This window comes from Pantherophis guttatus, chromosome 1, assembly GCF_059756535.1.
Source record: "Pantherophis guttatus breed Tessera chromosome 1, ASM5975653v1, whole genome shotgun sequence".
In the NCBI taxonomy this organism is placed as follows: Eukaryota; Metazoa; Chordata; class Lepidosauria; order Squamata; family Colubridae; genus Pantherophis; species Pantherophis guttatus.
The window spans coordinates 15644766-15757908 of record NC_142063.1 but is presented as its reverse complement, the minus strand read 5'-3'; the positions used below and the strand labels follow the sequence as shown (position 1 = coordinate 15757908).

The 113143-nt window shown below is 42.3% G+C and overlaps 3 protein-coding genes across 13 annotated transcripts; 2 read left to right on the top strand and 1 right to left on the bottom strand.

Moving 5' to 3' along the window:
- The first annotated feature begins 1203 nt into the window (after positions 1-1203).
- On the top strand, positions 1204-52245 carry CERS1 (ceramide synthase 1). Its single transcript, XM_034422607.3, has 7 exons — positions 1204-1693; positions 29975-30134; positions 33967-34147; positions 35827-35988; positions 39174-39321; positions 44267-44400; positions 51435-52245. Exons 1-7 carry the CDS (start codon positions 1472-1474, stop codon positions 51475-51477), a joined length of 1050 nt encoding a protein of 349 aa, XP_034278498.2. The 5' UTR covers positions 1204-1471; the 3' UTR covers positions 51478-52245.
- A 12689-nt stretch (positions 52246-64934) lies between these two features.
- On the top strand, positions 64935-69238 carry GDF1 (growth differentiation factor 1). Its single transcript, XM_034422580.2, has 2 exons — positions 64935-65335; positions 68068-69238. The coding sequence occupies exons 1-2, from the start codon at positions 65062-65064 to the stop codon at positions 68874-68876; spliced, it is 1083 nt and encodes a 360-aa protein (XP_034278471.2). The 5' UTR covers positions 64935-65061; the 3' UTR covers positions 68877-69238.
- Positions 69239-69866: 628 nt separating this feature from the next.
- Positions 69867-104779, bottom strand: UPF1 (UPF1 RNA helicase and ATPase). Of its 11 annotated transcripts, none has more exons than XM_087876414.1 (24): positions 104013-104779; positions 97548-97690; positions 96110-96199; positions 93531-93698; positions 93205-93385; positions 92488-92649; positions 90494-90578; positions 90266-90364; positions 89763-89871; positions 89507-89666; positions 89285-89403; positions 88440-88604; positions 87962-88076; positions 87525-87668; positions 86091-86304; positions 85564-85681; positions 84590-84746; positions 83927-84069; positions 82498-82672; positions 77260-77341; positions 76309-76485; positions 74672-74889; positions 73586-73722; positions 69867-72311 (listed from the first exon to the last, which is right to left on the bottom strand). In XM_087876414.1, the coding sequence occupies exons 1-23, from the start codon at positions 104280-104282 to the stop codon at positions 73606-73608; spliced, it is 3411 nt and encodes a 1136-aa protein (XP_087732540.1). In that variant the 5' UTR covers positions 104283-104779; the 3' UTR covers positions 69867-72311; positions 73586-73605. The 11 variants fall into 11 exon arrangements, with proteins under 11 accessions (XP_087732540.1, XP_034278502.1, XP_087732797.1 ...); XM_034422611.3 differs by having other exon boundaries at positions 73603-73722; XM_087876671.1 differs by having other exon boundaries at positions 76324-76485.
- Positions 104780-113143: the final 8364 nt, after the last annotated feature.

Sequence of the window (113143 nt, the reverse complement as noted above, 5' to 3'; positions counted from 1 at the left end):
CCTTTGGCATTGAGTCATGCCGGCCACATGACCACGGAGACGTCTTCGGACAGCGCTGACTCTTCGGCTTTGAAACGGAGATGAGCATCACCCCCTAGAGTCGGGAACGACTAGCACATATGTGCAAGGGGAACCTTTACCTTTATTTTATATATAGCTGCCTGCAATTACTGCGAGTTCAATTCTCCCCAGGCTCAAGGTCAACTCAGCCTTCCATCCTTTCTAAGGTGGGTAAAATGAGGACCCAATTTGTGGGGGCAATAAGCTGACTTTGTATAAAATATACAAAGGTATGAAGGCTATTGCTTAACACCTTGTAAGCCGCCCTGAGTCTCCGGAGAAGGGCGGCATATAAAAATAAGTAAAAATAAAATAAAATATATCTCCCACATAAATTAACAGATCTTGCATTTCTACTGCACATCTCCTTCCCTTCCCCAACAAGTATACAAAATAGAGAATTCCAAGCCCCATTTTTACAACACATTTTTATTTTTTACAACCGTTCGACCTATGCCCGTGTTTATATCGAGAAGTAAAAATTTCTGAATTCGGAAACGGGAGAGAGGGACATAAAAGCAAATGGACATTTGCAGCCATCCCCAAATGGGGTCGGACGTTTCCAGGTTCACCGACCACTGAATTCCCGTTCAAGCTTTGCAGGGCGAAGGGATGCATTTTGCCCGAAGCTAAACTCAAGAGGGCAGTTAGCAAACCCCGAAGCCTTCTCCCCCCCATCCCAGTTACCACGTAGCTCTACAATCCAAGTCTCAGGTCTGCAGGTTGGCTCGTCGTACCTGAACCCCTCCGCAGGTTTCGCATCTCTCGGGAGGATTTCGGGACCGGATAGCATCTTCCAACGCCGCTTACCCTACAGCGGAGTGGATCCCCAGTGTAGCCGCTGGGAAATCTTGGGAGATCCAGGCAGAGCAGATCATCTAAATCCGATTTAATCGCGGATTTTCCTCTTGCGTTGGAGTTGAACTGGCAGCTTCCCTTAAACAAGCAGTCCGACGCATGCATTGCATCCGCGTGCGTGCACGATGGCGAACAAGCCGCCTTAAATCCTGGAGGATCTTTCGAAGGAAGCGAGATCCGCTGCAAGAGGGGGCTGCGATCCACCGCGCCTTTACTCGCGAGTCAGCCCCGCCGGGCTCTTTGGACAAGCGTGGTCTTCTTTCCAACGCAGGGGGGGGGGGGGTTGCCGAGCGCCCTCTGGCGGCCGCCGAAGGTCGGCACCCGCGGGCGGCCAAGCGGGGCTTCTCGCTTTTTCGCTCTTTCAGAGGCAGGTCTTGCGCGCGTGCCGGCGCGCGTGCGCAGAGCGGGCCCCCCCCCGCCGCTCTTTCCAGCTGCAAACAGCTGGTGCGGGACCGGCGCGCGCGCTGATGGGCGGCTGCGGCAGGAGGCGGCTTTTGCACTTGCCACTCGTGCTTGCGCGACCGAGCCGCGAGAGCGGCCGGAGGAGCGAAGGATGCAGGCGCCCGAGCCTATGCCGAGCTACGAGCAGTTGGTGCGGCGTAGTTACCGGAGCCTAGTCGGGGCGCTGCGGAGCTGCACAGATTGCGGCTGGGAACTGTCCCGCCGGACGTGGGCCGAGAATGCCCGGCTGACTTGGACGGAGGCGCTGCTTTTTCTCCTTTGCGCCGTCGGTTGGACTCTAGCGCGCAGCGCAGCCTCCCGCTACCTCTTTCGGGTCAGTGGAATCCAGATCGAGGAAGGCAGGCAGGAAGGGGGGGGCGATTTTCTTATTGGGGGGTGGGGGGGGCTATCCGAAAAGCCCGCCGCATTGCATTGCATTGCATTGCCTCGTTATGGGGGGTGGGGAGGGGAAGGACACTGCAAGGGAGGGAACCAATATGACCCACGCTTGCAATTGCCCGGGGAATTATTTATTGACTTTGCTTTGAGGAGAAGAAATTACTTTGAGGGGAAGAAAAGGCTGTTTTCCCATTTTTGGGGGGCTGGGTGGGTGGGAGGGATGAAGTCCGTCACTGCACCGTGTTAAGGGAGCTCTTCTTTTGGCTTATCCACTAGGAGCCAAGAAAAAAAATGGGGGGGGAGGTTGCGTATGTGGTGTTTGTGTGTGTGTGTGTTGTACGCACAACAGAGACCGGGTAGTAGGAAGGATATATTGCTGGTCCCTTGCGTTTGTTTTTGCTCGGAGGAGAGGGAATCGGCCTTTGCCGGGCGTGCAATACATGCCTGTGAAGACGGGGCAAAATGAGGTGGGGGGGATCAAAATTGGCCGTGTCATTGCATTTCAAGATGGGGCGGTGGGGGGGGGGGAGGGAGGGAGGGAGAGAAGCCGAAAACTGCGGAGTACGTGCGAGGCCGCGCAACGGGAGCCACCCGACGACTAAGGCTTTGGCGAGGAAGAAATGGGCCATTGGATTGTATTGGATTTTTTTGTTATTTTTTACCCGAAATGCGGGAAAGGGGAGGCGGTGGGCCGAAAACAAACAAACAAACCCTATTTTGCACAGCCTGGGAAGGAATAAATGAACGTTAAGCGACCTGACACATAAATGCGTGTAAGCCTTTTGCGCATATGGAATAGGCCCAGCTAGTAACCGCGTTGTGTTGGGGAAATGAGAGAGGGCAGAGAAAGAATGGGAGGCCTTTTTATTTTATTTATTTATTTATTTGTTTTGCCCTGGTCTTCTAGAAGAGGCTTGGATGCTGGTAGTGCTGTAAACACTTCACTAAAAAAAAAACAACACTTGGTTTAGGTCCAGATTTTAACAGATTAACAGAGTTGTTAGGGACCTTGTAGGTCATCTAGTCCAACCCCCAAGCAAGAGACTCTGACAGATGGCAGTCCAATCTCCCCTTGAAAGCCTCCAGTGATGAAGCTCCCACAACTTCCGAAGGCAACTTCTGTTCCATGGGTTGATTGTTCTCCCTGTCAGAAAATGTCTCCTTATTTCTAGGTTGAATCTCTCCTTGATCAGTTTCCATCCATTATTCCTTGTCTGGCCTTGGAAAAATAGCTTGACCCATTTGGTCCGTTTAGCAATCAGGATTCAAATAAGTCATTTTTCTCCCAGCCTCAATAAATTCAAACGAGTTGGGGTTTAATTTGTCGGGAGGGATAATTTAGAGCAGTGTTTTCAACCTTGGCAACTTTTAAGATGTGCTGACTTCAACTCCCAGAATCCCCCATCTAGCATGAGGAAACCACTAGTATAGTCAAAATATTTTCCTTGATGAATTTTAATCCAAATTTCCCTCAATATACTTTTTTAAAAAGCCAGTCAGTCAGGAAATAGCAATACTAATTTAAAACGCCTTATGAAACTCTTAGTGTGCAGAATTGGAACTTGAAAATGGTGACTGACAGAAATCAGAGTTTTGCTCAGGCCTGTTAACGATTTTTAACAAGGTCAGCAGTATTTTAAGGTACTAAGCTAGAAACCAGGAGACATTTTTGGTAAGGTGATCTGATCCTTCATTGCAGAAGATCTACTTCCTGGATGAGATGTGCTGGATCAGACGACCTTGATAGTCCTCACTTAGTGACTGTTCAATAGTGATAAAAAAGATAACTTTGCAACCATCCTTGCGTTCACAACCTTCGCAGGTCTGTAAAGCAAAGAAAAGCTGAAGTAAAATTGTAAACAGTTGTGGCTTCACTTTCAGACTGCTTTGTTTAACAACCAAGTTGAGGGTCCCAGTTGTGGTCACTAAACAAGGACAACCTGTATCCTAGTTCAGATGTACTTGGATCATGAAGCCATGGTTTCATGCTTGATTCTCTTGGTGGAAATATAGTAAATGGATATAGATACATACATTTTTTTCCTGCCTTTATTATTTTTTACAAATAACTCAAGGCGACAAACATATCCAACGCCCTTTTCTCCTCCTGTTTTCCCAACAACAACCCTGTGAAGTGAGTTGGGCTGAGAGAGAGGGACTGGCTCAAGGACACCCAGCTGGCTTCCATGGCCAAGGCGGGACTTGAACTTATGGTCTCTTGCTTTCTAACCTGGTGCTAGACCTTCAGCCTGCAATCCCATTTCTAATTAAACTAGTAATTAAAAGCAGTGATCCCAGCAGGCAGAGGCACCTAGTTGACCTTGGTTGAATTTAAAAGATTAATCTTTTAAAGGATTGGATTTGATAGGACAGGAGACCACTAAGAAATCCCGAGAGTATACTGTACATTGGTGGTAATGGTGGTCCCATTGTTTCCAGTCTTTCTCCCCTCCTCTCTCCCTCCCTCCTTCTCTCTCCCCCCCCCAACATAAACTATGGTTGATTCATCTTTTCTGATTCCCTTTAATAACAATTTCTTCATTGGAAAAGGTGGTACAAGGCCCCGATTCTTGGCCTCCCCAAAACATAACAGAGTATGTGATGTGTCCCTGTTGAGCATAAAGGCAGATCTGAAGAAGAGTAGATATGGAGAATTGGAGAAGAAGGTTGAGGGAAGCAACAGATGCTGGAGGATGACAAAGAGAAAATGCAGAGGAAGCATCTAGTCAAACTTCCCCCATCCTTCTATGCCGCCTAATTCCTTAAGGTGGAAAGTCTTACTTAGAGGAAAGTGGGGAGCAGAGACTATAGAACAGTGATGGCGAACCTTTTAGACACCGAGTGCCCAAACTGGGCGCGCATGCATGTCCAAACTAAAAGGTACACACATGCGTGGACATGCACAGCAGAAGACCAGCTGGCCGGCAGGAGGCAAGACATCCCAAAACCAGCAGCGCGGCAAGAGGTAAGATCTTTTTCTTTCGTGAGCTTTTGTTTCGTCATTTGCAGGGAAACAGAAGCTCACGAAAGAAACGCCTGGGGTGTCGGCATGTGTGCCAGCAAAGAGGGCTCTGCGTGCCACCTCTGGCACGGATGCCATAGGTTCGCCATCATGGCTATAGAAGTATGGAGTTTCTTACATGCCCACAACTAAGCCTGGAATGTTTATTGAGATCCTTGGTGGAAGAACAAGCCTCTTAATTGCTGCCATTAGATGTTGACCTTCTTGGATAAACCCTCCAGTCTGAACCTGCAAGGAAGTTCTTGGGTTGGACAGCTGTGAAGTTTCCGAAAGATGCCCTAATTAATTCATGAGCCATGAGCCGAACTTCAAAAGAAATACAGTCATTTATTAGGAGCACCATTTCGGCAATATTTGGATGCAGTTAGAACTAATCCCACGTAGATTTACGTTCCCCTATGACCCTGTCTCTCCCCTCCTCTCTGGCCATGTCATAAATCACATTCTCCAATTAACCACTTTGGCTGGCTGTGAAATCCAACACCCTCCTTCTGATTGCAGTTAGGAAGCATGTATGGAATGTAACTTCAGTTAGGGAAATGAATCAACTCTTATCAATTCTCCCTCCCTCCTGCTCATGGCAACTTGAAAGCTTTGCAAGTTGATAACTGGCCTCTGTTTTGGTTTCAACCTCTGTCTTTGAATGGTTCAAGGGACTAGGGCCGTGATGGCGAACCTACGGCACACGTGCCCGAAGTGGCACACGGAGCAGTGTGGCCTGGCACGCGCAGCATTGCCTGTTCCTCTTCCGGGTTTCTGGTGCACGTGCGCATGTGATGATCAGTTGGCCTTCGTGCATGTGGCAGTCCTGGAACCCGGAAGAGCTGGTCTTCCTGCATGAGCATGTGCGTCGGCCAGCTGATCGTCATGCGCGCATGACCAGAAGACTAGCTGGCCAGTAACCAGAAGACTAGCTGGCCAGTGTGCAAGTGTGCGCCGGAAACTGGAAGTTCATTTTCCGATGTGCGCATGCCCCCTGGGCAGCTCCTCTTCCTGGTTGCGGGCCAGATGAGCGCGCCCGCACTCCCTTTTCGGCACTCGGTGCTGAAAAGGCTCGCCATCACTGGACTAGGGAGAATGAACTTCTCTGCATTTTAAAAAAAAACAGTGTTTGCTTCCTGTTCCTCAAAAGTCACCTAGCCACCATTGCAATAGAGCTCCAAGTACTTTTTTAGCACGGCGACCAGTCACCATGGGTAAAATCAGAAAGCTGACGTTTCAGGTCTTCCTGGTTTCTTTTTGGGGATTGTTTTCAATCCCTTTGATCCTTTGAGGATATCCTCCCTGTGGTTTCTGTGTTCAGGACATTGAGTTTGGTCCTCTGAGTCCCACTTAAAATGGAAACCTACAAGGAGTAATAAGTGTGTAGAATGATTTTGGAATAATTTCATTGAATTTAAATTTAATCGGAGGACATTAAAAGTCTGTAAAGATTCTCAGTCATCTAGGTCATGGTTTTCCCAAAGATGCTTTTTTTCCAGAGACAACAGAACTTTCTGGTTTTTCTTGGAAGACTTTTCGTTTCTCATTCAAGAAGCTTCTTCAGCTCTGACTAGATGGTTCTTCCATTTCCCACCATCCAGTCAGAGCTGAAGAAGTTTTCTTCAAAGAAAACCAGAAAGCTCTGTTTCCTCTTGAAAAACCACATTTGGGACAATTAAAATTAACACAACAACAAATTAAAAAATTGTGCCTTTACAATTTTACGGGTGGGGTCCCTGTTAGCATATAACTCAGTGTTGACTCAGGATGCTTATGAATGTCTATTGTGTTCCAAGGCCTGGATTTAGTATATCTGTGAGTATTCCTGTTGTGTTTTTGTTAAGATAGTCCAGCAGCTCTGTTTTGTTTCTTGCTTTTAACTGGTTTGAATGTTTGGATGTTGTAAGCTGCTCCGAGACTTTTAGAATGGGTGGCTTTAATATATTTTAAGGATACTAATAGTAACATGCGCCTTGGGTCCTCTCCCAAAACAATCAGAGCATCACTTGAACACTGTCAAACATTGACAATAGCGGCTTTATTTGGAACAGCTTCCATCCTGCAATAGTTTCACATCATCAAACAACTACTGCCTATTCTCAGGTCCTTGGGAAGGACTCGGTCAGAGGTGGTATTCAGCCGGTTCGGGCAAATCGGTAGTGCCGACGATCAGCTGGCCCTGCCCACCCGCCCCTGCCCTATCCTGTCCTATATTTCCTCCTTTCTGGCTCAGCTCTGATCTGAACGGCACAGCTGATTTTCGCACCTCCGCTGTTCTACTTACCGGGGCTGCCTTAGAAGGTAAGCAGCTGAGCTTCAAATTGCTGTATTTTGAACACTACACACAAAGCGTGCACTCACCGAAACGGTTGTTAAACCGGTTGCATCCCACCACTGGACTTGATAAGTGGATAAAAATGCCAAATCTAGGCTATAAACACCTGGTTTACTGTGTGATGAACCATAATAATTTATTTATTTATTTATTGGTTCAATTTATATGCCGCCCTTCTCCGGAGATTCAGGGCGGCTTACAATGCGTTAAGCAATAGCCTTCATACTTTTGTATATACCTGCTTAGTAGGGCTTTTGCCCCCCCCCCCCAAGCGGTGTTCTTTTTTTTATACAAAGTCAGCTTATTGCCCCCACAATCCAGGTCCTCATTTTACCTACCTCGGAAGGATGGAAGGCTGAGTCAACCTTGAGCCTGGTGAGATTTGAACTCGCAGTAATTGCAGGCAGCTGGCAGCTAAGTGCTATTTAACAGCACTTTAGTCCGCTGCGCCACCAAGGCTTCTTTCTCTTGTTATTGCTTTTATTTGATTATATAAAAGTGTATACACTAATATTCCCCCTTCCCTTATTTCTATCTCTTATTCTAACTTAATCATGTCACCCTTTATTAAAAGACGTTTTCTTTTTCTCATTCCTAACTTCTAATCATGTCACCTACCTAAAAAAAGAAAAGGAGAGAGAAAAGGAAAAACAAGCCAGAACAACAACAAAAAAGAGAAATAATCTATTCATCGTCTCTTGTCTGCTTTTCAGATTCAGATATATTTGATCACCAAGGCAGAGTTTCACAAATTTATTTGCAAAGGAACAATCCAGATTTTCCTTTTTTATTTTGCAAACAAATATCGTTCCTGTCAGCCTATTCAATTTATTATCATGCACAAGAATGTGGGCTGATTCCACCAAAATTCCACCCAGCCTAGTTTACAAGATTTGAAGCTTTTAAAGAAATTATTTATGTAGTGAAAAAATGAGAATGTTGAAAATGTTGGCTAACAGACAACGGAAGAATAAAATATATTCAAAGAAATCACCCCAAGTAGATTGAAACGGAAAGCTTTTTGTGGAGAATTTGGACCTGCAGAGTTTCCAGGGTCACAACTCTGCTGAAATGGCCTTGAGAGAAAGCCGAAATCCTCATAGGTCACTTTCAGTATAATAAGATTACTGATGCTTGAAATAAAGGCTTTGGTATCGTATAGAAGAGCTGGCACTGAAGCTTCTGCCTCTGAATTATCACTTAAGCTTCTTTGAATGTCATAGAAGATATTTCATCAGCCTCTTCAAAACCTCTGCCCTGTTTCTGAAAGAAAGAAAGCTTACAGGTAGTCCTCAACTTACGATCACAATAGATTTCTGTTGCTAAAATTTCTGTTGCTAAGTGAGGCATTTGTTAAGTGAATTTTGCCCCATTCTACAATCTTCCTTTTCACCATTGTTAAGCCAATCACTATTGTTGATACGTTAGTAACCTGTTTGTTAAGTGAATCCGGTTTCCCATTGACTACCTGTCAAAAGGTCGCAAAAGGTGGTCACATGACCTTGGGACACAGCAACGGTCATAAATATGAACCGATTGCCAAGCATCTGAATTTTGATCGCATGATTATGGGGATGCTGCAAAGGTCATAACTGAAAAATGGACAAGTCACTTTTTCCAGTGCCGTTGTAACTTTGAAGGGTCACTAAATGAACTGTTGTAAATTGAGGACTAGCTATTCCACAATCTGTATTCAAGGAGTTAGAGCTATATTGGTGGGAAAATGCAGGTAGTCCTCAATTTATGTCTGCAACTGGAAGCAGAATTTCAGTTGCTAAGCGAAGCGGTTGTCAAATGAGACATGTCTGATTTTACAATCTTTTGGGAGGAAAGTTAGAGAAAATTGCTTTACATTAACGAACCAAATGTCTTTATTTTGTAAAAACAAAGAAGATGGAACAGTATCTTTCTATGGGATTTAGATTTAATACTATTTTAATAGATTGAGGGAGTTCAGTACTAATGCTATGAATTTTTAAATTCTAAAACTCAAGCTTTAAAAACTTGAACTATAATTGCTTGGTATAATTTCTCTCACTATTGTCACTGTGTACTGTCATCTTATTTTATTGTTATTATATTTCACTAATTTAAAGAAGCAAAAAGATTATTAAAAAGATTGCCAAGTTTATTTATTTATTTATGTAATTTATATATTTTTAAATTTATTTTTTAATTTGTTTTATATGCCGCCCTTCTCCGGAGACTCAGGGCGGCTTACAATGCATTAAGCAATAGCCTTCATACTTTTGTATATTTATACAAAGTCAGCTTATTGCCCTCACAAACTGGGAGGCTGAGTCAACCTTGAGCCTGGTGAGATTCGAACTTACAGTAATTGCAGACAGCTGGTGTTAATCACAATGCTATCAGTCTGCTGAGCCACCAGGCCCTATGCCGCCCTTCTCCTGAAGGACTCAGGGCGGCTTACAAGAACGAACAAAAAATTACATAAACATTAAAATCAATTTAAAATTAATTAAAATTATTTAAAATCACCCCTACTGATTCAGCCCATTTGCTGAAAAAGCCACGTCTTCAATTCACAGCGGAAGGAGAGGAGGTCAGGGGCTGTCCTGAGGCTGGTGGGCAGCCCATTCCAGAGGGTCGGCGCTCCTACAGAGAACGCTCTCCCCCTGAGGGCCGCCAGCTGACATTGTCTGGCTGATGGCACCCTGAGGGGGCCCGCTCTGTGTGAGCACACGAGACTATGGGAGGATGGCAGGAGATGATCCTGCAGGTACCCCGGGCCTAAGCCATGTAGGGCTTTATAGGTGAGCACCAGCACCTTGAAACAAACCCGAAGGACCACCGGTAGCCGGTGCAGCTCGCACAGGAGAGGTGTCACACGGGAGTACCGAGAAGCCCCCGTAACAACTCGTGTGGCCGCATTCTGGACTGACTGTAGTCTCCGGGTGCATCCCAAGGGCAGCCCCATGTAGAGGGCATTACAGTAGTCCAACCGAGACGTAACAAGGGCATGAGTGACCGTGGCAAGGACATCCCGATCTAGGAAAAGGCGCAACTGGCGCACCAAGCGTACCTGAGCGAAGGCCCCCCTGGTCACGGCCGTCAAATGATCTTCTAAAGATAGCTGTGAGTCCAGGAGGACGCCCAGATTGCGAACCCTTTCTAAGGAAGTAAGGACCTCCCCTCCCATCATAAGTGATGGGGCCACTAGATCACGAGATGCCGGTATCCACAGCCACTCAGTCTTGGATTGGTTGAATCTGAGTCTGTTTCTTCCCATCCAGGCCCGTACCGCTTCCAGGCAGCGGGACATCACAGAAGTTCCTGGTGTTTGAAGAAAAGTAAAAGTTTGGAACTTTGCATTATTCCAACTAAGGAATTACTTATGGTGTACAGTTCTACATATTCTATAGGACTTGCTGCATGCAGAGTTTGGATTTCTCTTAAATAAATAAATTTGGTATTCTTTGATGTATTAAATAAGAATAGAATTCTTAAACTAGATAGACACTCTTATTAATCATTCCGATTTATAATATAGATTATATAGGTTAATTCTGAATTTTGAGTAATATTGAATATTGGCTTGATCTTAATAATGGATTTGAAATTGGAAATTACTTTGACATTTTTTTATCCAATTTTATACAACTTACAATTCACTTTAACGTTTTTTTCCTGCACTTCCTCTTGGTAGTGTTTTTACACATCTACTAAAATGACTTTTTAAACCAACCTAGGCCTGCCTTCTCAAATGAAGTTACTTTTGTTTGATGCGTTTAACACTTCCTTTATTACAAACCTCTGTGCAATCCAGAGGTGGTTTTATACCACATCCTCTCTAGTTTTCTTACAGGTGGGATGAGAGTTTACAGGACTAATTTTCTATGTGCAATAATAATAATAACTTTGTTGTCATTGTACATGTATACACAGTATACCCATACAACGAAACTCACAACACCCAAAGACCAAGTCCAACACACATAACAATCCCCAAACACACTCCCATCCACCACAATTCCCCACCCCTAAACGACCCAAACATCCACACAACAGACCAAGTAATGCTGTCCAACAGCTCACCGATGGTAGCCCTTTAGTTCATTGTTGAGTGCAATTCTAGCACTGGGATAAAAACTATTCAGAAAACGTCTGGTCCGAGTTTTAATTGTTCTGTATCTTCTGCCAGAAGGCAACAGTCCAAAAAGATTGTAAGCAAGATGAGTCTCTGAGAATGTTATGCAACTTTCTCAAACAGCGAGATTTGAAGATGTCGTCCAGGGCTGGTAGCTGGAGTCCGATGATATTCTGGGCAGTTTTAATGATGCTTTTCTATGTGCAATGTTTTTCCATCATGTTTATCGCAACCATGATGGGACCTGGATTTGAAACCTGACTAAGGCCTTTAAAATGATGGTTTTAAATAGATGTATGGAAGAGGAAGTAATTCCGAATTGCACGCCAATAAGCAAGAAGAAGCCGTATCTTCTTGCTTATTTTAACTTATAAATATGGCAAGCAACACATTTTTTAATAAAAATCTATACTGGTGTTAAAAGATATTACGCTTCTGACCTCATGTTTTAAGCGCAGCTGTGCCTAAGGACTAGAAACTTATATCCCATTGTAAAAACAAGTGTACTTTTTTTCTTATTCAAAAAAATCCCTTTTTTGATAACTGCAGATTTTTGACTTGATTTTTTTTGGGGGGTCTCTTTGTGGCTGGTTTTGTAAAGGTCACCTCCCAGTTTCTGTGCAAAGTGATAAAGGATGCTGAGAGACAGCAAGATGCAAGGAGGGATGTCACACTTCGCTTACTTGCACTTGGTTTCCCTCCATCCTCTTAGTAGGATTGAAAAAACAAGCGTGCAGGTGTGGTAGGAGAGCTGGGTTAGTCTATAGGAGCAAAACGCCAGGAGTCTAGGAACACCCTTTTCCAAGGAGCAAATACCCAGAAGGACCATCCTCAGTAATTTGCTAATTGCTGTTTTCGTTTTGCTCTCGCCTTTCTAGTAACTAATAGATCTTAGGCACTTGGTAAACTAGACATGATTTTTTCTCTCTAATAGGGAAAGGAGCTGATGTCTCTCACTGTAACAAGGGGGAGTTTGCAACAACACAAGGGGGAGTTTGCAACAACAGTGTGAGCACACACCGTGGTTAACCTTTTCCTGTGGCCATTTCAATTTGTTTTCTGCCTGCATTGCTTAAAATAAACGGTAGCATTAAGAAAAGCGAAGCTGCGTTTCAGAAATGACTTTGCAAGAACTAAGCTTGCAAAGAAGAGAGGCTTATGAATCAGTAGGAAGAGAAATCACTTGTCCTACCGTTGGCCTCTGACCGGCTGGCCCCTGAGAATGACTGCTGCGGAGAATGGAGGCTTTAAGGGCCCAGATTGCTAGGAGGGGTTGCATGCAAACATTTATGTTATCTGTGCAAAGGATCACCCCATCCTGAACGAATGTGCCATTCATTGGCGCAGAAGGCAAATGCATCCGTTCGGAAGAAAATAAAATGTGCCCTCTGAAGAAAACACATTCGGTAAAAATTGGGCAATTCCAATATGGGGCAAAGGATGCACATGTGCACGTTTCCATATGGGGCAAAGGATGCACAAGTGCACGTTTCCATGCCAGTGTGTGTATTTTAAAGACGTCCGTTGTAGGAAAGAGTTTTTCCTCTCCAAGAGTATCGGATGTCGATGCCCTAAATCTCTAGGGTTGAGGGTGTTGGGTATCAGCCATACCTGTGAAAGTCTAGGTTAAATAAGTTGTGTGTCTTAATGGGGATATCAACGGGGGAAAAGTCCACATTCTGAGATTATTGTGTTCCCTTTTTTTGAGGGATGGTCTGTCTCCCATAACATTTAACAGATTAACAGAGTTGGAAAGGACCTTGGAGGTCTTCTACTCCAATCCCCCTGCTTAGGCAGGAAACCCTACACCACTTCAGACAAATGGTTATCCAACATCTTATTAAAAACTTCCAGTCTTGGAGCATTCACAACTTCTGGAGGCAAATTGTTCCACTGATTAATTGTTCTCACCGTCAGGAAATTTCTCCATAGTTCAAAGTTGTTTCTCTCCTTGACTAGTTTCCCTCCATTGCTTCTTGTCCTGCTCTCAGGTGCTTTGGAGAATAGCTTGACTCCCTCTTCTTTGTGGCAGCCCCCAAGATATTGGAATACTGTTATCATGTCACCCCTAGTCCTTCTTTCCATTAAACTAGACATAACCAATTCCAGCAACTCTTTATATGCTTTAGCCTCCAGTCCACTAATCATCTTTGTTGCTCTTCTCTGCACTCTTTCTAGAGTCTCCACATCTTTTTTACAACGTAGCGACCAAAACTGAATGCAGTATTCCAAGTGGCCTTACCAACGCATTATAAAGTGGTATTAACACTTCATGTGATCTTGATTCTATCCAGGGGTGAAATGCTACCGGTTCGCACTGTTTCAAGTAAACAGGTTTTGTTTTGTTGTATTATATTATAATATATTACATTACATTACATTAGATTACATTATTATTATTTTAGTAAATTTGTATAGCCCTCCCATCTCACATATAGCATAGCAATAGCATTTATATACCACTCCGTAATGCTTTACAGTACTCTCTGGGCAATTTGCAATGTCAGCCTATTGCATCCAACAAACTGGCTTCTCATTTTACGGACCTCGGAAGGATGGAAGGCTGAGTCAATCTTGAACCAGTCAGGATCGAACTCCTGGCTGTGGGCAGAGTTAGCCTGCAATATTGCATTCTAACCACTGCCACCACCATGGCTCCTACGTGACTCTAAATGGCATAAAGAGTTAAAAAAATAAAACAATGCAACAAAATTACCCCCAAATTAACCACGAGAATCATTAAGAAAACATTAAAACAATAAAAAAGCTATTAAAACCGTAAAAAAAAAAAAAATACTCCGCAGGAGAGTGCAATCAATCTCACTAAGAGTACAGCTATGTCTTGAATGGGTTTTTTGTTAATTTATGTGTTTTGGTATTTCTATATCATTTTCATTAAAAGGAAAAAAGGCTACCAACATGGATTCTATAAACAAAACCATAAAATATATAACATCATTAGCAATTTTAAAAAGTGATAAATAAGTAACTAGACAAAAACACTAAAGTGAGAAATGTTTAAATTAACAACGAATATGTAGGGTAATTTTTTTTTAAAAAAAAAAATAGAGAATTGAGCACAGAAAAACGAGGGTTTTTCATTTTTGTCAAAAAAAAATGTTTTGCAAAGGCAGTCCCTATTTACCAGCTGCTTGTAGCTTGTTAAAGAAGCCATGATTATATGGAACACAGTTTCATATGTGAGGGGGTCCTTGGTACTTCCTGAGCTTGGTTGATTTCTTGCAGACATTTCATTATCCAAATTAGGTAAAACGAAATATCTGCAAGAAAGCAAGCAAGCTCAGAGATCACCAACCATCCCTCATTTCAACCCTGAGCCACAAACATTATCCTTTGTTGGTTTCATGTGTTGTGTTAAACCATTCTTTCATTTATTTATTTATTCATTCATTCTCTTGGGGACATTTTGTTATCCAACCTTTTCTTCCCTCTGATTCCACCCCACCAGTGTAGCCCAAGAACCTAAGGAGAAAGTTGCTGGATCAGGTCCCATTTCTTATAATGGTCCCTAAAATGCTCCAACAAGCAGTATTGGAAGGCTGCGGCTTTTTCCAGCTATGTATCTCCAAGCAGGCATGGAGCACATAGACTTCATCTGACTATGGAGCTTCCCTTTAGCTGTTGTCACTAACAGCCCTGGGTAGAGCTTCTCCTCTATAATTTTGAATTAAAGCCATCTAAAGTAGTGGTGCTGGAGAAGACTCCTGCGAGTCCCTTGGAGTGCAAAGCGATCAAACTGGTCAGTCCTAGAGGAGATCAACCCTGACTGCTCTTTAGAAGGCCAGATCCTGAAGATGAAACTCAAATACTGTGGCCACCTAATGAGAAGGAAGGACTCACTGGAGAAGAGCCTAATGCTGGGAACGATTGAGGGCAAAAGAAGAAGGGGACGACAGAGAACGAGGTGGCTGGATGGAGTCACTGAAGCAGTCGGCGTGAGCTTAAATGGACTCCAGAGGATGGTAGAGGACAGGAAGGCCTGGAGGAACGTTGTCCATGGGGTCACGATGGGTTGGACACGACTTCATAAATAACAACAAAAGTAGTGATGGTTGCCACATCCTGACGCATAGAGTTTTCTCTTTGCAAAGCTGTGTGGTCCTTTATTGCTCCCAAATTGCCATCTCATACCAGAAGGGGTGAAAAGTTTTCGATCCGCATAGTACCAAACTCTTAGATTTTCCACATCAAGGGTAGAGAACTTACTCAACTTCATGGATGTAACTAATAAACAGTGAAAAGCCTTTTTTTCCCCCTGATACGTCCTTAAAGCTCATATTTTGCCCAAGCTAAAAGTTGCAATCTCCTTGTACTAGAGCAGGGGTATCAAACTCAAGGCCCGTGGGCTGGATCCGGCCTGCAGGGTGCTTAGATCTGGCCTGCGTGGCCGCCCTGGAAACAGCGAAGGACTGGCCAGTGGAGACTGCCAGTGAAAATGAAGCTTGGGAGGGCCGTGCACGGCCCTCCTTCTCCGTTTTCAGCTGTGATGGCCTCCTGCAGCCCTCTGCCAGTGAAATCGGAGCTCGGGAAGGCCGTGTGCTGCCCTCCCGAGCTCTGTTTTCGCTGGCAGAGTGTTCGGGCCACCACAGGCGCCCCCGACACGAGTGACGTCAAGCTGGCCATGCCCACCCTGGCCACGCTCCCCCCCCCCCCCAATGGCCCCAGTGGTGAAATTCAAATTTTTTTACTACCGGTTTTGTGGGCGTGGCAGGGAAAGGATACTGCAAAATTTCCATTCCCATTCCACTCCAGGGGGAGGGATATTGTAAAATCTCCATTCTCACCCCACTCTGGGGCCAGCCAGAAGTGGTATTTGCTGGTTCTCCAAACTACTCAAAATTCCCGCTACTGGTTCTCCAGAACCTGCTGAATAGTACCCCTGCCCGGCCTCCTGAGGTGAAACACAACTCTGATGCGGCCCTCAATGAAATCGAGTTTGACACCTCTGTACTAGAGGTTGGTTCTTAGTGACTGCAGGAATGGGGCTCTATAGTTTGCTCAGGTAGTCCTTGACTTACAACCATTCATTTAGCAATTGCTCAAAATTACAATAGCACTAAAAAAAAGTGGCTTGCATCTGCTCCTCATACTTACAACCATTGTAGCATCCCCATGGTCATGAGATCAAAATCGGGGTAAGTATTTATGATGATTGCAGTGTCCCGGGGCCACATAATCGCTAACTGCCATCTTCCCATTTGGCTTCTGACAAAGTGAATGGGAGAAGCCAGTTTCATTTTAACAACCGCATGATTCACTTAGCAACTGCAGTGCTTTGCTTAACAATGTTGGCACAAAAGGTCATAAAATCCAGCATGACTCACTTACCAACCGCCTTGATTAGCAATGGAAATTCTGGCCCCAATTGTGATCATAAGTCAAGGACTACCTGTGTAGAAAGGGTTTGCCAGTGCCACCTAGGATATTTTTCCCAAATCCCAGACTAATTTCCAACCCTGGGATCTCCTGGTGGTCTTTCATCCAAATATTAACCAAATCTAACTCTGCTTGAAGTATGTATCCAGACAAGATCAACCTGGAGCTGCCACCTGATAAAACATTGGACTCCAAGTATGGCAATGTGAATTTGTCTTCCCTTCTTGAAGTGACAATTTGCAACATCTTGGAGAAGTTTTGTACCTTCTCTTTTCCACTGCAAGTGAGGCAGAAAATGGCTTTCTGGACATTTTGGGAAGTTCAAATGGGCAAGACTCTGAAAACAGGAAAGAAAGTTGAGAGACGTAGACCACACGTGTTTTACATGTCAAATTAGTAATAAATCTGCAGAGTATTAATAATTAGTAATAAATAATAGTAATTAGTAATAAATAAATTAGTAATAAATAAATAATTGTTGGGTGAAACCTATTTTGTTTCCTCTGCAGTAATACAGAAATGCTTCCCCTTGGCCATCTCCCAGGATATTTCCTAGCTTAGCCCAGAACTCTTGATCTCTTGGTGGTATCCCATCCAAATGTCGACCAAGGCTGGCACTCCATCTGCTGGTGTAGGGTGGTACTCTCCATTCTCTGACCAGCCATACAGAAATGTTTCTTGAGAGTGAGAAAAGAGTGAGCAAAAACAAAAGACTTGGGTGCAGTTAAGTGTGACATCCAACACTTCCTTGATTTGCCTCTGAAGTGCAGAAACAAGGCCTCTCGGCATGGGAGGGGAAGCCATCTTGCTGCAATGGATGTCATTATTTCTCTCTACACACATACTCCTACGTGGTGCAACTTTCTCAGAAATCTCACTCCCTTTAAATATAGGGTAGGGTTTCTCAAACTGGAATGGCAGCAGTGGGTCTCCTTGGAAGCCAGCCCACACCCGTTGCCATAGCAGCAGCACAGGAAGACCTCTGTTGCCATGGCAACCCAGACTGCAGCGGGAGAAGCAAGTTTCGATGGCTTCTTTCTTGCAAGCAAGTGCAGAAATTTAAGGGGTGATAAGATTCTTGTGAATTGGAAACACCCTTTCTCATTTTAAGAATGCTAATTTAACTCTTCTATACTCAGGATCCATCAGCTATGTTGAAGGGACAAATAGGAAATTAAAAAAAAATTTCAATAGAATTCAACATAAATTCAAAATAAAAATTCAACAAGATTTCCTTCCTTCCTTCCTTCCTTCCTTCCTTCCTTCCTTCCTTCCTTCCTTCCTTCCTTCCTTCCTTCCTTCCTCACAAAGCTGAAGAGACTTCTTGCCAAAATAAGCAAGATAGTTTGGCACCGAAAATTCAGTGAACAATTAAGATTGTCTGTTAGATTTATAGCCCTTCTTTTTTCAGCAGCTCAGGGTGTCAATTTAGTTGCTCAAAATTGCCAAACTCACTCAGCACTAGATGAATTTGCTTATCCGAGTAGAAAATTTTCTCAAGTTGGAGAAAAGGACGGTGAAATTTTGGGGGGAAAAAAAAAAAGTGCAAATATTGGTAGAAAAGTAATGAGCTGTTGAGCAAAGTTACTGTTTTGTTAAAAGAGCAAATGTCATGAGTGCATTTTTGCTCGTGTCATTATATAGATGTGAGAATTGGATGTTGGGAATTTAGTACATGCAGTCCTGATTTATGAACATAATTGAGCCTGGAATTAAGGTTGTAGGTTATTGTTAAGCAGCTCACCCTGTTTTTACAACCTTCTTTGTGTTAAGTGAATGCTAGGATCATTAAGCAAATGCATTGTCCAGAATGGGCAGGGGTTTTTTGGAAAAAAATGCAAAAAATCAACCGTGACGTGACACTGGGATGCTGCAAACAGCCGTAAATACAAGCTGGTTGCCAAGCACTGAAAATGCAGTCATGTGACTGCAGGCAATGGGGATATTGGCAGCTGTCAGAACTTCAAATTTGGGTCATTAACAGTGATGGGTTACTATCAGTTCGCCCCGGTTCGGGCGAATCAGCGGCGGTGGTGGGAGACTCCGCCCACCCATCTGGACGTCATAAAATACGCTCTGTGCATGCGCAGAAGTGGCACATGCACAAGTGAACCGGTAGCAAAGGTAAGTGAAACTCACCCCTGGTCATTAAGTCCCTTTATGGGGCTCCATTGCAACTGTCAAGGGACACTAAGTGACTGGTCATTAAGCGAGAACGTGTGAAGTAAAACTCAGTGGAAAGCTTGTGATTAAACAGGAAGTGGGAGGATGAAGAATAAATTGACTTTAAATGAATGTGGATGATGCAAGAGGAAGTGGAGAGGTGGTTTACCTCATAAAGAGAGAATGAATAAGGAACAGATAGGTAAAGGACATACATGTACAGTAGCCCTCGTCCTATGACAGAGGTCTTCAAACTTGGTAGCTTTAAGACTTGTGGACTTCAACTCCCAGAATTCTCCAGCCACCTAAGCTGGCTGGAGAATTCTGGGAGTTGAAGTCCACAAGTCTTAAAGCTGCCAGGTTTGAAGACCCCTGTCCTATGACCACAATTGACCTCAAAATTTCTATTGCTAAGCAAGGCAGTTGCTAAGTAAGTTGTGCCTCCTTTTACGACATTTTTACCGCAGCTGTTAAGCAGATTGCTGCAGTTGTTAAGAGAATCGTGCGGTCCTTAAGCGAATGTGGCTTCCCCCATCAACTTTGCTTTTCAAAAGCCAGCTGTGAAGGTTACCGATGGTGACTACAGAATCCTGGGACAGTGCAACTATCATCAATTATATCCCAGTTGCCAAGCCTCCGAATTTTGATCACATGACCATGGGAATGCTGCAATGATTGTAAAAATGAAAAATGATCATCGGTCACTTTTTTCAGTGCCATTGTAATTTCAACGGTTACTAAACAAATGGTTGTAAATTGAGGACTTCCCAAAGGATTGGGAAGCTGGGATTGAGATGAGTTGGAAAAAATACCTCAGGAAAAGAGGGGGGGGGAATTTAAAAACAATATACAGACTATAAAACGGGTTGGTGCATTGGTGCGTAGAAGGGTCCCCCAACTTTTCAGCTCAATGATTTCACCTTCAGAGACCCACTTCTGCCACCAATAGCCTCCCACCGGCCAGTTTGCTCCCACAGAGAGGGTCTCCTCAGGGTGCCATCTGCCAAGTTATGCCGGCTGGCGACACCCGGGGGGGGGCCTTCTCTGTGGGAGCCCCAGCCCTGTGGAATGAACTGCCCCCGGAAGTGCGTAAGAACTCCGACCTCCGGGCATTTCGCTGTGCACTCAAGACCCTGTTGTTCCGCCAGGCCGGGCTATCAACATAATAATTTTAAATTGGGTGTTTTAAATTTCTGGGGTTTTAAATTGAGCCAAATTATTTAATAATTTTAAATTATTTTAATTGATGTTTGTCTTGTGCTTTTAATAGGCTGTATACTGCCCTGAGTCCTTTGGGAGAAGGGCGGTATAGAAATAAAATTATTCTTATTCTTCAGATGAACTTCGGATTATTGATCGACCCTTCCACATTTATGTATAAGAAAATAATGTAATTAATACTACTTTAGTGACTAGTACTACAAATAATAATAATGGCCATAGAAATAAGGAATATTTAAAATATGAAAAATGTAAATTTAACACAACTTTTTAATTGAATGTGAATATCATTAATGAAAGGATACATCTAAATAGCATCAAGAGTTGGAGATTGGTAAGTTTTAGTTGTAAGTCTCCATGCTTTTCCAGGTTCAGTCTGTTCTTATTGACCACCAGCTATTTATCAAACCCATGGATCGGTGTTTCTCACCCTTGGCCACTTTACATTTGGTGGACTTCATCTCCCATAATTCTTCAGCCAGCCTGGGGAATTGGGGGAGTTGAAGTCCACCCTTCTTAAAAGTTGAGAAACATGGTTTTGGATAGACCCATCAACCCTTGGAGGTCAATATTGAACCCCCTGGTTTGAATTTACATAATGGAAACAATGATAATTTGGCAGAAGAGAAAGATGTCGTGAGGTTTAATTAATGTTTTTGGTATAGACTAGTTTTACTGCATTTCTTTCTTTTTTCTTGTCTGTCAAGTCCTTTGCCTTACTGTTTGTTCTCTTTTCTACTATTTACATAATGTTACTTACTGTAAAGGCGAACACAGTAGTAGTGAGTGTGTGTGTATATATTTATTTATTTATTTATTTATTTATTTATTTATTTATTTATTTATTTATTTATTTATTTATTTATTTATTTATTTTTATATGCCGCCCTTCTCCGGAGACTCAGGGCAGCTTACAATGTGTTAAGCAATAGACTTCATACTTTTGTATATTTTTATACAAAGTCAGCTTATTGCCCCCACAAACTGGGTCCTCAATTTACCCACCTTAGAAAGGATGGAAGGCTGAGTCAACCTGGCGAGATTCGAACCTGCAGTAATATAATTTGATTATCTATCTATCTATCTATCTATCTATCTATCTATCTATCTATCTATCTTAATAGAGGGTGGGTTGTTGCTTAGGAGAAACTTTTCATAGAACTTTTAAACAATAGAAAATAATCTCTTGATTACATGTAGTTTCCTAATTAAAATCAGGTAGTATTTTTTTGTGTGTCATTGAAGGGGAACATGAGGCAGAACCAGACATCTGGGCAATGTGCAAATATATTTCTTTATTGTAAATGCCACCCATTGAGATTGTAACTGAATCCTGTTCACCTCCCTGCCCCAATTCCTGCCCTCTGATGGGGAGGGAATTTTGAAGGAGACGTTCAGAGGATCCTATTTTAAATGTTATATCTGTCTAGCTAGCTAGCCTCTTTATGTAACTGATGAAGTGAGCTCCAGCTCATGAAAGCTGATGCCTTTATTTTAATACATTTTATTAAACATTTTATAAAAAATATAACAACTAACAGCACAAACTAATAGCAATGACACATAGAGTTATATATCACCCCATAGTGCTTTAGAGCAGGGGTCTCCAACCTTGGCAACTTTTAAGACTTGTGGACTTCAACTCCACAAGTCTTAAAAGTTGCAAAGGTTGGAGACCCCTGTTCTAAAGCACTCTCTAAGCCAGGGGTGTCAAACTTGCATTGTTAACAGTCATGTGTGAAAAACAGTCAAAGTCACTTTTTTCGGTGCCAAATGGTTTTAAGTGGAGGGGGGAGAGATCCAGCATTTTCCATTTTTTCCCCTAAACATAAAAACTCACGAGTCATGCATTTTTCCCCATTTCATCCAGCAAGCCTGTAAGTCAACCATAACCATAAATATCATTTTTTTCCTCCAATCAGAGAAGTTAGGAAATAGGGGTAGAGAGAAAGAGAAGCATTGGCTTCAGACTGCTTTTGGTGCAGTAGAATAAGATAGTATAATATAAAGCTTCAACTTTCTACTTTCATACGATAATATATACTAGCCATTTCTGGTAACAACAAACCTCAGCAAATCCCAAAATCCAAGTTTCATATATCCCCCCCCCCCCCACCTCAAGCATAAAATCCAAAAGTGATTTCCAGGTAGCCACAACATTAATGGTGTTATTTTCTTTAATCAAAGCACTCAATTTAAGCACTGTTTAGCTACGTTCTTGTAACAGGGGAGCAATTTTGTTTCAGATCCATGGCAGCCTATGGACGTACCAGCAAAACCTGAATGAACTCAGCGAGGAATTGCCATGAAGTCAGTCCAGGTTGTGGTCATCCTTGCGCTTAGCAGCTGGGATCTTAATATAGCCTTGCAAGAGGGAGCCAGGCTGGGAAGTCACTGAGCTGCTTTTTTTAAATTTCCTGCTCCTCGGATTTCACTCTCGGCTACAAGTCCTGTAAACATTTTCATTTTGTTTCAGGAGATGAGTTTACAAGAAGGGAGGGCTTGATATCGGCGTGAGCTGGAAGGAGGGCAAAGCTGGGATCAAAATAAACCCCCAAGTGCTTATCATCCTTAGACTGGCAAAAAGGTAGTCAAGAAGAGGGAGTAAAGCAGGGGTGAAATCCTGCAGGTTCTGACAGGTTCTGGAGAACCAGTAGCAGAAATTTTGAGCCATTCAGAGAACCGGTAGCGGAAATTTTGAGTAGTTCGGAGAACCAGTAGTGGAAATTTTGAGTAGTTCGGAGAACTGGCAAATACCACCTCTGGCTGGCCCCAGAGTGGGGTGGGAATGGAGATTTTGCAGTATCCTTCCCCCAGGAGTGGGGAGGGAATGGGGATTTTGCAGTATCCTTCCCCTGGAGTGGGGTGGGAATGGAAATTTTGCAGTATCCTTCCCCTGCCATGCCCACCAAGCTATATCACGCCCACCAAGCCACGCCCACAGAACCGGTAGTAAGAAAAAATTGGATTTCACCACTGGAGTCAAGCTATTCTCCAGAGCATCTGAGAATAGGACAAGAAGCAATGGGTGGAAACTAATCAAGGAGAGAAGCAACTTAGAACTAAGGAGAAATTTCCTGACAGAACAATCCAGTCAGTGGAACAACTTGCCACCAGAAGTTGTGAATGCTCCAACACTGGAAGTTTTTAAGAAGAGGTTGGATAACCATTTGTCTGAAGTGGTGTAGGGTTTCCTGCCTAAGCAGGGGGTTGGACTAGAAGACCTCCAAGGTCCCTTCCAACTCTGTTATTCTGTTCTATTCTAAATAACGTGATTGTTCATCCAGTAGGCTGAGCGGTGACATATGATACAAAAGAGAGTCCAGTAGCTCCTATTAAGCCCTGGATTCTGTAAACAGGATTGGAACGACAGGTAGTCCTCGACTTACAACAGTTCGCTTAGTGACCGTTTGAAGTTACAAAGTTACAAGCACTGAAAAAAATGATTTAGGACCATTTTTCACACTAATGGCCGTTGCACCATCCCCATGGTCACGTGATCAACATTTGGATGCTTGACAACTGATTCACATTTATGGCAGTTGCAGTGTCTTGGGATCATGTGATCACCTTTTGCAACCTGAAGCAAAGTCAATGGGGAAACCAGATTCTTTTAACAACAGTGTTACTAATTTAACAATTGTACTTACTCACTGAACACATGGGTCAAGAAAAGTCGTAAAATGGGACAAACTCATTTAGCAAATGTTTCACTTAGGGACAGAAACTTTGGGCTCAACTGTGGCAGTAATTGGAGGACTACCTGTATATGATTAATTAAGTCAACATTGCTCCTGGATTTTAAATCTATCCCATTTATTATTTGTATTGAAAGGGACAATAAAGCGAAGAAAAAGAAGGAAGTGGGGTGGAGGTACATCAGAGGTAGGTTTCAGCAGGTTCTGACCAGTTCTGGAGAACCGGTAGTGGAAATTTTGAGTAGTTCGGAGAACAGGTAGTAAAAATTCTGACTGGCTCCGCTCCCATCTATTCTCTGCCTCCCAAGTCCCAGCTGATTGGGGATTTTGCAGTATACTTCCCCTGGATTGGGGGGGGGAATGGAGATTTTACAGTATCCTTCCCCTGTCACGCCCACCAAGCCATGCCATGCCACGCCCACCAAGCCACGCCCACAGAACCGGTAGTAAAAAAAAATTGAAACCCAACCCACCACTGAGGTACACACAAGACGGGGGTGCCTATATGCATATCCCACCCTAACCAGTTGTATTGCACTAATAATCAACCTAACACAATTCCTTTAAAGGTTTTCTCATGTCAAACTCAACTCCTGAAGTAAGAGCTTTCTTTAAAGCTATGGGTATCTTTTCTAATTTTGATGAGAGTGAATGTGTTTTATTAGTAAGGTTGGCAGTTTTTACAACCTAAGGCAAACAAAATTGACCCAAATCTTTTGAGATTGCCAGGTTTTGTGTGATTTCAGCAGTTTGTCATGGCCTCTTTTCTACAATAGTGCATAGTACAGGTAGTCTATGTCAAGTTACGATCACAATTGAGCCCAAAATACCTATTGCTATGTGAGACAGTTGTTAAGTGAGCTTTTCCCTATTTTGTGACCTATCATGCCACAATTGTTTAGTGAATCATTGCAGTTGTTAAGTCAGTAGCAGCTGTTAAGTGAATCTGGCTTCCCCATTGACTTTGTTTGTCAGAAGATAGCAAATGGTGATCACATGATAAGATAAGATAGATAAGATAACCTTCATTGTCATTTTTTACTGTGAGCATACTGGCACACATTAAAAATGAAATTCTGTTGCCTGCTGTCAAAAGAAAATATATATCTACCCATACACATACATAACACACATACACCAGTGGTGGGTTCCTCCCGGTTCAGTCTGGTTCGGCCGAGCCGGTAGCGGTGACGATATGACGTCACCGAACTGGTTCTCCACCCCCCCACCCACCCACGTTATTCTTACCTTTTATTTGGTCCCACCCCCAATCTATTGCTGCCTCCTGAGTCCCAGCTGATGACTAGAGGGAAAAAAACTGTTTAAACTCTTGCGGCGGGGCTTCAAAGGGCCGTCCTACAGCTGATCAGTGTTAAAAGCAAATAAATTAGTCTGGTTGTAAGTGCGAGGACTAGTTGTAAGTGCGAGGACCTTCCAGAAATGACTGACCAGCTAGCCACGCCCACCTAGTCACATGACCTCCAAGCCACACCCACAAAATAAGCCACGCCCACAGAACTGGTAGTAAAAAAAATTAGAACCCACCCCTGATATACACGTGTTATATGTGTATGTATATATGTGTATATGTATGTGTGTGTATGAACACATACATATATATTTATTTTTTTATTTTTATTTTTATTCAATTTGTATACCGCCCTTCTCCTAGTGGACTCAGGGCGGTGCACAGCCAGAACTAAAACACATACCAATACAAAATTTAAAATTATTAACTTTGGCCCAAATTTAAAACAATTCAAATTAAAACCCATTAACAATTTAAAAGCTAAAAAACTAAAAAAGACTAAAGAGGGGGGGGTTCACGCCAGCCCTGCTTGATGGAAAAGAAAGGATTTTAGGGCACGGCGAAAGACCCGGAGATCCGATATCCTTCGTATCTCCGGGGGCAAATCGTTCCAGAGGGCAGGAGCTGCCACAGAGAAGGCCCTCCCCCTGGGGGTCGCCAGCCGACATTGCCTGGCTGACGGCATCCTGAGGAGTCCCTCTCTGTGGGAGCGTATATATGTGTGTGTGTACATGTATGTATGTATGTATGTATTTCTCTTTAGCCAGGTTCTTCTTACATAAACCAAGATTTTTATGCAGCCCTAGTTCAGTGAAATCACAATCCACTAGTTTCTAGGCTTTTTTTTTCCTGGCAGCCAGCATGGTCACTAAATGAATGGTTGTAACTTGAGGACTACCTGTACCATAAAAACAGGCAAAGTAAATCATCAATTGCAGCCCTCCCACTCCAAAAATACTTTTGGGTGATTAGTTAAGCGTTGAGCTTTGTGGCAAAACATGTTTAGAATCCCTTGGTCCGATTTCAGCATTCTGGACTCCAGCAATTTCAGAGATGTTTTAAGGCACCAGGGGCTTCCTGCAGCAAATGTCTTTTTTTTATATATATTCTCTCTCATCTAATATTCCAAGCTGGCATTCCCATTTAATTCTGTGGACTCGGCATAACAAATAAAGCAGAAGGGTTGGGCTTCCATTAGCAATGAAGTCAAGAACACTATACCTGGTGGCTGCCAGAAAACCAGGCCAGTGATTAAATAAAACATAAAAACTAAATAAATGAGAGAGATGGGTGTCATTAAATGAAAGAGAATATTGCTCTAAAAAGCAAGAGTTTTGGTACGAAGCTTCAGAATAATAGAGTTGGAAGGGACCGTGAAGATCTTCTAGTCCAACCCGCTGCTTAGGAAACCTGCTGTCCCACTACTTGGAAACCCTAAACCATTTCAGGCAAATGTTTGCCCAATCTCTTCTTAAAACCTTCCAGTGTTGGAGCATCCACAACTTCTAGAAGCAAGTTGTTCCACTGATTAATTGTTCTCACTGTCAGGAAATTTTCTTCTTAGTTCTAGGTTGCTTCTCTCTTTGATTAGTTTCCACCCATTGCTTCTTGTCCTGCCTTCAGGTGCTTTGGAGAATAGCTTGACTCCCTCTTCTTTGTGGCAGCCCCTGAGATATTGGAAGACTGCTATCATGTCTCTCCTAGTCCTTCTTTTCATTAAACTAGACATACCCAATTCCAGCAACCGTTCTTTATATGTTTTAGCCTCCAGTCCCCTCATCATCTTTGTTGCTCTTCTCTGCACTCTTTCTAGAGTCTCAACATCTTTTTTACATCGTGGTGACCAACACTGGATGCAAGATATTCCACGTGTGGCTTTACCCGGGCATTATAAAGTGCTATTAGCACTTCACAAGATCTTGATTCTATCCCTCTGTTTATGGAGCCCAGAACTGTGTTGGCTTTTTTGGCAGCTGCTGCACATGGCTGGCTCCTATTTAAGTGATTGTCCACTAGGACTCCAAGATCCCTCTCACAGTTACTACTATACTGTACTTGTGCATTTGAGTTTTTTTGCCTAAATGCCTGCAGCTCTTATGTATATAGGTAGTTCTCCACTTACAACACAAATGGAATCAGAATTTCTGCTGCTAAGCAAGATGGTTGTTAAGTGAGTCGTGCCCGATTTTACAATCTGTTTTGCTGGGATTGTTAAGGAGTTCACTGCAGCTGTTAAGCAAATAATGTGGTGGTTAAGCAAATCCATCCCGCCACCACCACCGGTGGACTTCGGTTGTCAAGATTACAAACAGTGAACCCAGGAGGCTGCAACTATCGTAAATTCATGCTAGTTGCCCCAAGAGCCTGAATTTTGATGGGGATGCTGCAGGGGTTGTAAGTGTGAGGACCAATTGTAAGTCACTTTTTTCTGTGCTGTTGTAATTTCCAATAGTCACTAAGTGAGTGGTTGTAAGTCAAGGACTACTAGGAATACTAATTAGTATATCTTTCTTGTAAATATAAGATGACAGGTAGTCCGCAACTTACAACAGTTTGTTTAATGACCATTCAAAGTTACAAGGGCACTGAAAAATGTGACTTATGGCTGTTTGGCAGCATCCCCGTGATCGCATGATCAAAATTAAGACACTTGGCAACGGGTTCATATTTATGACTGTTGCTGTGTGCCCAAGATCATGTGATCGCCTTTTGCGACCTCCTGACAAGCAAAGTCAATGGGGAAGTCCGATTCACTTAACAACCAGGCGACTAACTTACCAACTGCCGTGATTCATTTAACAACTGGGGCAAGCAAGGTCATAAAATGGGGCAAAACTCACTTAACAAATGTCTTAATTAATTAACAATGGGAATTTTGGTCTCCGTTACGGTCGTAAGTCGAGGACTACCTGTACTGTGTGAGGGGTGCTTGGTGCTGTCTGAGCTTCCGTTTTCTTGCAGAGGTTTCACTAGCACTGATGATGTTACCTACCTGGGTAATGAAACGTCTGCAAGAAAACAAGCCTGCTCAGAGAGCACCAAGGATCCCTCATGCCAACCGTGAGCTACGAATATTCTTTTTTATTAGTAAGATTACTGTAGTTTTGCAGTGCTGTTAGCTGCCTGTGTTTACATAGAGCTCATCCAATGGAAACCTCCGAAAGTCTTCGCTTGGGGGAGGCTTCTCTCATCCTCACCTTCAAGAGAAGCTTTTGGAAGAACAGAGAAGTCATGCCGTAGCAAATTGCAGTAAAATCAGCATGTCTCAGCTTGTGTGTGTGAATCCTCCCCCCCCCCCTTTTTTTTTTGCTAGTGCAAGCAGAATCATTAAGTATAAAACGACGTCTAAGGATTCTGTCTGCACTAGCAAAAAAATAAAAAAAAACGATTCTACACGCACAAGGCAACTCGTATCAATTTTAGGGCATTTGTGTGTTGTTGTTGTTTTTTCCCCAAAGAAGGCAACTATTTCTGGTAGCTATATGGGAACATCCGTGCCATTATCTTGGCAAAAGTACAAAGTGCTTTGCCGTTGCTTTATATTCCTGGTTGATTTTTATTTTTATTTTTATTTTTACTTCTGTGGGATGTAATATCCATCTGGATCCAGTTCCAAGTGCGGAGAAAGACACTGGAAATATGGAGGCTGATTGGAAAGGTGGTTTATTGAGGGACAGGACCATATGGGTTTTAAGTCCTGGGTAGAGCTGACCACATGGAGGAGAGAGAGAGAGAGAGAGAGAGAGGTATATATACCAGTGGTGAAATGTAAAATTCGTTACTACCGGTTCTGTGGGCGTGGCTTGGTGGTGGGTAATGTGACTGGGTGGGCGTGGGCAACTTTTTTTTTTTTTTTTTTTTTACTTTTAAAAGCATTTTTTCTACAACCTCTTTGGCCGAAGAGGTTGTAGAAAAAAAACCTTTAAAAGGCTCTGACGATCCCAGCTGAGCCGCGCAATCATCAGAGGCTTTTTTTTTTTACTTTTAAAAACATTTTTTTCGGCTGAAAAAGTTGTAGAAAAAATGCTTTTAAAAGTAAAAAAAAAGCCTCTGATGATCGTGTGGCTCAGCTGGGCATTGGCGGGGGGGACGCGCAGGGATTTTTGCTACCGGTTCTCCGAACCACCCACCGCCATCGCTACCAGATCGGGTGATCCCGTCCGAACTGGGAGCATTTCACCCCTGATATATACCATCTCTTGGGCCTTGCCCTTGAGCTTTCTGTTCCTGTGGCAAGGGCATGTATTCTTTTGGTTGTTGTCAGACTCCCCTGGAGCTATGCAGGGATCATAGGTTGTCTGAGCTCCCAGGTTTGGTTGAAACTTGGAGAGTGATGTAATGTTTCCAGGTGTTTGTGCCATGTGGTAAACTCTGCTGATATATGTCCTGGAGGGTCGTGTCTTAATCCCATCACCCTGGAGCTAATTGTCTTGTAGATAGGCTGGCCCAGTCTTGCTCAATGGGCGCCAAATATCTGCTGGGGGCAGGGAGCTGCTCTTTTCTCATCCAGGGAAATATAATATTCTGCCTTTTTAATATTTGCTAGAATATTTCATTCTTCTAGGAGAGGGGTGGGTGCTAACTTTCTACCCTTCCCAGCAGGGTGGATAAAAATCAATGATTTTTTTAAAGAAATCAAAAAAAATCAGATTTTTTTTATTTAAATCAGATTTTTTTTATTTTTATCAAATTTATTTTAATAAAAAACTTTGGGGGTAAAAATCTATCGTAAGATAATTTTCTATTTAAGATACATAAATAATTTAGTTTATTCAGCATGAAATGGAGCTTAGTTATGTAGCATGAGGCTACATATATGAGTATATTCTGCAACACTGGGACTACCAGTGTTACTCCTATCGAGGAGTACCTGTATGCACAGATAACACTCAGGTGAGAGCCAATAGAAGCCCCCCAGTTGTAAATGAAGAGTTGAAGATCAGAGATCAACCGGTCCCACTGATCTTTTTCTTTCTTTCAGCCCATCGCTGATTGGTGTCAGTTACCTCCCAAGGATGCTGCTAAGGTGCCTGAAAGTGCCTGGAAACTCTCTTTCTACAGCATCTCCTGGTTGTACAGCGCTTACTTGCTCTTCTTTGCTGGATACCCCTTTTTCCATGATCCACCTTCTGTCTTTTATGGTATGGTAAGCATTGTGGTCATATTGGGGGGGGGGGAGGAAAGCTTTTATTTAGAGTAGCGGTGTCCAACCTTGGCAACTTTTAAGACTTGTGGACTTCAACTCCCAGAATTCTGAGAGAAATAGCCTGGCTGGGGAATTCTGGGAGTTGAAGTCCACAAATAGCCTGGCTGGGGAATTCTGAGAGTTGAAGTCCACAAATAGCCTGGCTGAGGAATTCTGGGAGTTGAAGTCCACAAATAGCCTGGCTGGGGAATTCTGGGAGTTGAAGTCCACAAATAGCCTGGCTGAGGAATTCTGGGAGTTGAAGTCCACAAATAGCCTGGCTGGGGAATTCTGGGAGTTGAAGTCCACAAATAGCCTGGCTGGGGAATTCTGGGAGTTGAAGTCCACAAATAGCCTGGCTGAGGAATTCTGGGAGTTGAAGTCCACAAATAGCCTGGCTGGGGAATTCTGGGAATTGAAGTCTACAAATAGCCTGGCTGGGGAATTCTGGGAGTTGAAGTCCACAAATAGCCTGGCTGGGGAATTCTGGGAATTGAAGTCTACAAATAGCCTGGCTGGGGAATTCTGGGAGTTGAAGTCCACAAATAGCCTGGCTGAGGAATTCTGGGAATTGAAGTCCACAAATAGCCTGGCTGGGGAATTCTGGGAGTTGAAGTCCACAAATAGCCTGGCTGGGGAATTCTGGGAGTTGAAGTCCACAAATAGCCTGGCTGAGGAATTCTGGGAGTTGAAGTCCACAAATAGCCTGGCTGGGGAATTCTGGGAATTGAAGTCTACAAATAGCCTGGCTGGGGAATTCTGGGAGTTGAAGTCCACAAATAGCCTGGCTGGGGAATTCTGGGAATTGAAGTCCACAAATAGCCTGGCTGGGGAATTCTGGGAGTTGAAGTCCACAAATAGCCTGGCTGAGGAATTCTGGGAATTGAAGTCCACAAATAGCCTGGCTGGGGAATTCTGGGAGTTGAAGTCCACAAATAGCCTGGCTGGGGAATTCTGGGAATTGAAGTCTACAAATAGCCTGGCTGGGGAATTCTGGGAGTTGAAGTCCACAAATAGCCTGGCTGAGGAATTCTGGGAGTTGAAGTCCACAAATAGCCTGGCTGAGGAATTCTGGGAGTTGAAGTCCACAAATAGCCTGGCTGGGGAATTCTGGGAATTGAAGTCTACAAATAGCCTGGCTGGGGAATTCTGGGAGTTGAAGTCCACAAATAGCCTGGCTGGGGAATTCTGGGAATTGAAGTCTACAAATAGCCTGGCTGAGGAATTCTGGGAGTTGAAGTCCACAAATAGCCTGGCTGGGGAATTCTGGGAATTGAAGTCTACAAATAGCCTGGCTGGGGAATTCTGGGAGTTGAAGTCCACAAATAGCCTGGCTGGGGAATTCTGGGAATTGAAGTCTACAAATAGCCTGGCTGGGGAATTCTGGGAGTTGAAGTCCACAAATAGCCTGGCTGAGGAATTCTGGGAATTGAAGTCCACAAATAGCCTGGCTGGGGAATTCTGGGAGTTGAAGTCCACAAATAGCCTGGCTGGGGAATTCTGGGAGTTGAAGTCCACAAATAGCCTGGCTGGGGAATTCTGGGAATTGAAGTCCAGAAATAGCCTGGCTGGGGAATTCTGGGAGTTGAAGTCCACAAATAGCCTGGCTGGGGAATTCTGGGAGTTGAAGTCCACAAATAGCCTGGCTGGGGAATTCTGGGAGTTGAAGTCCACAAATAGCCTGGCTGGGAAATTCTGGGAATTGAAGTCTGCAAATAGCCTGGTTGAGGAATTCTGGGAGTTGAAGTCCACAAATAGCCTGGCTGGGGAATTCTGGGAGTTGAAGTCCACAAATAGCCTGGTCTGGGGAATTCTGGGAGTTGAAGTCCACAAATCTTAAAAGTTCCAAGGTTGGACGCCGCTGATTTGGGGAATGTTTAATGTTGGGTCATTTACATTTGGTAAATTAACGCCTAATCCTGCTTCTGCAGTTTGAAAGGAGTCTTCATATATAATGTAATCCAGGAATCTGGAAGGAGACCTGGCATATAGCCTCAAAACCTTGTTTGTTTCATCTGACATGCTTCCGGGCTTAATTGGGGGTGGGTGAGGGAGAGAGCATCCTTAGAAACCAGTTCCTCTCGTTCAGGAGGAGCTCTTTCAATTTGGAGGCTTTACAGCAAGTTTTTGTAGCAGAAACAAAATTATTAAGAAGTTTGCAATATAGTCTTTGGGGGTCAAACATTTTTAAAGTGAGGTTTTGCCTACTGTGTTCCCCAAAAATAAATATAAAAAAATATATTGAACCCTGAAATAAGCACTTGGCCTTATTGCCATGCACTCAAAAGCCCGATTGGGCTTATTATCAGGGGATGCCTTATTTTGGGGAAATCAGGGTAGGTTTAAAAAAAACCCAAATCTCCTATTAATTGTAAACTGCTAAAGGTTTGCAGAGATAACAATTAGATAAATACACGGATCCCTTTTACAAAGGCATTTTTTTTCCGGTTGACAATGCTGCTCTTTTACTTATTAGTAGACAAGGAAGGGTTAATAGCAGACAGTCAGGGTTTTTATGTGAACACGTCTTCCAGAAGTGTTAGATTTCCACTGAGATGAGGTTGCTTAGTTGAGGAGGATGGGATTTGTAGTGCAGGTTGCAAGGGGCTTGTTAGTCTGAAAGGAATGAAACCGACAGTCCTTTGTTCAGGAAATCTCTATTTATTTAGTGTAGACGTTTGATAAACAAATTAATAAAATGGATATAAGCGATGCTGCGTGGCTGCATTTACATTTTACGCCCATATGCAATGTGACTGTGTTTTATGATATGGTTTTGCTAAAAGCCAGAACTTGGCTTTTGATTTTCGGCAAAACTGTGCCGAAATTAATGAATTAAAATAGTTATTTTAATTCATTACGCAAAGAAGCTTGTAATAATAAGCTTAGGGAGGTATTAATGGACTAAGCGATCGGTCGTAAGTCGAGGACTACCCATACCTACTTTTGCAAACGAGCGTTTGGTCCTGGTCAAAGCAATTTAACTCCAGCTGTCTGCAATTAATAAGTTCGAATTTTGCCAGGCTCAATGTTGACTCAGCCTTCCATCCTTTCTAAGGTAGGTAAATTGAGGACCCAGTTTGTGGGGGCAATAAGCTGACTTTGTAAAAAATATACAAAAGTATGAAGGCTATTGCTTAACGCATTGTAAGCCGCCCTGAGTCTCCGGAGAAGGGCGGCATATAAATCAAATTTTTTAAAAAATAAAAAAATTGTATTGACAGGAAACTTCGCTGTGTAACAGTAGCCTATAGCAGTGATGGCTAACCTTTTTGCCGTTGCGTGCCAAAAGCGGGGTAGCGCGGGGGGGTAATGCATCTGTGTGCCCACACCCATAATTTAATGCGCCACACACACACCCGCGCATGTGCACGTGGCATGGTGGGCCAGGTAGGCCTGTTTTTTGCCCTCCCCAGGTTCCAGAGGCTTTCTAGAAGTCTGGGGAGGGCGAAAATGGCCTTCCCCACCCTCCAGGAGGCCCTCAGGAGGCCAGAAATGGTCTGTTTCCCAATTTCTGGTGCGCCTCAAAGGCCCGAAAAATCAGCTGGCCAGCACGCGCATGTGTGCCGGAGCTGAGCTAGGGCAACGCTTGTGTGCCCACCAATATGGCTCCGTGTGCCACCTGTGGCACGCATGCCATAGGTTTGCCATCACAGGCCTATAGGGCGCTGCTCATGCGCAAATGAGCCAGCTCAGTTCCTTGATCTGTTGTCGTGTCATTCTGAGCATTTTGGATGCCGCAGGTGTGTTGAGCTCACCTTCTCTTCTTTTTCTGCCTGGCTTTCCAGATTGGGAAAAGGGAATGCAGGTGCCACTGGATATTGCACTCACCTATCTAATACAAGGCAGTTTTTATGCCCATTCTATCTATGCCACCCTTTACATGGATGTCTGGCGCAAGGACTCGGTCGTCATGCTCATTCACCACGTGGTCACGCTGACTCTCATTGTCTTCTCCTATGTTTTCAGGTAATTCTTGAAAGCTTCGTCCGGTCGCACCGTTGGCTGCTCTGCTGCCAGCTGACTGTCCTCATTGGCTGAGCTTCTATGACGTCACAGTTATGTTCACAGTACTGGTAGTCCTCGACTTACAAACACAATTGAGCCCCAGATTTTTCCAAAATATAAACCAGTTGTCAAGCGTCCAGATTTTTTTAATCACGTGACCTTGGGGATGCTGCAATGGTCTTAAATGTGAAAAATGGTTGTAAGTCTCTCTTTCCGGTACAGGTAGTCCTTGACTCACAACGGTTTGTTTAGTGACCGCTCAAAGTTATAACGGCACTAAAAAACCGTGATTTACGACCGTTTTTCACAGTTACGACCTTCGCAGGATCCTCATGGTCACGTGATCAGAATTCAGATGCTTGGCAACTGGTTCATATTTACGACGATTGCAGTGTCATAAATCATGAAGTGTCAGGCGATCCCCTTTTGCGACCTTCTGACAAGCAAAGTCAATGGGGATGCCAGATTCACTTAACAACCCGGTTGCTAACTTAACAACTGCAGTGGTTCACTTAACAACTGTGGCAAGGAAAGTCGTAAAATGGGGCAAAACTCACTTAACAAATGTCTCACTTAACAACGGAAAGCTTGGGCTCAATTGTGGGCGTAAGTCGAGGACTACCTGTAGTGTTGTAATATTGAATGATCACTCAACGAATGGTTGTAAGTTGAGGACTATGTGTATAGGGCAGATATTCCAGCCCCCCATTATTCAAATAAGTTTGTGTCAGGCCTGGAAGCCATCTTTTGCATTGGGCCTTCAAGCCTGGCACATTTACTGCTGTGGGAAACTGGGAGGGGGGATTGTATGGAGCAGGGGTGATATGTAGTCATAATAACATTCATTTCTCAGAGAGTCAAGGACATCTTGCCCTGCACCTGGAGGGGTGTGGCTGGGAGGCCTCTCCACTTGGGACAGTGCTTTGATTGGACCATGTGATGAATTTGTGGGTGCAGGGGGAAGGGACTTGGACTTTCCTTTGGGTGGGGAAAACCTGGAAACTTTCAGATTCGGGTTTTCCCAGATGAGCCAATATGACATCTCTAATAAAATGGAACTTCGGGGAACTTCAAACCTCGGGGTCTTTTTTTCGTTGGGGGTGTTACATGGAATCCTGACAATTTGTAGTTCAGAGGAGACCAGGAGAATGGCCCATGTGTGGTAGCAGCAGCATTTCTATAGGGCATTCTCTCATTTTGTAACAAGGAGTGATAATCCTCAGTTGATGACATTAATTGAGCCTGGAATTACAGTTGTAGGTCATGCTCGTCTTTAAGCAGGTTACCACATGACCCCCAATTTTGCGACCTCTTGTTGCGTTGGTCATTAAGCAAACACCATGGTCATTAAACAAACCTACTGAATTCAATGGGCGGGGTATGCATGACCCGTTGTAAGTTGAGGACTGCCTGTATTCTTATGCAACTCGCCGATACCAAGTCTAGCATGTCCAATACTGTAGCAAGCCTCTGTATTGTACTGTTTAAAACCTGCTGTCCAATAAGATGCAGTGACATGATTTTTGTCTGGGTCGTTGGAGGAAGGAAAAATGACAGGCCTCTCGCATCTGCGGCCTGCTGAATTGAAAAGCTTGGACCTTTTCCCGTGGCTAATAATGGCGCTTTTCTCTTCCTCACAGATACCACAACATAGGGATTCTTGTGCTCTTCCTTCATGACTTTAGTGACGTCCAGCTGGAGTTTACCAAACTCAACGTTTACTTCAAGTACCGGGGTGGCATTTACCACCGTTTAAACGACACCATTTCTAATGCCGGCTGCGTCTCCTTCAGTGTTACTTGGTGAGTCTGGTCCTCAGATCTCACGGGACCCAGCCTAGAAAAGAAACCGGAGAGGAATATTATGAATTATTGCAGGTAGTCCTTGATTTACAATCACAATTCAGCCCAAACTTTCTATTGCTAGGCAAGAGAGTTATTAAGTGAGTTTTGTCCTGTTTTACCTCCTTTCTTGCCACAGTTGTTAAGTGAATCACTGCAGTTGTTAAAGTGAATCTGGCTTCCCTGTTGACTTTGCCTGTCAAAAGGTTTCAAAAGCTGATCGCATGACCCCGGGACACTGCCACCATCATAAATATATGCTAGTTGCCAAATGTCTGAATTTTGATCACATGACCATGGGGATGCTGCAATGGCTGTAAGAGCGAAAGTGCTGTGGTAACTAAACGGTCACTAAATGAATGGTTATAAGTCGAGGACTACCTGTATTTGGCTGTTGCTCCAGTTGAATCTTCTGTAGAACATTGTGGCTTTGTCTTCTACTCCTTTTAAGATAGACTGCTCTTAAGGAAAAAGCCTTCTGATAGCTGTAACTGTCACAAGTCTTAATTCCGTCAAAGCCCAAACCTATTTGTGAATGTTTGGGGGGAAGACTATGGCAGAAAGCCACAAAAATGACAATGCAAAAATGCTTAATGAAATAACAATATTAAACCCAGTAAACGGAGAAAGCATGAGAAGGAAGCTCAGAATGGACTCACCCTAATTTACTGGGGTATACAGTTAAGGAGTGGGCATGATGGCTTTACGGTTAAAACAGGGGGTTTGTTGGCTGGAAACTTGACAGCTCGGGTTCGAGACCCAAGCGCTGTGCAACAGGGTGAGCTCCTGTTCCTTGCCCCAGCTGCTGCCATCTTAACAATTTGAAAACATGCAAATGCGAGTAGATAAGTAGGTACCACTTAGGTGGGAAGATGTGAATAGATAAATAGGTACCACTTCGGTGGGAAGATGCAAGTAGATAAATAGGTACAGGAGTGAAATGCTACCAGTTCAGGTGAACCGGTAGCGGCAGTGGTGCGTGGTTTGGCAAACCGGTAGTGGTGGCGGCACGAAGCTCTGCCCACTCACCTGGACGTTGTAACCTGTTTTGGACCTTCTGCGCATGCACAGAGGATCCAAAATTGCATGTGACATGCATGTGCGCACTTCCGAACCAGTAAGGAAGGTAAGTAGATTTCACCCCTGAATAGGTACCACTTCGGTGGGAAGATGTGAGTAGATAAATAGGTACCACTTTGGTGGGAATATAACAGCATTCCATGCGCTTCGGCGTAGTCATGCTGGCCACATGACCACAGAAGCATCTTCCAACAATGCCGGCTCCCTCGGCTAAGAAATGATGACCACTGCCCCCTGGAATCGGACACGACTGGTCAAGGGAAACTGTTATCTTTACCATTACAATAAGGAAATAAAGGAAATTTGGCTTTTCTGATTGATATCAGCCCTTCCAGAAAGGTCAGGCCAGGAAATCCTGACTGCAAGTTCAGCTTGTTGGGTGCTTGGAGCAACCTACAAGCCTTCTCAATAAACAGCAATCAGAGAAAAAGACGTGTCCTGTTCCAAAATTAAAATGTTTTAAACCAGGGTTGTCCAACCGTGGCAGCTTGAAGACTTGCGGACTTCAATTTGTGGCTGGCTGGGGAATTGAAGAATTGGGAGTTGAAGTCCACAAGTCTTGGTTGGATATTCCTGGTTTAAATCTCTGCCTAAACCTTACAGCTTTCTTCTTAAATTAGGAAAACCACCATGGGCAGGTAGGTTTGGTGCACTTTTTTCCTTTCAACTGAATATTTTATTTACTTTATTTATTTATTTTACAGAATTTATATGCCGCCCTTCTCCCGAAGGACTCAGGGCGGCGAACACAGATTAAAAACATACAATAATAAAAACCCACTAAAACCAGATTCCGGGTGCGCTTCAAGGTGTTGGTTACCACCTTTAAAGCGCTCCATGGCATAGGACCTGTGTATTTGCGGGACCGCCTTCTGCCGCCAATAGCCTCCCACCGGCCAGCACGCTCCCACAGAGAGAGACTCCTCAGGGTGCCGTCAGCCAGGCAATGTCGGCTGGCGACCTCCAGGGGGAGGGCCTTCTCTGTGGCAGGACCTGCCCTCTGGAACAATTTGCCCTCGGAGATACGCATGATACCAGATCTCCGGGCTTTTCACCGTGCCCTAAAAACTTTTCTTTTCCACCAAGCAGGGCTGGCATAAACTCCCCCCCCCCCTTTTGAGATGTTAGATTTTTAATTGTCTATGGGTTTTAGTTGGGATGTTTTAAATTTTGGGCCAAAGTTGTGTAATTCTTTTAAAAAAATTTAAATTTTGTATTGGAATGTCCAGCAGGAAAAGGGCGGTATACAAATTTAATTAATTTAATTTAATTTAATTTAATTTAATTTAATTTAATTTAATTTAATTTAATTTAATTTAATTTAATTTAAATAAATAAAATAATAAAATAATAAATAAAATAATAAATAATAAAAACCCAAGGATCAGAATCAGAATAGAACTTGGACGCCTATCGCCTTGGCAGGCTTTATCTGCAAGATTGCTGATTTTAACTAGCAACTGACCCTCCCAGGCATGTGTGCAGAAAGGTCCCCACCTGTTGTGGCCCGCCAGCGGCCTGCGCGGATCGTGGCTGATCCCGACGACGAGGAGGCTGGTGTGGTGTCGGGCCAGCAGCCGGCGCTCGCGTCGGACAGCGAGGAGGCCGAAGAGGATGTGGTGCCAGAGGCAGAGACTCAGCCAGGGCCTTCAGAACCTCCAGAGGCTCCTTCAAGTGGAGAGAGCGAAGTGGAGGAGCCTCTCCTCAATGCTCGGGCACGCAGGGCTGCCAAAAGGCAGGAGTGGCTACTCAGGAGGAGGAGGTCTCCTCGAGAGTAAAGCCTGAGGATAATTGGCCACTCCCTTAGCCTATTTAAGTCATGCGCTGTTAGTAAATTTCTTGCTAGAAACAACTTGTAATTATCATCAGAGCATTTTTGGAGAAGTTTTATCATAACTTGCTTTCTGGGCTGGTTGCCAACTTTTGCCGGACTTTGCTTTATTCTTGCTACTTAATAAATTTGATAAGGACCGTTGGTGTGTGTCAATATCCTCAGGAACCCGGAGCTGGGGCGGAACACAACCCTAGTCTAAATTTGCTTCTGCTGCTTTGCTGTCCTTTTCCAGGTTCTGGTTCCGTTTATACTGGTTCCCCTTGAAGGTGCTTTATGCGACCTCCCACACCAGCCTCCAGTCTGTCCCCAAAATCCCATTTTATTTCTTCTTCAACGCGCTGCTGTTTATCCTCATGCTGATGAATATCTATTGGTTCCTGGTAAGTAAAGGGCTCCTGTCAGAGGCTAGTCCAGCTTTTACCGGCTCCGTACCTACCAGTGTGAACTACAGGTAGTCCTTGACTTATCGCCGTTTGTTTAATGACCAATTCAAAGTCACAACGGCACTAAGAAAAGTGACTGAGGACCAGTTCTCACACTTAATGACTTTTGCAGCAGCATCCCAACAGTTATGTCATCAGACTTTGGGTTCTTGGAAACCGGGATGCTGAGTTTGTCATTTGCAACCTTTCCTAGGGAGCTTCTGACAAGCAAAGTCAATGCTGGAATGATTCACTATGGCTCAATTGTGGTCGTAAATCGAGGACTACCTGTAGTGGTGAAGGTGCCGGATTAGGATTGGGGGAGACTCAGGTTTGAGCTCCCTTCAACCAGGGAAGCTCCTGAGGGAATTCGAGCTTGTTCTCTCCTCTCGTGCCAATTTAAGAGGGGTTGTAGGAAAAAATAAGAGGGAATGATGTATATACTAATTTGATCCCCCAAGTAAAGAACATGCGTGGTTCTATATATTGCCCCTTTGCAGAGGTGAAATCTAAAATTTGTTACTACCAGTTCTGTGGGCATGGTTTAGTGGGGGGATGGTAATATGACGGTGGGCGTGGCCTTTTTTTTTTTTACTTTTAAAAGCATTTTTTTTACAACCTCTTCGGTGAAGAAGTTGTAAAAAAAGGCTTTCAAAAGGCTCTGACAATCCCAGCTGAGTTGCCTGATTGGCAGAGACTTTTTTTCTTTTAAATGCCTCTGACGATCAGGCAACTCAGCTTGGATCATCAGAGGCATTTAAAAGAAAAAAAGGGTTTTTTTTCTTTTAAAAACCTTTGATGATCCCAGCTGAGCCATGTGATTATCAGAGGCTTTTTTTTTTACTTTTAAAAGCATTTTTTCGGCCAAAGAGGTTGTAGAAAAAATGCTTTTAAAAGTAAAAAAAAAAAAAAGCCTCTGATGATTGTGCGGCTCAGCTGGGCACGGGGGGCGGGCAGGGATTTTTGCTACCGGTTCTCCGAACCACCCACCTCCATCGCTACCGGATCGGGCGATCCAGTCCGAACCGGGAGCATTTCACCCCTTTCTCAAGATTCTGAGTGATTTACAAGCGAAAAATGCAGTAACACTCAGAAACTTAGATTGCAAAGCCATCTGCATTGATAAATCCAGGTCAGCAAAGTAGAATCCCAAACGTCACTGCAAAGCATTCAAAAATTCAGCCCAACAAAATCACTTTATTCATTGTGTGGAAGGTTAATAGCAAAGGAAACATTTTTTTTTTTTTTTTTGGGAATCAAGTTTTATTGATTTTTTTCCACACACAGACACACGCACATCTTTTATGAACAGAGAATTGGCCGTTTCATATCTTATACAACTTATCATATCCAATTTCATTTTACATATTTACAATTTTTCCGCAAATATTCTTTTTCCATACTTTTTAAATCTTATCTTAATACTTCTATACTCATTATATAAACAGCATCACCATCCGCCCTCAAATCCTAGTTTCTTAACATTATTTCAATTAGTTATCTTATCCATTATTAATCATATATATATATATATTCTTTATTTATTTATTTACCAAAAATTTATATGCCGCCCTTCTCCCTAAGGACTCAGGGCGGCGAACACAAGTTAAAAACATACAATAATAAAAAGTAAAGTGATTAAAACCCAGATTAAAACAACAACAATCAAAATAATAAAACCCAAGGATCAGGGTCAACAGCCAAGTCTTTAAGTCCCGACGGACTTTTAACTTTCTTATTGATTCGTTCTTCATCCTAATAAATTTGAACATGAATATGCTCGGGGTTGCCTTTCTATCATTTCATTCTTCTCCTCTCTTTCCCTTCCCTTCTTCTAACCTTTTCTACTTTCTTCTTTCCTACTCCTTCTCTACTTCCCCTTCCTTTCCCCCTCCTCCTTCCTTCCTTCCTCCCTTTCTAACCTTCTCTCCTACTCTTATTTCTCCTCTCTTTCTTCCTTTCCTTTTCCCTTTCTTCTATTCCTCTCTCTCCTTCCTCTCTTCTCCTTCTTCCCTCTACTCCTCCTTCCATTCTCTCTCCATTGTTGTATTTATTTTCAATTCAATATTTTCCACAATGGTATCCGGGCAACCACAATTTTTCCTCCATTTATTAACAATATTTTTCAAAGTCCCCAGCACGTTTTTTAATTATTAACAATGTATTTCAACTTATTCCATTTTTGCATTAAAACCTTTTAATTTAATTAACCTTCCACCTCTTTTTTTCCTTAGTTCCTAATTTCTTATTCCAACATCAATTATTTTCCACCATCTTGGGGCTGCGATCCTACACATCTGCTGAACTCCAATAATAATATTAATAATGATGATGATGATGTTATTAACTTGTATGCTACCCAACTCTCAATGATTCAGGGTGGCTCACAGGAATGAACGAAGAAATGACAATATAAAATTAACAAGAAATAGGTAAATGTTGGCCAACACAACCATTTCCCTCCCTCTGTCAGGTTTCGAGGTCTACAGCCTGGGTGAAGAATCAATGGCTTCTTTGGCTCTTCTAAATGACAGCAGTGGGGCCCGTTAGATTTTGGCGGGAATCTCTTTCCAGATTAATGCCACAGAGAAGCCATGTTTGCAGAGTCCTGAGAGAGGACTCTGTGCTTGTGCATATGTGTGTGTAGAATAGTCCTAGTAAATATAATTGTGCTCTTTGTGGGCCTTTTATCGGTAGTCCTTGAGCCCAACGTTTTTGTTGCTAAGCGAGACAGTAGTAGTTAAGTGATTTTTGCCTCATTGTACCACCTTCCTTTCCACAGTTGTTAAGTGAATTGCTGCATTTGTTACAGTAGTAGCCAAAATTGTGGAAACCTTTTGGGAAAAGTGTATTTTTGAGGTTTGACGGCTAATAACACCATTTTTATTTTTTTTATTTTTTTGGAGTTTCAAGATAATCATATTCCATTGCTGGAATGGCCTGGGAGTAGCCCAGACTTTAACCCAATTGAAACACTATGGAGCCGACTAAAGAAACTCGTTCGTCAGAAGTGACCCAGCAATAAAACCCAGTTAATAGAAGCCATCGTTCAATCTTGGTTTCACATTATAACAGCTCCAGAACTAAAAGACTTCACTCCATGGGAAGATGTTGTAAGGCTGTAATTCATGCTAAAGGTTACCCAACTAAGGATTAACTGACATGATAATTTTTGTATATCTCATTTTTTCTATGGTGATAATTTTTGTATATCTCGTTTTTTTTCTACGTGTTTCACTTTTCTTCTTTATACTGTAACTGCTATTCTAATAGCAAATCCTTCATAAAGGCATTACATTCTTGATTAAATTATCTTTCCATTGATATATAATTTTATGGCGCTACTCCAAAAAAAAGTGGTGTTATTAGCTAGTTTTATAAAATACACTTTCCACAAAAGGTTTCCACAATTTTAGCCACTACTGTAAGTTAATAACCTGGTTGTTAAGTGCATTTGGCTTCCCCTTTGACTTTGCTCGTCAAGAGGGTCGCAAAAGGTGATCACACAATTCCAGGATACTGCAACCATCATAAATATGAACCAGTTGCCAAGCATCCGAGGTTTATTCATGGGGGGACCGTGGGAATGTTGCCACGATCATCAGTGTGAAAAATGGTCACAAGTCCCCTTTTTTTCAGTGCCTTTGTAACTTTGAAATAGTCACTAAATGAATGGTTGTGAGTTGAGGACTAGCCATAGCCATTGTTACTGTATTGTTTTACATTCACATGATTTTGCATAGAACTCCTGTTCCCACAGGAAGTACCGTATTTTTCAGACTATAAAACGCTTCGAAATATAAGACGCACCTAGCTTTTGGGGAGGAAAACAAGGGGAAAAAAATCTGCCTCCCAGCAATTTGCCTCCTTGCAGCAAACAGCAGTCAGCATGGTCAGCTTCATCACAGCCTGATTTAGCATGAACAGCTGACTGGCAGTTGGATCTGCCTCTCAGAATACCTCATATCAACTGTTCCAGGCTGTGGGGATTAGTGCCGCCCATCGGCAGAGGCTCCCATCGGCGCTGTCACCTATCATCGCCGCCGCTTATCCCCGCCAGCTGGAACGGGCTGAAAATGGGACGGACAGAGGTCGAAAATGGGGCACACGGAGTAGGGGTGATATTCACTTACCTTCCCTACCATTTTGCAAATGTGCACGTGCCGCATACGCAGAGACTGAAAATTGTCACAAAAAAGGGACTTCATGACGTCCGCACGGATGGGCAAGGCCTACTGTATCGTGCGATCCAGATAGAACCGGCTGAATTTCACCCCTGGCGTGGAGGCTGAAAATGGGATGCAAGAAGGCCAAAAATGGGGCACGCGGAAGCAGCGATAGGTGATAGCGGCAATTGGCATTGCTGATCCCCACAGCTGATAGGAGGTATTCTGAGAAGCCGATCCAACTGCCAATCAGCTACTCGTGCTGAATCAGGCTGTGCTGAAACTGACCATGCTACTTGCTGCAAGGAGGTAAATTGCTGGGAGACAGAGGCTGAAGGGTGAGGGCCGGCGGGTGGGCGGAGCTTCAGCAACATCCGCTGTGTAAGAAGAATAGACATTTCCACCCACTTTTTTAGGGGGGGGGGAGTGCGTCTTATATTCTGAAAAGTACGGTAATCTGAGATGTGTGTCTTGCCTTCGATCCAATTTTCTCCCGCAGCAGACTGATTCTAAATGCCCAGATCACACATTATCCTCACATCAGCCTTGTGAAGTAAGCTAGGCTAAGAGAGAATCCTAAATCTTCCTGTACCATTGAATGTAGACTGAGAGTGGATATATCCCCATATGCTAAATTGACCCAGCAGGCTGATGAAGCAGGTAAGAGTCCAACGAGCACGATGGGAAAATCTGTGATCCAGCAAAGCTGATTGGTTCTCCTCTTCTCCTCTTGGCAGTACATCGTTGTTTTTGTGGCCAAGGTTTTGCTAGGACAAATGCAGGAAATGAAGGATATACGGGAATATGATATTGATGCTGCTTCTAAGAAGACAGACAAGAAGCTTCATCTCCACAACTCTTGGAAGGAAGGGTAAGGACGTCTAAAAGCCATGGATTTCTCTTCTTTCTTTCCCTCACTTTCCACCACCAGCCAGTTGGTTGCTTCTGAGTGGCATGCAAAAACAGCTTAAGTTACAACTTGAATCCTGTCCTTAATATCAAGGATACCAAATACTTTTCTAAATATTTTTTATTTTTTTTCCAACATAAACATAAAATATATCTTTTAAGAACGAAGTCTTGATCCGGTCATAAATAAATACAATCGCTTACATTTTTTAACAAACTCCATTCAAAATTTCCTCATTGCATCTTTTAAAATTACAAATCAAAATAAAAATGTTCAACTTAAATTCTAACATCTTAATTTAGGCCATACTATTATATCACCACAAATCTTAATTCCCAAATAAACTCCACTCATTTTTATATCCAAATATAAATCAAAGTTCATTCTAACTCTTTCCTCAATTTTCTCCATTACTTCTTTTAACATCAATATCAAAACACAAATTTAAGAAATATTATAACCTCTTGATCTAAGTATTTACCTTACTATTTTATCACCACAAATCTTAATTTCCAATATATACAACTCTATTTTTATTTCAATTTATAAATCAAAATTCTATCTGTATTTCTTAATGTCTGGACCCATTTCATCCAATCCTTAGATCTTAAACTTTGTCAATTTACACTTAATTTTCTTGAGCTTATCATCTATTACACATTTCATTTTACACAGAATAATCTCAAAATCGTTTCACTTCATTTTAATTGTCTTCCAACATATTCTTTTTCACCCCATATTAATTTAACTATTTTCCAGTATATTCTCCTCTATATCTCCAACCATTGTTTAGTTGATTTCCAGCAAATTTTATTTTAGCTGAATTTCAGTATATTCACCTCCATAACCCCAACTGTTGTTTGGCTGGTTTCCAGCATTTTTTTTTATTTTGGCTGATTTCTAGCATATTTTCCTCCCTACCTCCAACTATTGTTTGGCTGGTTTCCACCATATTTTATTTGGGCTGATTTCCAGCATATTCTCCTCCATACCTCCAACTATCGTTTGACTGATTTCCAGCATATTTTATTTTGGCTGATTTCCAGCATATTCTCCTCCACATCCACCTCTTGTTTGGCTGATACCCAGCATATCTTGTTTTGAGTGTTTTCTTTTCAGTATATTTATCTATTATTTAATTATTTCCAAATATACTCTTCCAGGGTGTTTCCCAACCTATTTCTTAATGTTGATCATTTCCAACATACATTAAATTCGATCACAATTTGTTACTTAAATCTGTGTTTCTTATTTTATTATCCAATAGTTCATTAATCATTCACATTTAATCATATTTACCATTCTCAACTTTGTTTACCATTTAAAATTAAAACATGTTACATCAAACATATTCTCCACTTGTTCTCCCATAGTTTAATAAATTTTACAATTTAAAATTACAACATATTGCATCAGACATATTCTCCACTTATTCTCCCATAGTCTAATAAATTTTCTTAAAATTGTCTCATGTTAATATATACTCTTATGCTTTTGTAAAAATATCATTTTTAACCACCTTAACATCAAATTTCTATTTTAGTTACTTTCTTTTATTTTCCATCTTTATTTCTCCATAGACACCTCCTGCTTATATTTAAAACTCATTTAAACATTTAAACATTACATTTTAAGTTTATCTATTTTATTTCTTCATTTCCCTATCTGTCCATAAGTATTCCACTTCAAAATCAGTATATCCATGTTTGAAACTCTACATATCATTTTAATTCTATTGTAAAGTCTGTTCCATGTAGAATCCATCAGTTTCCTTATTTTGTTCCTGCGCCACTTCTTTTGTCCCTGCACCAGTTAGTTTCGATTTTATTAGTTCCATTATATTTCTTCTTTCTTTATAAAACCACCCATAGGCAGAATAGGAATCTCCAAAATCCAAAAATCCATAATTATTTTCTAAGTAATCCAGGATAAATAGCCAGTCAAAATAGTTCTTTTTCAAGCAGAAGGCGAGTCTCCGCAATTTACACTTTCACTTAGTCACAGCAATCTCCATTTTGTAGCAATTATGTAACCATCCGTTTGCCTTGCTTCATCTAACTTTTAAAGGTGTTAAGTCCTTATTTATCGCTTTTCTCTTTTTCCAAAGATTGAATCTGTTCCAATTTGAAGGAAAACTCAGTTTTCTAATTTGTTAATAGCCAATTCGTCCAAAACAGTCAGTACTAAAGTAAATTCCTTAATGGGTCGTTATCCCATATTGTTACTTTACAAAATCTTCAAGCCCCGCAAATCTACAGCCTCTATTTAAGGCTGGGGGTCTTACTAGTAAAAGTCCATAGTCTAACATCGTTTCTCGCCTGGGTTGGTGTCACTCACCCGGCTTCAAAGCACATAGTTCTTTCTTTCTTCTTTCCTCCTGCACAATTCTTTCCCGGTTTGTCCCAGCTTCGTGACAGCCGCAATGGCTGCCTCCCCCCACTGCCTACTCAAAGGGTTCCCTCCGGCCTCCGAGGAACTTGCCTGTTCCTCTCGACCGTCTGAGGAGCCCCTCACCTTCCCCTGTCCCTACAAGACAGGTTCGGTCCAAAGACCCATTGGCGGCAGCTCGTCAGTCAGGATTTTCGCGGGGCTTACCAGAACCCGCTATTTCCCTGACTGCATCGCTGGGACGCCAAACCGGAAGTCCAAGGATGCCAAATACTTTTCTAATTCCTCCAAATACCATATTTTTCGGACTATAAAATGCACCGGAGTATAAGACACACCAAGATTTCAAAGAGGTAAACGAGAAAAAAAAAGTTTTTGCTCTCCCCGGCCTCCAGGAGCACTCTGCAGGCCTCCCAAACCCTCTGCGTGTCCCGTTTTTGCAAAAAGTGGGCCTGCTTTTTGCAAAAATGGGACGCGCAGGGTAGGATTTTGGGAGGCCAAAAATGGCTGTATTCGGTGTATAAGACGCACCAACATTTCCACCCTTTTAGGGTAGGGGGTAAAAGTGCATCTTATACTCTGAAAAGTACGGTAATTCCCTTAGCGCCACCCCAAGTCTAATACAACTAAAAGTTCTCCAAAGGAGATTGCAAATACGCTTCGTTCTGCATGGAAAGAAGAAATAGAGAGGAATAGTGAATCGATAGACCGACGGAGTCCATAAAAAGCATCCCTTCCATTGCTAATTATGGAATCTAGCTCTGGCCAGATCTGGTTACCCTCCCCCAATATTTTAGATCTGGTTTTTTGGGAGGAGTGTTTCTCAACCTCGGCAGCTTTAAGGCTGACTGGGGAATTCTGGGAATTGAAGTCTACATAGCTTTGAAGTTGCTGAGGCTGAGAAACACTGACTTGAGAGCAATGGACTTAACAACCTTAAGAGCCTCAGTGGTGCAGCGGACTAAAGTGCTGTTAAGTGCTAGCACTTAGCTGCCAGCTGCCTGCAATTAGTGCGAGTTCAAATCTCACCAGGCTCAAGGTTGACTCAGCCTTCCATCCTTTCGAGATAGGTAAATTGAGGACCCGGATTGTGGGGGCAATAAGCCAGCTTTGTATAGAACAACACCGCTTTTGGGGGGGGGGGCAAAAGCCCTAATAAGCAGGTATATACATAAAAGTGTGCAGGCTATTGCTATAATGCATTGTAAGCCGCCCTGAGTCTACGGAGAAGGGCGGCATATAAATTGGACTAATAAATAAATAAATAAATAAACCTTATCTGACTCTTTTAACCCTACCCTCCTGGGGTGAAGACCAAAAATAGTATCCATTTCAAGTACCCTTCATCTTTCACTTTCTCAAGGAGGCACGTTGTAGGAAACAGCCTGCAAATTTCGAGCTGCTGCAAATTATGGAGCAGTTTCAGGGGGAAGAAAATGCTGTCCCCAGCTCTTATTCGGAAAGTACCGTATATTTTTTTAAAAAAAAAATTAAATAAAATTCAAAAGTACCGTACACAACCTCACAGAGTTAAAAAAAAAAAAAAAAAACACCGCTGTTTCAATTTCACTCTGCAGTAAATGGGGAAAACCAGTCATTGGGTCTTTTAGGTTACGCAGGAAAGCCTAAAAACAATATGACCAGAAATTTCTGGGAGTGACCTAGCTAGCAAAAGACAGACTTGCAGAATGGAGTGGAGAATTGGGCAGCGGAGAGGATTAAGCACATGTAAGAGAAATGCCAAACGGTGGAGAAATCCTGTAACTCGGGGCCAAAGACTCCGCCCTCTTATACGTTTCCTGAATGCCAGAATGATATTCATTGACAGCTATCTCGGGATTGATCCAAACATACTGCACATTCCTTGGCCTTATGGACCTCGGACACTTATTTATGAATTATGAGCACTGCCTTCTGTTCCATTCATGTTAGTAGGGACTTTCCTTATCTCTCCATCTGCTGCCTTTAAGAGGTTATGCATCCAAGGAGCCCCATATCCCAGTCACTTATTTGCTAGACCACGCAGTGTTACCATTAACAGTTCAGTTGCCCTTCCTATTAGCCCCAGTTCCTACATTAATAAACCAATGGTGAAATCCAAATTTTTTTTACTACCGGTTCTGTGGGTGTGGCTTGGTGGGCGTGGCAGGGGAAGGATACTGCAAAATCTCCATTCCCACCCCAATGCAGGAGAAGGATACTGCAAAATCTCCATTCCCACCACACTCTGGGGCCAGCCAGAGGTGGTATTTGCCAGTTCTCCGAACTGCTCAAAATTTCCGCAACTAGTTCTCCCGAACTTGTCAGAACCTGCTGGATTTCACCCCTGTAATAAGCCCTCCATTATTAAGCGTGTTACAAATCAGCTACAGTTCATCCATCCATTCCAACCAATTGTAAGAAATGAAAATATACCTTGATTTAAAAAATACTCAATTATATACTTATGGATACATACGTACAGATATGAAATACCGGTAGTCCTCAACTCATGGCTACAATTGAGCCCAAAGTTCCTGTTGCTAAACAAGACAGTTGTTAAGTGAGCTTCGTCCCATATTACGACCTTTTCTGCCACAGTTGTTAAGTGAATCACTGCAGTTGTTAAGTTAATGACACTTAAGATTCACTTAACACAGTTGTTAAGTGAATGTGGCTTCCACATTGACTTGTCAGGTCGCGAAGAGTGATCACACGATCCTGGGACCACTACAACTATCGTACGTGCCAGTTCACAAGCGTCCGAATTTTGATCATGTGACCATGGGAGATGCTGCAACAGTTGTGAGTGTGAAAAACAATCAGAAGTCACTTTTTCCAGTGCTGTTGTAACTTCCAACAGTCACTAAACGTATGATATAAGTCAAGGACTACTTGTACAGATGTGGGGAAGGGGGTGTCGGTGTCCATTATTCATAATGGTTCATTAAATGCAACCTTCAGGGACACTGAAGAAAGTGTTTTGTGACATCATGTATTCAAGGTTTCACTACAATTTGAAATGTATTTTTTTAAAACAATTCTATTGCAATGTTTCTGTTAAATAAACACCTTTCTAAATATTGAGCCTGAGGTGGTAGGAGGACATATTTAAATATATGCAGTGTATTAATAATAGCTGCATTTCATTAAAATACTCATTAAAACTGAAATTTAGTAAAGCTTATTTAATTTTCTGTTCTGGACTTAAACCATGTTTGGGGAATAAAGTGCCTACAAATAGCCCTTGCTTAACCATCATTTGCTCAGTGATTGTTTGAACTTACAGTGGCACCGAATGAGTGGTACTTACTACTAGTCCTTAAACATATTTAAGTCATAGGATCCCCAAGGTCACGATCGCCATTTGAGACTTTTACTGCCAGCCTCCAACAAGGAAAACCAAATTGAAAGCTGGTAAGGAGGCTTCTAATGGCAACCACATGATGTCTCGCTTAATGACGGCATGGAATTTGCTTAAGGACAGCAACATGAAGTGCTGGAACTGCCATCCCTAAGCAGCACAGACATGCGATACTATGCTTTACCTCTGCATCACTTAGCAATAAGAATTCCTGATCCCAGTAGCCATCATTAACAAATAGTCCTCGACTTATGACCATTCATTTAACAATCATTTCAAATTATGATGGCACTGAAAAAAAGTGACTTATGACCAGTCCTTCCACTTACAACTATCAGTGTTGACAACTGGCATGTATTTATAACATTTATAGCACTCCGGGGTCATGTGATCACCATTTACAACGTTCCCAGACTTCCTAAAACCAGCTCAGCGGGGGAAGCCAAAACTGCTTCACAACCATGGCAAAAAAGGTTGTAGAATCAGGCATGACTCACCGAACAACTGCGTTGCTTAGCAACAGACATCTTGGTTCCAACTGTCATAAGTCAACTACTCATATGAGGTGATTCCAGGGCCACGCCCACTCATCTGCATAGCCACGCCTGAGGCCAATGGTCAGAAGACACGACCGAATAGTAAACACTGGTTTTTTCCCCCCCACTAGTTGTCCATGGAGGACCTGTATACTGCACGAGTCAAAAAGAGGGCTGTGAAAATATTTACAGACCCCTCACATGCTGGACCTAAACTGTTCCAACTCCTACTCTCAAAATGACGCTATAGAGCACTGCACACCAAGGCAACTAGACACAAGGACAGTTTTTTCCTGAACGCCATCACTCTGCTAAACAAATAATTCCCTCAACACTGTCAAACTATTCACTAAGTCTGCATTACTATTAATCTTCTCATCATTCCCACCACCCATCTCCTTCCACTTATGACTGTATGACTGTAATTTTGTTGGTTGTATCCTTACGATTTATATTGATATTGTTTCCTGAGTGTTTATTTGTACCCTATTAAGTGTTGTACCTTATGATTCTTGATGAACGTATCTTTTCTTTTATGTACACTGAGAGGATATGCACCAAGACAAATTCCTTGTGTGTCCAATCACACTTGGCCAATAAAAAATTCTATTCTATTCTATTCTATTCTATTCTATTCTATTCTATTCTATTCTATTCTATTCTATTCTATTCTATTCTATTATTCTATTCTATTCTATTCTATTCTGTTCTTTGTTTCTCCTCTGTAGAAATCACCTGAAGAACGGCATCGTGAAAGACAAGCGGTTATAGAAGCGCTCGCAGGACCTCACGTGCACAGAGCCGAATTCTGGAGAAACCCGCAAGGAACCCTTCATTCAAACTCCAGCCTGTTCAGGGGTGAACTGAAGAAAATAAGAACTGCCACTCTATCCCGCCCAGGGTTGACAACTAAGTTCTAATTGAGGAGTGATTTACAAATTTTCTTTTTTTAAAAAAAAAGTCCCTGGAGTTGGATTTCAAGCTGGATTTCCATTAGCAAGTGATGGAAACTAGAAGTAGGAGGAGGCCCATGACGCGTCATTTAGCCGGGTCAGGTTGGACAGCAGGGCATTCACACACAAATTGCTGCTTCCAACCCCTGGTGTATCAGTGGCGCCTAGTAGGAAAAGTTCCCCACCAGGGTGGGAGGGATGAGGAACTGTGCAGGCAGGGCCTTCTCTGTGATGGCCCGAAGAAGGCAGAACTGTTTTCCCCTTGGTTCAGGACTCCTGATTGGTTGAAGAGGAAATAAGGGCGGAAATCCCTTCAGGATCTTCAGCTGGCAAAAGCAATGGTAGAAGGAAAGCACACGTGCGAATCGATGAATTTTCAGCCTTGCAAGTTGGGGTTGGAAAGGAGTATCTCACAAAGCCCTGTGGCACTTTTTACCCCTATTCCCGTTTCTAAACCATGTTCGTTTCTCCCCCCCCCCCCCCTGCCCTTTGTTCTAGTTGGGAGAGGAAAAAGGTGGCGGGAATGTTTTTTTCTTAACTGCGTGTATTGGAGAAGTTGTATATAAAATAAGGCTTGGATTCACAAGATGATGTTTTCTGAATTGTCTTTGAAAACAGGGGTTTTTTTGTTTCTTTGTTTATCTAGCAATATTTATAGTCACACGATGGGGGATGCACCAATCCATATTCGGTTTTCATTTCACAACTTCCAGACTCCGGTCGATCACTGGGTTTTTTTTTCCCAGGCAGAGTGATACCTCCCTGTCAGAGGCAGTCTATCTCTCAACATTGAGACATAACTCGGAATAGGAGAGAACAAGAAACCGCAAGCAAGCGGACCTGGTACCTCACACTGCTGGGTGATTTTTTTTCCTTGGCGCCATTTAAACGGTTGGATTGGGTTGTATTTTAACCATGCTGGCTGAGGAATTCTGGGAGTTGAAGTCCACACATTTTAAACTTACCAAGATAAAGAAATGGGAAAACGTGTGAGGATGATGGAGGTATGTGTGACAAAACTCGGGGTGGCTACAATTATGTGATTGAATTTGAGAAGAGCAACAAAGATGACTAGGGGACTGGAGGTTAAAACATATGAAGAATGGTTGCAGGAACTGGGCATGGCTAGTTTAATGGAAAGAAGGACTAGGGGAGACACGATAGCAGTGTTCCAATATCTCAGGGGCTGCCACAAAGAAGAGGGAGTCAAGCTATTCTCCAAAGCACCTGAGGGCAGGACAAGAAGCAATGGGTGGAAACTAATCAAGGAGAGAAGCAACTTAGAACTAAGGAGAAATTTCCTAACAGAACAATTAATCAGTGGAACAAGTTGCCTCCAGAAGTTGTGAATGCTCCAACACTGGAAGTTTTTAAGAAGATGTTGGATAGCCATTTTTCTGAAGAGGTGTAGGGTTTCCTGCCTGGGCAGGGGGTTGGAGTAGAAGACCTCCAAGGTCCTTTCCAACTCTTGTTATTCTAATTTCTACTCCCTTTATTTTTTTTACCCAAACCATAATATGACAGGGTTTCAATTGCATGATTGTGGACATTTTCTTGTAATTTTTGGCACTTTTCTCCCGGACATCCCAGTCTTAGAATCTACTTAAAAAAAAAAAAGAATGAGCTACCATATCCAGAAAGTTTAGAACAGTTTTTCTCAACCTTGACAACTTTTAAGATGTATGGACTTTAATTCAATATGGAATTCTGGGAGTCCACTCATCTTAAAGTTGTCAAGGATAAGAAGTCTTGTTTAGAGCACAGGTGTCAAACTCGCTGCGTCACGTTGTGGTCACATGAGGTTTTGCAACTTTCCCATTTGTGGAGCTGGGGTGGCTGTGGCCTACATCCGGCCCGCGAGCTGCCAGTTTGATACCCCTGGTTTAGAGGAATTTTAAAACTTGTGGACTTCAACTCCCAGAATTCTGGGAGCTGAAGTTCACAAGTTGCCAAGTTGGAGACCCCTGGTTTAGAGCATGCTGTAGCTGCTCTCACAAAATGGTTTTGCCGATTCATAAAAGAGTTGCCAAGGTTTGCATTTCTCATCCCATCCATTTACTTGAAGGCAAACTAGTGACGCTGACCTTTGTCACCCTCTTGTGAGTGCCCCTGCCGGGAACATTTCCAGACAGGACTGCAACCACCTACCATGTTTCAAGAAGGTTCTTAGGGAATTCTTGGAAATAAAGCATATGCCAGAGACTGATAGTTTGCATTCCTTTTTTTTTTACTTTTTTGTAAATTACATGTACCATTTATATATAATAGACATATGTAATTTACATACATGCGTACAGATAATCCTTAATTTACTATCTGTTGGATAGCAACCATCAAAAGTTATAATGGACGCGCACACACATACCCAAACGTGGCTTGTAACAGAATAACAGTTGGAAGGGACCTTGCAGGTCATCTAGTCCAACCCCCCGCCCGAGCAGGAGACCCTACGCCTGTGATGGCGAAACTATGGCATGCAGAGCCATATCTGTGGGCACGTGAGCATTGCCCTACCGCAGCTCCAGCACGCATGCGTGGGCCAGCCAGGTGATTTTCAGGCCTTCTGGGTCCACCGGAAGTTGGGAAATGGGCTGTTTCCTGCCTTCAGAGGGCCTCCGGAGGGGTGGGGAAGGCCGTTTTCACTCTCCCCAGGCTCCTAGAAAGTCTCTGGAGCCCGGGGAGGGCAAAAAACGGGCCTTTCAGTCCTACTGTGCCATCACATGCCAAAAGCGGGGGGAGTGCAGGGGGTCACGTGCGCATGCGCAGGGGGCGTGGCACATTGAAATAATGGGTGTGGGTACATGCGCGTGCAAACCCCCCCCCCCGCGCAACCCCCGCTTTTGGCATGCGAGGGCAAAAAGGCTAGCCATCAGTGTCCTATGCCATTTCTGACAGATGGCAATCCAGTCTCTTCTTCAAAGCTTCCAGTGATGACGCTTAAACACTTGTCACAAAGTTACAACCACTGCAGCACTCGCGCAGTTGTTTCCTCTTACAACAGTGCCCATTGGGGTGCTATACTATGCCCCCCCGCCTACTTTCCTCCACACCAGGTCCCCACGGGCCTTGTGCCTGCTTCCCAACCTATTGGGCCTCACACCCTTTTCCTTGCTTAGCTTTCAAAGAGCTCCATAGTTGGGGTTAAGAATGAAGAGGCCACACCATTGCTGGTGTCAGGTTTCGAGGTCGTCTCAAATAAATTGCATTTCAAACAAAGTCTTTGATGAAAACTCTCATTTATTGAGCACGGCATTCCAAGCCTGAATTCATTGTAGCTAACACTGACTTCCTGACCCAAGACCCTCCTTTTCCTTTCCCCGCTCCTCTCATTCATTGGCCATCTTCCAAATCACTCTACCCCTAATTTACTGCTTCAGCTCAAAGGAATTTCCCCCCTCCCATCCATCTCCTAGGGGATATTATCTCCAGAGAAAATAAGGTGAAAAGTCAAACTTCCCTTTCCAGACGCCTCCACTTCTCCTTATGTCAGCACTAGAGTAAACGCAGCTTGAAGTGCTGACAGCTGGGCTCCATGATGTGATCCTGAAAGCGACTGCCTTTTTTGAGGCAGCCACATTGAATTGGGTGTGGGGCCCAGTGGAGTGAGAAGTAGGCCCAAAGGCCTGCGGTGACCCCAAAGGAAAGGATCAAAGGAAGCAGAGCATGGGGGTCTTTGGGGTAGAGGAAAGCCAGAGCTAGGCCTCTCTGAGGTACCCCATACTCCACTTAATAACCCACATATTCATTTAATGACTGCATCAGGGAGAGGGGTCCTAAGTAAGGTGATTACATGGATGCTTCACTTAACAGTCATCACGACTTTCAACCGTAATGGGTGGGCTCCAATACAGTCATAGGTTGAGGACTACCGGGGCTATGATCCACATTTAATCTGAATGCAAAGCCAGGTAGGAATGGGGACACGGAATCCAAAATGCGGATCGAGATAAAAAGTCATGGGCACAGAAAAGCCAACAATTAACTTTGCTTCCACTGAATATAGGCATTAGTTTTTTGGCAGCAGAACAGAAATGGTTTACCACTGCTTTTCTGGGGGGGGGGTTTCCTCCTCATGCAGTTTACGTTTTAACCTGGATAGTTTTTTTGTTTTTTTTTGCAACCAATGAAATTGCTGCCATCTGCTGTGATTTAATCCATATGTATTTAGAATTTCCCTTTTCACACTCTTTTAATGCTACTGTGAGCGTTAAGGCGTTGAGTTGAGTTGTGCTTAAACACGAACATTTGTTTACTCGCAGCCATGGAATTTCAGTGACCAAACTTTCTCCTAGTTTCTTCCCCATTACAGTGCTGCTAACAGGTTAAAATCGTAGAATGCTAGCATTATGCTGGGAAAAATTCAGTAAAATTTTGGAATGTTTCCAAATGCTTTTTCCAAAAGGCAACTAGACTTCTTGGAGGTTTTTTTTTTTTGCTTCTCATCCAAAACATTTCTTCAATTCTAGTTCATAATTGAACAATTGAAACATTCTCAAAGGAAAAAAAACCCAAATATGTCCAGTTGTTTTTGGGAAAAAGCACATTTGGAATAACCATGACCTGGATGATTGAGAATCTCCGTAGACATAGATGATTTATATCTTACGGTAGGTTTTTTTATTCCTCCATTTTATCCCCACAACAGTTTTGTGAGGTAGACTGTGCTGAATGTGTGACCTTAACCTTCTGTACTTGAGAAGGATTTGAATCTAGATGATCCCACTGCCATCTTTTCCACTACATCTTGGTGGCGCAGCAGACTAAAGTGCTGTTAAATAGCACCAGCTGCCTGCAATTACTGCAAGTTCAAATCTCACCAGGCTCAAGGTTGACTCAGCCTTCCATCCTTTCGAGGTAGGTAAAATGAGGACCCGGATTGTGGGGGCAATAAGCTGACTTTGTATAAAAAGAACACTGCTTGGGGGGGCTGAAAGCCCTACTAAGCAGGCGTATACAAAAGTATGAAGGCTATTGCTTAACGCATTGTAAGCCTCCCTGAGTCTCCGGAGAAGGGCGGCATATAAATCGAACCAATAAATAAATAAATAAATCTGATTGACTGAGAAGGAGGGACTGTCCCAAAGTCAGCCAATGAACTTCTATGGCTGGAGTGGGGACTTCAACCTGGATCTCCTCATTTCTACCATCATGGAGAATTTTTTTTCCTGCTCTGCTTTATCTTCACATCGGCCCAAAGAATTTCATGCCCGAACACAGATTTTTCAAAGCATTCTTAGTTTCACCAATAGATCACATACCTTTGTGGTTTAGTAGGAATATCTGTAACCCCACAGAACTGGCATCCCTACACAACCAACCAAAAATACTGGTGCGGCTGGCTGCAACTACACTTTGGGGGCAGAACTCCACCAGGGCCCCAAGGCCAGAGGTTGACAGGAAGATGTTTCTTTGGTGAGACTTCCACAGGATGGGGGGGAAAAATCCCGACTTTGATGTCTGCAAAGGTTAGGTGAGGTAGATTAGATGAAAAGGGGTGGAGTAGCAGCAAATTTGCAATCTGTAAGATTAGGACTACAAAGGGCTTTGAAGTGCACAACTAGGCCATTTTTTTGCATGGGAACGGGGTGCATCAGGGAAATGTGAAGATTCATTGCACCAAAAAAAAGGGGGAGGCCTCAAAATGGCATTTCCGGAGACATCAAGGTGGGCAATTCCTTTCAGAGGCTGTGAGGTTGATCAGAAAAGCTGCTGGAGTAGAAGATGGGAGGTTCAAGCTGCAATATGTCCTCAACCATAGAGACTCTGCAGAAACGTCAGGACACGGCCTCCCTCCTACTCCAACCTAAGATAATTGTGAGGGAAAAAAATGGAGGATGAGATACAATATTCCCTTGCTTGAAATCTGGAACTACGTGACATCTAATCAACCAAGTTTCTGCAAGCCACTGGCCAGTTTTGGCAAGCATTTGTGGGCTGAGGGATGTTTAATATCTTTTAGAAAGATAAAGGGGTGGGGGATGGAATGATGAGCAGGATGGAATGACAATTTTAAAAAGAGAAATATAAAAATTAAGAGTGCTGTGGGTTTTAAACCCTCTTTTGTTGTTAATGCCTCTGGTCTTTCTTCAGCAAAAGCTAAATGAAGGAAGGCCGAGAGGCCTTTGTAATGCAAATAGACGTAATTCCCCTTCAGGGTTTTAAAGAAACTAAGGTTGTTGCAAAAAAGAGGAAGAAAGACCTCTAGAAAAGGTAGTAATATATCTAGTCAATCAATGTTCATGGCATCACGTTTTTCACAAGAGTTCTAGTTCACAGAATCCTCCCAGAATGGCTGGATTTGAATAAGTCTCTGCAATATCCCTGCAGCTTTCTTATCATTATCCTTTCTTTATCTTTTTCTTAACCCTGGTCTCCTTTCCTTCAGCCACAACTCTACATATGCAATTATTCTTTTGTCAGGATGATGTTCCGTCTATCTAAATGGACTGTGATTTGCAAACGCTTATCCAATCAGCACTATTAGGGTGTGAAGTTTCCACAAGATCCTATCCCTCCAGGGTCCTCCATGTGACCTTCTCCTATTTAATCTCTTTTTAAGATTATCTTGTAGGAAGTTAGCACCCACCCCTCTCCTGGAAGAGTGAAATATTTTAGGAAATATGAAAAAGGCAGAATATTATATTTCCCTGGGATAAGCATGTTTTGAAGCAGCTCCCACCTTCCTGCCCCCCACCCTTTGTCAATGGGCCATTAAGGCCTGGGCCAGTCTACTCTACATAACAAAGATCTACCTCCTTCAGGCAGAGCCATAGTAGGAATTGCGAAAGATAGGATTAGCCCTCTACACAATAGCAACAGAAACTAACACAATGGGACCCATCTAGACGAGGCTCACCACATGGCACCTGGGAAGATTGCATCAGCCAGCAAGACCCCCACCCCCTGGGAGTCTGACAACCAATCAGGATACTCTTTCGTGGCCCCAAGAAATGCAGAGCCAGAGAGAGCATAAAAACCCGAGGATTTACTGTATTTGCCCCTTTTCTGTTCAGGAACTCAAGCCATGTGATCCTGTCCACCATTAAACCATCTTTCCAAGCAGTCTCCATGTTTCCAGTGTCTGTTTTCCCCACTTGGAGCAGAACCTAGAAGGATGTTTCTTCCAACAATTGGCGACCCAGGTGGGACTCCAAGCTAACTTAACCAATGGACCAGGCCCAGGTAAGCCTCCCTTGCTAGCAGCAGACCCATTGAGTCTGTGGGTATGTTTTCCTGGACCTTGGCCATTTGGAACTAGGTTTTAAAGGGGTTTTGAGTTTGAGCTCAAAGGCTGCTTGGAAAGAAGGTGAGTACCTCTAAATTTTAATTTTAAAGTATGGAAAAGCATGGGAAATTTGTGTATGCCTGCATGTGTGTGAGTGAAGGCCCTTCTCCCAAGTACAGCTGGATCTTGCTTCCTCTGTGCATTTCCTAGCCGCAGAAAGACTAACAGTCTGGAGAGCATGGGGGTTTTGCCAGAGCACAGGACCTTCTGTTAGGGAAGGAGGAAGTGTGTGTGTGGGATTCCACCTGGAAAACAGTCTGATTTCACCTCTTTGAGTGACCTCTAGCCGCACCTCTGCCTACTGCTAGCTCCACCGAGCCATGACCGGTAGGATAGAGAAAGCAAGGGGGGGTTGCCAAACGTGGAACTTTGTGTTTAAAAGGAATGGAAGCCGAGCGAACAGAAGCGTGTGAAGGGGGGGGGTAATAAAATTGTGAAAGGGAAACCCGGTTTTGTCCAGCCCAGACACGGGGCGAGCGTGTGTTTGTGTAAGAGGAGGTGCCCACACCTGGCTGCAGGGGTCAGCAGGTCCTCGCGGATCCCCTTTTTGGATCCGAAAAGTTGTGGTGATTCCCTAGAGGAAGGGGCCCATACTTCGCAAGGGAATCGAAGTCCTTCCCAGAGCTTTTTCCTCTGAAAACTGAGAGCGTGCCACCCGGCTAAGTCGAAGTGATCCTTCCGGAGAAAAGGAAAGGGTCATGGGTAGCGATAGTTCGCGGGTGGCGGGGACCCCAGTAGATGAAGTGCTCGCGGCCTGGGACGCCAGGCGGGTGCCCATATTGAGGGGCATGGATAAAAGGAAATTAGGAAAATTGTGTCAAAAATGGGCTTTGCTAAGAGATAACACCGGGAGACAAATTTGGCTAAATAAAGGTACTTAAAAGAAAAGGGAAATATATAAATAGGAATGTTGGGTTTTTGTTTGTTTGTTTGTTTTGTTTGTTTGTTTTGTTTGTTTGTTTGTCTCTCTGTCTTCTATGCAACCACGTGGTATGTTTAAGATTTGTGCCTTCCCTAATTTAACTGAGATTTATGTGGGAATGATCAGTGTGTGTGAAATCTCAGAGTTCTGTTGTCTTCTCTTTGTCTTCCTTGTTTTATGTGTGTGTGTCTTAAGTCTTTGTGCGCCCTCGAGGTAATTGTAACTGTAAAATGTATCTGATCTCTAGAGACAAGAATTTTAAATTGTTAGAAAAGGGAAAAAAAAGGTTGAAGCAATGAAAATGGGGGAGAGAGAAAAAAAGAAAGAAAGAGCCTTTGCCCTGTGTTTGTCTGGCCAACAAACACAGATTAAAGAGAGCATTTCATTTCATTTCTGGTTTTTTTTTTTTTCTCCTCCTCTCTCTGTATCTTAAAGTAACAACTCAAGTTTATGAGGAAACGTTTTAAGTTTGTTTACAAGAAAAAAAATCAGCCTTGCATTTACTGTATGTGTTTAAATGGGTTTTACCTGTTCATCTCTTTCCTGAAGCATGTGAATCCAGTTTTTTCTTATCTGTTGTGTCTCCATTTTGTTGAAACTGCATTATCTGTTTAGTAACTGCAATACTGTTGTGTTGTTTCTTTTCAAACTCTGCCTGCAAGCTATCTACCCCCCTCCCATCTCTAATCCTGTTACATTGCCTTTCCTGGGAAGATTACCCACAAAAGGGGGGAGGGGACCCTGTTCTCATGTCTTTCAGCCCTGCACAAAGGACTCTGCAACCTGTGGAAGCAGAGCACATGGATTCAGATGCTGCCTCCAAAGGAGACCCTCCATCTGTTTGAACCAGGAATTGGGTTTGAATCCAGCCTCCACTGAAAGTCAGCACAGCAACCAGAGTGGAGCAGACCTTCCCAAGCCTGACTGACCAGCCCTACCACCAAGCATGCTACCCAGCAGACATGAAAGAAAAGACCCTGAGATGTACAAGTAAAGACCAAAAGACTCTTTTCAATTCCCAGAAGACAGCTGGAAAGACTATGGGGGGAGGGTGGAAATTCATTGTAAGGTTTTCTTTCTTGTCTCATTTATATTGTAATCAGTTTATTGTAAGAATTGTATTTGAGAGTGATTGCCACAGCAAGTTATGTACACTCTAGATTTCTGTCTGGTGGAGAGGAGAAATATGTCCAAAATGTTTGTATTGCCTATATTGTAAAAGTAGCTGCATGCACATGCACACACAGAGACACACCATTCAGAATTAGACTGAAACTATTTCCTTCACTTACCTCCACACAAAGCTTCTCCTAGATTGATTTTTGCTCTGTGGCACTAAAAGCCCAAGGAGTCTTATCTCCCTGCTAATTCGATGGGGGAGGGGGCAATCCCCCCTCAGGCAATTCCCTCACTTGAAGAGATAGCAGAAAAGTGATCTCCAAAACCCAAGCCCTGACTGTGACTCACAAATGATGCTGCCCAGTTGCCCAGTAAAGGAAGATATATTGCACTGGTGGTCTCATGAGTAGAAATCCCAGGGCTCATTATATGTAACACCAAAAAAAAGAAAAAAAAAATGGATATTGTACACTGGCTAACCTCAATTTGGACTCACAAATCCTGGATGCACTAAACTAAGAGCTAGGACAGGTTCAGTAACCAACCCTTGGAAATGGGCAGCCTGTAATTTAAAGGAAAATCATGGCTGTGAAAAATTTTGGGACATGTGCTTGCTTGAAACCTGACTGGAAGCTCACAGAAAGTAATATCTGAAGTCTGAAATTAATTGGCATGGAAAATTGGATACTGTAAAATTCTTACCAGAAATTTTTTCCTGGCTGCTAGACCTTCATGGTTGAAAGCTTTTGGAAGCCACTGAAGGAATCCATTTCTGTTGCCTCTATCAATGCCTCCCCTTTGCATTAGAAAATTAAAAGCACCCATTAAGGCTCCCTGATCTGATCAATTTTAATCTTTTGCCAAGAACTTGTTTCAAAACTCACGTTTTGAAAAAAAAAAGAGTAGGGATTGTAGGAAGTTAGCACCCACCCCTCTCCTGGAAGAGTGAAATATTTTAGGAAATATGAAAAAGGCAGAATATTATATTTCCCTGGGATAAGCATGTTTTGAAGCAGCTCCCACCTTCCTGCCCCCCACCCTTTGTCAATGGGCCATTAAGGCCTGGGCCAGTCTACTCTACATAACAAAGATCTACCTCCTTCAGGCAGAGCCATAGTAGGAATTGCGAAAGATAGGATTAGCCCTCTACACAATAGCAACAGAAACTAACACAATGGGACCCATCTAGACGAGGCTCACCACATGGCACCTGGGAAGATTGCATCAGCCAGCAAGACCCCCACCCCCTGGGAGTCTGACAACCAATCAGGATACTCTTTCGTGGCCCCAAGAAATGCAGAGCCAGAGAGAGCATAAAAACCCGAGGATTTACTGTATTTGCCCCTTTTCTGTTCAGGAACTCAAGCCATGTGATCCTGTCCACCATTAAACCATCTTTCCAAGCAGTCTCCATGTTTCCAGTGTCTGTTTTCCCCACTTGGAGCAGAACCTAGAAGGATGTTTCTTCCAACAATCTGAAGGAAAGATAAAAGTGGGAAGCCAGCAAAAGCTGCAAATTAAAACAGCCTTAAACACACTCTGCAGTTCTACAAAGTGTTTCAAAGTTCTTCAGAAAGTTCCACCAGGATTTGAAGGGCTTTATTTTCACAGAAGACACCGGGCCAAATTTATTTATTTTTTCTCCCTCATTATTTTTATAGGTAACCCAAGGTGGCAAACATATCTAGTACTCCTTCCTCCTCCTATTTTCTCCATAACCTTGGGAGGTTGTTTGGGCTGATAAAGTGACTGGTTTAAAGTCACCCAGCTGGCTTTTAGGCCCAAGGTGGGGCTAACAGCTTCCCAGTTTCAAGTCTGGTGCTTTAACCACTAGACAAAACTCTTCACAGGATGCACTGGCCACAAACTGGCCAAGCTATTAAAAAAATTAATACACTTGTTAGAAGAAATATCCTTCTGGGTTCAGTTCCAAGTGGGGAAAAGGACACTGGAAACATGGAGACTGCTTGGAAAGATGGTTTAATGGTGGACAGGATCACATGGTTTGAGTTCCTGAACAGAAAAGGGGGCCGAGACACAGTGAGTCCCCAGGTTTTATGCCCTCTCTGGCTTTGAACTTCCTGGGGCCCAGAAAGAGTATCCTGATTGATTGTCAGACTCCCAGGGGGTGGGGGTCTTAGCTAGCCTTGCTGGCTGATGTACTTTCCAAGTGCCATGTGTGAGTTTCTGTTGCTAGATGGGTCCTATTGTGTTGCAGATGATGGTCCATTGACAAAGATTGAGTTTCTGCCTCTGGCCCATTGACAAAGGGTGGGGGCAGGAAGGTGGGGGCTGCTTCGTCTTTAAAACATGTGTTTTCATTTCTCATCCAGGGAAACATAATATTCTGCCTTTTTATTATTTCCCAAAATATTTCATTCCTCTAGGAAAGGGGTGGGTGCTAACTTCCTACACACTTATAAGTCCCAAAGGTGTATTGGGCTTTCTTGGTTAGGAAAGCATACGAGCTGGATCAAGGCTTGGTTTTAACCATGGTGTATTATGTCTATGGAGATTCTCAATCATCTGGACTTTTGTTTTGTTTTTTCTTTGAAAATGTTTTGCTTCTCGTCTGAACTGAAGAAGCTTCTTGGATGAGAAGTGAAACATTTAAAAAAAAAAAAAAACCAAGGCAGTCCAGTTTCCATTTGGAAAAAACACTTTTGGAACAACCATGACCAAATCAGGGGTGTCAAACTCGCGTCGTTACGTGACGTATGACTTTTCCCCACTTCACTAAATTGGGTGTGGTTGTGGCCAGTGCATGACGCATCTGGCCTGCGTGCCACGAGTTTTGACACCCGTGACCTAGATGGTTGAGAATCCACATAGACATTATTTTTTATTTATTATTTATTTTATTCAATTTGTATACCACCCTTCTCCTAGTGGACTCAGGGCGATGCACAGCCAAAACTAAAACACATACCAATACAAAATTTAAAATTATTAAAAGAATTACATACTTTGGCCCAGATTTAAAACAATTCAAATTAAAACCCAAATTAAAAGACATAATATACCAAGGTTAATTTCAAGCCTTGCATCCTGGTCACATGCTTTCGTAACCGGATGGGAGACCACCAGAGTCCCAGCCAACATTGTCTTTGCTAAGGAAAGGACCCATGGTCCTACAAGGCCCCTTCCAACTCTGTTAATCTGATTTATGTGGTGTCAGCACATTGCCAAGGGCCAAGCTCTGTGGAAAGTATTTTTTTAAATAGGTACTATGATTGATGGGTTAATGGTGGATTAATCTAGGTTGGGTTTTTTTCCTTGATTAGGTTCCATCCATTGCAAGGGTTTCCAACCTTGGCAACTTTAAGCCTGGAGGACTTCCAACTTCTAGAATTCCACAGCCAGCAAAGCTGGCTGTGGAATTCTGGAAATTGGAAGTCCTCCAGGCTTAAAGTTGCCAAGGTTGGAGACCCTTGACCCTTGAGACCATTGCTTCTTGTTCTGAAGGCAGAACAAGACTACCATGGGTGGAACCTAATCAAGGAGAGAATCAACCTAAAACTTAAGGAGAAATTTCCCAACAGAACAATCAATCAATGAAATGGCTTTCCACTAGTTGACTAGAACATGTAGGTGCAGAGCTTTGTTTGAAGAGGTAGGGTTTTCCTGTTTGGGGGGGGAGGTGGACTAGAAGACCTCCAAGGTCCCTTCCAAATCTTATTCTTCACAGATTAAGGCTTTTTTTTTTTTAAAAAAAAACAACATTGGTAACTAAAAGGTATCTGTTGGTGGCTTGTGTAGCCTGAGGGCTTCAAGAGAAAGTCAGCCCCATTTTCCCTTCCCCCACCTCTTACCTGAAAGCCATCTCTGCTGAGGAGGGAGGCCTGCCCATCATTGCCTCAGGGCCTAGTCTGCCCCTCCCCAGAGATCCTTTGGCCCATGGGGGGGGGGAAGGAGGGGGGTCCACCTCCAATGCTTAAAAGGCTGGATCTCCCCCCACCCACTTCCCTTTCTCAGGCCAGCTTCCTTCCCAACTCCCCAGGAAGGTCCTTCCTTGCCCAACCAGGAGGCCTTTTTCCTCTCCAGCCAAGAAAGAGGCATCTGCCCTCGCTTCCCCCATGGGAACTCTATGCCTGGGAGTCCTGGTGGGGCTCGGGGTGCTGCTCTGGATCTTCCCGGGGGTAGGGGCGGCTTTGCACCCTCAGGAAACGGTGCTCCTGAGATCCCTGGGCCTGAAAACCAGGCCCAGCCCCAGATCGCCCGCTCCGGTGCCGCCCTGGCTGTGGAAGATGTTCCAGAAAAGAAACGAGGCGCCCAAGGAATCCCGCGACCCGTGTTGGGTGGAGGAATTTCAAGTCCCTGGAAACGTCATCCGGATATTCCCCGACCAAGGTAGGCTAAGGGGCGGGCGGGGTGCGGGGAAAAAAAAACCGGGATGGGAGACGATTGTAAAAACGTGCGAGCCCGCCTTAAAGCCTCACTCGCAAGCCGGCCTTATTTTTTGTTTTAAATCCAAGGAGGAGCGCAAAGGCGGCCGAAGCGTTTCGGGGCGCGCGCGCGTAATGCGCTTCGTTGCTAACCCGGAGCGTGTGAATCTGGTTTTATTTTTTTTGGGATCTCATTGAACCCCCGAATCCGTGAACGGATCGCCCAGAGATTTGACCCAGGGTTCACCCCGAGTATGAGCGCTGCGACTTGCAACCGCTGAAATCTTTTCCTGCCCTGAGGTTTTAAGAGGGAGCCCAGGCGCGTTTGGAGAAAGAGAGCGCGCCTCATTGATGAAATTTACGCGCCGCCCGGTTTTTTCTCTCATATTGCAACTTGCAACCGTTTGGTTTTTCTTTTCTCAGGTTTTATTTTAGAGCAGTGGTTCTCAGCCTGTGGGTCGGGACCCCTTTGGGGGTCGAACGACCCTTTCACAGGGGTCGCCTAAGACCATCGGAAAACACATTTTTTCAATGGTTTTAGGAATAATTTTACGGTTGGGGGTCACCACAACATGAGGAACTGTATTAAAGGGTCGCAGCATTAGGAAGGTTGAGAACCACTGTTCTAGAGGGAGGCCAGGCGAGTTTGCAGAAAGAGAGCTCTTTATTTATTAAATTTACATGCCGCCCGGTTTTTCCCCCCCTCCCCCTTTCTGGACTCCGGACGCCTACTTCCTCCTTTTCTTTCCGGGGAATGCGCTTCGTTAGCTCGGCCTTCCAGTTACACCCCACCCCCCCACCCCCAAAATCAATGAAATGCCCAGCAAAATATTGATAAGGATCAATTGCCCTTATCAAGCGGCATGGCTATGCATCGGCTAATCCTGTTCCTTCAGAAGTTGAGTTGGAGCAAATCAAGTTTAGCGGGTGTGGAGAAACGATTGGATTTGGAGAAGTTTTCCCTTTGAATGTGCGTACTTGATTTTGCGACTTGTGCGGGGAAGCTGAATGAAGCGGCCGTGGCGTTGAACAAAAACGGGGCGATCGTTAGAACGAGTTAACACGGAGAAAAACAAGGCCGGGGAGGGGGGAGTGGACAAAGGAAAACCCACACTATATTTCTGTACGACAATTGAACTGCTAATATTTGAGCCGTTTTAATAAGGAGAAAATGGAAAATTAAATTAAATTGATCCACATTTCAAAAGAGCTTTCTAAATTTATTTATTTTTATTTTATTTGTTTCAATTTCTATACCGCCCTTCTCCAATTAGGACTCAGGGCGGTGAACAGCCAAAGTAAAAAACAGGACATACAAAATAAATGAGGATTCCTACCAATAAGATAGTTTTTTTAAATGTAGAGACAAATGCTGCATACTTGGAAGATGCAATATTTCTCTATTCCCCCCTTCAACATTATTTTGAGATCCCAAAGGGTAAAAAGGCTACACGATCACCTCCTCCCTGCGTGCGTCTTGCCCCCTTCCTTGCCATCTTTTTAAAAGTAAATTTTAACGTTAATGTTTATAATTTAATGTTTTACCGTGTTGTTTTTATTTGGTGGTAAGTCCCTAGAGTCACCTCTAGGCGAGATTGGGGTGGCATATACATTTAATAAATACATAAATAAAAATGTAACGAAGGAATAAAATCTTATTTTTGAAGGATAGTTGTAGCTTTAGAAGGTACATTTCTAATTGCTGCTAGACACAACCCCTGAAATCTGTATTAGGGCAGCCCTAATTAATCCAATTAATTAATGGATTAAAAGAAAAATGCTCAGCCTGATACCAAATGTTCAGTTGGTATTTTTTCCAAGTTGGCTGGGTTTCCTTTATTTTTTTTCCCCTTTTTCTTGCATCTGGCCAATTAGATTCAAAGTGGAAGCAAAGCAGGTGGCCTCATGGCCTCATTTCATCAGTTTCCAGCATTGTGAAATGTGCACCCAACTTTATCCAAGGAAAGATCCAACCAAACCAATCCAAATCCATATAGGTTTGTTTGGCTGAATGACCTTGGTGGCCATACAGATTATGTCATAACGGTGGAACTAGGACAACTCACTTAGTGACCAAAGTTACGACGGCACTTTCTGACTTTCCTGTTGCTTTTTTCATCGCGATTGTAGCTGCAAATGGTCGCTAACCCATCAAGTTACCTTGAGGGAAGATTTATTTATTTTATTTATTTTATTAAATTTCTATACCGCCCTTCTCCTGAAGGACTCAGGGTGGTGTACAGCCAGAAATAAAACCATGACAATATAAGAATTAAAAGCAATTTAAAACAATTAAAATAAATTGGCCGAAAACAACCCATTAAATTAGTAAAATATTATTTAGGCCAGCCCTGCTTGTTGGAATAGTAATGTTAATAGTAAAAAGATGGGTGGCCTATAAATTTTATAAATAAAATAAACGAGGCAGTCACTAAACAAGGATTATCTGTACATTTAGTGGAGCTCTTCCTCCTTTGTTTTTCAGGAATGACTTTTCCTCTCTGTGGTAGGCTGGGATAGAAAGACTGATTAAAAATATTAAGGCACTAAAAAACAAATCAATTTCTTTTAGTCCTAAATGTTTAGTGAGTGGCAGTTTGTCTGATGGTTGTTCCCTTCTCCCCTTACCCGAGATGTTTTCTGTCTGGTTACATTCTGATGGCCCTAAAGTGCTTTTGATTTCTACACCCATTCTAGGACACTTGATCCACCGAGAAGAACCCGAGAGTTGGATATGTCTACAAAAACGGCTATATTTTAATTTCTCTGCACTGGAGGAAGGGGAACAGTTGACCTTGGCCCAGCTGGAGATTCAGTTCAGCCACAACCAGTACCAGGGTTCCAGCTCGGTTCATCCCTTTGAGTTAAGCCTGTATCGGGCTCCCCAGGTGACCTTGCGTGGCATGCCCACCCATACTTACAGCCGCCAGCTCCTGGTGGAGCAATCCTTCGTCCACCTACGCAAGTCCTTTGCCTTCAACTTGACCGAGGTGGCGAAGGAATGGCAGACTCCATCCAAGAACTTGGGCTTGTTCCTCGAAATTAGCCTCCCGGCATCACCCGAGAGCAGCTTATGTTCCAAGCTCAATTCCATACTCAGCACCTCCCTGTTGGTGGTTTCCCTCACTCCTGGGCAGTGCAAAAGCCCCAGGAAAAGACGCAGCACTTACTACATGCCAGTCTCTGCCAGCAACATTTGCAAACCCCGCCGGTTGTACATCAGCTTCACCGAAGTCGGTTGGGAGAATTGGATCATTGCTCCACAAGGTTACCTAGCCAACTACTGCCTCGGCGAATGCCCTTTTCCCCTGACCGAGGAACTCAATAGTACCAACCATGCCATCTTGCAAACCATTGTACATTCTCTTGATCCCGCCGGGACCCCTCAGCCTTGCTGCGTCCCCGTCCGCCTTTCACCAATCTCCGTCCTGTACTATGACAACAATGATAACGTCGTGTTGAGACATTATGAGGATATGGTGGTGGATGAATGTGGCTGTCGGTGAGATGATTCACCAGATTCTCCTTGGTCAGTTGCTGTTTCATCAGCCTCTTCCTGCTGTATCTTTAGTTGAGCCACCAGATGTTCAGTTACGATCACCTGGTTGAGTGGATAGAGGATCCATGTAGTTATGGGATCTTAAAGTGGGATGCAAAATTGCTAGAGTTGTGTACAATTTATGGGAAAGCTATGTCTTACATCACCATTAATCTATTTTTAAATATGAGCTAAGTAATTTGTTAATTATTCCCAAAACCAAAACAACCAGAATTAGTTTTACAAAAGTAATATATTTTAAATTGCTGTATGATTTGATTTTAAAATTCCTTTATCTTGGTTATTAAATAAAGAAAAACTCATTGTGAAGCTTGTGTTATTTGTTCACGATCTTCCTTCAGGTTTAGATTTAGGTTTAGGTTTATTTGATTTGTATACCGCCCTACTCCCGAAGGACTCAGGGCGGTGAACAGCCAACAATAAAATACATAAATACACAAAATTTAAAAACCCGATAAAATCAAATTAAATTTGGCCCAGACAAATTAAAATGCCCCAATAATTTAAAAACAGATTAAAATTTACGTATTTAAAAAGGGAAGAGATCAGGCCAAGCCCGCTTGATGGAATAAAAAGGTTTTCACAGCACGGTGGAAGGAGCGCAGATCCGGGATCCTCCGTATCTCCGGGGGGAGCTCATTCCAGATGGTAGGTGCCCCCACAGAGAAGGCTCTCCCCCTAGGGGCCGCCAGTCGACACTGTTTGGCTGACGGCACCCGGAGGAGTCCCTCTCTATGAGAGCGTACTGGCCGGTGGGAGGCTATTGGTGGTAGTAGGCGGTCCCGTAAATAACCAGGCCCTAAGCCTTCAAACCAAATTCCATCAAATTTGGAATCTCTCTCTGTAATATTGAACTGTTCTGACTGAAAGGCTCCTTGTAGGTTTATTACTACACATCTTAACAACTATAAACATCAGAATTTTGAGTCCACAGGCACAGAATGCAAGCGTTTTTTATTAATTTGATGAGAAACAGATTTTAAAACAAACTGAGACAGAAAAAAAAAATCAGCACCGCGCTAGCACTGATGTTCTGGTGGGGTTTTGCACTGAAACTCAGCATTTTATAACCTCTACAAAAGGGGAGGGGGGGAAATCAACACGAAGAGGCAAGCATTGCTACCTAAGTGAAATGTGAGGAGGGAAGGGGAAGGAGGTTAGGAAGACAGTGAAAGGACGAGTGGATTGCATTGCACAAAGAGGTTTAGCATTTAGTCTAGCTCAAAAATCTACACAGCCACACAGCGAAGGGGATGGTAGAAGAAAAGAAATTAACAAGCAGTTCTCCAACAGTCGGAATAAAGATTCCACGTTTCAGGCAGGAAGGTGGCCTGTCTCCCTTTCCCATACACATGGTAGAAGTCTAAACTCTGGAGACGTTTTCAATTAATAAGAACAATTGCAGATTTTCAATTCATGTGTTCCCCTCTTCCAAAACCTGCAATATAAAGCAAGGCCCGGTGAATGCTAAATGGGCAAAAGAAGCCAGATAGGCTTTCTTGCATAATGGTGTCAAGGGTTTGTTGTTTTTTTTGGAGGGCAGGGCATTAGGGCAAAAGTGGGAACGAACATTACACAAATGTCCAAATTTTTAAAATAAAGAGGAGGTTCTAAAGTTCATTCATGTAAAGCTAGGGGGATTCCTCAACATATACAAAAAGTTAAAATGGACGCTTAGAGCCCTTTGATTGGAAAAGAAACCTAAATTCATTTTGTTTGGGTTTTTAAAAATCCCACAACTGGGCAGTTGGTCAAACTGTCTCTGATAAAGGAACTCCACCTTTGGTGGCAAGAAAAATCAAACCAATCATAGGCTAACAGGCCAGCATTCTCAATATTTTTATTGCAGATATGCATGCTTTCTGCTGTGAGCCAAGGTGACTTTTTTCATGTTTTCCCCCTTTTTTCTTTCATAAATTGGCCCTTTTCCAGTTGGGATTTGAAATGATAAATCAAAGGAGCCTGACTGAGGGTCCTGCACCTTCACGTGGTCTCCAGCTTCGTTTAAACTTCTGATGCTCATTCCACAGCTGAACGTCAAGAAAAATATACCCTCCATGCCAAAGATAGATTTTTTTGCCCCCGAGTGGCCACCCTTAAAATATCTGCCTGCTCTTCCTCCCCAAACTATCTCAATATATCATCAGAGAAGCTTTACTTCAAAACCAATATAATCCCCTGTTTCCACTACAGTTTTCCCAATGTCGGCAGCAACTAATAAAAAAAGCAGGTCAATCCCAGCGTTCTTCTTTCTCAGGGGCCAAAGGGCACAAGATACTCCTCTCCCTTTTGTAAAGCAGATACCTTAAACCAACAGCCCAGAGAAGAGCCCAGGCAGGAACCAATGAAAACTGACAACACCGTTCTGATTTCTCCACTGCACTGGCAGGATGCAATCGGCTTCCTTGCAAGATACCCCAAGAAGAAGAGTTTGATTGACTGAAATCACACAGAAGAGATTGGTATTCTAACTTGCGTTAAACGTACAGATATAGATATATATATGTATCTTTTATGGTTGGTTTGTTTTTTTTAAGCATCTCAAAACAAGGATTTTCCTCCAGGTCCACTACTAAATTTCAGAGACAAACTTCTAAAAAAATATCCAGTGCTTCTTTGAAAGAATTTCTTTTTTTAAAAAAAAAAGAAAAAAAGAACCACCCCATCTTTGCCATTCGGACTGTGGGTGAAGCCGCACGAGGCTCAAAGCCAGAACTTGGACAGCAAAACCCCCACATCTCAGAGTCGAGTACCAGTCACAGCTGGCTTCCCCACAAGCTTCAGGACGTTTTCTCTTGGATGGTGTGCTTGTTCCTAAAAAGGCCAACAAGGTCTTCCTTCCTTCCTTCCTTCCTTCCTTCTTTCTTTCCTTCTCTTGAAAACAAAAAACGGAGAGATTGGTACATGAACAACTCTGAGATGGGTGTTTTCCTCTCCCCACCTGTTCTAACTGTGAAACCCTGCTTGCAATACGAACGGAATGAAATGATTCTTCTAAGACCCTTCCTCTCTTTCTCAGTGGGTGTGTTGGTGGCAGGGGAGGGAACAGGGAACTTCGCTGACCACTCAGTTCTTCCAGGGCGAGTTAGTTCTCCCTCCCAGTGAGGTGCCAGTTGGTCCTCCGGTGCTTCTCTTCCCATCTCCGGTCAGTCTCCTTGCCTCAGTGAGCTAGCAGTGGGCTCTCTTCTTTCTCTTTCGCTCTCTCGCTCGTCTTTCTCCTCTCCGTTGGTTTCTCTCTTTTTATCCCTCTCTCCTGTTGCTCTCACAGAGTCGCTTCAGTTTTAGCAGTGGAAAACAGGTATCCATTTTATTTTATTTTTATTACCCTGAATAAATTGCTGTTGAACTAAGCTCCACATAAGCTTAGCTCTTCTCCTTCAACCTAAAGGAAAGAGAAAGATGTCATCAACATCACAAGCTCTGGTTAAATTTCTGAAAACTTTCCTCATCAAAAACAGTTCAACGAATGGGCATAGCTCATTCATTAATAATAATGTATTATCAGTGCCATAACAGGCTGGAACAGCCTATAAATGTTATAAATTAATTACAATAGTAAAACTACAGTTAAATCTTAAACCAAGACGACACTGACACCACTTCCAAAGTAGCACTTTCTCATATGTTGGCATTCATATTTCTTCAAGAGGCTCAAATATGCCCAGAAGTGAATCATAAAATATGCTGTTAGTAGAATGTTTGTATTCACAATTGTAAAGAACTGGGCCCTTTACATAATAAAAAAAACCCAAATGATAGAAACAATTGATATCTGGGACTTGCATTTAATATGGAGAAAAAAACTGCCTCTCTCCGTGACAATTCCATTCAGATAGCCTGATCAACAGCCATTGGTAATTGCCCATCTATTAAGGTTTTTAATGTTTCAAAGATGGTCTGTTTATTGATTCATGTCAATTTATTAGCTGTCCAACTCTAATGGAATATAAGTTGTGGTAGGAAGTTTCACCACAGAATGATGCCTCGTATGAAATGCTTCATTTGATTAAACCAAAATTTACCCATTCAATTTCACAGGGGATTCCCAAACGGAGACTTAGGAGACAGAGAAAAACATTTTTTTTGTTTTTTCAAATCTCAAAAATATTATAAAAGCAAGGTGTTTTTCTCAGCAGAACCTAATATTGAGGTTGCATTGGATTTGAAGGAAAAAAAGGGGAGTGTAATTTTGTGATCTTGGAACTTTTTCCTGAGTTGGGGACTAAAACGCAAATTGGAAACTAATCAAGGAGAGAATCAGCCTAGAATTAAGGAAAAATTTCCTGGCAGTTAGAATAATTAAATGGAACAGATTCCCTCCAGAAGTTGTGGGTGCTCCATCACCGAGTTTGGACAACCATTTGTCTAAAATGGTATAGGGTTTCCTGCCTGAACTGGGTTGGACTAGAAGACCTCCAAGGTCCCTTCCAACTCTGTTATTCTATTATTCTCCTTTGCCTCTTTCTGTTGTCTCTAGTTGAATATTATTAGCATCTTCATAGCCACAAATTAAGTTAGCAATCTTAAATAAGCAAAAAGAAGCAAAACAATCCAAGAACATCTATTTACAGACTCCTCTCATGTATGGGAGGCTTGACTATTCAGAGCAGCTGAGAAGGCAAGAGATACTGATGAGACTATCAAGTTATTTTTTACCCCTTAAACCACCTTACACTCTAATACTGTGACAGCCCCGTCACTCCATGTTGATATGCGCGTTCCCCCTGGTAAGTTGAATCCTGCGACAGGGCCACGTCAATCTGAGATTTAAACTCATCACCAAGGTAACTATCCTGAAGAGAGAAAAAATACACAAAATTTTAAATGACCATATTTTTTTTTCATCCAGAAAGATCTACTGAGCCATGAGGTGAGAGATACTGATAAAACTAAGATATACTTAGTTTTCTTTTCCTAAGTCTGGTACAAGCGACCGTTTTACAGAAACAATGAGGAAACAAGCAACTCAGGACTTCTGAAGAGCAGCAGAATAATTCAAGATTAAAACCGTTGATAGATGATTCAAAACTGTTTAAGAACCAATTTAGCAGATATCTGGAAGGATGTTCCCCTATTTTGTCATCATCACAATTAGGGGTGAAATCCAGCAGGTTCTGACAGGTTCTGGAGAACCGGTAGCAGAAATTTTGAGTAGTTCGGGGAACCAGTAGTGGAAATTTTGAGTAGTTCGGAGAACCAGCAAATGCCACCTCTGGCTGGTCCCAGATTGGGGTGGGAATGGAGATTTTGCAATATCTTTCCCGCAGGAGAGGGAAGGGAATGGAGATTTTGCAGTATCTTTCCCCTGCCAGTCCCACCATGCCACACCACACCACACCACACCACGCCCACCAAGCCACGCCCACAGAACTGGTAGTAAAAAAATTTGGATTTCACCACTTATCACAATGGTTTATGATACTTAGCCCACTTGTGCAGGATAGTAAGTAAATTTCTCAAATGAAAGATTGATCAGAGGAGATTCTTAAACACTAGACACAAGACAATTTGAGGCAGTCTTCCCAATCCTGTACTCTTCAGATGTCAGGTTGCAACATCTAGCATTAATGGGGGTAAATAGTCTTAACACATTTTGCATACAACAGGTAGCAAAAGAAGTTTGGCCTTTAGAGGAAACCTCTCTTGGATCTTAAATCAAGATTGTGCCACCACTTAACATCTCTGTAGAACTTAACTCAGAATAACTTCCCCAAGTAGCACCTGAGAAGCAAATGTTGTTACCTGTGACAATTCTGGCTGGGAGAGGCCAGGCTGGCTCATCTGCGAGGGTTGGCTCATGGAGATGTAACCCTGAGTCAAGGGGCCCTGAGAGAAAGGCTGGGAGACCACATCTTGGCTGGCCTGGCTGTTGGGGAGGTTCGACTGGCTGGGTCCTGGAATCCCAAAACGATTCTTTTGTCGCCCACCACGGCCAGTTTTGCCTTTCAGGTTTCCACGTCCTGCAAGGACAACCAAATTTCAATACAGGTAGTCCTCGACTTACGACCACAGTTAAGCCCAACATTTCTGTTGTTTTAAGTGAGATATTTGCTAAGTGATATTTTGCCCCATTTTGCAACCTTTCTTGCCACAGATGTTAAAGTGAATCACTGCAGTTGATAAGTTAGGTTTGCAAAAAGTGATCCCATGACTCCGGGACACTGCAACCGTCAGGCTTTTGATCAGGCGACCATGGGGATGCTGCAATGGTCATTAGTGTGAAAAACGGTCGTAAGCCACTTTTTTCACTGCCGTTGTAACTTCAAATTTTCACTAAATGAACTGCCGTAAGTAAAGGACTACTTGTACACAGACATAAAACTTTGTTTGGCAAGACTGGACTCCAACTGGGTAGGTGGTATCTACATCTGGGATAGATCACATTCTATGTGCATGAAAGTACTAAACATATAATGTGAAGGAAATCTTAAATATGCTACAACAGACCTGGGCACATCTGGCTCTTTGACTGTCCCTGCCCATCCCGCAATAGGCAACTTTTTTAAAAAAAATACATATATGCGTGTGTGCATGCCTTTGCACCTTCCTAGGCCTATTAGCTTAGCCCTCCACAACAGTCCCAGTTTGGGAAAATTAACTGCCCACCCGTGCTAGAAATTCCCAACTAAAAACCTGCCTTTCCAGTTAAAAAGTTATATACAAAGCTCTTAAGCAGAATATGTTGCTGAGTGTTAACTTCCCTCACACACACAGCAATTTCAAGGCTAATTGTCAGCGATAATTTTATTCTCTGACAAAAATATGTAAAAGGAGGAGTTGCTTTCTGGTTCTGAAGTAAGCAAGATCAGAACAAGTCAGATGCACAGAAATTTAATAGTCGGCTTCATTTACAAGGGCCTGCTGATGGAGCACAATGCAATCTTGGGAGTAAACCTCTTTCACTGACAATATATTTTATTTCATATATATCACACTGCTCTACTATTTATGGAGGGCATTGGAGTTGTGATGCCCTTCAATGATTTATAGCAGGGTACCCAATGTTGGCAACTTTAAGACTGGTGGCCTTCAACTCCGAGAATTCCCTAGCCTGGCTGGGGAATTCTGGGAGTTGAAGTCCACCAATCTTAAAGCTGACAAGGCTGGACACCTCACTTTATGGTCGTTGTCTTTTCTTATATTTTTGTTTGTACTTTTTTTTGTATTTGGATAGTGCTGAGAATTCAGAAATTGTGGTTAAAAAAAAAAGCCAGTCAATTGATCAATACATACATGTGTACTGAAGAAGATGAAATCTTCTAAATGTCAATCTAGAGACATGTCATTTAATGACATCTGCCAGAGGTTGCAAATTACAATCCTTTCTCTCTCCCTCTGCCACCCCCCCCACCCCCCGTGCATAACAAAATAATTTGCACCTGCAAACATCCCACCTGCAGCTGGTCCGTTGGCCTGTCCAAAGTACCCTGGTGGTGGCATGGGAGGCATCACCAAGTTGAATGGGATAGGAATGTTCATGGTAGTGACGTGACTGGGCCCAGCACTGATCATCCCAATCTGATCATGGGTTTGGAAATACATGTTGGACGGCCGGCCTGAGAATGGGGGGAGAAAGATGGTGAGTAGTTTTAAGATAAGATAGCTGCTGTAATGTATTTCTTGTACCCGGATTTTTTTTTCTCTCCTTGTACAAAATGGGATAACTTTTTATTTGGCACATGGAATGGCACATGGAAAATCCATAGCATGTATCCCACCAAATCTACTGGGCAAAGGTGAGTTGCTCTTGGCAAGCAACCCCACTGAACAAACTAACAAATCAGAACAATTAACAACCGCAGAAGGCAAAAGGCAGGCTGTAACTAGTTTAGGAATTTAGCTGCCGTATTTTTCGGAGTGTAAGACGCACCTACCTTTTTTGGTGAGGAAAAGAAGAAAAAGAAATCTCCCTCTGCCTGAGCAAGTTTCATTTTCGTTTTCAGCATAGCTTGATTAGCACAAGGGGAAAAAAAAAATCTGCTCCCAGCAATTTACTTCTTTGCAGCAAGCAGCAGAGCCCTGAGCAAAACAGCTAAGAGCAAATCAGCTGAGAGTCAGGAGGCCCATCCAATCAACTTGTGCTAATTAGGCTGTGCTGAAGCTGAAAGGAGCTGTTTTTTCTTGCTGTTTGCTTGCAAGGAGGTAAACTGCTGCGAGGCAGAGGCCAAAAGGTGGGGGCCAGTGAGTAGGCAGGGCTACATTCGGTGCGTAAGACGCACCTAAATTTTCACCCCCTTTTAGGAGTCTTATACTCTGAAAAATATGGTATTTTGTGCCTAGGAGCCAATGTATCACTTATCTGGATTACAGAAAGCGCTAAGATCTCTTACCTTGGCTGCTGCGATCATAAACTGATCCAGGGATAATAGCTTCACGGGCATCATACATAGCAGTTGTCATAAACCGGGCTCCCTAAAACAGAATGCAAATTAAAATGTATGAAGAGGAAACAAAAACTATTTTTGTTGTCACAAACATCTGGAATAGTTACAGAGAGAAGACTAACTTCTTGCCTCTAGGCGAGATGGGCGGCATACAAGTCTATCAAATAAACTTTCCTTATAGGACTGTTGAACACGTTTACAATGTACTGCTATACAGCTTTACTGCCAGCTCTGTGAAGGGCTCGAGTTTTGCTAGAAAAGATACATGGGAGATGCCCCCAAAGCTGCTGCTTCTGCCGCCTTATGCAAGATGACTCATGATCTGAATCAGTTTAAAACAGATGTTTACTTAATTTACTGATTATATGGGTGGAGTGACTAACTTATCATATAACAGAAATTGAAGGCGTTCTCCAAGCCACTGAGTCCAAATTTATCTGTGTGAATATGTGGAGTCCTTAGTGCTCTCTGAGCTTGGTTGTTTGCAGACGTTTCATTGCCCAACTAGATAACATAATCAGTGCTAGTAAGTGGCGGTGTGGGTTTACTCCGTTTATATGCGCTTGTCCTACCAATGTTGGGGTTTTCTCCCTGGTAGTTCCTTCATTAAGGTAGAATTTTTTGCTTGATTGTTTTCCTGGTGTTAATCCCCAATTATCTGGGTATTTGCTGATGGACAGGATGTACTCTGGTGTTTTTGTTCCATTCTTAGTGTTTTTATTGTCTCTTTTGAATGATATGTAAATGTGACTTATCTCTATGTGTCTATTGATTTGTCCGAATGCCAAACTTCCTGAATTCCCTAGCATTTTGCATTTAGCTTAGTCTAGGATGCTTATAGTTTCCCAGCTGAAACTATGGTTGAATCTGTCCATGTGGAATTTTCATCCTATCTTCTGACAGTGCTCTGCTGGTCTTCTGCCTGTCTGCCCTACATAGCAGTTGTGACAGTCCTTACACTGTAGATCAGGGGTCACCAACCTTTTGGACCTCAGGGACCACTAAATTCATAATTTTAAATTCTGTGGACCACTAATATGATCTGCCTAATGACCGTCTGGGTGGGTGTGCCCAACTCCTTGCTCCTCACCCAGGCTCCTTAGGGCCCCAACAGGAAGCAGTTGGAGCTAAGCAGCCACCACGAGAAAGAGTTGGCAAAACAGCTCAGTTCAAATTGGATCTGACCGAGGCGGCGGCTCAGCAGAAGCACCTCACTGAGGACTAGGGGCATAGGCTTTCCAAGCAGAGTGAAGACCTGCAGGAGTGCAAGGCCAGATACATGCGCCTGAGGCTCAGCGGGCTGAGATGGTCAGCCAGTTCCAGGCCATGATGCAGTCCCACTGGATCAAGGCCCTCCAGCTCTTCACCACCAGCAGTGCTTCCCTCCAGGATTCGCCCAAAGCCCCGCACCAGGAGGCCAAAGCAGACCCGAAGTTGGAATTTCTGCCCTCCTCTGACCCACACAAGAAGACCCAGAAGGGGGAGACTCTCTGCAGCAACACAAATGTTCATTGCAGGTATCCATCCCAGGGGCCGTAACCATGATTTAGTGCAATATTAAAAATGCAAACAATTTTTCTGCGGACCACCAAAATTTTCTCACGGACCACCAGTTAGTGACCGCTGTTGTAGATGATCTTTTTCCTGGGCTACTGTGTCTTTTGATTTACTGAAGATGTTTTCAATGGCTTTTGTTGGTTTGCATGCTATGGTGATGCCATCTGTTTGTAACAGTCTGTTGGTTATTTCCGAGATGTTTTTGATATATTATCATGTTATCTCCTTTTCATACTTTGTGTTAGTTATGCTGTACTGGGCTGAGTGATTAACAAGAAAATAGAACCCTAATCAAGGAACTACTAAGGAGAAAATTACACCTCCTCAACCCTCAAAAATTTAATCCTGAGCTACATATATTCCATTTCTTGTAAAATGACTCTTCCAGGTAACTTAACAACCACTCTTGCTGGTAACTTGTCCTTCTATTATTCTTTGTACATGAGCAGCCTTTTTTCTTGAGAGATCTTCACAAAGCTTTTTGCATAGCCACATTTGCACTTTCAGTTGTCCTCCCTTTTTCCCCCTCATTGGAATTATCATTATCATTGTCATTGTGTAATTATATTCCTTTATAATAAGAGTCTCCATACCAAGCTGAGTCTTTTCCCACTTGCTTCATCTGTCATGAAATTCTGCGACTGATTATGGGCAGCTTTAAAAATCCTTAAAATACATTGGTTATTTTTTTCCCACTCTTCCTATTACTTTCATTTCAGCCAAGTCTTCTAATTAAGTTAGAATCAGGTCCAGATTAGTTTACCCACTTAATGTCTCCTCACTGCTTTTCATGTTTGTTTGAAACATCTGTACTTAAAAAAAAAATATTGGAGAACACTACCTCGATCTTCTTAGTATGGTGTGTGTAAATCAATATTAATAGCAGACTGGCATATATTTGCTTCTTGTTGTAGCCCAGATATTCCCTATATCCCTATTTACTTGGATTTCTGAGCAAGACTGGTTACTTTAACATACATTCCAATTCTGTCTTTCTACTTCAGTAAACTGCATTCTTAACTACCATATTCCACTTGGAGAATTCAATCTACTAACTCTCTAATAAGCAATCCCTATTTTTCACTGAGCATTTTGGTAAGCCTCATTAAAATAGTTAGTCTTTCTAACATTTGCAAGTTTTATCTGAGTTCCTTATTTCAAGACTTTCACCTTCAAGCCACACCAGTGAGTTTAAAATCTTCTCAATCAAATTCACTGTGCTTCAAGCTGATCAGTTTTGATTTGTGTGATGTAACCCAACTTCTACTACAGGGTTTCCCAAACTTGACAACTGTAAGACTGGGGAATTCTGGAAATTGAAGTCCATGCGTCTTAAAGTTGCCAACACTGGGAAACCCTCTTTTTCAGCTGCCTAGCTAGTCACTCATGTGCAAATATTCCCTTCCTGGTTCTCTTCCAGGGGCTGGGAAGCTAAGAGGAGGTGGCAACCCATTCTTCCAGGTTCTTGAACGTCCATCTTCTAGCAGTTTTTCTTTGCAGCACTGCGTGTCTCACATGGATTAAAAGAAAGGGATAACAGTCAGCAGACTTGATAAGCTTTGGAGGTTGCCATGTCACATGCCTGGATTCTGCTTTTGGCACACAGAAGATTATGAAACATGCCTATGCTTATTTCTAGCGCTGGTGAGGTGATATAAAAGCAAATACCATCAGTGCAGTATTATTGGTGAGCTTTAGGTTGTCTGTACCCTCTTCTGTATGCCCATGTCACAGGTGGTCCTTGACTTACAACAGTTCATTTAGTGACATCACTGAAAAAAGTGACATGACCATTTTTCACACTTGCGACCATTGCAGCATGCTCCTAGTAACATGATTTACATTCGGATGCTTGGCAACAGGTTCATATTTATGACGGTTGCAGTGTTCCGGGATCAGGTAATAATCTTTTATCTGATCTTCTGACAAGCAAATCAATGGGGAAGCCAGATTCACTTAACAATCATGTTACTAATTTAATAACTGCAGTGATTCACTTAACAAATGTGGCAAGAAAAGTCGTAAAATGGGGCAAAACTCACTTAACCAACTTCTCACTTAGCAATATAAATTCTGGACTCAATTATGGTCATAAGTCAAGGACTACTTATATCTTATAGAAACAAGAGGTTGCATTTCAAAATACACAAATTTGCATGTTGCTTTGGAGGGATTTTTGCTGAATTTTTGTTTGACTGCTCTCTTGTCACCTGATACTAAGGAATATGCGCGAGTTTTATTTTTTAACTGCATGGCCTAAGGACTGCACCACAAATTAGGTATCATCTTTCACATTTGATCTGGGGCTCAGTGACTTGCAGTCCATGGTACTGTTAGCAAAGGTAAAAGATTCCCTCGTGGTGAGCCTAAACTCTGGTGATTGCATCCTTTCAGGCTTCTTGAAATCTCTCTTTCTTCTCTTGTTTTTTTTTTCCAGGGTTTTATTGTATTTGTTGATTTAGAAAATTTGTATGGCTTCACACTCACTCTCAGTGGCTCCGGGCGGCTTATGAAAAATAAAAACCTAATATAGAATAAAAACAATAATTCCACACACCACTTTTCACAACTATATGCTATTATTGGAATGAGGACTGCTTATTCTATTTTGTCAGTAAAATATTATCACTCTTAATAATCTTATTTAACTTTATTACCACCTTTCCCTTTATTGCCTCTATTTCTCCAGCATACTATCCAACTTCTAAAAACAGGTAGCCCTCACTTTCCAACCACTCATTCAATGACTGTTCAAAATCACAACAGCACTGAAAAAAGACGTATGACCAGTCCTCTAAATTGTGGCCATCACAACTTTCTGCGGTTACAAGATTGGGATTCAGTAGCTTGGCAAGTAGAACATATTTACAACAGCTGCAGCATCCCACAGTCACATGATTGCCATTTGCAACCTTCACAGCTTGCCTCCAACAACCAAAGTCAAAGGTGAAGCCAACAGGAAGTCACAATTGATGGTCAGTGACATTGTACTTAATGATCACAGGTGATTCTCTAATGACCACAGCCAGAACTGCTGTCATATGTCAGGCATGGTGACATGACTTTTCATTTTATGATGAGTCACTTAGTGACAGTATTGTCAGTCTCAATTGTGGCCAATAAATGAGGACTACCTATATTCTTAAACCTAAAAAAAAGAAACTTGTCACTTTTGTTTGCTCTCATTTTTACAATCAGAAAAACTATAGGTTGAAATTATTTTTTTTGTGTTAACATTTAACATTATTCCAGATGTTCACCTTCCAGTTTTTACTTTCATGAACTCATATGAGTTCCTCACTTTCAGTGAAATGGTATTATCCATACAACAGCTGTGTATGAATTCCTACTTTGATTCTAGTTATCATTATTTTCAACCCTATCTTTCTTATAATAAATGCCCTACACAGGAAAAATAAACACAAAGATAGTATTGTCTTAATCGCTTTCTCCAGTCAGTTCTTAAAGCAGTTTCTTCTTTATTGTAAGGGGCCTCTAGAATAAAACAGGTAGTCCTCGACTTACAAACACAATTGAGCCCCAAATTTCTGTTGCTGAATGAGATTTTTTTTTTTTTTTTTTTTTTGCAGTAAGCTCAAAAAGAAGACTGCTCTGCATGGAACTTACTGGATTGATAGTGTTGACCAGTTTTCGAGGCTTGCTAAACTGCATGAGACTTTCACGGAGATTGTTCAATGGTCCCTCCACCAAGACCTTTTGCTCTTTGTAGTAGTTCAGAAGGTGATTCCAAAGAGGTTGTTTGGAGAGTGCCTTTGGATTCCCAACAATAATGACCCCATATCTAAAAAGACAACAGTTAAGAGACTATGAAGGGTTACTTGCTTACCAACTCATTCACACTTCAAGTTACTTGTTATTAATATTGCAAGGATGACCCACTCTTGAATATTGCCCATTGTATTTCCTTTAAATCAGGCAGCTTATAACTACTGAGATACGGAAATATCATATATGGAAAATGCCTTCCTAGTCAGTGTCCTTTCAGGACCGTCGTTGCCTGGGCCTTCCAGAGATATCACCTAAACTGATTTTAATCTAATGGTAGTATTGTTTCTCCTAGTTTTAGTATGTACATTGATTTTGTTATTTGTATAGGCCTATCATACTATTTTCTTTGGTATTCAATTTAATTTATTCAATACTGTAGCTTTAATACTACAACTTGTCCCTGACTTGCAACCATTCCTTTAATGACCATTCAAAGTTACAATGGCACTAAAAAAAGTGACTTATGACTGTTTTTCATACTTACAAACTTGCAGCATCCCCAAAGTCACATGATCAAAATCTGAATGCTTGACAACTGGCTCATATTCATGACGGCTGCAGTGTTGCAGGGTCATGCAATCCCCGTATGCAATCTTCTGACAAGCAAAGCCAATGGGGAAGCCAAATTCACTTAATAACCATGTGACAACAACAACAGTGTTTTTACTTAACAACTGTGGCAAGAAAGGTCGTAAAATGGAGCAAAACTCACTTAACAACTAACTTGCTTAGCAACATAAATTTGGGGTTCAACTGCCGTCATAATTTTTGTAATTTTAACCAGTTTTTACATCTGTAATTGTCAAATGTTTGTGTGTTTTATCTTGTTATAAGCCACTCAAGAGTTGCCTTGAATTATGAGATGGGCAGCAAACAAATCTATAAGTAAAAATCACAAACATGTCTTCTACATTTACCCATAAACACTTGAGAAAACCAAAGAAATGTCACACACATCATTGCCTTTTTATCTTTGATTTTGCAAATAACTCTCAAGATTTCTTAGCTAAATAATGTATTTAAAATGAATATGAAATGAAATAATACATTTGAAGTTTAAAAAAAATTGGCAGAGCTTTTTAACAGCCGTACAAGTACAATTAATAGCTGCCTGAGCCAGTGAACCTTTTTTTTCAACTTGAAAAATATCTTTTCAGATTGAAAAATGGTTTTTTTTCCCCCAATCTGGTTCCATCCAATATGGGTAATTAAGGGTTTCTGAAAGCAGAGATGATTTCGGAATTGGATGATTCTGGAAAGTCCAAACCTTGCTCTTGTGAGAGCCACATTGAGACGCCGGGGGTCATTCAGGAAGCCAATGCCTTGATGCTCGTTGGCTCTAACACAGGAGAGGATAATGAAGTCCTTCTCTCGCCCTTGGAAAGCATCAACACTAGCGATTTCAACTTCCTGTAAAAAGGGGGGGGGGACAGAAGAGAGAAAGACTTCTCAAAGCAAATTTCTCATTTTCCCACATTTCAGTAACGCTATATAATACTGGTATCATATATTGCATGAATATGGAACATCTCTTCAGGATTCTAACTCTGAGATTCAGTATTTCAAAACAGTAGAATCTCAGAAATAATCTTGTTTCATCTTTGCGTGTGGGGGAAGTGAGTGCACTCGCACATTACAAAATTTTTTATTTCAATAAATGGAAATGGAGGGGAATACTCACTGGATGAAATACAAGCCATTGTCACAACCCTCTCTCCAAAGCAAATAAGAATTACAGACTTCAATAGGTGTCTTCTCTAGGTGGAAGTTAAACTACGTATGTTTCTTTTTTTGAAGTTCCTAACTACGCCACTTCAAGTAAAATATTTGTAAATATAGTACATACGCTTTGAAACAAATGCAAAGACCAACTGGGTTTCTGCAAACCTGGGAATACAAAGAATCAAGAAAGAAAAGCATAACTGACTACCTGATAAAGCTTGGTATGCAAAGACCCACTAAACTGCATGTACTGCACCAAATATGAACGCTGGCCCTCATAGGGTGTGATGATACCAATCTGATCTGGCTTTGCACCAGCCTTCAGTAGCTTCGTGGTTATTTTCTCCACATTGGCTGCCTCTGTTCTGTAAGATAAGGGAAGAGAGGAAAGAAAAGTGAACTCAATTTCTTATATATAAAGTTTGTATGTTTATTCAAATATGCAAAGCATTTTCCTAAATATTAAAATGAGGAAGGGACAAGATTTTATTTATTATATTTCCCCTCACTTTTATTACTTTGTAATAAAGCCTTACAGTGGACATAGCTAACATAATTTCCTTCTATTTTCCCCAGAACAACCCTGAGAGGTAAGATGGGATAAGAGAGAGGAATAGGTCCAAAGTCATTGGCTTTCATGCCTAAAATAGGATGAGCCTCGGTGGCACAGTGGTTAGAGTGCAGTGCTGCAGGCTATTGCTGCTGATTGCCAGCTGCTTGCAATTTGCCAGTTCAAATCTCACCAGGCTCAAGGTTGACTCAGCCTTCCATCTTTCCGATGTCGGTAAAATGAGGACCCAGATTGTTGGGGGCAATAGGCTGACTCTGTAAACCGCTTAGAGAGGGCTGTAAAGCACTGTAAAATGGTTTATAAGTCTAAGTGCTATTGCTATTAAAACACACGCTCTCCTGCCCAAGGTTATCCAGCCAGCTTTCATGGAAAATCTCCAGGCCTCTAGTCCAGCACCTTAACCTAATCTAGCACCTTAACCATGAGACCAAACTGGCTCTCAGAGTTAATAATGTTAATCTTTCTCTACTGACTAAATCACATTCTCCTATTTCTGAATAGAGCAACTCTATTAACTTTAAAAAGAGATGCCTCGCTTGGCCTACCAAGAAATCAACCGAACCTCTCCCTTCTTTCTAACGTATTGGTTGCCATTGATCTTTCTTTTTTACCTGTTCAAATAAGAAGTGCCAGAACTTGCAATTTCTTCTTGTCCTTGGGTCACGTAGAAAAACATGGGCTTGTCTGGCTGAGGCCATTGGAAGTCAAACCCCTTCTTCACACGGTCTGCTGCAGGAAAGATGGGACTCATTCGTCAGTATAAAGGTCTTCAGTGAATCCTATTTCATTTGATTAAAATGGAGATTTTTCAATCTCAAAGAAGCACCTCGGCAGCATCAACCCCCTCCCCCCTCCCAATAATCAACTGTATCCCAAGGTCTATACCAGCGTTGCTCAACCGTGGGAACTTTAAGAGGGATGAACTTCAACTCCCAGCATTCCCCAGCCAGCATAGCTGTCTGGGGAATGCTGGGAACTGAAGTCCATCCCTTTTAAAAGTTCCCACGGTTCAGAAACGCAGGTAAATACAATTGACAGAGATGCTTCTTGGATACTAAAGCCTGCCCCTCCGATACACCTAAATTCCCTGGAATCTAAATCCCCTCTGCACACACATAAAAAAAAAAAAACCATTTACCTGCAGTGACACCATTCTGGAGTGACCCTTCATAAAAGATGTTGGAAGGAAAAGCACTCAGGGCTGGGTGCATGCGGTACTGGACTTGCAGGCGAATGGGCCGAATGCCCAACACCACCAGTCGCTCAAAGAGGGACTGCGACAGACCTGCTTTAGCTGCCTTCTTGCACATTACGACAGGGCCGAGCTGGCAATGATCGCCCACCAGGATCAACTAAGAAAAAACACGAGATCCGGTCAATGCACGCACACACCTGCCATCTGCAGAAAGTCCTAGCTACTGAATATCAGGTGTCCATCGAAAGGCAAGGACTGAAAGCAGCTTTGAATGGTCCATGTTTCCAAGTGGTAACTAGGAAAGGGAGGAGAGTTTCTTTTCATCCGCTTTTGATTTACAGGTGGTCCTTGACTTACGTCCACAACTGAGACCAGAATTTCCGCTGTTAAGTGAGTCACAGACGATTTTATGACTTTTCTGTTACAGTATTAAGCAAATCACTGAAGGTGTTAAGTGAATCATTCAGGTGTTTCAGCAAAAATCTGGCTTCCCCCCATCGACTTTGCTTGTTGGAAGGCAACTGGGAAGGTTGCAAATGGGGTCACATGACAATGGGACAGTGGAACTGTCGATTGCCAAATTTTGATCATATGATAGTGGGGGTGACTGCAACACTTGTGTGAGGTCCAGAAATGTCACCTTTTCCCCATGCTGTTGTAATTCTGAACAGTCAACTAAATGAATGGTTGTAAATCGAGGATTATTTGTAATTCTGTCTCAGCCATTGAATGGGTGGCATTCACTTATGCCTGTTTAATCTCTTGACATAGAGATCCAGAGTCACCTTATTGCAGATGGGGAGCATATAAATTTAATAAATAATTTAAAAAATAAAGCTACTTATTCTTCTTCTCCACAACCATCTGAGTTCTACCATAGCCTTTGGGGTTTTTTCTCCCCTCTCCATCCAGCTTCATATTTTTTTCCAGACTTCATCAATTACCTCATTCTGGATTCCCCTTTCAAACCTTCTCAAGCAGCACACCAAATATAAATTTAGACAGAAATTTTAAAACACAACAATTTAGTATTTGCAGGTGGGCAATTGTGCAGTGTGACTCCGTATCTAAAATTTCAAACAATCTGAATTCTCTTCCTGAAGGTTCATGCAGGCCCATTTTTTAAAAAAACCACACACATAACCAACCTGCTCAGTACAAACAAAACTCAAAAAGAAAAAAAAATACTTAAATAAAAAATGGAATTTCCAAATGTTTATTTACTTATTCCTATATCAAAGTTCTTAACTGCCTATCTCCCTCATAGATAGGCTCTGGGCGACATACAATTTATTCAATGTAATAAAACTTTAAAAACTGAATAATTTAAGATTTAAAAATTTTTAAATGTAGTTTTTTAAAGCAGACCCAGCTTACCTGTTTTGCCCCAAGAACAACAGGCACCATGCACTCTGGTTCAGTGGCCTGTGTGCTTTCATCGATCAAAATGGAACGAAACTGCATTTTAGCAAGTCTTGGGTCGCCGGCTCCGACACATGTGCAACAAATGACATCTGCATTCTAAGGGGGATAAAACCACAAAGTTTCAGGATTGTTGAACATATGGCACTGCTACTACCAAGTGCTCCCCTGGCTCTCTATACTAAGCTATGATACGGCTTCCTTGCATTGCGTGCTGTACCCACCAGGATTTCATTGCTGAAGAGTGTTTGGAGATATGATCACTCTTTGTTTTTACTGCTCTGAAGATAAATAAGGAACAGCTCACCTACCTGCATCAGAGCAATCTTGAGCACACAGTATCAAGTCCTGTGAGGAACCAGGACAGCAGCTAAGTACAAGGAAATGATTACCATTAGCAATTCCCGCTCAGCTGTTCGTTTAAGTGCTCGGTAGCGCTTCTCATCAGCGGATGACAGTTCCCCAGTCTCATCTTTCAGTTGCTGCAGTTTCTGGAGCTCCGGCATGCTGAGAAACAAAATACCCACTACTTAGGATGCTGTAAGTACAGGAAATGTTACAACTATCCTTGTTTCATTAAGTTGCATCCTGCTTTTAAGGTATCACAAAGGCAACAAGAATGAACACTGAGGCATTAGCCACAACAGGGAAAAAAGGCAGCATTAGACAAAAAATAAATGTAAACTTCTGTCTCAAAGTTAATTTAAAGACACAAAGAACTTCATTCTTTTTAATAAACTCAACCCTAGAGCAAAGAATTCTTAGCATAATGAGCTAAACCTAAGAGCTGTGGAAAATATGAAACTATGAGCATCAGAATGAATGCAAGAATAAAAAATACTGACAAGACCATTTCCAGTAACATCTTACCTATCCATATTCCTGATCTGATTATGTAATGCTAAGAAAGAGACAGGTGAATCAATGGCCTCACGGCTCTTTGCACACAGGCGCACCACCTTCAGCCCCGTCTGATGTATTTTTTCAGTCAGCTGATCCACAGCAATGTTACTTGGGGCACAAACCAGCACAGGCCTTTGAAAACAGCGTGAAACTCTGATTAGGTGAAAAACAGAGCAAACAATTCCACCCAACCAAAACCTCTATTTATTACATTTGGGATAGCGCTTGCAAAACTATAATTATAATACAAACAAAAGGCTAACAGAGATTACAAAAACAGATCTGCCAATATTAGATTATCCTGCCTTTATTACTTTATAAATAATTCAAGGCAGCAATAATACATAATACTTCCTCCTCCTCCTATTTTCCTCACAACCATTCCCCTGTGAGGTGGGCTGACGAGAGAAACTGGCCCAAAGTCACCCAGTCAACATTCATGCCTAAAATGGGACCAGAACTCACAATTCCCTGATTTGCAGGCCAGCCCCTTAACCACTACACAAGAGTGGCCCTTATTAAGGACAGCACAATCGTCCACAATGAAGATTAACAGATTTATGGTTGAGTGAAAAAAGGAACTACAATCTTAGCCCATCTCTGACCTCTTAACAGTTGCTAGCATCTGAACAGCAGCATTTAGACTTTTTGAAAGTTTTGATAGGGTGTCAGAGATGGCAGCTGCATGGTCAAAGTCCCATATCCTTTTACAAGTGTCACATCCACATTCCAAAGCACAGTCCTTTAATCATAGATTACAGTAAATCTATTCTGCCCTCTGGTTGTGAGCTAGTGTGTCCTTTCTCTCTTACCCATTTCCTTGTCTTGCCAGGTGATACACAATTGTGGCTGATGTCACAGTCTTGCCTGTGCCAGGGGGCCCCTGGATAAGACTCAAGGGGCGCTGCAGAACAGTCTTCACTGCATACACCTGACAATAAAAGTAAGGAAGACTGTGAAGTCAAACAGGTTATAAACCCAACACCTGAAACTCTTAATTCCAATTCCTGGGTTTGCTGTGGAACAGGACAAACCTGAGAATGGTTGAGATCCGGAAGTCCTTGTGCTGTGAAGCGCTTTGGCAACTGACATTTAATTATAACATCTTCCACCTCATGACCCAGAAGTTTGTGATAGATGTAGCCAGAAACTGATGTTTCATCCACAGCAAATGTTTTTAGGGCACTCTGCATTCTGAAAAAGAGAGGCACAAGTGTGCACTTTGGCACTGTCTCACCTTCCCCCCAAAAGCAAAATCAAGAGCTGTCCCCTAAATAAAACTGCACCAACCTATCAAAGGATGTCGATTTCCATACAAAATCCACTTGGAAATTGTGAATCACTTCCACCGGGGCACCGACACTACTTCTCAACTCAATTGCAATTTCATCACCGTAATCTACAAAAGCTTGTTAAGCAGTAATTTCAGAAAAATATAAGGCACTGTGTGCCTTCTCATTGCTGCACATAGACTGATGCATAACTTTACAGAATCGTATTTTATTTATTTAATTTGCTTATATACATGAAGGCTCATAGTATACTAGAATCTACTACCACTATTAATGGCCTGGAAAGATAACCAAGCAGAGAATTATAGGTAAGTTGAATGTTAACGGAGGCAAAACCAAAAAGTTAAGCATCTTTTAATTTTCTGTATGACCACCACAGTGCAGGAAAAAAGATACTTGTCATTCATAATTCTACTACAAAAATCTGGCAATAAATCCATTTGCCAGCTAGTACATTCTCATTCTGCATCTTCCTCCATCTTGTGAAATTAAAAAGGATACTATCAGGAACTTTAATCACATGGCCAATTCCTTTCCACAGTGGGGCCAAGTCCCCTTTGTATCTCAGGCAGATCTCATCCCCTTGCATCAAACGCATATCTGAGGAGACAGTAAATAACTTTGAATATTTTTTGAAGATAGCACTGTATATGATATCACCTGCCCACTGATTTTTATTAACCCAATCCACTTTTTTAAACTTATTGATATTGCTAATTCCAGTCTGACCTGAATCAGTCTTTGGCAGGGTGAAGTAGGCAATCCTTTTCTTGTTCAAACCAAGATCCCATCTCACAGTAATGTTGTCCTGAGTCTAAAATAAAGAAAGATAATTCTTTGTTTTTTGATTCTTTAACTAGAATCAAAGCTGATCTGGCCTTTTATCTCCTATTTTGTTCCAGTGGATGGATCATTTATGTAAACAGATTTGTGATCTTCTTTGCTGACTTTTTTTTAGAAACATGCTTGATTCAATGCTTGCTGGAAGATTTCAAATGCATCAATAACAACAATATTAAGGCGACTGATTAATCTGATTAATTCAGTAGCGCTGCTTCTCATTCATAGACAACTGTTCTTTTCCTATTCACCGTCTAGTTGTCTTCTCACTTGATTATTTGCAAATGCACAGAATCCACATGCAGCTTTAGAACTATCAGACTGCCCACCTCTAATCTATTAATAGCCCACCTTTTTTGGCAGATTATATTTACTGCAATGCCTGTTGCTTTCTACTGAAGAACAATACATGCATATAGCAGATCACTCTGTCTGTACTCAAGAGACTTTAAAACAGAACAGAATACAGATTAAATAATTCAGAAAAATTTCTTCTTCAAGGAATACAGAACAACTCTCCCAACAAAGCACTTATCAAAAGCAGCTCAACTATAACAAAAAAAATCTGTAGAAAATATAACACTGAAGCTACCAATAGAGGCCCATGTATTCATGATGCTGAAATGAACATGTAACCATTTACAATGCCCAGTGCAAACAGATAAGGTTGCATTACAGAAGTTGACATTTCCATCTATCAAGATACAAGCTTAACCTACTTGTCTTACAGTCAAAGCTATGGTTTTCTCAGAAGTAATGTATGGCTGTGAGAGTTGGACCATAAGAAAGGCTGAGCACCAAAGAACTGATGCTTTTGAACTGTGGTACTGGAGAAGACTCTTGAGAATCCCTTGGGCTGCAAGGAGATCAAATCAGTCAATCCTAAAAGGAAACCAACCCTCACCGTCCTTTGGAAGGACAGATACTTAGGGGACCGCCTACTACCACAAACAGCCTCCCACCGGCCGGTACGCTCTCATAGAGAGGGGCTCCTCCAGGTGCCGTCAGCCAAACAATGTCGACTGGCGGCCCCTAGGGGGAGGGCCTTCTCTGTGGGGGCACCTACTATCTGGAACGAGCTCCCCCCGGAGATACCGGAGGATCCCGGATCTGCGCACTTTCCGCCGTGCTTTGAAGACACTCCTATTCCAGCAGGCCGGCCTGGCCTAATTTTTCCCCTTCTTTTAAATTTTTAAACTCAAATTTTAATTTGTTTTAAATTATTGGGAGTTTTAAATTGTCTCGGGCAAAAATTATTTAATTAGGTTTTAATCATGTTTTAACTTTCGTATTTATGTGTTTTATTTTGTGCCTGTTCACCGCCCTGAGTCCTTCGGGAGTAGGGCGGTATACAAATTTAATAAAATGAAAAAATGAAAAAGATACTGAAGCTGAAGCTCAGATGCTCTGGCCACTAAATGAGAAGAGAGGATTCATTGGAGAAGACCCTGATGTTGGGAAAGATGGAAGGCAAAAGGAGAAGGGGATGACAGAGGAGGAAATGGTTAGATATTATCATCGATGCAATGAATATGAATTTGGGCCAACTCTGGAAGAGAGGACAGGGGAGACTGGCATTCTATGATCCATGGGTCATGAAGAGTCGGACATAACTTTGCAACTGAACAAGTCTTCTGCTTAAAAATTATATCAGAGAAACATAGTAGTAAGTACCCAACACCAACTCCAATGACTAATGGAACTATGGATACGGTTCAAATACTTCAAAATATTTATATCAACTATATTTCAAATGCCTTCCAAACTTATTATACAGTCTTTCAGAAGCTTACTCTCACAACCCCCCCCCGCCACCCGCCCATACTGTTCAGTGTCACCAATCCAAACTATTTCAAGGGGCTGCTTCCTTTTATCCATTTTACCTGAGATTCCTTCAATTTCTTGTCATAGTCTGCTTCAAGCTTGACAAGAGGACCAAAGATGTTCTGGTATTGATAAGCATCTTCATATCTAAGGAGGACGTGCTGTGGCTCTTCATCAACCCCAGGCTTTTCCAAGTCCTCCAAAGTGGCAGATGGGTTCTCCTGCAATCACAGACAACAGGATGCTAAACCTAACTTCTCCAGCTGGTTTATGGGAATCCTTCCAAGATGAGGGAACTAAACACTAGGAATATCTTATCACATACTTTAAGTCACAAAGCATGCCCATTTAAATTACTAAATGTAAGGATATTGCAGATAATAACAGGCCGTATCCGCCTTTGATCAAAATCACCCAGAAATACTAATTATATACTATAGGAAAGAATACTGTTGTACAGATTGTGCAAATTCCGCTCAATTTGCAGAATTCATCTTTTGCTCATTAGGATGAAGGCATGAATCTAGAAAAAGCTTCAAACCCCCAACAACTGGTCTTTTATTCAACCACCTTGCCCGTTTTAGTATTCAAAACTTTAAGAGCATCTTCATAGTCCAAAAACTTGATTTAGAAAGAAACCAAGGATACTCAGGAAGCTTGAATTTTGAACCCAGTATTATCTGTCTGTCTGTCCCAAATATATCTGCTTATGTCTTAGATGACATCTTCTAGCTCCTGTTTTCTCTCCATGGACAGCCTGAAACACTCAAACACACCTTCCACAGTTCTTCGAGTTTGTTAATTTGCTGAGCTGTGATCTGCCGGGCCCTCAGTTGTTCCTGTTCTGAAGGAATTTTGACTAGCCAGGAAAGGAAGCAGCGATCCTGAATCAAAGGCTGCCACTGTGAGCTGTCCCAATTGATGTCCTTTAAGCTGCTCTGGCTGGCACAAGGCTGCCTGCACAATCAGGATATGAGAGAAATATATTAGACAAGCACAAAAAGTATGACTCAATTAAAAACTACATTAAAATATATACTTAGTAGTTTCTTGTGATCATCGTTTCAAATAATTTATTTCTAAAAAGCAAACATTCTCTTACCTGCATAACAAAACGACCACAGAGTCAGCTTTGGCCGGGATGAAGCCAAGAAGAAACACATTACGACAGCCACAATTGTAGCATTCCAAGACGGTCTCGCCCAGAGGACCGTCCTTATGAAGAGTCACTTCTTTGCACTTGGCTCTCACAAGATGGTTCACAATGTGACTGACAAAAGACAGAAACATTACAAAACAATGATTGCACAACAAAAGTTTTTTTTGAAATGTAAACAGAAAATTCCTTATTTATATTGGAAAAACAAAATGAAGTGCAATTCAAAATAAAAGAATTGGAAGGGACCTTGGAGGTCTTCTAGACCTACCTCCTGCTCAAGCAGGAGACTCTATGCCATTTCAGACAAACGGCTGCCCAGTCTCTTCTTAAAAGCCTTCAGTGATGGAGCACCCTCAACTTTTGAAGGCAAGCCGTTCCACTGATTTAATTGTGCTGTTAGGAAATTTCTCCTTAGTTCTAGGTTGCTTGTCTCCTTGATTAGTATCCATTGTTTCCTGTCTTGTCTTCTGGTACTTTGGGAAATAGGTTGACCCCCCCTCTTCTTTGTGGCAGCCTCTCAAATATTGGAAGATTGCTATCATGGCACCCCTAGTCCTTCTTTTCACTAGAATTCAAGTAAAGAGGATATTTATTTTATATCCCATCTTTGTTATTTTTACAAATTAACTCAAGGCAGCAAATAAATAGTGGAGTTAGGTAAACCACGCATTCTGGGTAACACAAGGAACAATGTGAAGGTCTTACTGAACTTCCTGGGAAGATCAATCATGATTAGCAAGTTATATCAGCCAGCTGATACTCCGTGTTCTAATCCTGTCTTACCCATGAAAGCCAGCTGAGTGACTTTGGGCCAGTAACTCTCTCTCAGACCAACCCACTTCACAAGGTTTCTACTGTGGGAAAATAGGAGGAGGAAGGAGTATAGTGGATGTTCAACACCTTGAGTTATTTATAAAAATAATGAGGGAATATAAACAAATAAAATGTGGCAGGTGAAACCCTCCAGAGATATTTTTTTTCCTCAAGTGCTTATGCACTAGCACCAGTCAAGTTAGATTATTTAACAGAATTTACTTGCAAATGCCTTTGGAAGTATGAGCTACCATAGTGCATAATGCAATTAGCTCAGCTGTTCATGGAAAACTAGCAGCTAAACCGTGTGACACTAATACAGTATCAATTGCATTGGTTGTTGATGTATCTTCAGACCCAATTCAAAGTGCAGTTTTTGATCTTTAGAACCATAACTGCCTGGACCCAGCTTACTCAGGCCATCTACATCTGTATCAAGAGTCTTGCTCTTAAGAACCTTCAGGTCCTACTAGTGAAGAGTGCTAGTGCCAGCAATTTGATAGTATTGAAGAAAGGGGCTTTTCAATACAATTCCCATGCTCTAGTACAAATTGGTATGTCCCCCATCTCTGCAAACTTTCAACAGCAGCAAAAACCTATTTGCTTTGCGTTGTTTCTTGACTACTACATGATACATATTGCCTGCTAAGTTGCTAATTTTAACTTGTTTCATAACACAGGTAGCCTTGATCACAATTGGGTCTGCAATTTCCATTAATAAATGAGGCAATTAAGTGAGTCATGCCCAATTTTACCACCATTTTGCTATGGTCATTAAGTGAATCACAGTTATTAAGTCAATCCAGCTTCCCCCATAGATTTGCTTGTCAGAAGCCAGCTGGAAAGGTCACAAATGGCAACCTGACCCGACATGCTGCAACTGTCATAAATATATGCCAGTTGCCAAGTGTTCAAATTTTGATTAAGTGACCATGGGGACACCGCAATAGTTATAAGGGCAATGAGCAGTCACATCATTTTTTTCAATGCCACTGTTAACTTCAGTTGCTAAATGGTCATAGGTCAAGGACTACCTGTACTTAAGTCAAATATACTGCACAAAAAAATAAAGGGAACACAAGCAGAAGACATCCGAGATCTGAATGAATGAAATAGCCTTATTAAATACTTTGTTCTTTACATACAGTAATTTATACACTGCTCAAACAACTAAAGGGAACACAAAACTACTGTATGTAACGAACAAAGTATTTAATAAGGTTATTTCATTCATTCAGATCTCGGATGTCTTCTGCTTGTGTTCCCTTTATTTTTTTGAGCAGTGTAGTATTCATTACTGATTCTTAATGCTGTTATTTCCCTATATTGGATTCATGATACATTCAGGGATTGTATTTTATGAAATACTAAAAGACTTTTGTGTACATAATAGAAAACACCTTATGGGGACTTAGCTCTAACAAGTGTGCCCTACTAAAATGTTAGTAAGGTTAAGCCACATTGTAGAAGCATTTTCAAGCGAGACTGAATTTTTGCAGAAACTGAGAAGTCCCATAATTCAACAATAGAGTACAAGTACTTATATTCAATAGGGACCTAAGCTCAATTGGCGCAAGTTCTCCCTCAAGATTTTGGATAGTTGCTAACAGCGAAAGTGGACCAATTATTTGAATTAGCACGTGAAAATTTCTATGTTCATACATTTAACAGAAGTGAATTACATTCACTTTGTGAATGTGCATATTTACCTGCCAGAGGTATTCCCACGTCCATTGCAGAACCACTTCTTGCTGGTGTTACAATAGACCACGCAAGCTGGGTCATGGATGCCACAATAGCTAAGGAAAACATAGAGGGAACATAGCTGTAAATCAATTCTATTTCAAGGAGAGGAAATCAATGACACCCACCCATACAAACTGATTAAGGAATTACAAAGACTACTATGTTACTGCTTCTGAAAGCTGGCAGAAACATTACTAACCTTCTGGATTTTATACTATCACAACATGCCCTCTGTGGCAATATAGCCCCTTGTGATCAATGTTGAATAGAATAGAATAGAATAGAATAGAATAGAATAGAATAGAATAGAATAGAATGGAATGGAATGGAATGGAATGGAATGGAATGGAATGGAATGGAATGGAATGGAATGGAATGGAATGGAATGGAATGGAACAGAATTTTTTTATTGGCCAAGTGTGATTGGACACACAAGGAATTTGTCTTCGGTACATAAGCTCTCAGTGTATATAAAAATTCATCAAGAATCATAAGATACAACACTTAGTGATAGTCATAGGACACTAAATACTAGGAAACTAAATAAAATATAAATCCTAAAGATACAAGCAACAGGGTTATAATCATAAGTAGGTGGAGATAGGTAATAGGAAGGATGAGAAGAATAATAGTAATACAATCAGCATAAGGACTGCACCTTGAAAAGTATGTTCAGACATTCAAAATGCATTGTTAGAGAATACCACTTATTCAGCTAAACACTGCAGAGTATGGCATAACCAAACCAATTTAATCTTCCAAGCTTCAGAAAAACAGAATAACAGAGTGGGAAGGGACCTTGAAGGTCTTCTAGTCCAACCTTCTGCTCAGGCAGAAAACTCTATACCATTTCAGACAAATGGTTGTCCAATCTCTTCTTTAAAAACTCCAGTGTTAGAGCACCCACAACTTCTGGAGGCAGTAAAGCATAAATGCAATATTCTTAGAGCCAGAAGCAATGTTTTAGAAAATGATCTGATGCACTAAGGCACCTTACAAGGGTCAGATATAAAACTACATAAAACATGGAATAAGAGCATTTAGGTGCAAGAAAAGGCAATAGCAATACCCCATCATATAAGATCTTTAATTTTAATAGCTTTAATTGCTAGCATGCTACTTCAGCTGACTGCTAGCTGCAGTTCAAATCTCACCAGGCTCAAGGTTGACTCAGCCTTCCATTATTTTCTCAATCCCAGCATACTTGCCCAGGTTCTACATGAAGGCATAAATATATCTCAGAAGCCTAAGGAGAGAGTCACTAGATACTGGTTCTACGTTATGATGGCAAAATGGCACAGGAAATGAAAAAATAAATCACTCACTAGCCACAGGGAGAAAGCTTCCCCAGTGTGTTAAATTGATGCTCTGTTCTTGTAACACCAGGCTCTACTATCTCACCTGCAGGCATGTACAGGAAGGTCCTTAGTATAGTAAGTGTCTTCTTCATCTTCTTCAAAATTCAGCTCCGCAAGAAGTTGGCTGGTTTTAGGCACATTATCATCCACTGCCCCATTCTGGAGGATGCCATCTGGTCCATTTACCTGGAGTTAAAAGAAAACAAAAGTCACATATGCAACTGTAATTTATTTTTTTAAAAAGCAAGTCATACAGGCTTTTTTTCAAAAAGGATACATCATACATCAATGCCAATTTACAAGCACGTGTACAGAATCTTGAATTATGTTAAAAAAATATTGTGATGGCCTTTTAAGAAATGATGCTATTTTTTAAACAGAAGTAAAAAAGTTTTCTGTACAGTAGCAACATTTGGTTCTGATTACTGCCCTTTTGTTGTATTTCCTCTTCTATCAGCAGTTTCAAATCATACGTTTTCTTAAAGTATACACAATATACTTTAAGAGCTATGCCACTAAAAGAAAAACAATCTCTTCAAGCATCCATCCGCCTCTAAAATCACAGAGATTTCACCAGGTTCTTCCTTAATTCTATTGCTTTGATCTACCCCAGTCACAAGGCTATCTAGAAAGCCCCAATTCACAAGTTTCCTAAGCAATGATATAGCATCACTGAAAATTTTGAAATCCACCCATAGATTTTATAGACTGGAACATTTTTGCCTGCTAAACAAGCATGGCAACATCTGCAATTGTTTAAACATTTGTCTGGTATAAAAAATTTTGTCTGGTAAGTCAGAGTTAACAGAACTGAAGCAATGGCTAAAGTGCTAACAATATTCATTTATTCTTCTCAAATTCTTTAATCCCCCTCTCACCCCAGTGTGTGAAGGTTAGCCCTTGGGAAAGGCCTCAATTTAGGAATCCTAATCTTACCTATGCATAATAATGATTTCCTTCAGTAGCTCTCAAGGTAAATGGCTGCTACCAATATTTCATCTATTCTTCAATGAGAGATTTGACTTCTGCTTTCATCTCTTATAAGGTAAATCATTCTGATTCAATGAGTGGGTCATCTTGGAAGTCAAATAAATACTAGCTATTTATTTGACAAAAATGACAAAAGGGGGAATCTCGTTATATTTTTTTTTAAAAAAATGTTATATCTTCAATAAGAGATTGGGTCAGATCTTTTAAAGGATTACAGCCTTAGAGAATACTATATTTCAAGAGGCTAATAAAGGAATAATTATCAAAACAATCAACCACTAGAATTATAGGAGGGGGAGAGAATGTGAGGCCAACATGTGCCATCCTTAATGCCAAAAGCCCTCCGTATTTATCTATCATCTAAGAAATTAAACAAGTGTTGGAATCATCTTTGTATGGTAAAATATCCCTAGGTACCACATAGGCTATATAAGCATTATTAATTTTAAGAAGTCATGGTTATCAATCTTGCTTGGAAATACCAATTAGATGAAATCACACTAAGGTGTGCAGGATCAATCTACATATATTCATTAATGGTCTTGCAAACCATTTAAATATGTTCTTCAAAAAAAGAAGCCATAAAAACTTCAGCACTACACAGTACCATTTTAAGAATCAAGGCCGCAGCAGCAGTACCAAATTATATAAACTTAAATATCATTTTACTTTATTACATATACAACTCCAGTCCCCCCATTAAACTTTCTAATACCTTCCCCAAGAAACATTATGATTACTGAAGTTTTTTAAACCAGCATGGACTACCATTCTGGACAAGGTGGTAAAATTGTGTAAAATTTTGTGGCAATCATGTTTTTTTACAAAGCTTTCCCAGTTCAGGAAAATATTAAGAAAATCAATAATAATAAATGGTTGTCAAATACAAATATATTATATAGTTTTGGCAGTTTCAAAGTTTACTCAAAGTTTTTTAGACTACTTCAACTAAGTTAGGAGAAAAACATGTCATTATGAATAAAACTACAATAGAGTTAGAGAATAGTAATTCCTAAAAGTTAATGCTGCAATTTAACACATATTTACTTAGGAAAAAAATCAACCTATCTTCTAAACAAATATGTTCCTCAAACACCTACAGCATATGAAGTTTCCAAAAGAAGCAAGACAGAACAGTTTATAGAGCAACCTATTATTGCTCCTTAGGCAGGCAAATCTAAGAGACAGCACCACAAAACTCAGGTATAAGATATAAATACAAAATCAGATATATGGAGACAATGGATGATCCAGGAGAGATTCAGAATGACATCTCTCAGTTTCTAGCAACTGCAATAGCTACAAGTACAAAACAAAATTAAAATATTGTAGAATAATAAGTGATACTTTACTAGTTTACCAAGTAATTCATAAGTTCAAAATTATGCATCAAGCCCATCCAATCTTTAGTCAGAAGACACAGTAATCTGACAAATCCATTTTGAGGAATACAAATGTAAGCATATGTAACTATAATATCTATATGTAATTTACATTAACTATAATTACATGCATGAGCAAGAAAAAACCTGCTCAAACATGGGGCTCACTCTTTCCCTTCCATACAAATAAGAAAAATAAACTAAAATCTAGTTTTTTGGTGAGCAGGTTCCCAATGTGTTGTTGTATATAATTGATGAACACTTTTTGGTGATCATAGACTGCAGTTAATGTTTTTGGATAGTATATTAAGAAACATGGTGGATAGGGTGGTAGATTTTGGATCTACCGATATAATTAAGCCTATTTTAAGATTCACATTATAGTTTTTATCTAAATAGTAGAGTAGACCATGTTGGATTGGGCTCTTCAAACCACAAAAAAGGATTTAGTATCACAGATTGCCTATTTCCTTCATGATGAACAGTAGGCTATAAAAACTGCCTGCTTCCCCCCATCTGTTTAAGAAAGCCATAATTATCTTTAAAACAGATTTTCTAATCTTATGTAAAGCTAAAATAAAGAATCTTCTAACTTGAAACCCAACTTATTTTTCCCTGTTATGTTAGGTAAGGAGAGTGGAGAACAATATTAGAGTTCTGAGGATATCTTCTTTTTCATACACATAATATTGCAGTTTTGTATTACATGCAGCGATGAACTCCAGCCAGATCTATCCAGCTTGCGCGAACCGGTAGCGCCGGCGGCAGGAGGCTCTGCCCACCTCCGGGACATCATTATGTCCCATTTTTTACCCTCTGTGCATGCGCAGAAGGCTCTGCACATGTGCAGAAGAGGCATGCGTGAGCGTAGCGAGCAGAAGTGCGCGCACGCTCCCATTCCCGAACCGGTAGCAAAGGTAAGTGGATTTCACTGCTGATTATATGCCATTCAGGGTAATATTTTCAGTTTAAAATAAGACATAGAACATTTTGTAAAAATATTGCCCTCATGATTTTTAAAGGATTATATCTCAGATGCCTTCGTACACAGCTAAGTGATCAAAACCATCCCTTAAAGCCTCAGCATCTGAAGTGACCTACACCAACCTACCCATAACCATGAATATTAACCTATTAGTATAAGAAAGCCACTGAAGTAGTTATTTACTTGATTTTCCAGTAGTGAAAAATTCTGGAGAAGATCAAAAGATATGTTGACATAACATGTTGGATAAAAATCTGTGTGTGTAAATATTTTACTCGCTGGGTTTTCCATTCACATTTTTATGAGCCAGCAAATATAACAATATGCTTAATTCTTTCCATGTTAAGGTAGAGGACATGCAGAACTACTATCTGTTACTTAAGAAAATAGCAGGAGTTTTAAGTTTCTGAATCTTGCAGACAGCTGTTGCTAGGTAAATCAAACACCAGTATGTTTATCACCCTAAAGAAACCAGGTTCTAATTTTTTAAAATTATTTCAAGATTATTCATAACTCATTCCTAACTTAGTCTGGAGTACTCATATTGAAAAATACTAGAAAACATAGACTGAAAGCTTTCAAAAGCAGCAATAATCCAATTCTCATTCTTTACAGAAATCTTTTTTTCTCAAAAGGATCTTTGAGAAAATCACTTTCCTAGAATAACTGACTGAAAAATTACTTAAATGTGAACAAATTCCCCATTCCAAATGTTCTGAGAGCCCAGGCAGGGGAATCTCCTTATTTCCGTATTCAGCTATTCTGTAAGTAGATGGAGATTCTAAGATTGGGATGGGAAACTTGTTCAGATCAACACCAGAAGCCATAAATATTGTGGCTATATGTACCTTTATTCAATTCACAGAGCTAACACTCTTGTTTTGGTAGGAGGCAACACAGAAACTAAGCAGCATCAGGCTTGGTTAGCATCTCTCAGTCCTCTAGGGCAAGCCTCGGAAGTAAAACAAACATCCTGGAAGAAAGCAATGACAAGCCACTTCTGTATGGCTGCCAAGAAAACTATTTAAGGAAGACAAAGGTGATTTTCCTTTTAACAGGAAACAGTACACCACCACATCTTATGTTGCTAACACTTTAAAAATACATCTTTCATCATTAGCCAACCTGAAGACCCTTTTTATTAATATAGCAATAGACTTTCCACAAACAGCATATAAATGTTTTTAAGTTTATGATGGGTTAAATTTCAATAGTGAAATTGAGTTTAGAGAAAGAAAATAATCAAGAGTAAGGAAAAGGAATATGCTACATATAGTCTCTTCTTGACCCTGAAGTCCCCAACACATTTGAAAGAAAACTCTCTTCTGGGGAATTAAGCAACCATACTATGTTTTGAATGCCATTCCTATTTTATTCCTATAAGGTGATTATATCTGGTGAAGACACTGAGGTAATGTCCTTCATTACAGCAGTGAAACTACAGAACAGAAAATTCTTAGAAAGGCAGCACAAACCTATGGCATATCCTGAAAACTCACATCTGTACTAAATGGAATTCTATCCTTACAGACATATTTGCAAAACTTCAAATGACTTGTCCAGAACAAGATTATTAAACCACCTAAAGGACTCACATTAGAGGAAACCTGACCTAAGATGCAAAACTGAGTAGTACTACACTCTACTCCTGTTAAGCAGAAGAAAAAAATGCAGACTAGGAATCTTCTCTTTAACAGGGTGGCATTTCCTTGGAAAAAGTGTTAATTATACATGTACACACCTTGCCCCCCAGTTGAGGCCTCACCCAATTACTCAGAAGTTAAAGTACTATCTTATGCTATTCTAGCCACAATACCTGCTATGATAGAACACCTTATCCTTAATTGAGAGATAAATCTTCCCTTAATCTAGGAAGTGCTTCTGTGGGTACACAATCTACTTCCACTTGTCTAAAATGATATTTTTCTGCCTTTTAAAAAATTTGGTCAACCCAGGACAGCAAGCACACTTTATACTCCTATTTCATTACAATGATAAAATACTGCTTTTATCATAACACATATTACAGTTTTTCCATTTTCCAAACATATACACAATCCCCAGTTGGGTTTCTACTACTTTAAGCACTAAAAGTTCAGAGTTTAAATCCAGATCTCACATTCAGTCGGGAAGATGATTCAACAAGTCATCTTTACAAGAACTCTTAAAAAGGCCATGCCAAGAAAGTCACAGAAACTGAGAATTTTCAAATCACTTTCTTGGCAACCACGATGCAAATTCAATGCCTCACTGACTTCAATGCAAGTCTTCTGTCAAACAGGTGCACACAATGCTACTTGAAAGTGTACAAAGAAGGTGCCGGTTAATAACAGCTTGAAGACAAATGACTTACACACCAGCCCTCGAATCAAACTTAGTTGCCACCAAGACTCATCGAAAAGCCATTATAATTCTAGCATTCTAACCAAACTATTCCAGATAGCCAATTTTCTCTCCCTAAGCTTTGCCTCTTAATCAGGGGAATGAGTTTTGTTTTGTTTTTTTAAAATTTAGCAACTTCCGCAGCCTGAGACAGTTCGAAAGTCAGTGGCGCAGCAAACAGGTTCAAGGTATCATTGGGCCCTTTTCTTTTAATAAAAGTCATAGTTGCCCAGCTGAAACAGGTAGATACTCACAACCGGCCACACACATAAACGTACACATATCGGATAGCAATTCATTACGTACTTAATCATATCATGCTATTATAGGCATAATTCTGTAATGCACATTGCCTGCAGATAAACGAGTAGATAAAAAGCTTCATTCATGTCCCCCCATCTGTCTCCTTCCTAGAAAAGGCCACTTTGGGCAACAAAATATGCAACATAGGAGGAATCTCTCTCGCGCGTATTCTTTGCAATAAGCATAAGGCTAAAGTTACAGGCTTTCCTACTAGGCTCTGTACGGCTTTCCTGGGACAATTTTTAAACAAGCCTAGAATCGAAGCTTACCGCCTCTTTGCCTCTCCCACTCGGGACCTGCAAGCTGCCCTTTTAATCCGCGCCAAGTGCCACACATACAAGACGTGGACTCAAAAAGTTCGCCTCCCACTCGTCCCTTCCACCCCCACCCCCACCCGCCGCCTTTGAACTTAAAACACCCTCCCGGCCTGGAGGTTCTTAACTCTCTCGCACTTCGCGGGCCTCACCTGGGCGTCCAGCTGCCCCGGAGCGACGACGGAAGGCGGCCCCCCCGCGCCTACTCCGACGCCACCCCCCGGGAGTCCCGGGGTCCCCGGCGCGACGACGCCTCCTCCGCTCCCGGAGCCTCCGCCGGGCGGCGTTTGGGTCTGGCTGGGCAAGGTGAAGTCGGTGAACTCGAACTCGGAGCCTTGCGTGTCAGCGCCCAGCAGTTCGGCCTCCTCGGTGTCGAGGAAAGTCAACGTCTGCGAACTGGGCCCGTACGCTTCCACGCTCATGATGGCGGCGGCGGCCGTCCCAGGTCTTCCCCGGCCTTCTTTTTCTCTTTTCCCCTCACGGAGGAGGAGAGGAGACGGCGGCGACCGCGTTGGCAACGGCGAGCTGGCGGGTTTCCTTCTTTTTCTTGAGGCCCGTCAGAACGAGCGCGAGGCTTATTACCTTAGCCGCGTTCTGCGCCTGCGCAGAACTTTAGGCCTCAACCGTCGACCGAGCCAGACGCTCTAACAACGGAACAGCCAATGAGCGGGCGGCTGACCGTACGCCCGAGAGCCGCGAGCCGAGATGAGAGAAGGGAAAAAGAATAGCACCCCCCTCCTCACTTAGTGCGCACGCGTCTTGCGCTCCGCGCCTGCGCCAACTCAACTGGCTGAGAAGGCTGCCGAGCACAGCAGGAAAAGGAGGCTTGAGAGGTGGCAGCCGCGCAGGTAGAAGCAGCGGGACGAGGGTGGGGAGGAGGGACACGCTCTTTTATAGCTCCGCCCCGGCGCGTTGACGCACACCTCGGCTCTCCAATCAAACTCTCATTCGGGAAAAGGGCGGTGTTCCAGAAGGCCAATCAGAACAGAATTCGAGAGTCAAGAGAAGCGGGGTGAAGGTAGAAAATCGATCCACGCGGAAAAGGGAGAAAGGCGGGAGAACACCCGACTAGCCAATTAGGGCGCGCGAATCCAAGAAGCGCGCGTATGAGACAATATATGACAGACGTCCTTTCAACACGCCAATCAGCTTTGCCCCGCCTATTTTGTCCCCGCTTCCTCAGGTTAAAAAAAAAAACCACTTATAATATGAACTGGTTTTTTTGACCGCAAAAGGCCAAGGTGCCAAACGGTTTGGAATCTCGTCAAGACGTATTTGCTTCGAATAAACTTTACCACTTGTGGCTTTTTTAGCCAGGTTAAACTCTGGCCGAGAAGTTGACCCACAAATTGACGGGGGGGGGAAACCCTCCCCGACTTCTAACGTAAAGACGTACGTTGTGCGCGGGTTAGTGCACGCGCCAGCGAAATGGAAAGCCCACAATGCGCATGCGCTAGATCACGGGGCGGCGCAAAGCTGAGCTTTCATCAGATAGATTAGAAAAAAACTTCCTGGAAGCCACGCCCCTTCCCTGAAGAGCCAAGGGAAGTTGTGTGGGGGTGGGGAAAACGACACGAGGTGAAATATGATTGGCTAGTTAACGCTACAGCGGTGTTTCCCAACTTTGGCCACCTGAAGATAGGTGGACTTCAACTCCCAGAATTCCACAGCCAAGTTGCTAAGGTAGAGAAACGCTTAGCAACGTTTAATATAATTTAATGGTTGCTCCCTTTGCTCTCTTATGGAAGGAAAAAGTTAATAAGGCAGTTTTTGACTCATGGCCACAATTAACACAGGAATTTCAGTTGCTAAGTGATGTGGTCATTAATCACATCATCACATGACCAGATCCAATTTTATTATTATTTTTACTGCAGGCATTAAGCAAATTATACAGTAATTAAGCAAATCTGGCTCCCCCCTATTGACTTTGCTTGTTGGGAGCTGGCTGGGAAGGCCGCAAATCGTGATCACAGAACACTGCAATCATTGACGTGCAGGCACATTGCCAAGTGCCCAAATTGATTGCTTGACTGTGTGGGTAGAGCGATGGTCATAACTTCGAGGACAGGTCGTAAGTCACTTTTTTCAGCAGTTGTAACTCTGAACTCTTAGACAACGAGGCCTACCTGTAACTGATTCTAAGAAAATAAGACAAAGAAAGGAGTATATTGATATTCTGTACAGTGGATGGATGGATGGATATTAACTCCCAAATTGGGCACTATCCTTGAAAGGGAAAGTGCAACCCTATTCCAGATTCATGTTGGTATATCTCCAGATGTATGGGATCCTTAGAGCTCTCATGAGCAAAAATGTCTTGCAGACGTTTCATCACCAAACAAGGTAACATCATCAGTGTAATTGGTAGGACTGAGTCAAAGATGGTTCCTCTCCATCAAAACCTGTCAAGCCTCAGGTATTTGCTGCCTGGGGAATTCTGGGAGTTGAAGTCCACACATCATAAAGTCACCCAGCTTGAAAAACAGCGTTCTATGTAAATGTGTAGCATATGGTAAGTAATATCATAAAATTTGTCTTATTTTTCATTCAGCAGGAATGGCTGTGGATGGTGCCTTTTTTTTCACCCACCATAGTTTTGTCTTGGACATTGTGCTAAAGACTCAATTTTTGTACAGGATATTCCCCCCAGGCCTTTTGTATCCAGCAAGGCAAAGTTGCTGTCTAAGGTGCTGAAGCTGTGTGATGCCAAAACCCACCTTCCCCCCACCAGCCAGGTTGTCCGTTTCCAAACGGGCACTGTAGTTCAGCTATGGGGAAATGGTTTCAATCAGAATAATAAATAAAATATTCCAGGGAAAAGTTTTAGTTCCACTCATTGTTTTAACTGTCTTGATTTATTTCATCTATTGTATTTATATCTTTTTGTATTACTTCAATTTTTATGATTCTGTATCCAGCACAAAGGATTGTACTACCTTTCTTAATAATTGGTTCTCCTGGTAGAGCAGAATAACAGAGTTCAAAGGGACCTTGGAGGTCTTCTAGTCCAACCCCATGATCAAGCAGGAGACCTTATACACATGGCGAACCTATGGCATGCATGCCACAGGTGGCATGCGGAGCCATATCTGTGGGCACATGAGTGTTGCCCTAGGTCAGTTCTAGCGTGCATGTGTGCATCAGCCAGCTGATTTTTCAGGCCTTCCAGGCCCACCGGAAATTGGGAAATGGGCTGTCTGGCCTCCAGGGAGTGGGGAAGGCCATTTTTGCCCTCCCCAGGCTCCAAAAAAGCCTCTGGAGCCTGGGGAGGGCAAAAAACGGGTTTCCCAGGCCCACCATTAACCTTTTTGCCATCGCATGCATGGGGGGACATGGGGGGCATTGAATTATGGGTTTGGGCACATGCCCACACGACCCCCCCCAGCACGATCCCCACTTTTGGCACGCAACAGCAAGAAGATTAGCCATCACTGCCCTATACCATTCCAGACAAATGGCTGTCCAATGTCTTCTTAAAAGCTTCCAGTTGTCAGCACGTCAAGATGCATTTATCCTAGTGCTGACATAAGAGGGAGAATGCAGGCGTCTGCAACGGGACGGTTGCCTTTCACCTACTTATTTCCTCTGGAGATAATGTCCCCTAGGAGATGGATGGGAGGGGGGAATTCTTTGAATTGGAGCAGTAGATAGGGGTGAGTGATTGGGAAGATGGCCAATGAATGTAGAGGAATGGGAGAAGGAAGAGGAGGGGTTTTGGGGCAGCATGTCAGTGCCGGCTGCAACAAGTCAATGTAAAAAGTGCTGTGCTTAATAAAATGAAAGTTTGTTTTAAAAAAGACTTTGTTTGCGATGTAATTTATTTGAAGACAGCCTGAAAACCTGACACCAGTGTTAAGAGCACCCACAACTTCTGGAAGCAAGTCATTCCACTAGTTAGCTGTTCTTGCTGTCTGGAAATTTCTCCTTAGTCCTAGGTTGCTTCTCTCCTTGATTAGTTTCCATCCATTGTTTCTCATCCTGCCTTTTGGTCCTTTGGAAAATAGGTTGACCCCCTCTTCCCTGTGGCAGCCCTTCAAATATCACCCCTAGTCCTTCTTTTCACTAGATTAGACATACCCAATTCCTGCAATCGTTCGTCATATGTTTTAGCCTCCACTCCTCTAACCATCTTTGTTGCTCTTTTCTACACTCTTTCCAGTGTCTTAACATTAGGAAATACTGTATGTAGGAAATATTCCTAACATTTATCTGGAAACACCCTTCCTGCAATTTCAGTCCATTATATAATTTCTGACAATGATAAAAAGCTGGAACAGAGTAGACACAGTTTGATGAGCTGTAGCCTGTATCAGACCTGATTTTTCACTCAAACTGCTTCACAGATGTTTTTGCTTTAGCCTGATAGAAAGGCTTCCATCTGGCCACAGTGGGAAGTTGGTCATTCACAAGACTAATAGATGTCTTCCTTGCCCAATGGGAGCAGCATCAGTTGCACGTCCTGTGCAAAATCCAACAATCAGCAGTATCCATAGCATGGGACAACCAAGTTGCCTGTGACCACACAATAGAAAGCTGCATCTTAACTGTCCCCCGGCCCCCCCAAATGCTTCCACCAACATTATATCTGGAGTATGCCATCGTAGGGAAGGCTGACTTGGATTTTTCATATATTTTCTGAAGTTTAAACGCTGGGTTTAAAACCTTAGTTCTTTGCCCTTGTCTACCTCAACTGTAAGGTGCTTAGGAAGCAACATTATTCTTATGGGATAGAGGTTTCTTATTCTTTTGAAACAGCAAAAGACATATTTTATAAATTGAGAATAGCAATGGTTGAAAAGACTCCAGGAACGAAAGAAAAACCTTATGCAGAGCCTTCACTTCATGCTTGGAATGAGGGAGGACCTAAGGGTGACCACAGAATGCAATGGGTGCCTGAAATAAAATGGAAGGAGCTGGGCAGACCTTACAGGGCAAAGGAGGTGGGCGTTTTGGTGGCTGTCTTCTTCTCTGACCAGGGTGCCTCAACCCAGGTGGGCAAATGGCAGGAGATCCATCCAGCAGGCTGGTAAAAGTAAGTCCCAGGAGAAGACCATGTCTTGGACAAGAATCAGCATGGGCAAGAATGACAAGAATTATTGTGTGTATTCCTAAGACTTGATTGGGGAAAAGTGGCTTGTGAACGTGTCTTGCTTGGGTTTCAAATGCTATGCCAGCCTGGATCCCATAATAGGTGTAATGGAGTGTGAGAATAACCTTGGGAGACAGGAGGAAGAGCTGGCTGTGGAATTCTGGGAATTGAAGTCCACACATCTTAAAGTTGCCAAGGTTGAGAAAGAGTAATCTGGAACAGTCTGGTTATGGAGGTAAGAACTGTGAGTGCCTAATTGTGACTCTGGGCTGAACAACTGGGCCTGAGCAAGGAGCTTCTGCTCAGATACATAGCAGGGACCTTTTCCTTCTGGATCTTCAGGTGCTTATAGGTGGGCTGAAGTTGGGATTCCTCCAGCATTTACTATGGAAAGATTCCAAACTGCGTTGGAAGAACATTCTGGGAATGTTCAAGAGTTCATGGCCATGATGGAAACCAGGGCTTATCCCAGATAATCTCAAACTTGAGTCATTTCAGCAGCTGCACTGTGGATCTGGTTTTCAAGGAGATGTTGCAGAGCACCAAAAAGCAATGCTGAGTTGTTCTTAGATTAGATGGATGAGATGGAGCTCAAGTGCTTTCTGGGTTCAGTGAGAGAAAGAAGGAAAGAGTATAGAGCAGGGGTATCAAACTCAAGGCCTGTGAGGCAGATCCGGCCTGTGGGGTGCTTAGATCTGGAAACAGCGAAGGACTGGTCCATGGTGGCTCTTCCAGTGAATATGGAGCTCGGGAAGGCCGCATGCGACCCTGCTGAGTTCTGTTTTCACTGGCAGAGGGCTGCAGGAGGCCGTCGTGGCCGAAAACAAACATCGAGCCGGCCAGGCCCCTCCCCAGCCCCCAGAGGTCAAACACAACCCTGATGCAGCCCTCAATGAAATTGAGTTTGACACCCCTGGTATAGAGTGAGGCCTTCAGATGGAATACAACCCATGCTCATCTCATCTATTTTTATTTATTTATCAAATCTGGAAACTACCCATCTCATTCATTGAGAAGTTCTGAGGATTCCCTACAGATCAGGGGTCTCAAAACTTATCAACTTTAAGACTTGTGGATTTCAACTTTCAAGCTATTCTGGCTGAGGAATTCTGGGAGTTGAAGTCAACAAGTCTTAAAAGTTGCCAGGTTTGGACAAACCTTGCTATAGATGATGCGCCAAGATGTCGTTCCATCAACTGGAGATGCTAGTAGATACCTGCTCGCCCCAAATTGCTGAGCAAACCTGGGAAATAAACAAAGATTTGAATCCCTGCTATGAATGAATCACATTTGTGACTCATTTGCCAGATAGATAAAATTACAGTTCCGTTGAAGTGGAATTTGTCGGCAAACATCCATATTCCTGCTCAGCAACAGGAGCAGTAACATGACCAAGCATGTAGGCTCACACAACCCACTAAAACATGAACCCGGGTTAACAAAACACAAATGTTGGGTTCATATAACTTCAATGCTCAAACCAACCCGATTGCAACATTATGTTGGCTTGGTTCCTCCAACATACTAAAACCATAAATTAGACTACATGCCATCATGCGGTCAACTCTTAACAATCACACAGATTTTCTCCATGAGGATCTATCCCCAACCTGGTCCTTTAGGCCTCGCGTGGGTGCCCCCTTCACCACTGTAACAGAGTCCACTTCCTTGTTGCTGGTCTTTCTCTTTTTCTTTCTACCTTTCGCACATTATTCTGTGGTGGCACAGAGGTTAGAATGCTGTACTGCAGGCTAATTCTGCTGACTGCCAACTGCCAGCAGTTTGGGAATTCGAGTCTCGCCGGTTCAAGGTTGACTCAGCCTTCCATCCTTCCAAGGTCGGTAAAATGAGGATCCAGATTGTTGGGGGTAATACGCTGACTCTGTAAACTGCTTAGAGAGGGATGTAAAGCACTGTGAAGCAGAATATACCGTACTTTTCGGACTATAAGATGCACTATTTCCCCCCTAAAAGAGGGTGGAAATGTTGGTGCATCTTATACACCGAATACAGCCATTTTCAGCCTCCCGAAGCCCCGCCCAGCATGACCCATTTTTGCAAAAAATGGGCCCGTTTTTCTCAAAAACGGCACGCAGAGGTTTTGGGAGGTCTGCAGAATGCTCCTATGAGCTGGGGAGGGCAAAAATGCCCCCCAAATGGGCTCTTTTTGGCCTCCCAAACCCCCTACGCCAGGGGTGAAATCCAGCAGGAGGAGCCTCTTCTCGATGCACGGGCGCGCAGAGCTGCCAAAAGGCAGGAGTGGCTCCTCAGGAGGAGGTCTCCTCGAGAGTAAGGCTTGGGGCTAATTGGCCACTCCCTTAGCCTATTTAAGGAAGGACAACGACTGAGGCAATTTGCAGGGAACAACTTCGTTCACTCTCCTTCACATCCTGATCTTAGTTCTCTTATCCGTTTCCTGCAAATTGCTTCTGGGCTTTCTGCCAACCATAGTAAGATTACGATTATTTATTCTTTGCATTCTTGTAGGCTGTTAAGAAAATTAATTAACAGCCTTTATTTAAATTTAATTTAATTTATTAAATTAATTTGATTTAATTTAGTAAGGTTTGTACAGACTTTGTGTGTGTTGCGTTCTTTGGGGTCCGTAGCTGGGGCAGAACATTATATCACAATCCCATAAAGAAGGACCCTTTACATACAATTTTTGACTTACAACCACAAATCAGCAAAAAAATTCTGTTGCTAAGCAAGACAATGGTTAAGTGAGGCTTGCCCCATTTTTATGACCTTTCTTGCCACAGTTGTTAAATGAATCACTGCAGCTGTTAAATTAGTAACACGGTTGTTAAGTGAATCTGGTTTCCCCATTGACTTTGCTTGTCAGAAGGTCGCAAAAGTTGATCATGTGACCCTGGGACACTGCAACCATCATAAATGCGTGCCAATTGTCAAGCATCCAAGTTTGGTCACATGACCGCAGGGAAGCTGCAACGGTCGTAAGTGTGAAAAACAGTCATAAGACATTTTTCAGCGCCGTTGTAACTTCACTAAACAAATGCTGGTCACTTAAGAAAGATGAGGCAAAACATAGTTAGCCACTGTCTTGCATAGCAACAGAAATATTGGGCTCAATTGTGGTCGTAAGTCAAGGACCACCTTGTATATATCAGATCATGTGCCCCTGTGAACATTTTCAGTGATGATGAAGCAACAAACTTCCCCTTTCCTCCACTAGAGGGCGCACTGAAACAATATTGTAAGCAGAATTTTTGTGCCAATTTTTGTTTTATTCCCTTCTCTGTCTCCTTTCTTTCTTTCCCTCAATGCATTCAAAATCAACAAGGGGCAAAAAAAAAAAAATTCAGCAAGAGAAGTTTTTGACTGTCCTCCGACCTTTTCTATCTCCACCCCCCCACACACACACACACTTCCCTTTGGTAGGAAGCAGCAAAGCAATTTTCCTTTGCAGCAAACTTTAAACCCCGCGACAGAAGGGCTGACACAGCAGAGCAGTGCCTGTCCCAGATGTTAACTCGTTTATCCAACACATCCAAGAAGGCGCCATGTCAATTAGATCTGTACTAAGACACGTTTTGTCATAAATCATTGCCTGGTTTTGCGGGGGCGGGTGTAGGTGTCAGCAATCTGTACTTTGCAGAATAGGAAGGGGGGATTATTTTTAGATTTTTTTTTATTCCACCTTCATCACAGGTAATTCTCGACTTACAACATAGCATAACCCTAAGCATAGTACACAAAATTGTCCGCTACGTCGTCTTGCTTCTCAATGACTTCTTCAGTTTTAACCACAATAGTACACAGGCAAACAATCGATACAAACTCAAGGTAAACCACTTCAAACTCAACTGGAGGAAATACGATTTCAGCAACAGAGTGGGCAACACCTGGAATGCTCTACCTGACTCCAGTTGTTACAGCCTCAAAGCCTCACAGCTTCAAACTCAAAACTGTTTACCATGGACCTCACTCCTTTCTTAAGAGGTCCATAAAGGGGGTGTGCATAAGCGCACCAGCGTGCCTACCGTCCCTTAACACATTTTAACAGATTAACAGAGTTGGAAGCAGAGGTGGTATTCAGCAGGTTCTGACCAGTTCTGGAGAACTGGTAGCTGAAATTTTGAGTATTTCGGAGAACCGGTAAATACCACCTCTGACTGCCCCCCCCCCACATCTATTCTCTGCCTTCCGAGTCCCAGCTGAGTGGGAGGA

Excerpts from the sequence above, each read along its gene's own strand:
- CERS1 (XM_034422607.3), top strand. The coding sequence starts at position 1,472 with ATGCAGGCGCCCGAGCCTATGCCGAGCTACGAGCAGTTGGTGCGGCGT. Across the intron at positions 35,989-39,173 it reads GTCTCCTTCAGTGTTACTTG|GTTCTGGTTCCGTTTATACT; the intron begins GTGAGTCTGGTC and ends GTCCTTTTCCAG. Across the intron at positions 44,401-51,434 it reads CACAACTCTTGGAAGGAAGG|AAATCACCTGAAGAACGGCA; the intron begins GTAAGGACGTCT and ends TCTCCTCTGTAG.
- GDF1 (XM_034422580.2), top strand. The coding sequence starts at position 65,062 with ATGGGAACTCTATGCCTGGGAGTCCTGGTGGGGCTCGGGGTGCTGCTC. Across the intron at positions 65,336-68,067 it reads CCGGATATTCCCCGACCAAG|GACACTTGATCCACCGAGAA; the intron begins GTAGGCTAAGGG and ends CACCCATTCTAG.
- UPF1 (XM_087876356.1), bottom strand. The coding sequence starts at position 104,282 with ATGAGCGTGGAAGCGTACGGGCCCAGTTCGCAGACGTTGACTTTCCTC. Across the intron at positions 89,404-89,506 it reads CGGATCTCAACCATTCTCAG|GTGTATGCAGTGAAGACTGT; the intron begins GTTTGTCCTGTT and ends TTTTATTGTCAG. Across the intron at positions 77,342-82,497 it reads TGGTCAACACTATCAATCCA|GGAGCCCGGTTTATGACAAC; the intron begins GTAAGTTCCATG and ends ATTCTGTTTTAG.